Raw genomic sequence first — 144179 nt, 5'->3', positions numbered from 1 at the left:
ATTCGACCCCCTGCAGAAATTTTTTGTCACACCACAATATGTTCCCACCAGTTTCAGCATACATTGGTTCGTTTCACTGCTAGAAATTTTAAACGTTGGTTACACTTTTTGGGTGGTGCATGGAATAATCGGTTTGTTTACATGCTACTTTCCTTTGTGTTTGACGTGTGAACAAATGTTTTAGACGATTGAACATTTGCACGGTAATCTATGAAGCAAAGCAAGATGCAATATTATTTTGCCGCTTATGACAGCCAAGTTTATAACATAATTTGTTATGTTAATAACATGAAAATAACTTATTTCATTACTAAGTTATGTTGCCAAAATAACACATTTTCTTATGCTGTTGTTATTCCCTTCTGCTCGGGATAGGCAGCAACTAACAAACATCCCACCAAGATTTGTACGACTGTGAGTTCGCGCTTACAAGCACATATCTAGCCATTGTGTGCAGTCACAGACAGAAGGGTTTTGCATAAAAACCGGACCGTTCCATCCCGTTCAATGCAGTAGTGGATCTGGCATAAGCGGATTTACGCATTTTCATCTTTGGAGCAGTGGGCCTTTCCTTGTTGGCTGGTTTGGTGGCATTTCAGTTCTCTGTTGTGGTGAACATCAGCTGCATTCTGGAGTTATGTGTGCGCTTTTGGCGTCTCAACTCATTTGTAGGCTCCACCGTTGAATACTATTTTCTCAGTGAATGCTAAGCCCCGAGGCTTGGGATGGAACGGATATGAAGCGCACTATTTAGCACCTCTTTTTTCCCACTGCTCAAACTCACAATGGTTTTTAGCAGAACGCGCAATGGATCTTTTGGCTCTTACCGCAACAAAAAGCCTAGTCGTGCAGAGCTTTCACACGCTTTTTGTCCTAAGCCGCACGATCTGCGAGTAGCTTCCTGCCAACAATCCCACCTACCTCCATACCTACATGACGGAATGCCGGCTCAAGAATGGATGACGGCCGGCCAGTTTTCCCTTACACATCGAGAACAAGGAAAGCCCTGCTGAGAGACCTCAAATACCATAAAGTAAAATGCTTTCACCGTAGGTACCGACAACAACCACTTTCCTACAGCTAGTGAAGTGTTTGGTTTCTCCTTCTGCTGCGACTCGAACCAGCTCGGCTGGCCGGCTCACACATCAGGCGGATGAAATATGCGGTTGGGCCGTGCAGGAATTGGTTTCCGTTGCAAGTGGGTTCTAGGTAGTAGGGTAGGCTGCGATAAGGACGACAAGTTAAAAAATGCTTTGACAAATTCCACAAGCTCAAGCAGTGGAAATCGAGCCGAGAAAAGTACCCGACTGGTATCCACTAGTGCGAGTATTGTTCTTTGCAATGGCACAAACAATGAATTGATAGACGTTTACGTGGGGATAGATTTATTGGTTGCCACGTTTAAAGTGGTGCTGGTGGATGACAAATGGCGGGAGATTGATTGGAGGCGATGGATGATGAATGTGGGAATTTTACAGAATTATTACCATTACAAAACCATTGCAGTAGCGATTTTATAAAAAAAAAATAAGATGAAGGGAGAGTCTTGAACCGACCTTTTGCACCCTCTAAGCTAAATACCCTCTTCGATTGACATTGTTTGTAGAATAAAATGAACTAAAATGAAAAGTAATAGAATGAACATGAATAAATTGACGACTGTTGGAGCCCGTATGAAGTTGATCATCAATATTAACTTCTTTTCTCGATCAGCCCAGATAGCTGTGTAGTATCGATTGCGGTATTAACTCAATTGGCTATAAATAACACTACGAACCACCTGTAAGTAAGAGTCTACTAAACCGACCCCTAATTCATGGTGTAATGCGGCTATATGATTACCGTGCCTAGGAATGTATGACAAAGGGGTCTAATAAAAACCTAACACTAACCGGAGCAATGGTGCAGTTCACCTAGTATTTCTCCGAGATAATCAGCTGTCCTTCTTCAGTCTCAAACTTGAGGCTAAATAGGGGTGGAATTATGAATATGTTGTTGATTAGTTTAAATGTTCACCTTTGTGGTTTCGCATTATGCGATTTACACAGTGTATTCTGTGCATCCTCGCGTTTGGAGTTTTCCAATCGATACCGATCACGTTTTATTGCTGCTGTTCTTCGTGGTGCTGTGATTGTAAAGAGTTCAATCTTGCATAGTTTGGGTAGTGGCTACGGTTAGGATAGCTCAGATCAATCGTCAGCATAAAAGAATAGCAACGATCAATCCTTGCAGACTAATGCAAAATGGTACAGCCCAAGTGGCCTTGGTCCAAGAACCTTACTTTCGTAAGGGAAATTTCTATCTAGGAAACCATGTGAACCCGCCCAAGTAACCACGAAGCCGTATATAAGTGCATCAATTTTGCCATATATTCATATTTGAAATTGTGTATATAATGCTGCATTACTTTATACACCTCATTAAAGCAATATTAAAGTCGAAAAGGGCCCCACTAAAATCAGATTAGTGCCACATATTGCAGCACGTTGACAGCCATTGCTAAAGTGACATAAATGCATGTGCTGTACATTTGCATTTGCACATGCTTAATACGTGCAACATGAAAAACCAAAACAAAAATCTATTTTTAGCACCGTTTCGTTATCGACGGTACTAATGCCCCCCACATGAATGTTTTAACCATCATTTTTTTGTTGCCGGGTCGGGAGTCGAACCAGAAGTGTTGAAGACCACTAGATGAGTTCCATACGTGCTGGCGCCTTGGACTGTTTCCGCTGCAGTGATAACAACAGATATTTCGTTAACTAAAAGGAAACTGTTCTTCTGTCTCAATCATTGCTGTAGAGGGCAAAACGTCATATGTAATAGAATCCCTGTAATTACATTCTGATAAGTAAATCACTGAAAAATACATAATGCATTTTAGAATATATTTATTCAATATAAGAAAATTAAAACACCTCTCGCACACAACTCATATGCTAATTGGGGTTTCCAGCATTATTTGCATGCGATAGCAGGTAACAGAAAAGAGAAAAGTCATCTCTAAAAAGGTTTTGCTGAAGAAAGGCGTGGATCGGTGGTTCAAACCGCTTCAAACGGAGATTAGGTTGATCGGGAGCCGAACCAGAAATGTTGAAAACCGCTAGAGTTGACCGTAAAGTTGTTCACTCTTTTTGATTTCATTTGTTTACCATTAGAGTCAAGCTTTTGTAATTGTATTGTTAGAGCAACCTTTGCTAGTTTGTACATTGCATTTATTCAGTTTTTACAGTGTTGAATTATTGAATTATCGTATATCACCTTTTAATGCACCCTAATGTAAAGAAAAAATGTAATGCATCAATACATTGATAATGTCAATCTAAAGGATTATTGCATGAGAAGTGTGGAATTACTGCATTTTGCATTGCAAAGGTTGATATTCAGTCTAATTCGTGCAATGATATAATGCTTGTGGTTACTTGGGCGGTGTTTGCTAATTTCAGTAAACATGAAATGGCAATCTCGCGTGTCATGCCTCGAGCCTGTGTGCTTGTCAACAACGCAATAGTTGCTACACTCATCTCTGAACTAACCACCAGAGATGTATGTGCTATCACAATTGATGTATCTGTAGGAAAACTCAACAGGAAATACGTTTTTGTTTAGTTTATTTAGCGCATGATGAACTATCCCCTACGGATGCTTTCATCGCATACTGCATTTCAAAAGGCCTTCCGCCAATTGTTGGCAGTGATGCTAATGCTCACCATATAATCTGGGGCAGCTCAGACATCAATATGAGAGGCTCCATTTGATGGAATACTTAAGTAGTACAGATCTTGGATAACTTGACATAGGCAACCGCCCAACCTTCATGGTATCTACTAGAGAGGAAGTGTTAGACATAACGCTTTGCTCTAGCAGAATTAGTCACGAGCTGACCAATTGGCATGTGTCAGATGAAGAATCTTTATCTGACCATCGCAACATCTTTTTTGAACATGTGAATGTTACTTCGCAAACTTTTTATTTCAGGAATCCAACTGAGATCTCCTTACCGATTTGGTTGCAGTCAAATTTCATGGATACCCACCATCCATTGACACTCCAAGTGATTTAGATAATGCCGTTGATACTGCGACGACCTTCAGCATGGAAGCTTTTGAAGAAGCTTGCCCCCTACGGTCTGTGAAGACCACAAGAGGAACCCCTTGCTAGAACTCTGATCTGGTAAAGTTCAAGAAACAATGTAGAAAGAGTTGGATTGGCACAGATGACGTTCGGCTGGAGCGGAGGCTTTTAGGACGGCTCGCAATGCCTACAGGAAAACTCTCCGGTCTGTTGAACGATCCGGCTTGAAAAACCTTTGTACAAAATGTTTCCAGTTTAAGTGAAGTCCGTTGGTCGAACAAAATCCTTGTGAAATCTTACGATTTCCGAGTGAACGAACTTCGTTTGGCAAATGGCGATTACACTTCCTTTGATGAGGAAGTTCTGGAATACTTATTTAGCACACTGTTCCCCGGATTTGTGAGCATTACATCGTTGGATGAACCTGATGCCTTTACTTGTATGTAGTTATGATTCTCTGGCTTCGGCTCGGAGTATTGTAACTATAGAATTGACAGTTAGAGTTTTCGGATCAATCCCTCTAAAAGTGAGGTTCCAATTTTTTTTACATTGTTGAGATACCTAGAGAGTTGACGTCTTCAGCAAAGTTGTAGCGTTTTTAATTCCGAACAACTTTGCTGAAGACGTGAATGTTGTATTTATCACACCAAAAGCGATAGAGGTCTGTGTATGAAAGTAAGTCCCAAACCACGTTTTTCAAGCAAAATATACATTTGTTAATATTTTAGACCCATACAATGTTCTGCAAAGTAAAATACAGAACTTTGCCAAAGACATCAAAAGTGTAAGATTTAATGAGACGAGTTTCATTTTATGCATATTATTTTTATGCACTTTTAATTTATGCACCTTTATTATGCCCTGTATAAAAAGGGGAAATGTTACTCAAACCCAATATTGCGCATAAGAATGTTTAATACTGACGGGAACTATTGAAACGGTGGCCAGGGGGTCCGAAGTGCTTTCAGGAGGATCATTTTGTTCCAAGTGATACGTCTGTTTGTCTGTGATAAAAATTACTGATTTCATTATACAGTTATTATGCCAAAATAACATATTTTATTGTGCTGTTGATATTCTCTTCTGCTCGGGAATCATCATAATCAATTTGAAATGCCTCTGAAACTAGTTCTGAAACCACTCTGCTCTGAGACTCCTTTAATAAGGTCCATAAACCCCCTGAAACACACCTGAAAACCCCTTGAAACGCCCCTGAAATGCTATCAAACGCCTTGGAACGCCCTCAAAATATGAAACACTATGAATCTCTCTTAAATGACTCTGGAATACCTTAAAACGCCCCTGAAGCCCCTTAGAACCCCCTTTTTAGGGCTCTCTGGGAACTTTCTGGACTTGTTTCTGGAAACCCCATAAGCCCCACCTCAAATGCCCCACATATTGAATCCTGAATTGCCTGATTGGTACTTTTTTGACAAAAATAGAACAGCAGAACTATTTCAGTAGTTTCGGTTTTTACTAAGGATCAGTGCACCAATTTTTGCTGTATTCAGCTGTTTTTCGTCAAAAATTTACCGTACTCGGTATTCAAAATTACGTGTGTACGGTGTCAAAATTTCGATTATTATCGATTTTCCATGTACCTCGGATCTTTCTTCATAGAAAGTAAGCATTCTGGACGTTTTAAAATATTCCATCAGAGAAATTTTTATTTATCTCAGTTTTTGCCTATTTTCCATACTAATATTGAGTGACTCCGTAGCTTGAAGAAATAGAAGCACCCGTCTAGCAAATTGGGAGTCGGGAGTTCGAGTCTCACCGGAGTACGTGGATTTCTTTTCATAATTCAAATCTCAATTTGTTCATCGAGCACATGTTTCTGTTGTGCACATGGATGTCAAAGCATTTTCAACAGGACAAAATACTGTTTTTAACCCAAATGCGTCCCATACAAAATGGATGGAAAAATTTTGCCGATAAAATATTTTGTAGTCTTCCGATTACAAATATATGGCCCAAACACTAACCATTTCCGAAGAAAAATCCGAGGTAATAATCGAGATTTTGACACCGTGTGCCCAAGTCTTGGACCTCGCGAACTAGACGGTCGTGAGTCGTATGAAGAAGCAAAGAGTTTCAGGCCTATCAGTTTGATCTCTTTTCTTCTGAAAGGCTTAGAACGCATTGTCGATCATTACATCCGTGATGTTCATCTGGCCTACGTGCCTCTTCGTGTGAACCAATATGCTTACCAATTTGGAAAGTCCACTGTGACTCTTTTACACAAGGTTGTTTACAATATTGAGAAAGCATTCTAGAATAATCAAATTTTCCAATCGCAGTGAAACAACTGCGGTTCAGAGCAGAAAACGACATTCCGCCGTGTGATCAACACGAATCGAAAACAAGTTGATTACCATCGAGTGAGTAGTTACATCGATCATAAAAACAGCATAATTGTACAACACCCTCCCCCCCCCCCCTTTCAAAATAAATAGGCCCTGATGAAGATCCCAACCACAGGATCGAAACGTTGACAATGATCTAAAATAATCAAGGCTTCTCTGTGACTGAAAGCCGAAAAATACCAGTAGAACATTTACTCGAAAGCAATCTTGTTTGGGAACTATCTTAGAAACAGAGAACAATAGAGTTAACAAACTATAGAGGACGAATGTCGCTGGCGTCGCCGCCGCAACATCTCTTGCTGGCAGAGATAGGGAGGGATATAAGTGTCAAAGAGAAAAAGTATGCAGTTTGACAGATAGATACCCGACATGTATGCGAACGAGAACAAGGGGAACAGCAGCGACATTCGTCCTCTATAGTTTAATAACTCTATTCAGAGAACAGACATCTAGGCTTGAACAAATGTCATTCAGAAAGTTGTGTAAGGATTTGAATCTTCACTTGAGTAAGGTTTGCAAACCAACACACGATGATGATGATTAACCTGGGCTTGTTAGGGGAATATCTGTGAGTAAAAAGAAAATCGCGTTAAGTACTGTTCCTTTGAATTCCACTAAGAATTTGCATCCTTTGACAGATACGTATTTCGACCTCAACTGTAAGGTCGTCTTCAGTGTCTTGTACTTGACTTGACTCGAGTCAAGTACAAGACACTGAATATGTCTTACAGTTGAGGTCGAAATAGGATACTGCAAGATGACGTCACGAAGCCGTGCACTGACAGTTCAGCGAGCTTGTTTACATGGACTTAGTCTCTGGCGGAGATCCGGCAAAACTGTTTTTCGATACAATTTCAGTAAAACGGTAATTAGACGATTGGTTTTGTACTAGTAGAGATGAAAATGATCGATATTTCCGTATCATAATGGATTCGGGACGGAAAACGTAAATTCAATTTTCGCCGCTCGTTAAAATTTCTAACACCTTGTAAACAAGCTCGCTGAACTGTCAGACAAAGTGAGGTTAGATCAGGTGCTTGCAGTACCCTATACGTATCTGTCAAAGGATGCAATTTCTTAGTGGAATTCAAAGGAACAGTACACTTAAAAAAATCCGCACATATTTATTGGCAAAAATCCAACTTACTTCATTATTACAATCTATATGCGCGCACATAAACGTTCTTCACGCAAGGTTGCACATAAAATCTGTCGGATGGAAAATATGTGCAGCGGCATGTATATTCTAAATGCGTAATTTGAATTTATGAGCGATGCATTTATTTTTCGAGTGCAAAGCTTGATGCCAAAATTCTATGTGTGGGCACATGGAAACTAGATGCGGATTTTTCTTAGTGTACTTAACGCGATTTACTTTTTACTAAGCACGCGATGATAAGACTAACGCCACCAATCACCATATTTCCACAGTCAGAGGTGAGTTGAAACATTTGAAGTGGTGAATTAAATTATTATGGGAAATTAACCGATTGCTGCGCCGCGCTATTGCCACTTATGTTGCCGATGAAATATTTCTCACACAAAATTCAGATTGGACTTGGATGTCTGTTCTCTGTGTCTTAGATATCGAGAGTGTTTTGGGCAAGGTGTTTTGCACAATGTAATAGGTGATGCCGCTATTTCGCAGCACTTTCCTTCATAAACACGCTGATTCAACTTATTAAAGTTAGTTGCATCTTAACTTTTCCCCAAAAAGTCGTTCAGAAACGTCTAAATTGTCAGTTATTTTCTAATTGACAATAGTCAACACGTCTTGCAGAAGCGGCTAAAAAATGTAAACATTGACAGCATAAAAATTACGCTGAAAATTTTCGTTGATTCCGGAAGCAAAATCGGAATCCACGCTGTAACTACTATGTATTGTGATGTTCGATATAGACAAGGATTTGTCCTGCATAAATGCTTTTAAGATATTTTGTGACGAGTTACCTTGTGATGTTGCTATTTAAACCCAGCTGATTCATAAACTGTGGGTGATGTTGAACTACGCCATTGACACGCCTATACCTATAACATGGAGTGACAGTAGTGACATAAGGGGCCCAATTTCGTTTGATCCGCACATTTTGGGGCCGTTTAAACAAAAGAGATGTTGACAACAATGCCTGTCAGTGGGTTGTGTTGAACGGAGTGGACTAACAGGGAATTCGTGACCGCGAAAGAAAAAGCACAAAGTTTTTTTTCCTTTATTTTGGAGACAAAGTTTTTTTTACACTTCACTCGTTTTATTCGACTGTCTCTTTCGATAGTTTGTATGAGCCATTTTACGAGACGTTTCGGATCAGCTGATCGCTCATTTCATGAATGAAAATTTGACAGGAGGTTGCGCCCAAGCCCGTGAGAGTTAATATCAATATCAATACTGTTGTCGTTTCGTAAAATCTATATATATAAAAATGAGTTTGAAGCCCCTTTGAGGCAACAAAACTCCCGAACGGCTGAACCGATCAGGATGACTCTTGAACTGTTCGGTTCGTATTCATGGTGGCTGTGTTTATATGTACAAAAAGTTACGAAAATCAACTAGAAAAGTAACAAAATTGAAAAAGAACTGATTTTCTATGAGCTGGGAAGGAAATCAACACGACCGAAATGAAACCAATCTAGAGTGCGGTGCTATTTGAGCTCAATAGTTGTCAAACCACCACAAGACGGCAAGACAAAGTTTGCCGGGACAGCTAGTAGACTATAGTAATGAAAAAGGCGCACCTACCGTCGCGCAGGCTGCTGCCGCAAATCTGTGCTGCCGGTTGGCAGCTCTCGGTGTGCTGTGTGCTGTCACTTCAATGATGACGAGGGGCGCACTGATTTCTTCAACAGGTGATTCATTCCTTGGAACGGTAAGCATAAAGCCGCATTACACCATGAATTAGGGGTCACCTGTTTAGTGGACTCTTACCACTGGAACAGGCGGTCCGTAGTGTTATTCTTAGCCAATTGGGTTTTTAAATAAAGAAATATGTTTAATTTTTTTGATTTTATACGAAAGAGCACCTTTTTCTGAACCACTATGATATTTTTCAGATTTTTGAAACTTAATTTTGATACCTAAGGGTGCTATTACACTCTTTGCCCAGATGCCAAATATTTGACCACTTTTGACAGATAAATTTTGGCTGGTTGTTTGTCTCTGTTTGTCCCTATAGAGCTTGCTGACGTTTATTCACCTCTCTATTTCAAGCATGCAGGCGGGATAAAATTTGTTTTCATCGGGAAACCTTTCCTGATGGCAACAAATCCTATTCCGCCTGCATGTTTGAAAGAGAAAGGTGAATAAACGTCAGCAAGCTCTATTCGTTTTTCGAGAGTGACAAATATTTTTGTTTGCCAGGTACACCTTGGTCAAAATTTAACTGTCAAAAGTGATCAAATATTTGGCTCAAAAGTGATCAAAAATTGCTCCCATACAAACTTCAAATTGATTTTTAAATAGGTTCCCGGGCACCAAAATTCATGAAAATTTGGATTTCGGCTCAGTTTTGCATGCAGAATCAGAATGTGGAATTATCTCAACACCGCTAAAGAAGCCAATTGAGGCAACCGCTTCCGACACTACACAGCTATCTAGGCTGATCGGGAAAAGAAGTTAATATTGACGATTAACTTCATACGAGTACGAACAGCGGAAATTTTTTTGTTTCTTAATTCTTATGTCAATGCTACGTGCACACTTATCAGAGCCCCACCCCTATCTCCGTGGACAAGCGTGGACTATTCTTGAATCCCCTCTTCCTCCAAGTTGCCCAAGTTGCTTTTGCTAAACCTGTATTAACTCTACGGACAAATTTTATGTGCGGCATTTATGAACGAGGTGAACTCTCTCTGTCAATTTCCTAATACATATTATCACACATAATTAAAATCATTGCATTTATGTAGTACATTTCCGACGTAAGGGTGATAACAAATAGAAGCAGCAACGACATTCATTAATTTTGTATCTTCCATTTCCTCTTTGGAGCTAAATGTGCGTTGCAATCTTTAATTCGTCACTTCAAATTATGCTAAGCAATCTGCCATTTTTATAAAAAAAATCTTGTACCGACTTTTCGAACCCTCTAAGCAGAATACCCTCTTTGAACGAAACTGATTACACTCTTTTTTAATGATAAAATAGTTATTTATGTAACGAGTTGCAAAAAGTTGATTTTTTCAGCACGAGTCGTACATTTATCCAACGAGGCTTGCCGAGTTGGATAAATACGAAGAGTGCTGAAAAAATCGAGTTTTGCAACGCGTTCCATACAAAATTTTATGCAATGATTTTTTCATAATGCAACCCATTTGAGTTGCATAATGTTCATAATGCAACTCAAATGAGTTGCATTATGAACATTATACAACTATTTTTCATTATGCAACTCATTTCAGCTGCATAATGAACCAGTTCGGAAAAATCGGCTATTATGATACCAAAATGAGTTATATAAAATGTAAATTATGAAACTGAATTGCATAAAATGTTTTTTTTTTGTGCGAGAAAGGCTAAAAACAAGTGACGTACAATCCCGAATAATGGAACGATAAAGCCAATCCAGTCCCTACCGGGCACGTATCTATCAGATTACATTTCACTGCCCAGCCCGGGCGTCTCTTGATTTAATAAAGTTTAATCAAAACGAACCATTAATAATATCACGTGCTCTTCTAGGTTGATCTGAAGATGGCATCCTTACTATGGGAGAGCAGTACAGTCGAAACTTTTATAACACAGTGGTTTCTCAGTGATCCTTCATCCAATCCAGTTGGTTTTCGGAAGATAATTAGGTAATTCCTGTAACTAATTTTATGCACTTATTATACGCTACTACATACTCGCAAATTGAATGCGAGGCAGCTGCGAAATTTCGATGTGCGTAAAGTGGTACCGTGGTATACGATACCCAACTGTATCAACTGTCCCCACCCAATAACAACAACAACCACAACGGAACAAGGAACTGACCTGAGTCTTATCCTGACCATCCTGACAGCAGCCTTGGCATTAGATACACACACAGAGCCAAAGACGACCAACCTCAACTCCACGTGGTGGGCCCTCGGGGAAAATTCAATCATTCTGTCAGTGCGTTGGAAACTTGGGTTTGAAGCTCTCAGAGCTGGACTGAGCTTTACACCAACCAACGTCGTCGTCGTCGTTGTCGTTGGTGGGTGGTGGTGGGTGAGGTTGGAAGTAACTGTCGCTGCATTATCGTGTATGGCGGCCGACCGACCACTGACTGCTTGACAAGACAAGGAAGCTTTCAGGAACAACAATGGATTACTGCACGAATTTATTCTGGCCTGCTTACTCTCACACGAAATTTGACGTTTGAGCGGTGTCGGCACCTCTCAAACGTCAAATTTTCTGTGAGAGTAAGCAGGCCAGCATAACTTCGTGCAGTGGACCATTGCAACGTGTGATGGTCAGACTTGCTGCGTAGCTACTGCCACGCCAACTTCGCTGGCTGTCATCAATCATGGTCGATGGTGAATATGAATCACGTTTTAAACCCTTTTGTGCATCCGTTCAGATTCGGTAGATAGTTTGAATGAGTTTGAGGGAAACCGGAGTGCATTCTGTTGACCCACAAGAACATTGAACTGTTTGGAAACATTGCTCCGAATTCATAATACAGGTATTCTTCGATTTAACGTACCCTCGATATAGCGAATTCGATATAACGTACATTTTGCTTCGATATAACGTACAACATTGAAAATTTTAATTTTTCTCAGGAATATCCCTCAGATAAGCTAGGAATCCACTCAAATCATAGGGGTACTCACTAAACAGATTAAATTGCTGCGTAAGCCATGATTTTCTGCTTATTTGAAATGTTTCATGATTTTGCGAATGAAATAATCAAAGATTGCCTTGGTAATCGCGACATCTCATCAGTTTAATCAGTTTACGCAGTTGTGAATCCCCCTAATGTTTTCCATGTTTTCTTGCAGTATTAACCTTGTTACCTAGAATTAGCGCAAACTGGGTAAAAATTTAGTGTACATTATATCGAAGCACAAAAAACGAAATTACTTTTTCGTGAAAACTCATGTTTTTCATTATTGGTTTTGTGAATTTCACCGAAATGATTATTTAGGGTTAATTTCACGTCGAAATCATCAATACATAAGTGACCCGATTTTGTCAGCCCCTTTCCGGAACACATTTTTTGCTCCCCTCAAAAACTTAAACAGATATTCATACTTTTTATTCCTCTATGTTCTGCCTTTCAGCAGTAGTTTGATGATGATCTTAAATGAATTGATCAATATTTGCCCGTTAGATAATGAGAGCAAAAAGTTCGTCGCAAAAAGGGGCTGACAAAATCGGGTCCGTACTGTATTAGCATAAAAAATATTAAATTTTTCTCTGCTTCGATATAACGTACACTTCGATGTAACGTACAAAGAGTAAACTTTTTTGTACGTTATATCGAAGAGAACCTGTAACCAAGCAATTGAAATGCTTCTTCTTGCTTTTCGGAGTATTTTGTTTTTTTTTCTTTTTCACTCTTTTTGTTACATGTTTTGTTTCTCTTTTATTTATTTTTGCTATTTTCTTTTGTACCGTCAAGGCGCCATTCACCGTGTGCCTTCGAATATTTTTTCATTATTTCCATATTACGATTGAATGATATGACAATTTCCCTTCAATTTCACCACTACAACACTAATGTATTGTTGTTGTTACCGTGTCAAAACACTCATTAGAAACATTTAAAAGTATCATTTTGACACTAAAGTGTGTTCACATGAAGTGGGTTTCTGCTCGTTCACTGCATTCATAGTGAAAAAACCAAGGGGACGGCAACCTATTTTTTCCAAGGAATTGGCATCCCTATCCCACCAATGCAATGTTTTCGTAGCCAGCATAACAGCGGCTCAAGCGTAGGGCTCAAGCTGACAACCTATCTTTCAACACAGCAGCATAATTTTAATGCGGGGTAAGAAAACAAGAAGACCATAACAGTCCCCTAATTTTTTCACTATGGAGTTTGACAGGTTGGATTGTGCCTCCTTACATGGAGCATAAATTTATGCTCCACCCAAAATATGCACCAATACAGTCGTGAAATTTGAAAGTTTACCTTTTTACGAGGGATATTGATGCAAAACGCTTGCATCACATTAGATCTCATTAGAGTATTGATGATCATGAAAATCGGCATTATTTGATAATTTTCAATTTGAGAATGTCAATGTTTAGGTAAAGTTTCTACAGAGAGTGGGGATTGTTTGTAAAAAGACACACAACACCTCTTCTCACAAACTTTGTTCGCTAAAGTGCGTTTTTCCTTATCTTCTCCCGCTTATGTACTGAGTGAATGTTGGTATTGATGAGCTCTGGTTGCGCATGATAAGCGGCAACAAAATACGATCACCGTAGCACCCCCGTGGAAAAAACGAAAACTGCGCTAAGGTGATTTAAGCGATAAACTAAATGTAGTAACGTTTTTATTCCACCAAGAAGCAATTAAATTCACATATCAGGTATGTATTTTGCACTACCGAAGCAAGTTTAGCAAGAAAGTACGATTACTCGTACTTTTTAATTGAAACAAAAGGGCACGGTAAATGGATACCCTAAAAATCATTCACCGTGCCCCATATTGTCCCATATACCTAGAAAAAATTAAAAATTTTAACATTCGTTTTTCTAATAAAATCTTGTAAGTTATTACTTGATATGAATATAAACGAAGAAAAATCCCTTGGCTGGGTTGTTTTGATCATTTTTAAACAAAATAGAATAAAATTTCTCATACACGGTGAATGGGTCCCTACTACCACGGTGAATGGTGACCTACCACAGAATCAGGCGACCTTACTACGCTTTACTAATTGTATTATAACACCAAATTTTGTGAAAAATTTTCGACTTCTCTGGATATTACTTTAATTTTATCCTATAATGAAGGCAATTTAAAGCGTCACCAACAATGTTTATAAGACTGGTATCAAATGACAGTCCTTATTTGCCCTGAATCCTCTTAGATCCACGGTGAATGGTGCCTTGACGGTATTTGTTGTTTGTTTGCTTGTTTGTTTGTTTGTTTGTTTGTTTGTTTGTTTGTTTGTGAAGTTATTGCAAATACAGAGGACTTGACCAATGAATAGATACGTCTCATTTATTTGGCGACTCGAGATTGAATGATCTGACATTACATCGAATGACCCTATTCTGTTAATCATAGCCTACTAAAACTCCTACATTTGTTTGTTTGTTTGTTTGTTTGTTTGTTTGTTTGTTTGTTTGTTTGTTTGTTTGTTTGTTTGTTTGTTTGTTTGTTTGTTTGTTTGTTTGTTTGTTTGTTTGTTTGTTTGTTTGTTTGTTTGTTTGTTTGTTTGTTTGTTTGTTTGTTTGTTTGTTTGTTTGTTTGTTTGTTTGTTTGTTTGTTTGTTTGTTTGTTTGTTTGTTTGTTTGTTTGTTTGTTTGTTTGTTTGTTTGTTTGTTTGTTTGTTTGTTTGTTTGTTTGTTTGTTTGTTTGTTTGTTTGTTTGTTTGTTTGTTTGTTTGTTTGTTTGTTTGTTTGTTTGTTTGTTTGTTTGTTTGTTTGTTTGTTTGTTTGTTTGTTTGTTTGTTTGTTTGTTTGTTTGTTTGTTTGTTTGTTTGTTTGTTTGTTTGTTTGTTTGTTTGTTTGTTTGTTTGTTTGTTTGTTTGTTTGTTTGTTTGTTTGTTTGTTTGTTTGTTTGTTTGTTTGTTTGTTTGTTTGTTTGTTTGTTTGTTTGTTTGTTTGTTTGTTTGTTTGTTTGTTTGTTTGTTTGTTTGTTTGTTTGTTTGTTTGTTTGTTTGTTTGTTTGTTTGTTTGTTTGTTTGTTTGTTTGTTTGTTTGTTTGTTTGTTTGTTTGTTTGTTTGTTTGTTTGTTTGTTTGTTTGTTTGTTTGTTTGTTTGTTTGTTTGTTTGTTTGTTTGTTTGTTTGTTTGTTTGTTTGTTTGTTTGTTTGTTTGTTTGTTTGTTTGTTTGTTTGTTTGTTTGTTTGTTTGTTTGTTTGTTTGTTTGTTTGTTTGTTTGTTTGTTTGTTTGTTTGTTTGTTTGTTTGTTTGTTTGTTTGTTTGTTTGTTTGTTTGTTTGTTTGTTTGTTTGTTTGTTTGTTTGTTTGTTTGTTTGTTTGTTTGTTTGTTTGTTTGTTTGTTTGTTTGTTTGTTTGTTTGTTTGTTTGTTTGTTTGTTTGTTTGTTTGTTTGTTTGTTTGTTTGTTTGTTTGTTTGTTTGTTTGTTTGTTTGTTTGTTTGTTTGTTTGTTTGTTTGTTTGTTTGTTTGTTTGTTTGTTTGTTTGTTTGTTTGTTTGTTTGTTTGTTTGTTTGTTTGTTTGTTTGTTTGTTTGTTTGTTTGTTTGTTTGTTTGTTTGTTTGTTTGTTTGTTTGTTTGTTTGTTTGTTTGTTTGTTTGTTTGTTTGTTTGTTTGTTTGTTTGTTTGTTTGTTTGTTTGTTTGTTTGTTTGTTTGTTTGTTTGTTTGTTTGTTTGTTTGTTTGTTTGTTTGTTTGTTTGTTTGTTTGTTTGTTTGTTTGTTTGTTTGTTTGTTTGTTTGTTTGTTTGTTTGTTTGTTTGTTTGTTTGTTTGTTTGTTTGTTTGTTTGTTTGTTTGTTTGTTTGTTTGTTTGTTTGTTTGTTTGTTTGTTTGTTTGTTTGTTTGTTTGTTTGTTTGTTTGTTTGTTTGTTTGTTTGTTTGTTTGTTTGTTTGTTTGTTTGTTTGTTTGTTTGTTTGTTTGTTTGTTTGTTTGTTTGTTTGTTTGTTTGTTTGTTTGTTTGTTTGTTTGTTTGTTTGTTTGTTTGTTTGTTTGTTTGTTTGTTTGTTTGTTTGTTTGCATTGGTTTCTATTTGGACAAATCTAGATTGTGCTCAAATTAAGTTTAAAAATTACATGATCGATTTCTCTTCATCGACACTCCCAGGTAACCACTAAGCATTTGAATAAGCCGTGTATCAACCCGTATTACGCATTTAAACTGCTTGCTGCGTTACATGAGCAGTTCGAATGCATAGCTGCCTTGAGTTAGCATAAGCTGTGCTGCTCAAAAGCTTTCGGTTGTTAATTAGCATTTCAACTGCTTGAAGTGGTTTCACTTGGGAGCATACAGAATGCTTTTCAACTGCTCTTTAAATTCTAGGAGCAAAAAGGTTGGGAGATATGTTACGCATTTGGCAACACATTTTGTCTCTCTCTTACAGAGCCTATGCTTCTGTTTACAAATCTGTGCATCTTATTTGTTTCTTCATTTTCCCCTACTCATCCAAAAGCACCAAAGAAAACATTACTGCAGCTGGATTGGATTAGGAACTTGTCCATCAAAAAATCACCAATTATTTATCATTTCGTCGGAAAATATATGCTGAATAGGTGCGTGCTTTGGTTGATCATAGGATTGTTTGAAAGAGGGAAAAAACAATCTTATTCCACAGATATTTAAAAGAAGGGATCGTAATGCTCTACCACAATGAAATATCTCAATGAAAACAAGTTTTGGATGTTGAATCTGAAGCTGTTATCGAATCATTCTTTATATTAGCGATTAAATCAACGCACGCCACCGGGACAGCTTTAGCATCGTGGATCAGGAGCAACAGAATCCGAAGCAGATATGATTAATCAATCTCCGGATCGTAAGTTCAAACCTACATCACTACAAAAATCAGCAAAAAAGTACCACCTAGCACCGGCTGGAATATGGAAGGACGATGAAGCGGGGAAGCAGGCTGAGAGAACGAGAAGCAGACGTCAATCTATTTTTGTTTTTTTTTTGCTCGACGAGGCGTTACACTTCTTTGACATTTCGTCACGACGTTCCTGAAGGGATAGCACTAAGACAGCCCGTTATTTTGCCAAAACCTGCTGTGAGGTAGCACTATACGGCTAATTAGCATTTAACACCTTGTCGTAAAGGCTACTATAATGCTGAAGGAATGCTATTTTAAATGCTTACTGGTTACTTGGGGTATTTCATCCTTCATTGCGTTTAGAAATCCGGTATTAACAGCGTTCGATGAAACCAGCGCATTTTTGAATCTCGCATTTTCCATGAGTTTGCAGCATTCCTTGCACATCCAATAGAGGCTTGTGTAGGTATCGACATTCGCACGCGCGCTGGGGTCCAATTCAGCGCAATCAACGCAAAAACGAGCTGAGCAGAACCCGCCACATTTCATTATTGAGTTATCAACGAGCTCATTAGTGCAACTCTTACACACGCCCAACATTTTAGCTATGACGAAAGGTCCTAGTCTAAAGTTGCTCCAGAAATCAAGTGCACGACAGTTCGCGGACCGGCGGACAGATGGCGCCAACAACAGAAACGACGAAATTGCGGTCAGTCAAAAAGATCAGTGGTCCCAAGTGGCTGCCTTGTGGGATACCAGACGTTGCGGCAAATGAAACGGACTGACAATCACCTATGACGACAGACAGGCGGCGACCTGCTAGATAAGATCTCCGATCTTTTCGTCAAATTGAAGTGACAAGACGCAAGTTTGATTGGATTTTTTTCGCTTGGCCGCAAGACTGCATCGCAACCTATTCTCAATTTAGTTGAAAATCGGAGTTTTCGACTAGTGAAGTTGGACTTTTCTCAAAATCCATGCGTCGGACCTAACTTCGAAAGTGCCCAGGTAACCACTAAGCATTTGAATAAGCCGTGTATCAACCCGTATTACGCATTTAAACTGCTTGCTGCGTTACATGAGCAGTTCGAATGCATAGCTGCCTTGAGTTAGCATAAGCTGTGCTGCTCAAAAGCTTTCGGTTGTTAATTAGCATTTCAACTGCTTGAAGTGGTTTCACTTGGGAGCATACAGAATGCTTTTCAACTGCTCTTTAAATTCTAGGAGCAAAAAGGTTGGGAGATATGTTACGCATTTGGCAACACATTTTGTCTCTCTCTTACAGAGCCTATGCTTCTGTTTACAAATCTGTGCATCTTATTTGTTTCTTCATTTTCCCCTACTCATCCAAAAGCACCAAAGAAAACATTACTGCAGCTGGATTGGATTAGGAACTTGTCCATCAAAAAATCACCAATTATTTATCATTTCGTCGGAAAATATATGCTGAATAGGTGCGTGCTTTGGTTGATCATAGGATTGTTTGAAAGAGGGAAAAAACAATCTTATTCCACAGATATTTAAAAGAAGGGATCGTAATGCTCTACCACAATGAAATATCTCAATGAAAACAAGTTTTGGATGTTGAATCTGAAGCTGTTATCGAATCATTCTTTATATTAGCGATTAAATCAACGCACGCCACCGGGACAGCTTTAGCATCGTGGATCAGGAGCAACAGAATCCGAAGCAGATATGATTAATCAATCTCCGGATCGTAAGTTCAAACCTACATCACTACAAAAATCAGCAAAAAAGTACCACCTAGCACCGGCTGGAATATGGAAGGACGATGAAGCGGGGAAGCAGGCTGAGAGAACGAGAAGCAGACGTCAATCTATTTTTGTTTTTTTTTTGCTCGACGAGGCGTTACACTTCTTTGACATTTCGTCACGACGTTCCTGAAGGGATAGCACTAAGACAGCCCGTTATTTTGCCAAAACCTGCTGTGAGGTAGCACTATACGGCTAATTAGCATTTAACACCTTGTCGTAAAGGCTACTATAATGCTGAAGGAATGCTATTTTAAATGCTTACTGGTTACTTGGGTGGTGCGCTGTATAGTAACCTGGTCCACTATACAGCGCACCACCTCCGAAGTTAGGTCCGAAGCATGGATTTTGAGAAAAGTCCAACTTCGCTAGTCGAAAATTCCGGGTTTCAACTGCACGGAGAATAGCCACAGAGAACAGACATCCAAGTCCAGTTCCAAAACTGTGTAAGGAATTTAACGGTCATTTGAAATGGCAAGCTAGAACAAATTTTGTCTCGAAAGCTGTGTAAGAACTCATTTTTTAGCGTTGATAACTCATGGCAAGTTGCCACAATCAGTGGTGAGTATACGTATCACGATAAGTTTCATATCCACCACTGACAACGGCATTGGAACTTTGCGGTACCAGCGCCGAAACAGAATTGCCACTTGTGTTGCCATTTCAAACGACCGTTTAATTCCTTAAACAGCTTTGGGCTTGAATGTATGTTTTCTGTGGTATTGTGATTTTTGTTAAGTGAGCCCACAGATATAAATAGCAGACTGCGTACAAGTGAACATTGAACGATATAGCGCATTTAGTTCACCACTGGACTATCGCACTAGTTTTCACAAGTGCGAAAATGCAAATAAAAGTGCGCGATTGCATCCAATCGACTTGGTGTCTTCAGAGCACTTATTCAGCATACATCGAAGAAATAGTGCGCCGAAGACATCAATTAGATTAGATCCAATCGCGCAGTTTTATTTACGTTTTCGCACTTATGAAGACTCAGTGCGCAGTCCAGTGATGAACTAAATGCGGTATACATTATTGAGTACACCTTTAACCATAGTTTTGCATTGGAAACAAACGTTTATAATACACTCAGGGTCTGTGTCAATTGGCTTCATTAGCGGTGTTGAGATAATTCCATATTCTGAGTCTGCATGTCAAACTGAGCCGAAATCCAAATTTTCATGAATTTTGGTGCCCGGGAACCTATTTTAAAATCAGTTTGAAGTTTGTATGGGAGCGATTTGTCGAATCACCCCTCATTCCATTTTGTACTGGGCGGAGCTGTCAAACAGTTGCCCAGCTGTCAAAAGGTGATTTCAAAAAATCTCTTTGAAATTGATTTTAGGTATCAAAATAAAGTTCTAAAAATCTGAAAAAAATCATAGTGGCTCAGAAAAATTTCATCATTTTTGGTGCCCGGGAACTATTTTTAAAATGCATTTAAAATTTGTATGGGGAATTTTTTTTGTTCGGGGCGAACTGTCACTTTATCGATTGAACTGTCATTCTATCCACGGATATTAAAACTGTTTTGATTATTTAACCATCTAAACAAAGGAATTTGAACGCAATAAAATCAACTTATACTCAGAAAAATGAGCTCTTCCGATTAGGCTAAAGAAAATAGCAATATTTAATTCACTAAACAACCCAATTGACACAGACCCTTACTCTAAAATATCTGGAGCTCGATTTGAAAAGGTCGTATGTACATTTGTCGATATAAAATTCGATCAGTTTATTTTAGTTATTGTAGCAATAGAGAAGATATTTTGGAGACTTTTAATGATGGAACGGAAAGCCTGTTTTGTGATGATTCTGCTGTACGTATCAACTTTGTTCAATTTCAACGGTTTTTGCTATAATAAGCGAATCCAAATGATCGAATTTTTAATCGACAAAAGCACATACGACCTTTTCAAATCGAGCTCCAGATATGCTTAATCATTTTTCGCGCTGGAATCTATAGTCTATTTTACGAAACGACAACAGTGTTGATATTGATATTAACACTCACGGGCTTGGGCGCAACCTCCTGTCAAATTTTCATTCATAAAATGAGCGATCAGCTGATCCGAAACGTCTCGTAAAATGGCTCATTCCCGCTATAGTGGTTTCGCAGCGCGGTGTCACGAACACTAATGCGAATCTACTGGTTGAAAATATGCCCATTTGATTTTGCTGGAAACAGCTGATCTTTGTTTACTATTTTCAACCAGTAACTCAAGTGGTGTTCGTGTAATGCAGCGTGTACGTACACGCAACACTACTAAAAGCAGAAACCACTATGGGATATATAAGCACAGAGAAACAGACGTAACACTTAGAACAAATTTCATTAAAAAAACATCGTCACGAAAACGTAATCGCCCAATGCTAAATCTACTGTGTTTAGCCGGGCCGCCACTAGATGGCGGTAGTGAGCAAACGTCAAACAGGAGCAAAAACGACACCAGCGCCGCGAGTGGCCAATCGACCTACTACTAAAAATTTGAATCAACCGTTAAAAAGGTGATCGATGGAAGGCGTTGAGAGTGTGACGTCTGTTTCTCTGTGATATAAGGTTCAAAGCTGTTCAAAGCTTAAATTATGTCGGGTTTGGGTTGAAACTGTGATCTGATCCAGTTCTAATCCAGGTTGGAAATGGATAATGGAGAAAAACAGCATAAGGTGGCATAAGTGAGGGGTCGTACACAAATTACGTCACGCTTGTAGGGGGAGGGGGGGTTTAGCAGAACGTGGCAACCCATACAAATAATTTTGAGGTCCCATACAAAAGGTGTGACATAGGGGAGAGGGGGGGTTGAAAAAGGTCGATTTTTGCGTGACATAATTTGTGTATCACCCCTGAGTTGAATTCCATCAGTTCCATGATTCTCAGGGAACTAACGACCTATTCAAATCACTGTCCAGAAAAATCTTTTTCATTATATAATAGGCCTTTTCGGCATTTTTCCATTGAGTGACCCCCCGCGTGTACTGACATCGCGCTTTGCACAAAGTAAACAAACATAAAACGTATTTTTTTCCAGTGAAAACATGTCCCGCGTTTAGAAAAGTGCATCTTATTTTTACGGTTTCCAAACGTTTTACTGAATTTTAAAACCTGTCGGCCGTTAGTACGCGACTCCTTCGGAATGTCCGAAGAACCGCAACCATCATCGTCGTGCACCCGATCGGTCTGTCCGGTGTGCGACAAGCTGTTCCCGATGTCGGACATCGAGGCGCACGTTGATCGTTGTTTGTTTTTGAACGATTCGACGGCGCCCCAATCAACGACCAACGGGACGACGGTGGATGGGAGTGTTGCCACGGCCGGAAGAGAATCCAAGCGAAGCTTCAGCATTTTTAACAAAACGTCGCCGAACGTCGGAAGTGCTAAGCGGGCCAGACGAGGAGAGGATAGGAATAGTAACGGTGGACATGTGAACGAGGAGGATATCGAACGGACGGTGATTGATTTGTCGGACGAAGAGAAGGAAAAAGAGCGGGAACAGAGTAAACGTGAGAAGGCCAAAGCGAAAGCGGCGGAGGATGATGGAGGAAGTGTTCCCCTGGCGGAGAAAATGCGACCGAACGAGCTGGGCGATTACATCGGTCAGGAGCAGATAATTGGAAAGAATACGGTTTTGAGGACGCTGTTTGAGAAGAATACCATTCCAAGTATGATCCTGTGGGGTCCTCCGGGGTGTGGCAAGACGACCTTGGCTCACATTATTGCGACCCACTGCAAGAAGCACGAGACCATGCGATTCGTTAAATTGTCCGCCACAATGAGCGGAGTGAACGACGTTAAGGAAGCAGTCAAAGTGGCCAAAAACGACATTGCATTCAAACGGAAGACGATTATGTTCATGGATGAGATTCATCGGTTCAACAAGCTGCAGCAGGACATCTTCCTGCCGCACGTTGAAAGCGGTACCATTACGCTGATCGGGGCCACGACGGAGAATCCGTCGTTCAGCTTGAACTCGGCCCTGCTGAGCCGCTGTCGGGTGATTGTGCTGGAGAAGTTGGGCGTGGAAGCGGTGATGAAGATTCTGGAGCGGGCGCTTCCGCAGTACAAGACGATCATGTTTGAGAACAACAATAAAGTACCGGACATCCGGAGTCTGCCGTTCGTTCCACGGATGATGATCAGCGCCGAGAGCATTCGCTGGCTGGCGGAAATTTGCGACGGTGATGCTCGGATTGCGCTGAACAGTCTTCAGCTGGCGCTGAATACGGTTGCGGCTCAGCAAGAGGAAGAGAATTCCGCTTTGAAACGGATCTCGCTGGATGAAATCAAAGAGGGAATTAAGGTAAGTTCGGTTGGCTCCATTAGAAAAACGAGACCTATTCACATGAAACTGATGTGTGAATGGGGGCAAAATAGGACATGCCTGATGGCCAGTACTCTATCTTCGTAGTAATGAGTTGCAATTTTGTATGGTGTAATATTCATTTCTTGCAGAAATCCCACATGCTGTACGACCGCAAAGGAGACCAGCACTACGAATTGATCTCGGCTTTGCATAAATCGATCCGCGCCTCGGACGACAACGCAGCCCTCTACTGGTGCTCCCGGATGTTGGTCTCCGGAGAGGATCCACGCTATCTGGTTCGACGGATGATCCGAATGGCCAGTGAAGACATCGGCTTGGCCGACACCAACGCCCTGACGGTGGCCACTTCAACCCTGAACGCTGTACAAGCCGTCGGAATGCCCGAAGCGGACTGCATCATTGCGCACTGTGCCGTTTATCTGGCCCGAGCACCCAAAAGCCGCGAAGTGTACAACGCTTTCAACCGGTGCAAGGCATCGATCGCGCAACACAAAGGACCCATGCCGAGTGTCCCGCTGCATCTGCGGAACGCCTCGACCAAACTGATGAAGAGCCTCAACTACGGAGCGGGGTACAACCTGCTACACAAGGACGAATCCGGACTGCGATACATGCCGGAGGAGCTGAAGGATGAGCATTACTTTTCCGAATAACAGTGGATTTTGTGATAATTTTCTTTGAGAACTATGTTGAATTTGAATTAAAAACGTCATATTAGTTAAGAAACGGTTTTCTTTTATTGAACTTTTGAAAGAATAAACATAGTCCTGAAAGACAAGTCGGCCGCCTGTAAGAGAAAAGAAAAGTTATTGTTATTGATGGGGTAAAAGGATAATTTTTAGAATTACAAAGCTTTATGAATTTGTTTAGTCAGATAGTGGTGCATAAAATTGTTGAATCATAGTATTCATGTAACTATAAGGATTGTTATCATCATTTTAAACGTAAATTTGAGAATGCACAGTAGTTGAAAACGCGAACGTGTAGTAAGTCGGGATTTTCAGTGTAAAAATAATGGTAGGTGAAAATCACTTAAAAGTATAACTAAAATGCTGAATGGTGTATATGTAAACTTTGTTACACAATTGTGTTGTTTAACTTTCCTTAACCTGATACAAAGTTGTAAAACTGACAGGCTTACGTACGATTAATAAATTACAAATTAATAATTATATAGGTATTCATCAAATGTTACTCCTTAAACTATGCAACAACTTTCAAGTCATTCTGGTTGGGAGGATTTTTGTTAACTGCTAGATATTGTACGTAGCTCATCGTTAACTGTTTGATTGAACAAGGCAATTGATTGATATAAAATTGGCTGAATTAAAATGTAAAGTGCCCAAAAATTCCCCCTGGAAACACACCGTAGCATTACTTTCAAACTGAAAATGCCGACTATTATATCTTTCATGATTTCAAACACTGTGGTTATGTGGTGATATAATATGAAATTTACCTGCTTCAATGCTACTGCTTGAGTATCATTCCCGCGATTTTAGACCGAGGATTAAACCTGTAAAAAACAGAACAGGAGTTACACATTGCAAAAAGATTTGTTTGATTCATAAATTGTTGGCTTAAAAGTTTGCATCAGATAGTGGTGCATATCTTTGTTGAATCATCGATTTCATAAAATGGTTAAGGATTTCTCTCATCATTAAAACATGTCTTGCCAATCAACTTACTACAAAACGTTTGTAAATAAACCTACCTCTTGAGTCATCATTTTTCCTTCGTTGGAGTAGACATCTAGAAAGAGAAAAAATCGAGATCAGATTGGAAATCATACAAAACATACAAACAACAGTAAATATTTGTTATTTCAAACAATGAATGTTTCAGATAGTGGTGCATAGTTTAGAATCATAAGGATTCATAAATGGTAGGGGTTTTATCATCATACGAAATTGCTTCGAGATACAAAACAAGTTTGCTTTGTATTTGCTATTACACTTACCTGGGTGTAGTATTTTTAGTTGCTTCCTTGATGATCCGTGCTATGCCCCTTACTCAATGACGCCCCTGTAAAAATAATAAGACATCCGCATTAGACGAATATCCTAACCTCAAAATTCAACTATCGGAATGCATGGCGGAAATGGCATCAGAATGGTGCATGAGTGTCAAATCATGGATTTTTCATACGAAATTAGGGTTTTTTGAATCATCAGTCGATTAATTTACGTGGGCAGATTTATTGCGATTAATTCAAATTGGTCTTGAACTTACCACGCGGATCAATAAATGTAGCCATTTCACCGGGATCCATGACAAGCGCTTGGAATCAGATCAATTCCATTTTAGTTGGTTTCAAAATGCGCACATCGTCAATCAGCAGATTGAGATGTTTTCACACTTTTATAACTACATTCTCTTGTTTAATAAATATTGTAAAGATTTTTTTAAGCTAAATGTCTGTCCGACTAATCAACACGAGTTTCACCGTTGAAGGCTCAAAACGAAATGGACGATTTTGGTGACCGGACCGCTTACTGAACTAACTGATGCCCACTTTACCCGCCTTGCCCATACGTTCCCAAAATAGTATGACTTGAGAACTGTCAGATTCATGAAACCCCAGTGGGCTTCAAAACAGTAAATCTTTGTTACCTGCAAAAGGCCCTTTCGTTATCCAAAAATCCTCGCAAAAATCACATCAGGTTTTTCATTACGATAAAGCCTTGGCTCCCGAGGAGGATAGGTTTGTTTTCATAGGGAAACGTTTCCCTATGAAAACATTAAACAAAAAATTGCTATCTTCTGCTGCTGCTTGAGAGAGAAGGGTGATGAGCGCCAGATTGCCTTAATCTTTGTCGCTTATTCACGATTTACCGTCTACCCCGTGGTCTACCACCGTTGGTTTGAACGACACCTCATGCAAACCACCGGGGTTCATTTTTTTATTTGAACCTCTAGCGAAGACTACACACTTATTTAAGAATTACGAGTTCGGTAACTATTTTTACTGGGCTCGAACTGTTAAACAATGATTTGGCGACAAATCAGCATTTTTGTTTGAAGAGATACCGAACTTCAGTAATGTGTTCTACATTTTACTGAGTTCGGTTATTTGAGTCGCTTGTAACCCGGTAATTTTCATATTACACCGAAAAGGAGGAAAAAGTCAGTGAAATCAACTACCGATTTTCAGTAATCATTGCTCCTGTACCGAGTTTTCGCCAATGTAAACGAAAACAAACTGCTGCTCTCACGGGCAGCTGTCAAACATCCATTCACCATCATTTTCCAGGAGCAGCAGCAGCAGAATTCTTATCGAACTCAATTTTGCCGTCCATAGCAGCTGAAGACTTGATCTTTTTATCATCCCGTCAACTCACAGGTAAGGAATACAGATTCTGCGACGAATTCATAGAGAAGGTTATTATGCGGGACTAGATCAGGGAAGATACTGCAATGTGTGGCATCTCCCGTGTGGTTCAAAGATTGATTTCCTTACACACTTTAGCACCAGCAGCATCGCGGATCTAGTTTTGTTCAACCACTTTCGCAAATCCGTCGCAGATTCTGTACTGTCCTCCCAAGAGCTGACAAAGATTTAAAAAGACGATCATTTTGCCGGCATTCATGACTATATCCGCAATGTATTTATGCAAAAATGATTAAATAACACAAAATGCGAGGGAGTGCGAGGTATGGGCAAGTATTATGAAACTGGGAAACTCGGTAGTCAGCTGTAAACAAATGAATAACTGAAAGTCAGTAAATTTCCCCAACAAAAATTACTGACTAGCTCAGTTATTATTTGACAGATGATCAACTTTTCAATTTACATACTCTTCGGTAATTGAAAAAAATACCGAAAAGCCAGCAGTTCAAAAACCCAGTAAAATTTTACCGAAGTCGGTAATCTAAACTAGCTGTGTACTTTATCAAGAAGACATGGAACTCTGTCATTTTTCCATAGGGGCTGTTCATAAACCACGTAGACCAAATTTTGACCATCTCAGACCCCCCACCCCCCTCGTAGACTTTCGTCCATACAAAAACTTTAAAATTTGTGTGGAGCGTGGACTTTGGCCAGACCCCCTCCCCTTTCCCCTAAAAGTCTACGTGGTTTATGAATGGTCCCATACTAACGGCAAGCGTCACCGACGGCACCGCTGCCTGGTGAGCTAAGGTGTCACCTTTGTATAAAAGTGTTAGAGTGAATTGATGCGAGTATGAAGATTTACACACACTATCACGAATAGTGCCACCTTCATCCGTGGTGGCGCTGCTAAAAGTGACTCCCGGCTTTCAGCAGTGCTGCAAGTCTTCTTGATAATGTGGTCTTCGGTGAAAGGCCGTTGGAAAGGTCGCGCTAGTATTTTATTGTTTCACGGCGAATGTATCTCTGATCAAAATAAGAGATGTAAAATGGTTCGATCATGTGTGATATACAGTTTGTTAAAAAAAAACAAATTAGAGATGAAAATATTTTTTTAAATTCCGATAGATAACAATACTTCCTAATTGATCACACAGGTTGAACATAACCTCAATATGCAATGTTTGGCTCCCGATTTAGGCTCCCGCTGAGAGAGCAAATTGAGTCAGCCCACAAGACCCAGCTTTATAGGCCTTGATGGCGTTGCAGTGCTGCCACCTTGCGGGAGTCGTATGGCAAACGTGAGAAAAAACGAGACAAAATTCGTTTGTTTATATTTCTTGTCGCACACGGTGACAGATACAAATGGGATTTCCCATTGGAGTGAGTGCATTTTTGCTTCCGTCAAAGCCAATTAGCCTGTGTATGCTGGCAAAATTCTTTGACTTTTACTGCGAGCTCTGTTTTGGTGCTGTCCTGCTATCTCTCATAGGAATTTTGAACACAGTGCTCGCAGTAAAAGTCAAAATCTCACAGCATGCAGAGGCTAATGCCAAAAGCACTCGTACCACAGAGAACAGACATCCAGGCTAGAATAAATTTCATTCGGAAAGCTGTGTAAGGATTTGAATCTTTACTTGAGTAAGGTTGCAAACCAATACACGATGACAACACTAACGCCACCAAACACCATATTGCCACAGTCAGTGGTGAATTGAAACATTTCAAGTGGTGAATTAAATTAGTATGGGAAATTAACCGATTGGAGCGCCACGCTATTGCCACTTGAGTTGCATATTTCAAATGGCCGTTAAATTCCTTACACAGTTTCGGAACTGGACTTGGATGTCTGTTCTCTGTGCTCGTACTTTTTTTTTTTATCTGTATTAACGAGATTTTTAGCCCTAGGCTAGTTCATCTCGGGACCCACGCTTTACTTCTCTTCCGAAGGAAGAACTCACATTTTGCGAGTTTGTCGGGAGTGGGATTCGATCCCAGGTCCTCGGCGTGAGGGTCAAGAGTTCTAACCATCACACCAGGTCCGCTCCGCTGTGCTCGTACTTTCGTTTCTCCTTGGGGTACATTCAAATATTACGTAACGCAAAATTTGACGATTTTAGACCCCCCAAGTAACATTTCAAGTTTTATCAAATTCTACAAGGTTGCTATAAAACGACTTTCATAAAGCCATGGCCAAGATATTTTCGACTTTATTTCATCGACCATAACCTCACGAAGAGTGAAATCAGATCAGTTGGCCCACCCTGCAGGAGGTTTCGAAAGAACCTTAACAAAAGCGATTTGGCATTGCCGTTTCTATGCCACGCTGTCTAAGCGCTTGCTTTTTCCACTAATAATTGCTTTTATCATAACATTTTTGTGTTTATGAATTACATCCAATCTAAATAAATTCTTAAAAACAAAAAAAAAGAGAACACCAAATTCGAAACATGATGGCTCCATCATATTTTTTCAGGTGAAATATTTATCGTCTAGTACTTTAATTTCAATTGCCACGTGAAATTCACTGCGAAACATACTAAAATAGGCCTAAAAATAAAAAGCCCCTTCGAAAATCGCTCACATTTCGATTTATTTTTGGTTCCTACCAGAGTAAGAAATGTTGGACAAAATAATAATTTCATAAATTTCACTTACATGTAGCCTTTTCAATATGCTATTTTAGCCATTAAATAAATTTCAGTTGGTATCACTCCATTATCAAGGAACACTATGTGCGCAAATGCTTAAAAATAAAGTATAAGAATGAAATGAAATAAAATTATTATGGCGGCTATCAGATTTATCAACATTGCTGTTTTGCAGCCATAAAAGAATCTATTAGTGCGTATACATTTATAATTGCATTTGTGAAGACAGTATTCTTGCCAAAATGTTCTTATAAATGCCATTTGTAGACCGCTTGGCTATTTTTCAGAATTTATGATGACCAAACAGCAGGCAAATAAAATTTTGACAGCTGGTTTGTTGATCCGTTTGTTTATGCACTTGTTGGTCCATTTTCAGATCGTATTACCTATAAATTTATCCCAGTTTTCTTTACTGTAATGCGCGGAAATAATCATGAATCATCGATATACGCCCGCACTACAAAGAAGCTTCCCGGATAAAAAATACAATAGAAGAACATAGGATTCCAATGTGACAGTACCATTGAAAACCATGCTCTCACAATAGAATTCAATGTTAAAATAACAATAGAAAAACAACAGAATCAAATGTTTCTAACAATAGAATCAAATGTGAATGAGGATTTCACATTGAATTGTATAGGTTGTTAAGTATCGTAACAATACAAAAAAGGACTTTTTTTCATACATATTTTTTCACAAAACATAAGATTCTAATGTAAATGAAATGTTGATAATACCGATACGTGGTATCAAATATACAGAAGATTTTTATGTGTTTGTATTGTTTTGAACAGTTAAATAAGCCGAAAACATACTGTTTTAAACTTTGATTTTACATTAGATTCAATGGTTTGGGCATGGTTTTCTAATGTGATACAGAAGATTCTTATGTTTTCGAATTGTTTCAAACAGTGAAATGCTCAGTAAACGTATTGTTTTGGGTAGTAATTTTATTTCTGGTTCCACATTTGATTCAATTGTATTGAAATTGTTTTCTATTGTGAAGCCGAACATACTGTTTGTACTGTTTTTACATTGAATTCAATTGTTTTGGTATTGTTTTCTATTATGATACAGAAGATTCTTATGTTTTCGAATTGTTTCAAACAGTGAATCGAACGGTAAACGTATTGTTCTGAGTAGTGATTTCACTACTGGTTCCACAATTGATTCAATGGTGTGGGAATTGTTTTCTATCGTAATACAGAAGATTCTTATGTTTTTAAATTGTTCTAAACAGTGAAATGTACGGTAAACGTGTTGCTTTGAGCAGTGGCTTTATTATTGGCTCCACGTTAGATTCAATTGTTTTGGAATTGTTGTCTATTGTGATGCAGAACATACTGTTTTGCACTATTTTTACATTAAATCGAATGGTTTGGAAATTGTCAAGGAAATTGTTTTCTATTGTGAAACAGAAAATTCTAACTTCAACCTCTAAGCAAGCCTCTAAGTTTAACTTAACAAAAAATATAAACTGCTTGAGCAAATCCTGAATGAAGCGAAATTGAACTATTATTATGCATTTGGACTAGAAGCTTGTATATTTTAAGCTATATTTCAAAAACAGATCGAACAATTATCAAATATTTGGATCACTCATGTAGTAAATCGAGTAATGTTTAATTGCATTGATGGTTGAAGCGTTGGCTCCCATGCCCCACAGCCAGATAACTGGGTTTAGCAGACTAAGCATTATATGTGGCAACACTATAAGCGGCATGATGGAACCGTGCCGAAGCGCGCTAAGTGTTATTAGACCACTAATGTAGTTGCATTTAGTGGGTGATGAGGTACAAAAGTAACATTACAGCGTGCTTAACCTTCATTGCAGCACTTAAAATACTCGATATACTACAACTTGAACCTATACTTGAAGATCGTTCGAAGTGTTAAAATGCAAAATATTGCATAGATTAGGTTCGTTAAATGTTGACTATACACAAGCTTCTATATAGTTTTAATAGTTCTTCAAATATTTGGATCGCTCATTTTGTAGTTCAAATAACGTCTGATTGCATTGATGGTCGAAACTTAGGCTCCCATGCCCCACCAGCCAGATAACTGGGTTTAGCAGACTAAGCATTATATGTGGCAACACTATAAGCGGCATGATGGAACCGTGCCGAAGCGCGCTAAGTGTTATTAGTCCACTAATGTAGCTGCATTTAGTGGGTGATGAGGTACAAATGTAACATTACAGCGTGTTTAACCATTATTGCAGCACTTAAAGACAATATAGAATATATACAATATAGAATTTGATTCAAACGCATGCATGTATTCCAGGTTTAAAGAGCGATCCTATATTAAAAGACCTTACAAAGCTACCAAATGCAAAAGATGGCTCTACGGTTCTACTCAGTTTCACATTTGATTTCACCAAAAGAGTTTGATGATAAAACTATTGCAGTCAAATTAAAGGAATGGAAAAAAACAGAATTTTTACAATAAGTCCATTATACTATTTGTCCCTCATGCAGATCTTGCTTAGATCGGCATTCAGCATCCGGCCGTACTCTTCGCAGTGCAGCTTGCCCTCGCCCTCTTCTCTCCGCAGGAACCAATCCAGATCGTGCGCATTCATCGGAACAAGCTCTGGGTTGATTGCTTATGCACCGGCTTGACGTCCTTGTGACTGTTGAGGAATGAGAAGGGGTGATTAATAACGATAAGTGGGTTCAAATATACCTTAGAATTTTATGTACAGTCGGCGTTCGTTGGGGGCTCATGAGATGGGCTGCCTCGATGGTTAGATGTTCGCTGGTTGAAGCAAAACCCAACTAAAAAGTACTGTCGATGTCAAAATTGAAGGCGCTGTCGCATCGCAGGTCCTGTATACAGAACGTTTGTGCAAGTATTATCGTCGCACCACCAAATCGAAGTCGTCGCTAGAAGCACATGCGAAGTTGCAGCTGCGAAGTAAATTTTAATCTATTTTTTCTGTTGCGCATCATTAAGCTAATTAATAGCAACAATATGCACTAATCCAAATTGAGTTGCGACATTTCTAAGTAGGTTAAAAATCAATTTTCGCACGTTCGGTCACTTCGTATTTCGACCAAAAGCATAATATGTAAAGTCAATAATCAATAAATAATTTTTGAATGCCAGTATTTTCTCTATGCGTTCATACTTTCTGGGGAGGTCTTTAAATAAGCAAACCATTCGTAGCATCCATAAGCAAAAGCTTGCAACTTTTTCTTGCTATATTTCCATTTTTTTTCAATGTTTTCTTTTAATATTTTTTAAAATATTGGTACAATAAAATAAGCCCTTTTCAAATGTTAGTTTAGAAAATTGTTAAAAAATCTTAAAAATAGGTCAAAAACTACTAGTTCAGATGATTTTATTATATAATAAAAAAGGTCGAACCAACCCTGTGAATTTGTCTGTGAAAGTGTGATTCGCTACCAACCCTGCCCTGCCAACTCAACTTTCCGCAAAAGTGCAAACAAACACATACAAACCTGTTGAAATGCCGCTACTGTTGAATGATGTAGCCAAGGATTTAGCACTACACACACTATATTTACTACCGTGCGGAAAATTTACGCAGTTGAGCGTGAATTTTCCACATTTTTCCGCACACGGAACTGCTCTTCGAAATTTTTTACTGCCGACGACCGAGCTGATTTCAACGAAACTTGGCTGTCATCGATACACACTGTTTCGGAATTACTCAAAAGCTGTTTTTTTTTTCAATCGTCCAGACCATTGAAAAACGGTACATTTCAATGTTACTGATACATTCTATTGTAAACTAATGGTTTGAACGCTGAATCCAAAAATAACAATGAATTCAAATGTTAATCTATTATTTGGCTATGTAACCATGGAATCTAATGTAAACCTATTGTAATCACTATAAAGAATTAAATTTTAAAAATACTGTATAATACATTCACAATAGAAAGCAATGTTAACATACACTGCAAAAACTGCAAATATTTATTTCATGTGAAATTACACATCGATCCAATAGACCTTCCCACACATATATTTTATCACCGAAAATATAACTAACATGGTTATTGATTATGCTTTTGATAAGTTTCACAAATCATTTGTATGTGTGATCACCCATAGCAAAAAAATATGTGTGTACACACATAACAACAATCTATAGCGAAACCGTGTTTGCATCAGTGTCTGTTTCTGCCGCCGGCGATGCCCAAAAGTGAAAAGATGGCGACCGAAACACGTTAACAGAATATTGTGCTGTGGGAGTTGCAGTTTGTAATGGAGTTATTTATTGCTAAATCATCGCGAAAAATACTCGGAAGTTCGAGAATTCTCAGGAGCACAACCTAAAAACATCATTCAGAACCTGGTTCGGAACTGAAAAGATGATCGATTGGTCACTCACTAGCGGTAACCAATCGACCAACTTTTTACTGCAATATAGTGCCGACCCGACTCGTTCGTTGGGGGCTCGCTAGATAGGCTGTCTCGAGGGTTGGATGTTTGCAGATTGGGGCAGAACCCAACTAAAAAGCATTTTAACCGCTTTTTGGGTGAAACTTCTAACATTAACCCCCGATAAATTAATATTCTCTAATATAAAAACCATTTGAGCACAACTATCAAATATATAAGTAATGTTATTGATTTCATTTGTCATTCTGAACTGCTTTTATGTGTAGTCACACATTAAAACGATAAATACCAAAAAAAAATGCGTTATGTGTGTCACCCATGAACATCATTTGTCCAGACAAATTGCAAAAATATATGTGTACAAAACATAACATAAATATTTGCAGTTTTTGCAGTGTAAGAATCTGTTGTTTTTCAATTGTTTCTCCCATAGCCTTAATTGTTCGTTTTTATCCGGGTTCTTCGGTAAGTTTGCTATGTATCGTGTTAAAGCTGAATTCTGTTGCAACTTTATGATCCCGAACCTGACCATTGGGACGATGATAGCGAGTCGATGCTAGGCGCTACCGGATTTGTATCTAGTTCAGCTTTGCAGTCCTGTTCATCGCAAGCTAAATTATATGGGGAAATAAGCTTGTTGTCGTCAAGAGGTTTTTGCCAGCCGATGACCTGAGAGAATCCTTTACAGGGTGCGGCAGGAAAAAATGCGAAAAGTTCAAGGCACTATTACACGCTAAATATGGGATATATATGACTATTTTTTCATGACAGTGTATCAGTCAATGTCTATATTCTAGCACTGAAAAATTAAAATGAACATATTTGATGTTTAACATGTGATAATGTAGGCCTAATAAGCGGATATCAATAAACTGCGCGCCCAATGGTCATTAAACAAAATGACTATAACAGTATCAAAATTAGCACAAATTTGATGAACAACCAGACCACACTGATCCAGAGCCATGTAGTTTCACATACCAGATGAAATAAGTACATATATTTGATGATATTGTAGAGAAAATCAAAAATTTTGTTTTATCCTTGGTTTTATCAGATGCGAAATTTAGCGACCTGTGCGATTTTCTGCGGTTTGAAAATTCTGGTTGTCTTCATCTTCAGGCGCCGCCCTGTAAAGGTTAGTGACCAAAATGGGAAATTTTTTAATTAACTTTTCAGAAAACTAGCCTATTATAGATCATGGAACGTTGAAACATAGATTGGTTAATGTCAAATGGACGAAAATGAGGTTTGAAGTTGAAAAACACTTTCGCATTTTTTCCTGCCGCATACTGTATATGAAAGTATTCCACCAAAACGCTAAAATAGCGCTATACCGGCAGATTTTGCTCGACCACCACTCAATCGATTACAATGAGGGTGTTGAGTGAATTTGGCGGAACTGTGGAAGTGTGCAGTGTTTGTTTTTACGTGTTTGCATATCGTTTAAGTTGGTTATATGTTTTCAATTAAACAAATGCATAGAATTTTATGATATCTATTTCGTGAAGCCGAAGAGCATATCGTTGGGACTTTTATAAAGCTAAACGGTTTTATGCTGCGTTTTGTAAATTCAAAACAGTCTTATGATGTATTTTAACATAGCAGTTATTAGCAACGGTTTTATCTTGGGTTTCGTAGAGGAACTGATTACCGTTTTAAACCTGCTAATAATGCCAAACGATATTGGCATTTAAATTTGTCTTCAAAAGGTTTCTAAAATAACCAGAAGAAAAACTTTAAAGTTTATTGTTTTAGCAACCGTAAATGCTCTTTGTAATCAAAACGGCAAGCTTAATGCCATGATAAAACCGTTTTAAATTATCTTGAAAGCAAAATGGTTATTGAATTGTTACTTGGGCCCCTCCCTCCCCCACGTAACAACTTTTGTATGGGAAATTTTGAAATTTTGTATGAAGCGTAACACAGAGCTGGACCCCCTCCCTCCCCCTTAAGCGTTACGTAATATTTGAACGAACCCTTGTGGGGAGCAAACTTGCTATATCTCGCGTTACATTTAAAAAGGGCCTATCCTTAAAATGTAAATAAATCAATTTTGATACCATTCCATAGCATCCCCCAACAGTAACTTACTGTGCAAACATCACCCGCATAATCGTAAACCTTATCAGAATAAACCTCATCTTCAAAACGGAAAAATCACTGAGTCCGTGCTCCAAATGGACCAGTAACGGTAAAATTTTGTTTACATTGGTAGGCCTTCTCGTTCAAAGGGCCGACAACCGAAAATTTTCCGAACGGCTCCCGGCCCGAGCGCCGAGAGAGAGAATTCTCTCTCTCAAAATGGGCCGAGCCTTGATTCGATGTCAACAACAGACTTACTCGGGTGACCAACCCACGCTAAGAAAATTTTAGAAAGACTCACAATAAGGCCTACACCGGTTTCACTCGGTTCCAAATTAGCTGAACATGTTTACTTAATGCATGTTTATCTATTATTTATCATACTTTTCTGATAATTTTTAATGCAATGTTGATTATTGATGCACAGATACATCAAATCTTGTGTCATTCGAACGGAGCATTTTGAAAAATGCTCAAACTGTGAAATACGAATAGGAAATGTGATGGAAAATGTTTGCATCGATTTTTCTCAATGTTTACGTTCTAGGGATAGGCCTTTTTCGAATAAAACGCGAGATATAGTCTTTTTCTATCTGCAATAAAATAAAACGGGTAAAGCCAGCCCACTGGGCGGGAGTCGCTGTCAAAGGACATTTCAGGCCAAACATGTCTAAAGGTCCAATCTGCAGAAGAGAGGCTCTCTTTGGTTTCCCTCTCTTTCGTTAATATCTCAGCTGTTCATTTGAATTATGATTATCTCCTTGCATAGAACGATGGTCAAATCAATCGTCTTTTGATGTGTACTGCAAAAGTAGTTGAAAAGCTTACCATTACATTACAATAATTCAGGCCAAACATGTCTAAAGGTCCAATCTGCAGAAGAGAGGCTCTCTTTGGTTTCCCTCTCTTTCGTTAATATCTCAGCTGTTCATTTGAATTATGATTATCTCCTTGCATAGAACGATGGTCAAATCAATCGTCTTTTGATGTGTACTGCAAAAGTAGTTGAAAAGCTTACCATTACATTACAATAATTGAAAGAGAAAGCGAATAAAGAGAGCCTCTCAAATGCAGATAGGACCTATTGAAATGTTCGGCCTGAATTGAAAGAGAAAGCGAATAAAGAGAGCCTCTCAAATGCAGATAGGACCTATTGAAATGTTCGGCCTGATTTTCTTGATTGAGAACTGTCAAAATCGAAGCAAAAAAAATCCATCACCACCACAACCGCACCATCAGTGTAAAAAAATCGTCTTTCTCTTGCGCGAGTGGTGATTGCGTGTAAAATTTGTAAAACAAACCCATCAGCGTATTCGATCGAAGCGGAGCAGAATATCATTTTAGTGCAGTTGTGTGGTGGCAGGCTGTGAAGTGCATAAAAAAGTATCCTCTACCAGCAACAGCGAGTGTTGAACGGAACGGAATAAGCAGAGCAGTGGAAGTGGAAGCATCAGCTTTTCAAGCCAGCCATCAGAGCCAGAGTTCGTATTCTCGCAGTCCGTGCGCCTCTTCTGCGTGGTAGAAGTGATTGTCTTTTTGTTTTCGATCCGACGACGATTCAACTCGAGAGCCCAGACAGCCAAAGCTGTGGCACCATTATTAATCTTTATTGTAGTGGGCAGAAAGTGGAGAAAAAAGTGAAAATTTCTAGTGCTTCTGGTTTGTAACAAGTGGATTGCTTACGGGTTCTGGTAAAAATAGTTCCGAGGGGCGAGGAAGTTTAAGGTGAAGTTTTTCAATGGCCGAATTTGGGTGCTTTCTGCTGTCGTAATCGATCGCGTTCGACTTTATTCATTTTACGGCGGGGCGGAGGATTCATCCGGATGCTCCGTGTGTGATATTTTCTGTGAAATTGCCGTTCGGAGCGATTGCGAAACCACCAGCGAAGCTCTTCCCGAAAAAGGCATTCGAGGGACTCGGGTCTCGAAGCTGTCTGTCAAACGCCAGGAGAAAGGGAAAAGTGGTTTAATGGTTGAAGAGCTACGGCAAGCTTGACAGAAAAGGAAAAATTCTACGCCCTGGGGCATTGAACGGATGAAAATTTTCGTTTCCGTTCTGCACTTGAAAGTGGATTAGGAAGTGTGTTGATCTGTTCCGATTTGACACTGTCAAGTAGACAGCATCCTTGATTTTCTTTTTTCATTCCCAGTAGGCAACGACGACGGCGAGTGGTTTCCCAGGTGAAGAAAGTGAAAATTATTGTGCTTGAAGAAAAAAGAGCAAGTTCCGTCAAATGAGTGATGAAAGCTTTATATTCGGCGGAATTTGATAGTGGAAAAAAGTTCAACTGCATCACCGGAAGCATCTTATTAGAAGTCCAATTTATCTCCCACCGTGCTGTACTATGATATCAAACGAAATTGTCCGTTCGTGATTTTGCGGTAGCTCTGGGCATTTTGAATGAGCAGGAAAAATCATTGCCTTGACGACGAGCCATCCGCATCCGTCGCCTCCTACGTGTTGGATGTCCGCTTTTTTGCTGCTGTCAGTTTTTGATGTAAACATTCAAGCGAGCGAATCGTCCTGTGGAGGAGGTTGACCACAGCCCCGACAGAACAAAACGGAAAGGATTACCAGTGTGTGTGGAACGAGATTGTGACGCAAGGTCGGACCAGAAGCAACCACCACCCACCCCACCGATCGATCGCACTGATCAGTTCAGGTGAGTGGCTTGGCATCAATATTCTATTTCTTCAGGGTTATGGAAATTTTTCAAAATTTTGTGCAATTTTATCTTATCTATATTAAAATACCTTCTAAATGTATGGAAAAATCAATCAAAAAATTTCAATTTCTCTATATTATGCCTCATAAACCTCCTTTGGGTGAAAATTAACATAACAAAACAAAAGCTATCCAAATGGGACGTTTCGTTCGCGAGTTATGCGAGGTCCCACGTATGTTACTGTATTCATATGTATATTTATTTATCTAGGATGCGGGACCACTTGGATAAGGAGTCCTATTTCTGGCACTTTTCCGCTATAGCTCACTCATTTTCATACCAATTGACTGGAAGTTTTGAATATGGTCAGATACGATACGTATCTCATCGTGTACAAAACATTAAGTCTCGGATACTTATTTAAAACGACGTATCGACGGGTTTGCGTGTATTATACGTCGTTTTGAAAAAGTAGTATCCGAGAAATAAATTAGTGTAAAATTAACTGAGCTCCCAAGTGGTCCCACATCCCACTGTCAACTTTCCCCATCTCGATATCCAAGGGACCATCGAGTTATAGAGCATACGGCTAAACATTGTCACGACCAAAAATCTTGAAATTTTTGTTTTGTTGGCATTGGCGTAGCTAGCCTTTTCTTTTTTCTAACTCACTGTTTTCTAACTAACTGTTTCCTTGTCCTTAATGATACTGTACTGTAATAGGATCCCGTAATTTTGAAAATAAACTATTAAACTATTAAACTCAACACCGCTAGCCATGATGGTCTCCAATAGCGGAAGGTCCGAAAGAGCTTGAAACTATTGAGAAATCATCATGTCTACAGGTCGTAAGCCCTGATAAAGTGTGGAACGTTTTGATGGCTGTGATCCCTGACCATCATGTCAAAACCCAGGGATACCCAAGTGACCATACTGTTAGGGTGTAGGGGTTGCATGTGTGAGGCGCATATATTGACAGGCATTGCTATGGACCGTTAGGGCTGAGTAGGGTCGAGGATGGATCTACGATTGCTGAATTATACTGAAAAGTCGTGATTCAGCAGTGGTGGCACCGCTTTCCGCTTTTGTTCGGCCTTGGTGGTTTGTGTGGGGTGGTGCGTGTCGGTGTGTGTGTGCTTTGTGCGTGCGGTGCTTACGGCTTCAGCAGGGTGGTTACTTGGGTAGCGTGGGATAATTAGGTTTGGGACTGAGGAGCCCGCGTCGTTGATAAGGCCGACATCATTGAGTGCTCAGTATTGGCGGTTGTATTGGTGACGATTTCTTCAGCCTTAAGATCTCATTTATACCACGCACAGATTTTTGGGAAGAGGGAGTACTTTGTAATGCAAGAGAGGGATTTAAACTCTGCGTTACGGGTTGGGCGAGGTCATGCAGATAGACTCAACCCAGGTGACCGTGCGGCTCGGACAGTGATGCATGAATGAGTGCGGTGTGGGTGAGGTGCGCTGCCCTGTGAGTGCAGTTGAGTCCGGGTTGGAGTGGAAAGAGACCCTTCTCTACTCTAGGTCGGTTTCGGTTGTACGGGCGTGGTAGTGTTTGTCTTATTTGTGCCGTGATGTGCGTGATTTGCGGCTCGAGCTGCGTGGTTACTTGGGAAGTATTGTGCTCTGTAATCTAGATTTTGGTTTTAAGGTGAAGCTAAGGCTGGGCTGTGCCTCGGATTTGTTGGGCGCAGGTCGGGAGAGCTGGTGGCAGTTTGTGCTGGGGGGTTTACTCGATTGGTTATTCACTGATGGTGGCCAGTCGATCGACTTATCGGCGCTGCCTGTCATTTGGTTCTTGGGGTTTGTGCTCTCGAGGTTCGGGGCGTTGCTTCGTTGTATCTTCGCTTTAATACTAATATTCCTTGTTTGATTTAACTGACTGTTTTTTTACAGGCGTTTAACTCATTCTATTTCATAGATTGCCAAATTTAAGGGTAATGGTTCAATAGGGTGTTAGCTATCAGAGTGGATTAGAACGAGTTGGCGCCTACAATACACCAACACTGACACACACACTCCAATACTTACACGCACACATGCACCTACAACTAGCTGTAAAAGACCAGTGGGCGGGACAATGGTGCCTACCCAACAGTTGTAGGTGGGGTGTTTGGCTTAGCTACATGACTTGGTCCGGCAAGCCCATAAACATCAATTGGTAGACGTATTGCCTAGTGAAAAGACAACGCAGATGGGCGAAAGCCAGGGGATGCGTTGATAATAGCAGAATAGCAGAATAGCAGAATAGCAGAATAAACTATTAAACTATTAAACTCAATAAGAGACGAACCAGCCAAGGGCTGAAAGTCTCTGAAATAAAGACAAATCAATCAATTCTCACTCACTCTCCTAAACAAACAAGAGAAAAAGAAGGATGAAAGAGGGGGCACTGGCCCCCTATTGCATTCCGCTCTTTCTCGTGTTTATTTAGGAGAGTGAGTAAGAAAAAAGAAAAAGCTAGCTACGCCAATGTTTGTTGGTCATTCTATCAGTATTTTGAGCTATTATATAAACATTGTACAGGTATGTCCCGCTTTTGTCACTTTTCGATCCTTAATGAATATCTCATGAGAATTTCTCCAGGAAATACTTTAGAAATTCCTGCAGGAAATTTAGGAGTTTGAACTGATAGCAATTAGTTTCTTTGTGGATTTTTTCCACGAACTCTTGAACGATTCACAGAAAAAAAAACACTAGAATAATCCTGAAGCTTTCCCCCAAGGAACTCTTGGAGGATTTCTTGAAAGAACTTCACTGCAGGGTTTCTAGTTTGAACTTATGAAGAATTTCCACAAGGATTCCCAGAAATAAGTCCCAGCAAGTAACACCAACACAAGTAACACTCCTGGAGGATTTTAAGAATAAGCTCCCAAGTACTCTAGGAGGAACCGCAGTAATGTCGTTTTCGTTTTCGCGGCGGTGCTACACCGCTTCGTGCTACACTTTTCGCTGAATAAACGAACATTTTCGGTGCAGTTGCATTGGTGTGCGTGTATAAACACCAAAATATTGACAACTTTGCAAACGCTGATTGGTGGACACGGTGTGCACCAGCTACACTCCCGATTTTTTGAGTGCTACACTATCCTGCGTGGTGCAGAAAAAGTGCTGCACCGGTGTAGCACGGAAATCAAATACGAACATTTTCGGTGCAAAAGTGCTACACCGGTGTAGCTCCACCGGAAAAACGACATAAGAAACTATGGAGAAATTTTATAGACGAATAAAAATAGAATCCAGAAAAATCTCTTAAAAATATTCAAAATCTAAGTTCCAGAAGAAGATCCCTGGGCTTGAATTATATCTTCCAGGAAGCTTTGATTTTGGGCATGTGGCCGATGTGCTTTGCAGTAATGATTGGAATAGCTGAATGTATAAGCAATGGCAAACAGTTCTGTAAAAATCAGATCTTCAAGGCATCTGATATAGTTATACTGACCATGCTGCTGCCTAGTATATCGAACATTTGTCGAAGTCATTTATGTGTCGGGAAAATATAATTCCAAGTTGGTGAGAATATTACAAACTGAGGGAGGGTAATAGGCCCAGTCAGACCCCTGAATGGGCAATGTGGGTTAGTGTGTGGGAATGCCATTGAAGGTTTGTAATATTCTCCGAGGCTTTCGAAATCCAACAGGGCGCGTCCCCGGGTTGCGGATAGGGGGAAAAGGGAGATTTTTCGCATTTGTACTGTAATAAGCCAATGTGATATTATCTTTGATGCTGTTGCGTGTCATTGCCGGTGCGCATGGATATGTATGGAGAAAACGTGTCATGATTTACAAAAGTGCAGATAACTTTTGATAGGAAAAAGATACATCTCTAAATTTTTGATATGTTGTGTAAAAATGTCCCAGCTTTCGATTGACGCAAGAAATTTGAAAATCGGTGGTTGCCAACATGGTGAAAAAAATGTTTTGGTACATAAATTCAAGATGGCGGCCGAAATCAATATGGCCGACCAAACTTTTTATAACAGCAAAGAGTACCTCTATCTTTTCTCTTTCCAACAACCTATAGTTTTAAAGTGGTTTCTGGCGAAACTTTCGAGTTATAACGGTTTAAATGAGCCAACAATTGACCAAAATCGAGGGGTTCGCCAAAATGCTTGTGGCTCTAACTAACGGGGGGTCCACCAATTTGATTAACCAAATGCATTTTCCTTACTTTTTTGGGGAGGACTTTTAGAAAATCGCCACCTTAAACATTTTTGAAGACATGGTGTAAATAGTGGGACGGTCTCAGCGAGAGTTACCCACTACAAGACCACGGGGGGGGGGGGGATAATATATTTTCCGGAACTGAAGGGACATTTTTTCCGGGATGACTGGCGAGTCGGAGAGGGTAGGAGTGTCCGTTTGTTATAATTGACAAAATAAACAATCGGGCACTTTTGATTTCTGTGACTTGCTTGGCATTTTGTGGATTATTGTTTTTCTTTTGGTTTTAGAAGGTATGCGATTCACTATTGAGCCTTAAAATTATTTTGCATCTGAATAGCATTGATATTGTCAAGTCTGTACCAACACCCTAATCCCACACCAAAATACCCTTTTCCTATCCCATGGCGTTTATGTGGTCGGCAAAGACTATTCAGCCATTACCCCTCCTTATCATCGGCTTTGGACTGACTTGCGCTCTCATTGCCCCACCAAATGCTGCAAAATGAAATGAAACGGCAGGCAATGAAAACCCTTCAATTATTAACTGTGGAAATGCTCAAAGAACACTAAGTTGAACAGAGGCAGGCCAACTTCCAGTGAGAACGTCGAGTAATAAAGAAGAAGAAGAAGAAACATCAATTTAAAAAATCTAAATTTCTTCATCTTATGCCTCATAAACCTCCCTTAAATGCGAAAATCGAACTAATAAACATATCATTACAACAAACAGGGCGCTTCGTTCGCGTGAACCTTGCGTTCCACGTACGCCACTACTGTATTCATAGATATTTATGTAGGATGCGGAATCATTAGGGCAGGGGGTTCTATTTTGGGCACTATTCCGCTATAGGTCAGTCAATTTCATACAAGTTGACTTATTTTTTTTGTATTGACCAATCCAAATGCCTGTGTAGTAGTGCCTTGTGTCCAAATTCCCCGTGTTAAGAATTTGTAAGAACTTTGTAAACAGCTTTTGTTCTCCCGTATATGGATAGACTTGCAGTAGGTTTCGTGAGATAAAATTTAGAGATCTCAATATGGCTAGATGCGGTCCCTACATATATCATCGTGTACAAAAAATTAAATCGATTCGAGTAAAATTGATTGAGTTATAGCGACTAAGTGGTCCCACACACTACTGTCAACCAGAGATGGAAAATGATGAAGATTGCAGCTGTGCAGACACAAATCAAAACAAATCTACTCGTGAACAACAGAGGCCCGAGAATACTCGCACTTCTTTATTCGTGAGTATACGAAGCTGGCAAGCACTCACCTGTGATTCGCAAAGGTTCTCTGAGTGTTTTGCATTTTGACGAAAAGCGCCTTTTCTTTCACAACTGGCAGTGCTGCTTTTCAGGAACAATGAAGCGTAAAACATTAGTGTATGATGGATAATCTCTGGATTTGCTATTATAATCACACTCAAATGCACTTCCTGCACCTACACTAGTTCTTAACGAATAAAAACTCATGGGTGTTTTTGTTGTCGTTTTGCTTCTTACTCACGAAGCAGACGGGTGCGAATAAACTCACACACTGTTTACTCTCGGAAACGTGAGTAAGCATTGTTCCCGGCTGTTAGAGCCCGTATGATGTTGATCATCAATATTGTCTATCCGGTTGGAATCAAGACATACATTCAATCAAAAGTTGCCTGTTTAAAAGACATTGACACAAGACGACCGAGCCCGTTGGTGGTTACATATCAACTCACTTTATTCCATTTCGTTGTGATCTCTTAGACCTAATATAGAGGCTTGCAGCAAAAACCTAACCTAAACGAATTCTCATACGATTTGTAAACATTGCCCTCAAATTTTTTTTTGCGGGCAAGGACGGCTTTATGGACCGACGCCGAAGGTAGGAAAGAGAAGGAGACAATGATGACGTCAGCGTGCAAGCGCTCATAACATTTACTCTCACGCATTATCTCTATTCTCTCAAAACCCATGTAGTGGGTTTATGTATTTTACCGAGTGCAGTTGTACTGACACTACAGAGTACTAACAGGTGACCCCTAATCTATGGTGTGATGCGGCTATATGCTTACCGTGCCAAGGAATGAATGGCTAGAGGGGTCTAATAAAAACCTAACTGCTAACGGAGCCTGTGGAGTACCAGGGCGCCTTCCACAGTATTTTGCCCTTACTGGGCTAACCGGAGCAATGGCGCAGTGGACCTAATTTGTCTCCGGGATAAATCGGCAACTTAAGTCTCAATTCCGAGGCTTAATAAAAGTGGGTAAATGCATATCTTCATGAACGGAATCAAGTTTGTACAGGTAAACCTTAATCACTCAAAAGGTGCTTCTGCTGTGTTGAGTCGAAGGTTTAAAAAAGAAGGACTGGAAGTGGCGCTTATTCAAGAGCCATGGTCCAATAAACGAAGGATTTTTGGGGTTCTGACACAAAATAGTAAACTATTCTATGACTAGCTGACCCGACGTGGCTAGCCACGTTAGCTAGAAAAAGATTGTTTTTAAAATTCCACTTCTTCAATGGAACTGTTTTCGAGACCATTCCAGAATCTCTCTCAAAAAATGCTTCTCTCTTGAACGTTTATTGAATTCTGATTTTCCAGAACTTTTCAGAAGGTCCATTTCACATTTTTTTTCTTGAACATTGACAAACTCCCCGAACATAATCGGCATTAAAAAATTTGTTCCTGAAAATTCCAGAAGGTTAGTTTTCTTATTCTTGCTGCAACATTCAGTAACTTCTGGAAAGTACCTGGGAAGTTTAATGTTCCAAAATATTCTAGAGATTTTTTTCTGTTTTCATTTGGAATGCTCAGAAGCTTCCAGAAATTTCTCAAACATTTTATGAATATGGTTGTTCCAGAACCTTCTTAAAGGGTATTTTTCATTCTTTCTGGAACGTTCACAAACTCTCAGACTCTTTTCGTAAATTTAAAAAAGTTTGCAGAAGGTCTTTGTCTTGTTTTTGTCCAGTAACTTCTCGAAAGTTCCAAGAATTATGATCTAGAACATTTTCGTAGATTATTATTCTTCTTTCTGAAACATTCTGTAATCTCTAAAAAGGTCTCGAAATTTAATGAATTTTGGTGTTCCAGAACATTTTAGAAGGCCCTTTACTTCATTCTTGGACTTTCATCAACTTCCAGAAAGTTCTTGAAATTAAGAATGAAAAGTGTACAGAGCATTCCAGAAGGTTCTTCTCCTTTCTCTGATTGAAATGTTCAGTAACGCACAGAAAGTTTTCGATATTTGAGGAAGTATGATATCCAGAATATCTCAGATGATTGTTTTACTTTTGTAACGTTCAGTATCTTTCAAAAGGTTTCTGGAAATTTTATGGATTTTTATGTTCCAGAACATTCTAGAAGGTTCTTTTTTGGTTCCTTGCTCGTTCCCTTACGTCCATAATATTTTCCCAATATAATAAAGTTTCATGCTCTAGAACATTCTAGAAGGTTCTTTTCTAAAACGTTTAACAACTTAGAAGTGGTTATTAGAAGCCGAAGTTCTCAGTTAATAACTGAGCTCATAGGCACTAAGCTGAGAAGCAGGGTTTGTCCCAGTTGGGACGTTACGTCAAAAAAAGGTGTTCCATAATGCTGCAGAAGGTTCTTCTTCTTCTTCTTCTTCTTTCTGAAGCGTCCAGAAACTTCAAGAGGATTCTCGAAAATTTAAGAAGTTCCATATTTTAGAGCATTCCAGAACGTTATTTATTTTCTAGAACTTCCAGAAAGTTCTTGGAATTTTTAGAATATTGATGTTCCAGAACATTCCAGAAGGTTCTTCTTATTATTTCTAGAAAGTCAAAAAACATTAAGAATGTTCTCGTACCTTTTAGAAATTTGATACAACTATGGTGAAACATTTCAATGAAACATTTCAGAGCGTGACGGAAGGACAGACAACTCTGGGCTTTTATATATATGATGAGCAACAAGATTCTCCCAGAACTGCTGTCTTAGTACGTAAAACGTTAAAATGCTATCCTATTACAGAGTTTATCAGAAGGGACATTGTTGCTATCAAGGGTACCAACCACTAGGAGTAAAAATGAGATCGCTGGTGGCTTCAGCATACTTTCCTGGTGATGTTCCTGAGATCGCATCATTTGTTCAATACTGTAAAGAAAACAATAAATCGTTTATCATTGGCTCTGACTCCAATGCGCATTACACGGTTTGGAGTAGTACGGATATTAACAGTCGAGGTGAGTCACTAGAGTATCTGTCTTCCAACAATATAGACATTTGCAATAATGGTGATAAACCTACTTTCTCAAATACAATCAGACAAGAGGTCTTGAATGTAACACTTTGCAATGCTACAATCTTTGACAAGATCACAAACTGGCACGTGTCAGATGGGATTTTTCTATTTCTCTGATCATAAACACATAATCTGCGATTGGAGTGGTGGCGATTATTCAAGAACCGCATTTAGAAATTCCAGAAAGACAAACATGGATCAACATGTAGAATTGTTCATTTCGCATTCATTTACAATGGGCGAAACTATCGATTCAACCCAAAAGTTAGAATATCGAGAAAACCGACCGACCAACGAAAATAGTCGCGTGCTTCTCAAGATGCATCCGAAAGCATATACAGTGTATATTATACACCAATTCAAGCATAATTTTTCAAACCGACGTATCTAACTTTTTCACTGGTCTGAGTAAATTCATGGTCAATGTTGACGACCATTTCACTAAAATAGTTTTTTATATAAAAAGACTTTTCATAAGTTTTTTCGTGCTTTACATCACCAGGGATATAGCATGCACTAGGTAAGAAACAAAACCTACTCATTCCATATCATTTTCACAATAAATTTTGACAAAAATACACATACACCGGGTTGGTTAGAGATACGTCATACGCTTTTGTATGGTGCCAGTTTGGTGTATCTGTTACTTTGGATTTTGGCTAGATACGTCGTTTTGTTTTCTCATATATCAAAACGGTGTATCTATCAGCAAAGTTGTAAACATCAAAATAGGACGAGCTTGGTGGTCTAGTGGCTACCGCTTCTGATTCATATGCAGAAGGTCCTGGGTTCAATCCCTGGCTCGTCCCTTTCCTCCTACTTTGTATCTTCCTATCTACTTTCTCTCTCACTCTCTCTCTCCTACATATACATCTCATGTATATTTGTATGTTCGTAGCGATCGCTAGAACCAGAAACGGATTGAAAGAAAACCGTTCCCCTTCCTTCCAACTTTCATCACAGCACAGTGTCAATCTATCATATAACGCCTACAACTTATGCAACCAAGCGGACTGTGCCGCTTCACAGTAATCTTCACACAATCTATCGCTTTACGCCTGGCACCCTTGCACCAATGCATGATCCATGTGCCAAAAATAAACATTTCCCACCAACACACCAACATCCGCATGACCTTGTGCAGGCGCAGAGGATTCAACGGCCTGATGTGGGCAAGCGATTGCAATCATCACTTCCCTCCCCTTCCCCATTGACCTGCAACCTGACGCAGCAAGCGCCATTGTCGCCAAAAAATACAAGACCAGCAACGCTCACACACTGAAGATGCCTGTTAGTCCCAAGCAGCTATCTCATTGGTTCCTTGTGTGAGTGTAGCTGATCTGGCGATACTGGAGTAGCAACTGCGGGCGGTCAATCAAGCTCAAGCTCAAGCTCAAGCAAAGTTGTAAACATCAAAATAGTTAGATACGTCGTTTCGAAAAAAATGTATCATTCACTGGATTTATACTGTGCTTGCAAAAACAGAAATCACCTCTGAGCCGGGAAGTGATTCTATAACAGTAAGGGCAACGAAGGGTTGCCCTCAAGGAGGAGTCCTCTCACCACTAATGTGGTCTTCAACTAAGGGCGATCTTCTAAGAAACTTGAAGGAAAGAGGGTTCGAATTTGTGGGCTTTGCTGATGATATAGTCATTATAGTGAGAGGAAAGTATGACGAAACTGTTTCGCAAAGAATGCAAAGGGCCCTAAACTATACACACTCATGGTGTATTAAGAAGAGCCTTAGCATCAACCCGTCAAAAGTCGTCATTGTCCCTTTCACTAGGAGAGGGAAGATGAACCTAAGAGCTTTTCGGCTTAGAGGGATACAAATTCATCCTAGTGATCGAGTCAAATACTTAGGTTTGATTCTGGATGCTAAACTGAACTGGAATGCTCTGGTGTGAGTCCGTGATCGGAGGGCAACAAGTGTGTTTTGGTTATGCTCCAAAACTATTGGCAGAAAGTGGGACTTGAAACAAAAAATGATAATGTGGAGTTATACTGCCATAATCCGCCCAAAAGTGGCGTATGCTTCGTTTGTCTGGTGGCCAAAAAACAAAAGAGGCTACCACGCAATCAAAGCTTGCGAAAAATCAACGTCTTTCGTTGATTATGTTACAGGAGCGATGCGCAGCACTCCATCAAAAGCTTTAGATGCGATTCTCAATCTGCTACCTTTGCACGAGTACGTGCAATTAGAAGCAGAAAAGAAATGGCTGAGACTTAAACGAGTTGAAAAGTTTATGCCAGGTGATCTTGTTGGTCACCTGAGCATTTCACAATACTTCCAAAATAGGCCAGTAATGAAAATGATGAAAGACTGGATGAAACCTGTGGAGAACTATGATCTTCCCTACAAGTTGCACGAAACTACTCGCGCAGATTGGGAGGTCGGAGGTCCCACTGTTCGTCAAGGATCAATCAGATTCTATACAGATGGTTCAAAAGTTGGAATAAAAACGGGAGCAGGACTTTATGGCCCTGGAATACAAATTTCAGTGGCGATGGGATACTATCCTACGGTGTTTCAAGCAGAGAATGTTGCTATTTTGAAATACGCAAATATCTGCCTTAAGAGAGATAGCCAAGCTGCACTAAAAGCTTTGTGCGCTTACAAATGTACTTCAAAACTTGCCTGGGAATGCCTTCTTTCACTGCGCAGGTTGTGCAAAAGGAACTCAGTAAATGTATTTAGGGTTCTAGGTCACTGTGGCACTGAAGGGAATGAAGCAGACGAGCTTGTTAAAAGTGGTTCCAATTTACAGTTTGCTGACCCAGAACCATTCTGTGGTATATCAAACTGTACAATAAAAATTGACCTGAAATGCTGGCCTGAGCAGTGGGTGATATCCAATTGGGTGAATGTCAAAAATTGTAATCAGTCAAAACGATTGATTACACCGAATGCTTATAAAACCAAAAAGCTCTTAGAGCTCAACAAGTGAGCTCTAATTCCATTGCAACGGACTGGGAGACGACGCGTCGTGGCAGTAGCTGATTACTTGACATATGGTAATTAGCTAGCAAAACGGGACATGCCACAAAAGTTCAACTTATTGGACGCAGTGGCTTAATTTCCACAACAAAGCTATGTGTTGGCTTTTCACTCGCGAATTGATTCATGATGAGAACAATTCCGTCACTGCTGTTAACTCTCACATCTCGATATCCAAGGGACCAAACACATTCTCACGAGCAAAAATCTCGAAATTAATGTTTCGTTGGTCATTCTATCAGTATTCCGCATTCAATAATTTAACTTTATAAAATAATATAAAAATGAACATTGTTCGAAAAGTGATTATATTAAACTTATAAGCTGTGTCTCGAGTTAGCAAACATTGAGAAAAAATTAAGTAGAGTCTCTCTACCTGGTGTTTCTTACTGCACTTGTATTTTATGTGCATGCAAAATGATATGAACATCTACACGGTGTTCAATAAGTTCGGATACACCATATAACTTGAATTAATTTCACATCTGTTTTTCAGTTTTTCAAAGTAAATGTATTTATTGAAAGGTCATATAACACTGATCCAATATAGCATATGGTTTTGAATAAAGTCTTTTTCTACTTTTTTTTTATAAGCCTTAGATGTATCTAAATTTTGTTAGCTCCGGCACGCTGGAATAATTTTCGATAAGTTACTCAAGCTACAGAAGTCTAAAACGTTGGCTTTTGAGTTTACATCTCACTATACTAAATTAAAATAACTAAATTAATAGACAAAAGCTTTACACTGCTATTTCAGTGATGATATGGTGATAAATTTGCAAGTTTAGTCAAAATGTGCTTAAATCTATGAAAAATGCATAAATACATTTAGGGGATTCACTTAACAGCGTAAACTGATTGAACTGATTAAACGTCGCGATCACCAAGGCAATCTTTGATTATTTCATTCGCAAAATCATGAAACATTTCAAATAAGCAGAAAATCATGGCTTACGTAGCAATTTAATCTGTTTAGTGAGTATCCCTATTATATAAAGCCAATTTTGGTTCTAATTTGCCACAATATAGATATAATCAAGTTTTGGAAAAGATAATCATGGATTAAACTGAGATATAACGCAGCCTTGCTTTTTGACAAAACAAAAATCATTAAAACAGGTACAGCGGCAATTTTAGCAATTTTAAAGATCAAAATAAAATGAGTCCGTACTTCACCCAATCTGAATCTTATAGATTATTTCGTATGGCCATAGTTGCTACCACTAATGCTGAGGACAACAACCTAATTTGATTTAACTTAACACCATTACTCAATAAAAACTAGACGAAATATCAATGACAGACGTGCGTGCCGGCCGAAAGGAACTTGAGACACGTTTGCAATTATTACAAAAGGATGAAGGACAGTTTATTTCAAAACATATACTGTATTTGATCAGTATTATATGAGCTTTCAATTAATACATTCACTTTGCAAATCTGAATTACAGATGGGAAATAAATTCAATTTTACTGTGTATCCGAACTTCCCTGGCCAAGTTCGCAGGGGTTGACGGTATTAAAGTGAAGGAGTTTCATTTTGATTATTGTAATGTAGTGTTCTTTAGTGAAACATATCACCTTTTTAACACTTTAATGCGCCTCCAACGGTTCATCACGAACCGGCTGCTGCAGATGGAGTATGGCTGATCATATGCATCAGACATGCTCGATAAACACGGAGGATCCGCCAGGGCTCAGTAGAGTCTATTCCCAAGCAATAGTTCCAAGTCGGTTGGATTTGAGAAGGTTTTGATGATGGTTACAAATCCTAATAAAAGTAATATAGGATTTGTGACAGGTTTTGGAACCTTTAACAGCCAGCTGACTTCAAAATGTTGTTTGGGCTCTATTTCCCACGTTTCTCGGTTGATTTTGATTAGTAATTTATTAATGTAATAGTCGCTTTGTCGATTTTTTACCATGTTAGTTATATTTTCTTTAAATAATGCAATTAAAATCAACCGACGAATTAATAGTGGGAAGGAGTTTTGCAGCACTTAATTGTGCTGATAGATTCGAAGCTAACGTGCGAACATTTAAACGCATTGTTAACAACAATGCGTTCGACGTGACATTTCGGACAAAAGCTGACTGCTTTTTATTAACTGAACAACGTTACTTTTGTATGACTAGGTTGACATTTCTAGGCCACGCATGAGAAAATGACATGGTTTATCGAGGTAGGACCGAAAGGACAGAACGAATTTGAATATTTTTCATAGTATTTGTAGGGGGATGAATACATAATAGTTGACAAGCAATTTTTGTTTTATTACAATCAACTGACCAACTTGGCGAGGCTTGCTTACATAACAACTGACAATAAAGAAACCTATTTTCCTTGACTTTCTACGCAATGGACATCCGACCAAACACACGTGTTTTCGTTAATCTCCTAGGCATTATTAAGACATGACGTATGTGCATGACGAAACAACTAGCAGGACACAGTTCCAGACGTCTCTTTTTAATAACGACATTCAGCATATTTCCAATAAAACTACACTTCAATAAAGCAAAGACTAAAGCTGCTATGATAGAACAGATCAGAATGACTTAATTGACCTATTGACTACATATTGGAGATCTACTTCGAATAACTGACAAACTGACAAGAACCTAACTAAATACATGGACCATACTACAAAAAAAAAAAAAAAACAATTGACAAAAAGAAAAAGGGGAAACTTTTTTTAAAACTATTCTTGTTCAACGCAGGCCAAAACAGTGTCGACTTGGGCCACGATATGCCTACGTACTTCTGTGTGTTGAAACAAAAATAGAGGCTCATAGAAGCAAACGTAGGGAAAGGGTGCGGTGTTAGAACATAAGCACAGTGTGCTACCGCCGGAATCACTATGAAAAAAAAAAAAAAAAATTACTGTGTATCCGAACTTATTGAACACCGTGTAGAATCGCGTTCCGAGTGACATCACTTATCATACACCGAGAAAAATTTCTACTCAATGACTGAGTTGGCCTTACTCAGAAATCGAAAAATCCTTTGTTTTCTTACTCAGTTTCGGCTAAAAGTGGGACAACCCATTGGCAATGGGTTGTCCCACTTTTAACGGAAACTGAGTAAGAAAACAAAGGATTTTTCGTTTTCTAAGTAAGGCCAACTCAGTCATTGAGTAGAAATTTTTCTCGGTGTAATGATATAATATCTATCATGGTCCACTGCACGAATATATTCTGGCCTGCTTACTCTCACACGAAATTTGACGTTTGAGCGGTGTCGGCACCGCTCAAACGTCAAATATCCCTTGAGAGTAAGCAGGCCAGCATAAATTCGTGCAGTGGACCATACTCACAGATTTCTTTTCTTCTCAAAGCGTGTACATCATTTCAGCTTCATTCATGAACTAGACAAGAGCCACCCTACAATGTAGTGCTTTTCATTTTTTATGGTAAAATAATAACGGAATGAGCGCTTCAGCATAGCTGGGTGTACAATCTTACGGTGGCAGACCAATTAAAAATTATACCATTACTACAGCGTCTATTCATCAATCCCATAGAAAAGCAAGCTCTTGTCAAGTGTGTCTCACTGTTTAGCAAAAGGATGTTAATCGCTTTTCATGGCGTATTGCAATGTTGTAATTGCAAAATGGTTAATTTACTAGAGTCAGTGATTTGAGGAAGCATTGATTTACCAGAAATGGCTTTATTGATTTAATATCTTTAAAGATAAAATTTCTATTAACATTTTCTATAAACAATACTAGAATTAGAAATTTGTTTTGTTGATTCCATTACCGCAATTTGTATGTTCTGTTTCACGAAATCTGCAACTCTATTTTTAACTGTTGGACTGCGTCCTATTGAAATTGGATTGAGTTTTCTTTATATCATTGTAGAAGTGTTACAGTTTCGAGCATTGCGGTCATAGAATTATATAAAAATGACCCAATGTTGCAGTTTTTGCGGGAGGATTATGCACCGCGACCACACCATATCCCAATTATACAAGTAAATTTCATAATTCTCTTCATATCCATGACCGAAACGCTTCGTCGTCAGACAGACCATAGACCACACGCCAGAGATCAATTCGATCAGTGATGCACACTGATGGTAGTCAATCGACGACGCGACGGCGCAAGAAATGAAGATGAAATGCTCATAAAACTCTCGTACGGGGATGAATTTCGGTGCGGAACCGAACAGTGGTGGTGAAATAATTGGTCGGAAAAGATTGCCTCCATCGACAAATGGGTGTTGTTACTGCAGGTTACCCCAGAAGTGTGCGGCGAAATGGGATCATTTCACATAAGTGATGATAATTCCAATTTTCGATTAAAGCAGTTGTGAGAAACTGAGGAAAATACGTTTGTGAAATATGTGTCGAAGGGTTTCCATTTCAGAAAAGTGAACTTAAGGTTGCTGGACATGTGGACCTTTCATTTGTCCTCAACGCTTCTCTCCACGGATAAGCATGGAGTTTCTTTCCTCTAGGTTATCAACGTGATTTTTAAACGATCCCAAAGTAAAATTGAAAAAAAATTGCTAATGCACACCACTCAGAACTTGTAATTGGTTTTACGATGCAATCCCAGTCTCCATGGCCTTGTCAGAATGCTAAAAACTTTTCCTTCTTGGAAGGCCTTCCACCCGAAGACGACGGCCGAAGCGAAAGCTCAAAGATTAGGTTCTTCCATTCCTAGTGGAGGTGCGTCATCGCATGACAAATTTCTTTCACTTTGATTCAATTTGTACTCGGGTTAATAGGTCAATTGAGTGCACACTGTTTGCTCTCGCTCAGTGCCAAAGATATGTTCGCATCTCCTCAGTACATTGTCGGTTGTGAGTAGATATTAGATATGTACAAACAAGTATCCATGCTCTTTGTACGTTCTTTGCCAGTCTGCAGATGTCACGTATTTGAATTGTATCGACATACATGATGGTAAATGGTAAATAATTGAACATTTTTTTCTTTTTACCAATTTACCAGTATTGATTTGTTTACCAGCAATAAATCTTTAGATTATATGACAACAGTCATGTTCCCAGTTGTGGACGTGAAAATTCTCAGTAAAGTTCAATACAAGCAAAATCTCTAAAAACAACAAAAATGTATGTTGTTGAACACGCATTCCAGCATGCACCATGATTAAAGTATTCCATCTATGTATTTTAAAGCTGGGAGCCTATAGGCATCGAGAGATACAACATATTTTCGTCGTGTTCCCGTATCATATGTCAATTCATCATAAATCGATAAGTTATCAGGAACCATACAAAATGTTCAATCAAAAGCTTGTTAATCACATGAATAACAAGTTGAAATCAGCTCATACTTTAATAAGATTGTACCATAAAAAAAGCACAAAACTGCAAACCATCAGCACACATAAAACGCACGCGTCAGCAAACAGCATTACCCTGAATGTCGAAGTAGGATTTTATGGCCTGTTTGATAGTGCGGTGCAAAGCGCAGCAAATGTAACATTTTTTGGAACCGTCGTCGTCGTCATCGTTTTGTGCGGAGATGTAAAACGCAAAAACTCGAACGCCTCGAATCACCCCGGCAAACGCGCCCGGCGACCGCGTGCTGTTGTTGATGGAAATCGAAATGCTTGAGTCAATATTTTGAACCAGATGATGGCTCGTCGTTCCGCCTCAGCACTTGAAATTAGATCGCTCGGAGAGAAGGAAAAACAACCGTGCCGATGTGATTGAGATGCTAACAACATTTGGAAAATGAAAATGTTGTTTGTGGGTTTTGGACGGCAGATACACGTTTCGGTTACGCGTATAATCGGCTTATGCAGGCCTCGTTTCGATATACAGTGGTAATTTAAACTTGACTACAGATTTATGTAGTCTTTATTTTTTTATCTCAATTCAAAGTTCTTTTGTCCACTAGATCACTGCTTGTGCGAGGGACACGTTGCTGTACCGTTACAAGCCGAAAATCTGATAATCATTTTCAGGAATTGATCATCAATTGATTGATGATTTCTGTGGGTTTTAAACAAGTATTTGGAGGCATGACTGGGAATTGAACCCATTATCAATACGAGAATCCGCTTATTTTCTTTGGTTAATGTCACATTGGTTCCAACAGGTAACAACTATTGCCGTGTACTTTGGTTTTGACGCGTTCACCACCAGCCCGACTTTTGCTACTTCGCGTTTCAGGCAAGTATACAGCTTTGCCTCTGCTCCATATATTACATGTCCGCAAGGCACACAAATTGACCGGATTTCGTAAAAAACAGTATCCGGCTGTTGAGCCTCTAGAGGCACGTTATCTTCCATTTGGGTCATTTCTGATATCAAAAAAGAGTAGGCCACATTGAAAATAATGATTGCTCGAAAGTTGTTCCATTCCAAATGGTTGCCTCCCTTGTGAACGGGTTAGCTATTTTGTTTTCCAGATCCAGTAGGCTAACATGTTTTGGCCCATCTTGATGAGTTTAGCTGCAGTATCATCCTTACCAGCTGCTTTGCTTAATTTGAGCTGTTAAATGGTATACTTAACGTCCCTCAGAGTGGTAGTTGGATTAGTTCTGTCCTCGGCTATACTGACGTAGTCGTTTCCTCGGTTTTCCTGATCTCGCGTGCCTAGGCTCTTCACGTCATTCAAGTGCGCATTAAAGTACTGCTCTCACCTTTCAATTATGTACCTCACGGTCACGTCTGTCCGTCAAGAAGCTCCCATTCTTATCCTCGCAGATTTTGGCTCGCGCTACGAGGTCGTTACGGGATGCGTTGAGCTTCTGGTAGAACTGCCGTGTTTCTTGGGAACGGCACAGTTTTCTTCCAAAATAAGGGGCTTCTGTTTCCACCTTCTGTGTGTATCGTTCTACGTTCTGCTGCGTACCTTCCTGCTGCACTACCACCTGCGCTGCACTCTTGGTGGCTGTTTTTAATGTATTCTAGCAGTCCTCTAGAGGAGCCACCATCGAGCTCACGCTCTCTGGCAAAGCAACCTTGGGATTCAGCGTGTATGCAATAGCGACATCCGGCTGCTTCATTGTTGATGACGGAGAGTTTGGGGTTTAGTTTGACCATCACTAGGTAGTGATCAGAGTTGATGTTAGTGCCACGATACGCTCTGACGTCGATAACGTCAGAAAAGTGCCGTCCATCAATCAGAACGTGGTAGATTTGGGATTCCGTCACCTGTGGTGATCTCCAGGTGAACGACAAAGGAAACTGTGTTAGAATAAGATGCTATGTATGGCTATTTTATAGGAGGCGGCGAAATCGACGAGTCGTGGGCCTTTTTCGTACGCAAGCTGGTGGGCGCTGAATTTTCCAATCGACAGTCTGAATTCCTCCTGTTTGGAAACCTGAGCGTTTAGGTCTTCTATGATGATCTTGACGTCGTGGCTTGGGTAGTGATCGTACACGTGTTTGAGCTGCGTTCTTGTCATCATCCGTGTTTTCCGCATGTAGCCTGTGCACGTTGAATATGCTGAAATCAGGGTTCCTGATTTCCACTTTCCATCCTCTTCCACATTCGAAGACAGTCAGTAGCGAACGGTTGTCGCTTTAGTTTGTGTGTTTGCTTGTCTGCGACGACAGCAAACTCCGGCGAACGGTGGCAAGCTACACTTGGAAATTACTCATTCGTCCACATTCGTATAGCAAGCGATCGAGTGGTGATGCGATTCGTGAGTGATACGAATAATAACTTTTTTTTTATGTTTTCAAAAATTGTTTATCATTTTCTTTGCTAATCTAGAATTTCAACAACAATACACTAAAAATGTATGCATTACATGCAGACATTCTTTTCTAGTTATGATAATAGCCGCTTTGATCGCTCACCAGCATTCTTCACCATTCGCCATTCGCTATTCATTCATTCACTTGCGATCCAAACTGCGACGAACGGCAACGAATATACATGTCAAGCAATTTGCGCATCGCATCCCACCATCGATCACGACAATCCGTTTGCTGCATCTTTCTCGATTCGCTTCAGCAAAGAGGAATGAATATGAACAGAGTGAGGCGAATATACCGATCCTTGGCTGAAATTAAGAATCGGCCCTGATTCCTCAATCTGCACACTCTTACCAAAACAAAAAAAATATTGTAAATTCAACAAAAACTTTCTTTGTAGATGTTGACAGCTGCCTTTAAAAAAAAACAATTTTGGCTATTGAACCAAAAAAAAAAAATTAAAAATAAAAATACAATCATGAGCCGGGGAACGATAATTATTTTTGTAAAGATTTTGTTCCGGGAAGTTAATTTTGAACGAGTTTACTACACCAAGTCCAGCGCCAATTCTCGGCACCAGTGCCGAACTTCCAGCAAAATTAAATGGGAACTCACTTCGGCACCCATCTTTGTGCTGACGAAGTGCACTCGCCTGCGTGTGGTAATTGTGTGCACTTGTGCGGCTTCAGAGTGAACGTGTAGCTTATTGACTGTGGATCTCGTTGTGGAAATGCTGCGGGAGATGATTACCCACGAAAGTGCGTTTGGAAAATATGGCCATGGCACTTTTTGCTCTGAGGTGCCGGGAATTGACGCGGATGCTCAAGTAGTTCGAAACCCTATTTGTTAAGGTTTAACGAAAAAAAATTGAATTCCTGTAAAAGTGAAAGAAAATCAAGTTAAATACTGTTCCTTTCAATTCCAGCTATATGTTTGCACTCTATGAAATGAGTCAACAAGTACGAGATACTGTAGATTGCCTTACAGTTGAGATTGATATAGTGTCTATCATAGGATGCGTCGACATAGTTGGAATTCGACGAAATAGTATTTAATTTAGATTTTCTGTTACTTAAGGATAGTGACATTTTAGGCAAGCAAAGCATAGGCAAGGATAAGGTACACCGGGGTAAGTTGAAACGAATGGGGTAAGATGAAACAGCGGGTTAACATGATGTTTTCTAATGATGATAAACAATTCGTTTACCGTAACACGTAGTTCTTGATTCAAACAATCTTTTATCGAAGGAAAAATTTCCAAATTTTATTGAAATCTATTTCAAAACTTCACATTTCATCTTGCCCCACCCGTTTCAACTTGCCCTGGTGTACCTTAAGCAATTAGGGCGGAATTAAACGGTACAAAACGGATTACACTCATTCGAAGCAAAGCTAGTTTTAAATAACTCGAATCGCGTTTTCATTTAGTACTGTCGGGAATAGACTCACCTTCCCACGTATCGTTTTAACTCTCAATTGGTCCCAATTAACACTAAAAATTCGATTTAGATTTTATGTTCTGTGTAGCATTCTGAGTACGATGGTATGTAAAAGTAACTCATAAGGTTTTATTATAAAGCAATTTAAAAATTGTTTAAACATTGTAAGTCGTGTAAATAAAGTGTTTTTATATATGCTTCATTAAACCAAAAACCGCGAATAAAGTGTTTCCAACACCGGAAGAAGACGGAAGTGACTTCCACTACCAGGGCTCCAGAAATGGAACTATTTGGAGCTCCCCAGTACAACCCCTCAATTGGGCTGAAAATCTCCTTAATAAAGCTAATAATAATAATAACCCCTCAATAGGCTCCTAAAGTCCTATCGGGATTCTTGTTTTAAACCACAATATATGGTTCAAGAGTACATATTTACTCATTTTTTGACGTTTTTATTAACCATAGTTGAAAATATATATTTTTTATTTTTTTAGCCTTTTGTCTCGTCCCTAGCTTATAACACATACTTTGAGTGATTTTTTTTCACCGTGTATGTCAGATAGGAACATTTTTGAAATCCCAGTGCGAAAAATGTCGAGCTCAGTCACACAAGGTTGACCTCAAATGTCAAAGTAGAACTATTTACCATTTTACTTATTTCGAATTTTCTCATTATTCCTTTGTTTTTCAAGTTCGAGTATAGTACAATTCCGATTAGAATACCATGCTTGATCGTATTATTCAATATAAGCGAGATTTCGTCTTTAATTTTAGGACCCTATTACCCTAATTCTGTTGATGGTTGGCTAACTCACCGGCTCTACGGTTAACGAAGGAGGTCCAAGGTCAGCTACCCAACAATGTAATCTGCAGCACAGTCTGCTGGTCACGAGACGCCTCTGCTTAGGGGTAATACACAAATTATGTCACGCAAAAATCGACCTTTTTTAACCCCCCTCCCCCCTATGTCACACTTTTTGTATGGAACCTCAAAAAAATGTATGAGTCGTCACGTTATGCAAAACCCCCCCTCCCCCTAAAAGCGTGACGTAATTTGTGTACGGCCCCTTATAGGCTAATTCGGATTACCCCCAATTTTAGAGGCGCTTGTAGAGAAAAGGGGAAAATCGTTTGTTTACATAAAAAAGTCAATTTTTTGTCGTCAAATTTTATTCATGTTTTGCTCTAGAAGTTGCTATTTTCCATTTGCAATGGCTTCTATTATCATCATTCTTGATGCCACGCCGACAGATACCGGATTGGCCAGCTAACAAAAAAAAATCCGGAAAATCGCCCGCCGGAGGCATAGCAAGAGCTCCTAAAATTAATCACATATATTGTTCTTAAGTAGGTACCTACCGGATCTAAGCGCATCTGAAAGAGAATTAAATTTTCTTTCCAAAAGGTGCTCGTTTGTTTCTCTACGATGCGGAATTCGATACGAAAAAGTGAAAAAAGTGCACTTTGCCTATGCTGCGCCATGGCACTTTTTGGCGAAGGGATCGTTAGCTTCCGTCAGATTTGCCTATAGTACAGGTCGGACTCGATTATCCGGAGACTCGATTATCCGGGGTTCGATTATCCGGAATTTTAGACTCGATTATCCGGAGAATTTTTATAAAGATTTATTTTTATATTGTAATGCATAAATTTGAAATTATTTAGTATTTGTATTATAATGGGGTATGGAACTATTTGGGCAGAGGGACCTATTTTGGTCACTTGTCGCTGTAACTCAGTTAATTTTGAACCGATTGACTTGAATTTTTGAACATGACTCGATACTTGTGTTCCAAAAATAAAGTGAATCGGTTCAAAATTAACTGAGTTATAGCAGCAACTGCCCAAAATAGGTCCCCTGCCAAAATGGTCCCAGACCCTACTAGGCTGACCCGATTTTGTCGGCTTACTGGCCCGATTATGTTTAACACTAAAGTGTTTTACACTAGACATTACCATTTCACAATCAATTTTAAGGTGATACATCAAGAAAGCCCATTGAAATTTTGCATACAAACTTTAGAGGCACAAATCTGACGAACAAAGCATCGAACCAAGTCGCACTTGTTAATCCTGGCTTTGCTCACTTGCAAAAAGAGGCAGCTTTTCAAAATCGACCGCATTTGTTTACGAATTTTTATGATTTGCGCTTTTGGAAACGTGAGTAGAGGTGCAAGTCGGCCATGGTGGCACCCATATTGGTACTCCCTGAAGTTTCTCCTTAACGACAGTTGATATATTTTGGCATCATATACAAATTACGTAACAAACAAATCTCGCGTTACATTTAAAAAGGGCCAAACAATTTTTAATTTTATTTCAGCGAAAAATTTGATGCAATGGATGGTTTACGGCATCCTTTGAAAACAGACGCAAATCAAGGGATTTTTCAAAGAATGCATGCATGGATTCCTTCGGATATTACTTCTGCGAATCCCCCAGAATTTCTAAGGGCATATGCTCCAGAGATTTTGTTCAATGATGGATTACCGGTACAAACTCCGAGTAGTTGAAAGCTTCCAAGTTTGATGAATTCGGTGTCCGGCCATTTGCCCAAATGTCGTCTGGCCGAAAAAGTCGTTTGGCCGAATGCCGTTTGGCCAAATCATGATCAAAAGAATTCAGAGGATGTTTTTGACACTCTAACTGCCAATATGATCATCAGAAGTATTTCCTTCTTTTAATCATAGGCTATTCTTTATAGTTTTGATATTCAGGAATTACTTGGCGTTGAAACTGTCAATATTTTCCCTTCTTTGAATCAATGGCTGTTCTTTAGAGTTATACTGAGACGGCGGACATTGGTATGGCCACTTAAGTTCATCATTCATTTTTCGACCAAAGGGCATGGCCAATCGACTCTTTCGGCCCAATGGCGTTCAGTCAAATGACCCAGAACCGATGTACATATTCCTCTTGATATTACTGGGTATTTCTTCTAGAATTTCGTCTGGAATTCCTTCAGTTCTCCTGGGATATCTTCAGAAATTTCTTCTTCAAATTCTTCCCGAAGAGTTTTAACTAAAAATGCTCCAGGAATTCTTGTTGGGATTGCATTAGGAATTTCTGCTGGTATTCATTCACGGATTTCTCCTCCGAAGAATCTCTATGTATTCCTCCTAGGATTTATCGTGAAATTTTACCTTAATTTTAACCACCAGAGATTCATCTATGTATTTTCGAAGAACTTGCAATTCTTGGAAAGATTTCACCAAGGATTTCTCTGAAGTTTCCTCTAGAATTTTCTATTGGTATTCCACCAGAAGTCCTTTAGAGGAGAAGTCCCAAAACTACTGCCGGTATTTCTCCAAAGATTCTTCCATGTATTTCTTTTCCTTAAATATCTGCAGAAACTTTTGGATTTCTTCAGAAATTCTTCTAGACATTCCTCAGGATATTTTTCTTGGATTCCTCTAGGGATTTCTCAAGAGATTTTTAAAGAAATGTTTAATGAATTACAGTGATTTCTGTAGTGAGTCAGGAATCTTTTTCAAAATTCTTTCAGTGACTCCTCTAGGAATTCCTTCAATAATTTCTGTAGTGGCAAATCTGGGAATTCTTTTAGAGATTTCTACAAGGATCACTCTACCGAGATTTTGACGATTTTTGTATAAAGCGTGTTTTTACGAAATTACCACTCCCAGTACCACGTGTGGTAACAGCAGAGGCTGTTTCTGGATTAGAATACGTTCAGTCTGCGCAACCTCTGGTTGTAGACGGTTTAGTCGTAATGTCTTTCAAAATAATGCGGAAAGGAAACGGAAACGGATCCTGTTCAGGTAGTATGAGTCAAACTTGTTGATTATAAATGAGAAATGTTATTTGTAATGGTTATTCTTATTCGCTTAATTTTATGATTCAAGTTGTATAAACCCGTTACACTTCACCTACCAACTGTCTGTTTGTCGGGACACAAAAATGATAAGAGAAGGCTGTGTTGTAGTACCTAGAGATATCTTGCCAACATTGCCAACAAAAGTTAGAAACATCAAAAGAACATTTTTTTTACTACAGCCCTATTCATTACATTTTTTTTTCGTCCATCAACACTGATACAAATTTACATAAACCATACTCCTTCGTCTTCACCATCCCTCATCAACTGTATATTTTGTTCTTTTTATAGAATCAAAATCTTTTTTATTTAGCTCAAAATTCACAAAAAAGTGTCGATTTTGTCAGCCCAAAATACTATCAGGGGCCCACTGTATACAATATTCTGAGGGAACGTCCATAAATTACGTTACGTTTTGAGAGGAGAGGGGGAATTCAACATAGATGACCAATACAAAAACTTCAGGAGTCATACGAAAAGTATGACTATGGGGGAAAGGAAAAATATTTTTTTGCGTTACGTAATTTATGGACAGTTCCTTATTCAAATTTCAGGCTTCATACACATAGCATAACGAAAAAATAAATCCATTTTCATACATTTTAAAATTCCGATTAGATTTTTTTTTCGTGATTCGATTATCCGGAGTGAAATAAAAAACAATACTCCGGATAATCGAGTCCGACCTGTACATCCCTGACATTCGTCGACAGCCGCCTTTATCATGGACAAAAGATGCTGTTGTTATCCGCTCCTGCTGGAGAACAGATGCTTGGATTTGCAGAAGCTAATCCCTCCTTCTCTGTCAGCATACGAAGTTCGTACCGGGGTTTGTTACTCGAATTTCCCTAAGATTGCTCGCAGTCTCCGGTCGAAACAATGGAGAGTTAGGGGTGGAAGTTGCTAGACAGAGGCTAGTGATCTCAATGGGATCTGAACTACCTGATATCCAGCCTTTACCGTTACCACGCTGAAATATATGTTTGCCAACTGTTTTTAAGGAATCAGTTACATACGTTTCTAGTTGACATAGTCGCCAATGCATTTTAATTTTCACGTGCCCACCGTAGACACGTTGACTACGCTCATGAAACACACGAATGCCTTACTTGTCTCTCATCGGTATTAGTTTCTAACTCGGTTCATTGGCCCTCTGCAAACGCTACCTATCCGAAAGTATATCTCTGTTTATTCCAATCACATGGTTGCCACTAAAAGATGGCAGGTTTCTAGCTGTAGGTATCGGTTGTTTGTTCCTACCAGCAGCGAGCGCAGGGCCACAATGGTCGTCTTTTACACACGACTGATGCAACTCTCTGCCTTTTACCTTTGCTTTTCTGTGCACATTTTTTTATATTCCTACACAATTCCTCCCACCATCCAGCGCAACTCTTTTGTAGGATTTGTTCAGCTATGTTGGCTGGGTTTACTTAGTTTTAGTATACGCTAAAGATAGTGATGGATTTTTTTTTCACTATTATTTTCATTAAGACCCATTTATTAGTTTACTCGAATGTGGGTGAAAATACGGAGATTTTTGAGAAACTCATAACCTCACCGGGTCTTATACCAAATCTACTGATGTGCAATTTATTGTTAGCGTGCCCTTATTCTATTCAATAGTCTACGGCAAGCAGTTCACAAGCGCACGTTTCAAAGCATACCAACTGTTTGCTGACGGAATCTCTGGTCAAGTCAGGTTCTTTTCGACGAGTTTTTTTTCTTCTCCCTATTGCCATTCCGTCATACCCAGCTTCACAGCGACCAAAGCGCACCAGTTTCGCCTTCTGTTTTGATGCCTACAACCCAACGCAACGCGGTGTGAATTTTACGTATCTGTTTAACCTAGTCAACTGCGGTAGTACCTATACCGGAACGGCACGAAAAGTAAACTATTTCGCACACAGATCGCAAATTATGTAAGACAGTAAATTGCCATGATTTTGAGATTTCGCAGCACGTGTCTAGTTCGTATCTTTGCTGTTTCCCAGCCACTAGGAGCAGCTGTTGGTTGAGAGGGAGTTATTGTATGAGTGGGCGTTCGTATGAAAAGGAACGTTCTATGCTGCTGTAGAAGTTCACACTAAACTGGGACATGCTTTCCAGGCCTTGGGCAAACGTCAGTAACCTACTTTCGGGTCAGTGAAGAGGAAGAGATGTTTGCTTTCAGTAGTGGGCTGGTCTCTTTATCTCTCCTCGGTCGTTTCTTATGACACCAAGCTCCAGGTTTGTTGCGTCAAATGACATACCTGACTGAGTTGAGAATATGTATATGAAAAAAGCATGGAGCACGATGTCATTAGCAAAGATAGCTTTTGTTCGATCGGTGTGTGGGTCTGTCGGTTCGAATTTAATTCCGCGTGTTTGCATTCTCAGGCTGTCTATTTTCGACGGTAGCCTTGAAGTGTCTGAATCCGTCGCCCATATATTGATCTCATGACTCACCCATCTACGACGAAAGAACACTTGTAGAGAACCGCCCTTGCTGGAGTTTGCTTTGTTTACATTCCTCTATGTTACGTCTCGAGCTTAAAGCTAAGTTTCCAGTTCCCAAGTAGAGCGCTCAAGTAAAATTCCTCCTTTTTCCGTAAGTAATTTTGACATTTGTTTAACCGACAGCATTTTTACGAAACGATGCTGTAAGAAGGATGTGAAGAAAAGGGCACTGCATACGGCGGTTGCTAGATAAATTGTTCGTTGTTCGTGTGGCGTTTCGTGACCTTGTTGTTTACGATTTGGACTTAGAGAAATTTTGTTCGTTTCCTCAGGAAGTGTGATTGAAATTTAAATTTAATTTTTGCGCGCGTATGGGGAAAATCCGAGTGAGATTTCAACGCCACGGTGTCAAAATCTCGATTTTTATCGAACTTTCATGTACCTCGGATTTTTCTTCGGAAATTGTTAGTATTTGGGCTATATACCTATTCATAATCGGAAGACGAGAAAATATTTCATCGGTGAAAAATTTCCCATACATTTTGTATGGGACGTTTTTTGGTTAAAATCAGTATTTAATTAATTTTAGTATGGAAAATAGCCAAAAACTTAGATAAATCAAAATTTCCCCGATGGAATATTTTAAAACTTTCCAATTATAAAGTATAGCCAAAATGCTGACTTTCTGTGAAGAAAGATCCGTGGTACATGGAAGTTCGATAAAAATCGAAATTTTGACACCGTGCAACGGAGTTCCAAGGGAAATGCTAATGAGAGACGCTGGGATTCTGAGGGAACTTTTAATGGGTGTGTGAAGAATTGGCCTTAACTTTCACAAATAAAAAGAAATTAAAAAAAACTTTTAATGGTATTACAGCGAGAACTATGGTTGGATACTAATTATAAATTCTGCAATATTGGAGTTCGGACTACGGTGGGAGGAATTCGGCTGGGACTCTGACGGTTACCTTGTGGAGTTTTAGATGAAATACGAGGTAGGACAAAGCTTCACGGAAAATTTAATGAAGAACCACGAGAGATTCATTGTGATGAATCTTTTGGCATTCCGTACAAAGGTTTTTCTTTTGGGTTTCACAGAAAGTCCTCTTGAATTTCTTCCAGATGTTCCACCGAAAAATCCACCTGAAGTTCGCAGGGGATTCTTATAAAATGTCTCTGAGATTTCATTAGAAGTTCTACAAAAAATCCCTCCGTTAGTTTCTTCTAATTCAGGATTTATTTATTTTGTTTTTTTTTTATTTTGGGATCTTCTAGGAGTTCCTCCAGGGTTTTCTCCAGAGGTGTTTTCTAAGATTCTACCAGGAGTTTTTTCGAACTATTCTACAATAATTTCATCCGGGATTTCTTAAGTATTTTTTATCTGGGGTTCACTCAGATATTTATTCGGAGATTGCCGCAGGAATTCCTTCCGGGATCATTTCAGGAATTCCTTCTAGGATTTCTATAGGAATTCATTCTTTGATTCGTCCTGGAGTTCTTTCAGTGATTCTTCCAGGATTTCTTTCTAAGATACAACTTTTTGAGATTCATCTAGGTTTGCTCTGGACGTTTCTCATGTGAATCCTCAAAGAATTCCTTTTGTAATTCCTCTAGCTTCTTCCGGGATTCCTCCAGGAACTCCTTCTAGGTTTCCTCTAAGAGTAAATTTATGGGTTCCTCTCATAGTTTCTTCTGGTATTTTTCCAGGATTTTCTTCTAAGATTGCACCAGGGGTGGCATCAGGGACCTCTCCAGAAATTTTACCCGGGGTATCTTCCGGGAATTTTCAAAAGTTCTTTCCGGAATTTCTTCAGAACTTCCAGACTCCTGGAAAATAAGCCAAGGTTCTTCCAGGAGTTCCTTCTAAGATTTGTCCAATAATTTATCCAGAATATCCTTCCGGGATTCTTCCAAGAAATTCTACTGGGATTTCTTGCAGATTACATAATTTGGAATTCATTCTGGAAGTTTCTAAAATTTTGCTCATGGAAATACTCCAGAAGTTTTTTTTATTCTTTATGGAAGTACTCCAAGACTTGCTCTTGAGTTCCTTATAAAATTCCTCCAACAGCTTCTTAAGGAATATCACCAGCAGTTTTGCAGGGAATATCTACACGAGCGATTTCAGAGATTCCTTCAATAGTTTCTTCCCAGATAAAAATCTGAAGACATTCCAAAAGGTTCTGGAGAAATCATAAAAAAAAACTCGTGAAAGAATCCCTGAAAGAACTTCTAGAATAATTTCATATGAATCTTCTGGAGGAATCTCGGAAGGAATTTCTAGAGAATTCCATGAAGAAAACTCTGAAGGAATCCCGTATGGAGTTACAGGAGTAATCCTGGAGAGAACTCCTGGAAGTTCTGAACAAATCCTAAACAAATTGCTGGAATAATATCTGAGGGAACTCCCTTAGGTATCCCAGAAAGAACTCCTGGAGCAATCCTGAATTAATTTCGAGAGAGATCTAGGATGGAATTTCTGGAGGAATCCCAAGCAGAAATTCTGAGGGAATCCCAGAGCAATTCTCGTAGGGATCTCGGAACGAATTATTGGAATTCAGAAAGATTTCATAATAAAATGGTAAATGACTAATTTTTTACCAGGAATAGTGTATTACGTAAAGCTAATACTATACAAATTTCATCAAAATCGGTTGAATATTGGTGGAGATATCGTTGAAACAAGAATTTTGCCATTTGAGAAGTTTCTTCACCGTTATAGCTCTAGATTCAAAAATACTGAACCGATTTCAATCAAAACTGATCTGCATGTAAAGTATACATGTAGAAATATTGTGTAAAAATTTCATTCAATTTGATCTAGCCGTAATAAGGTTATAGCCGTATATGTGGCACAAAGTCACAATAATCAAAAATGTTTTTTTTTGTATCGTGACATTCACACAGTTATAACTTGAAAAGTTTTCAAGCAATTTGGCTAAGAACAGTTTTTATAATGGTTTTACAGTTTCAAATGCTAATAAAAATCGGAACAGTCATGACAGTTGTACAAACAAAATAGTACACACGGAATAAAATGGTTAAAATGTACCTAAAATATGCCTTGAAGTGATTTGAGTTTTGAATACTAGAAAAACGTATTGAACCGATTTTAAGATTTTTTTACCAGTTTATTGATACTCTGTTAAGAACTTCGAGTCAAATTTTCAGACGTCTTGACGAGTTACATCAAAATTATAGCCTTTACAATTTTTAAAACGGATGAAAAAATTTGCTAAAATCTTATTTTATGATATTAACAATATCTGCGCCAATACCAAACTGAATTAGTTGTCATTGTTATATGGTATTAGCTACACATTATATATTATTCCTGATCAAAAAAATATTTGATTTTGTGAACGCAATCAAAAGCTATACATTATTTTCTGTGTCCAAATTTCATCGAAAACAGTCTTTACTTCTCATGGTTCTAGTGCACCATAGAACATTTTATTCATCAAACGAAATGAAATGATTATGATGCAACAGTTTTTAGAATCATTGTCTCCTCATCAGCTAAACTCAAATGCTATTTACTTTTTTCAATACTCGAACTATTTATAAACAATTCAGTTTTGGGGTGTCTTTATAAATTGTTAAACTACGTAACGGCAAATTATTCAACCTCAAGAAATTCAATCTCGTGTTCAGATGCAGCCATGCTGAGGGACGACGGAGCACACATTATAGAGCGACACGGCTAAATACTAATGCACACTGTGAACGCGCAGGCGCGAAAGAAGAAACACAAAGAAAGAGAAATGTCCCTTTTACTCACGGAATAATACATCGACATATTATTCCGTACGGAAAATCAACAACATGACTGACAGCATCGCATGACAGTGCCATCTGTTGGCAAATCTTTCTGGCTGTGAATTACTTATCAACTGCGAACGCCTAAGTAATTTTGATTGCAAAAGTTTTACGTGAGCATTACTTGTCCTATCCTTTTACACAGTACTTATCAGGTGGAAACCAGCCATAAGTCTATACTACAACGTCGTTGAAGTTATTTTCTATTCTGAACGTCGTGCAATACAGTCAGCTAGGGCAGGGCAACTGCCGGCTGAATACAGAGGCAAATCCAGCCAATTACTTTATCTGATCATCATTTGCCATGAGTTGCGGAGCGTAGGACTTCCTCGACAACGACAGCCTGCCTCACTGACTTCACTGCTGCATGTGTATAGTGCACGTTGTCTTCGTCGTCGTCGTCATAGCCGAGTGCAATGGAGATGATTCAATCGAACAAAAAGAGCTTCATTTGCCACTACTAGCACTCGTGTGTAGATTTATCTTCTACTAAACACTTGAGAGCCATCTAAGCAATTTGCATGAATTTATCTTAAATCTATCTTGTGTGCATGTGTGTATGTGTCTAGGCATGTGCTAGAGAGCGAGATATGTTTGCTAATTAGCATCTTCTGGTTCATAAATGCGTGCAAGGAGAAGCAACACAATCGATTGTCGTAATCGATGAGAGTTGTTTGGCGCAATATTAGCGAACAATCTAGAAATTGATATATTTTCTGTTTGAAATTAAAAAAGATTAAAGATGTGTCTGCTTTGGTTGAAAATAAACAGTCGGCCAGCATAGGACTGTGAGTTGGATGTTGCTTATCAGTCATCCTAATTCATTTAAGGAATAAGCCCGTGTAGCTGCCGGCTTAGAATAGCACTACGGACCACCTGTTCCGGGGGTAAAAGTCCACCAAACAGGTAACCCCAATCCAAGGTGTCAGGCGACCCGTGCTGAGGGATGAATGGTTGAGGGGGTTTCAAAGATGCTCGATCTTTAAGGACAAGGTATTTGGACTACATAGCTCAAATTTTCTAGAGCACCGTTTTTTAGAAAAGTTGTACGGATCTGGATCAAAATGCATCACGCTGATGACAGCCACTGAACAATCAGCGTGATGCATTTATAGCCATACCCGTTCACCGGTTCTAAAAAACGGTGCTCTAGAAAATTTGAGCCATGTACTCCAAATACCTTGTCCTTAACGGAGCCCGTAGCGTGGGTAGATCGCCTTTTTGGGTTGCGTTGCGGTGATAGATCTACCAAACCGAAATCTAGTGTCGTCCTATTTTTCAATTTTGGAATATGTGTTCTTGTAATTCAAGGAGTTATAGCATTTAGTCCTACTACTGGTGTTTTGGTGACTTCCAGTTTTTGAATAAAACTGAGTTTACCAACTTTACTTTGCATATAGTTAAAAACCTCACCATCTGAGGCTAAACTCAATGCAAAGGAAATCAAATTGGGTTAGGGATCCATGTATGTACTAACTCTTCGAAGACTGGAAAGTGCTAGTACGCAAGGAACATACTAGAATCCTTATTACTGAACACATGTTCCATTATTGGAATGATATTGCTGCTAATGTTAAAACCCGGGTCCTAAACTTCCTACTGGGGAGAATTTAGCAGTAAAACAAGGGTGATGCTAGGTTTCCGATGCATGGCCAATATCAGTACTCTTGTTTTGTTTTCTAAGAAAACAAAACAAAAACTGTGTCAAAATCGATACTTTATTGCCCCTCAATGGCAATTGAGTAATGCGACATGCACTACACTAAGGATACGGGTAATGTCACAATGGATCTAAAAACTGGTCGCAGTGACAAACCCGAACAGGAATAAAAAAAACTTTCCGACACTTTTTGTTCTATTTTGAGACACCCAATTGCACAGTGTTTTATGTCAGCGATCAATTCCTTCTTCTGGAAATGTTTCTGTTGATAATGGATAATTGGATGATATGAGATTTTTTTCAGAAATATGCAGATATAATTTGAGTTCTTCATCAAAGTTGTGCAAAATGCATTTTTAAGTAACTAAGACAAAAATCTTGCAATTCCATCGTTCATAATTTCAGTCAGTTCACTACCGTACGATGTTTAAATTGCTTCCTCCTTCACTAATTGTTGCCTTTTGATATCTTCCATCAAACAAATTTGCTAGGCACCTTTCACTCTCTTGTTTGACCTGTCATTAGGCAATTGCTAATTTAAGCTCCACTTGATTCGAGGGGTGTGGTGGTGCCTGCTATCAATAACCCGAAATGCTTCAAATTAAAATAGTTTTCAAAACTCGAAAACAACACGAAAGCTAATATCTACTCGCCCCGGCTCACCCAGCTGTGCTGTGCACCACCAGAGTAGCTTGGTACCAACCAAGTGTCTCTGCCAGTAGTGGTGCCATTCCAGACGGGTCATTACAGCTAGAAACACGGAGTGAAATTTCCGTCCGACACGCCAAGGTTTTCCAAGTGGATTTTTCGCCATTAGACATAACTTCAATTCCGACATGTTACCGGCATGGATTTTGAAATGTCAAACATTTGCATTTATTTTAGATCGGATCGATTGTAATGGAAGCTAGAACCGCGGCACTTATTCGTTGCCATTGATGCGTAAAATCGAAAGGAGCTCTGAACTAAACTAGAACCCAACGTGTTCAGTGAGTTCGATCATTTTGTTTCTTACGTTTCCCAATCCCCAATCGTTGTCTAATCCAGCGAATGTTTGTTCATCCGAGGTGCAATTGGCTTCCATCGTAAACAACGTGATACCCATCTAAACCGGCGCGGCGTTGGAATATTTCCGCCGTTTTTTTTTTGTGTGATCGGCGCGTTTTTGTCGCGGCTTTCCTTTCGCTTTGTTTGCGTTACTTTTGCTTCTCGCTGCAAAAATTCAACCTATGTTAATTATAAATTAAATTAAAAGATTACGCTCACTGCATCGAGGTGGCATTAGTAGATGGGGATTGCGAAGAAACGAAAGCTTTTGAGCTCTGCCGTGTAGGAACCTGAGGCCATGCTGTTTGCTGCATTGCTAAGGAATTGACATCGGCATGGGCTTCCTTTACGGTAGTCATAGTTCATGATAAACGTTCATTTTCTAATGACGATTTATATAGTCGACTCCCCATGTCTCGATGTTCTACATCTCGATATCTCTCCCCATCTTGATGGATTGATCGGTCCCTTCAATCTGCATACATTCTGCAAAACATTCTAGGCAGACGAACTGACATCTGTTTCTTGTCGGGTTTTCCTAGCTCCGGAAGTTTTTTAATCTATAGTGTGTATTACAAATTAGTTCTTCAATTCGAATCTCTGCTCTCCCTATCTCGATTGTCACTTTAATATCAAGACTTGCAGAGTCGGATGTATTAGCTATCAATTATATAGAATCGATGTTTTATTGAGTAACCGTCCATAAATCACGCTGATTTTGGTCGGTAACTGTGCCACATCATCTTCACAGTAATCTCATCACACAGTCTATCACCATACATCTACAAAGCGGCATTCACGCACAAACGTGAAGCTCTGTCAAATAATCACTTCCCAAATATCCGCATGAGCTTGTACAAACGCTGTGAACTCCATAGTTTGCCATCATCACTTCCTTCCCTGTTCTTCTATTTGACCTGCAATTTGAAATGGCAGAAGCTATAATTTTGTCCTAAACAATAGAAGATCACCAACAATCTCATACCACACATAAAATATAACAAACTGTTAGTCATGAGCTTCTGTCTCGTTGATTTCTTGTGTGAGTTAAATCGATCTTGCAATTCTGGAGTAACAACGGGCGGTCAGCTGAAACTCATGATTAAAACGTAAATGAGCATCGATTGTAACGTAAAAAAAAGCTCTGCATGAGATTTCTAAAAGGAACATGAATTTCTAGTATCTAATGTACTATGTGCAGCAAGCACGTCAAATTTAATTGAAAAAAAAAAGAAAATCTGGAGCATTATTTGAAAAGCATATAACCATTGGTGAACAATGACTTCGTACGTCGCTGCTCAGCCCCCATCAATTTTTCCATACAAAGTTATACCATTATCAAAAAGAACTACATCAATCTTTCGGATAATGATGTTCGTTTGCGTGGGCGGGCTACTGTTAGGGCCTACGGAACAAAAAGGCACAGATCTCTGGGGCCCTTTTTTAAATGTTCCTCTAAAAATGCATTTTTTCTTCAGTAGATAGGTAAAGTAGACGGGGAGGCAACCTATGAACTGTCTACCATCATCTTGACGTTATTTAAGGTCGCTTACTTAACGTTTTGAAGTTGAATTATTTCATCACATGGCTCCGCCCTCTCCGCGCTCATGCTTAAGCTTTTTTTCTAGTTTATTAATGTCGGTTGTATTAATATTCAGGGATGGGACCATTCATTTGCAAAGAGTTACATTCACTTGCTATTATCTCAGTTCAGAAGCATGCTATCGAAAAACAATGTATGGATGAATTTAACCTTGTAGTTTTATCTAGAGTTTGCCGAACAACATTGGGGTCTCACACGCATACCAAAGTCGTGAGCGAGCTGTGAAAGCAACTCTCCACGCGGTGAATATAAATTACATTCACGCCGTGGAGAGTTGCGTTTGCTGCTTTCTGTTGACTTAACTATTGATTATACGCTAATATATTCTTCTACAAAGTTTTAGGTAAAACAAAAATGAAAAAGTTTTCCATACATTGATGTTTGCTGTGACGTTTCTGAAGCCAGTTAACAGCAAGTGAATGTAAATGATTGCAAATGAATGATCCCACCCTTGTTAATATTTTATCTGATTCCATTTGTTTATCTCTATTTTCAGGTATGTACGGTTGAGATGTTATCGACTTGAACTTGCTACTATGCTCTGTCAGACTGCAAATAATGAGTAAGTCTTATACTAAGTAGTGAACTTCCTTAGTATTCTTGGAATATCCGGATTTAGTCTATGCAACACCCAATGTTAGAGAATGTCATAAAATTTCTAGGTCAGAAATCGGACAATTAATTCGAGTCAAGAAAAGCTTACACAACATCTGCAAACTTTTACTATTTTCTAGAAGCATGAAATCCAATAGGGTGCGGGCACCGGTTTTGGCCAGTCTAAGGGAAATCATTTTTATAAAAATAACCAATAATCCAATGAAAACTACCAATGTGTTAAATGAAAGGTTTCAATCTATACTTTATGAAAAAAATGCAGAAATCAAGCTAATACATGATTTTCGTATTAAAAGTGGCGCTGGCCAAAATAGAAGCATTGCCGCAGTTTTGGCCATATTCTCAGTTTTGGTTTCTATTTTGGCCAATCGCGTGTATTTCTTATAGGAGTGGCCAAATTAGAAGCATCCTGGCCAAAATAGATATATGGGGGCTGATTTTTTAAGAAAATATATTTTTTTCTTCCATTTTTTAATCAAAATGTATGGTTTTCACAGCTGTAATCATCATATTATATTAGAATCTACTAGTAAAAAATAAATTTATGCCGATTTAGATCGTAACAGGCTGAATACCGCTCTATGGCCAAAACTCCGGGCTGGCCAAAACTGAAGCTTCTACCCTAGTACCTACGCCACAATAATTGGTGTGCCTGCCGCTTTCCATTCTAGTCCACCCATGGTGCTAGAGAACACCAACTTTGCAATATTGTTGTCCGACATTCTTGCAACATGCCCTGCCCTCCGTATCCTTCCAGCTTTGGCCACCCTCTGGATGCGTGTTTCATCGTAGAGTGCAGGGAGCTCGTGGTTGATCCTTCGCCGTCACACACCGTTCTCCTACGCTCCACCTAAGATCCTTAGCACGCGTCGCTCGAAAACTCCGAGTTCTTACAGGCCCGCCTCGAGCATTCTCCACTGGATTTTGTGAAAATCGTACCCCAGCTCGTCTCATTACATCTTCCAGAGTGATGTTGAAGTGAAGGCATGAGAGTCTGTCATCTTGTCTGGTCATCCTCCCAGGAAAGCCGTTCTCGTCCGTGGTTTGCCATAGACCGGTGGATGGTGTCGTAAGCCGCCTTGAAGTCGATGAACGTTGTTGCGTTGATAGCTAGTGTTCACGGCATATCTGGAAGATCTGTCGTACACTGAAGATCTGGTCTGTTCTCGATCAGCCGTCGATTAGGCTGGTTCAATAACTTCCAACGAACTTATTCGACGGAAGATGCCCTGGGATAGCACTTTGTATGTGGCTGGCATTCAAAATGGTGATCGCTCTGAAGTTTTCACATTCCAAATGGTTTTCCTTCTTATGAATGGGGTCCACTCCTCAAGTAGCTGTTTGATTTCCGAGATCCTGACTAGTAACTATCAACTGGTGCGGGCAGGTAGCAAATTTTTAAGGCTTATCTTGATGAGTTCAGTTGCAATAGTAACCAAACCAGTTGTTTTGTTGATTTTGAGCTGTCGAATGGCTTCTTTAACTTCCCTCTGCGTGGGAGTTGGATCAGAACCGTCCCCTGCTGCACTGACGTAGTCGTTTTCTCCATTGCTCTGATCTCCCGTGCCTAAGTTTTCCTCGCCATTCAGGTGCGCATCGAAGTACTGCTTCCATCTTTCAATCACCTCACGTCTATTCGTCAGGAGTCCAACTTTATACCTGTAAATTTTGGCTCGCGGCACTGAGGCGTTGCGGGATGCGTTGAGCTTCTAGTAGAACTATCGTATTACTTGGGACGGGTAAAACAGTTCCATTGCCTCGCGCTTCGCTTCTTCCAGGCATTGTATTTTTTTCTCGAAAGAGTCTGATCTGCTGTTTTCGGTTCTGTTTGTATCGTTCCACATTCTGCCGGGTTCCATGCTACAGTATTACCGCCTGCGCTGCTTTCGAACGCTAATCAGTTCGTGTGTATCGCTGCAGCTCTGGTAGATGGTATGATTACCTCTAAAAGTTCGCACAATGGATCCTGTCGAACACATTTCCTGCAGCGTCACGATACAGAACCTGTAATCCTTCATTAGATCCGCGAGTATGCAGGTGCACCCTATAATGTTGAGAGATCGACAGCTCCACGTACCGAATTTTCAATCTCAAGACATGTTTCAAAACCTAAGGTTTATTTTTTTTACAGGCATCGAATCACTTTGCGGTCTTCGACAAAGTTTATTACCACGGTATCTCCTCTCTGAATCAAATAAATCACTACACTGTTTTGGGATTTATTCTTCTGTTGTTATACAATTCAACTAAGTTTTGATATGCTAGCACACCGTGTAAACAATCAATGTTTTTCAAGGCCAGGGGTGTAAATTTAAATCATTTGATTCAAAAAATAAAATAAGAATTCGTATCGTAAACAAATCAAAAACACGTTCAATCGATCACGAACCTTTTTTTTCCTACTATTTTTCTAACCACAAACATAATCCCACCCGAAACACATGTGAGCTTCTAGCTTGGAAAGTATTTTCCTGTTTTGCTTCCTCAAAATTGCTAGCCACGTTAAATCGCCGAAAATATGCGGTTATCCAACTAGATTTTGAGGAGGAAGATCCGTTGAAACGCCAGGGCAGAAGACACATGCAAAAAGATAGTAGTGCTTGAAAGCAAGGAAAGATCGACTTGCGTACATACCAAACAAACCGATGAATGTGAGGTTTATAAATAGGCCCCAAGAAAAAAAGATGAAAACCTAAGCAAGCACAGCGCGCCGTCGACTAAAGTCGTTCACTCGTCTTCTGCAGCCGGTTGGCGCAGTTGTGCTCACTGAGCTGGTAGCTAGCTAGTATGGCACGGTACACAAATTACGTAACGCTAAAATCGGCGATTTCAGATTCCCCCCCCCCCCCTCCCCCTTGTATCGCTTTTTGTATGAAAACCAAAAATAGTTTGTATGGCTCGTAACGCTAAGCTAGGCTCCCCCCCTCCCCCTATAGCGTTACGTAATTTGTGCACGATGCCTATCATCTGCTACGATGAGAGTAGCTATAGATATTTAGCCTTATCAAGCTCGATGGTAGAACTGGCTCGTGGTACTTTCAATGTAGTATTGGGAATCATTTTTGCATTTTTCACAATTGTCATTTTTATTATAAGACAATAATTGCAATGAGCCAATGCATCCAGATTGTGAAACGCTAAGTTTCCTTTTTTGTTTTCTCAAACGTTCTAACTATTCGCAACCTCAAAACACAATGCAATTTACCTATCACTATTACGTTACGAAACGCTCAATACTGTTTTCCACTGTAAACAGGCGTCGGCATCATCATCAGCCGGTTAAATGGGTGTTGAATTTTAGCAAGCGGGCACAAAAAAGAACAAGGCGTTTAGTCACGAACAGAGACGCGGAGTCGAACATGTGCCTGATACACGGAAAATTGGCAGTGCTGGGTCGAGGAAAAGGGGTCAAATGTCGAATGTTTATGCAAGCGGAAGGAGCGAAAGACCAAATAGTTTCGCTGGGTTGTGAGCGTCAAATGTAGTCCGTGCACATGGGGTTATTTACGGGGCTTATGGAACGAACAGCTGATGCTGTGCGTGACCCCGTTCGTGGTATGGGAGAGGGTGAGATTTGCACTTGTCAATTCGCCCCCAAAACGACGATTCGACCGCTTGGGAGTGTTGTCGTCGTCGTGATGATGCTTCCCGAAAACAATGTCAAATTCGTTCGGGGTTTCAAAACATTGGAAAGAAATTCATTATTTTTACAGTCAGATTGAGATTTACGAGTAAATGAGTGTGATCCGAAGGTATAACTGTTTATTCTGAGCATAACAGTATTTTTTACGGCAGTGAAAACTAATTAGAAGTACGATATTTCTGGGTCTGAAAATCGCTCAGGCGAAGTGGATAGCAAATCTAACCTAGAATATCTCACAATTCTAACCTCAACTCCTCACTTGCACAAGCCGGATCTCATTTTTCACGGAAATGGTGGAACAAAATGCAAAACTAATGTACGTGCCTCCGAGGGAATTGAAAGTTCTACCATTCCCACTTAAAAAAATTGTCGGATGTGGGTTGTAAGTAGGAAAAATAAAATAATTCCCCCAACAGATTATGTTGATAGGTATGTAAAAAAAGGTAAACATCATCAGTTCGGTAGTTGCGCTACCGAAACAAAGATGAGTAACAGTATGTTTTGTTTTGCCCTTGAAAGCCAATTTTTCCCCGAGTTCGTTTATGGCGGAACACAAAAATAGCACACCGCGAAAGCACTTCAAAGTAACCAAGCCCATACGAGTGAGCAGTAGCCAGACCTGTTGATTGTGCATTATTCGTAAGTGCACTGATTGACCACAGTGCGACGGAATATGAAATTTGCTTATTGATCGAATGAAAATGAAGGTTGAGGGAGGTATGTTCGTATTTTATATGTAAAGGGGATACTCAAAGGCCCATATAGCCGAGGCGGTAAACGCACGGGTATTCAGCATGACCATGCTGAGGGTGACGGGTTCGATTCCCGGTCGGTCCAGGATCTTTTCGTAAAGGAAATTTCCTTGACTTCCTTGGGCATAGAGTATCTTCGTGCCTGCCACACGATATACACATGCAAAATGGTCATTGGCAGAGGAAGCTCTCAGTTAATAACTGTGGAAGTGCTCATAGAACACTAAGCTGAGAAGCAGGCTTTGTCCCAGCGAGGACGTTACGCCAAGAAGAGGAGGAGGAGGATACTTAAAGTGAGTGTAGAATTAGCAACTAGTTGAAATACACAAAAATAAAAACAAAAAAAAAGGATACTCAAAGTAACTGGGACAGGTAAAATTTCTACTTTTCAAAAAATGTTCCACTAGCTGTAACTTTTCGAAAAGGACATCAAACATTTGTACTGTAAGTTCGTCAACTAGTTGTGTATCAGTGGTCCAAATTTGGAAAAGATCGAGCTATTCTTCACGAAGTTGGAAAGATTCTAGAAAAGGGTATAATTATTCGATAGCCAACTTTGAGCTGTTATATCTCCGGATTCAATAAACTGAATGCAATGAAATTTTGATCATTTATGACCCAAGAAAACAGTTTTCGTCCATGATTTTCCATAGCTCTGCGCGGTCGATACTGTCGTATGCCGTTTTGAAGTCTTTTGATTTGTCTTATGGTGAAGATCTGGTCCAGAGTTGACAATCGTCCTTCTCGTCACCACTGCGTGAAGATAACAATAAAACAATCTTCGTCCGAAAGAACAACGGTGACGATTAGCCTTTTCGTCGCCGACTGCGGGCTTCACGACGAAGCTCAATCATAAATAGTCACCCACCAACTTTTTCGTCGTCCTCTTTGTTCTCTGGAAACGAGCGACGACGGGTCAAGCGAACGCCAACTGCGAATAGCTTTTATTGGCGTTTCGGCACTTACGGTGGTGTGAAACCTCACTAGCTCAGTTGGTAAGAGTGCTGGTTTGGCAATCTAGAGGTTCGTAGTTTGATTCCAGGTGCAATAATTTTTTTATATTAAAATCTTTTTTTTTTGTGTTGCTGGTGGCAACATTGACTCCGTCGGCTAGACGCACTTGCACGAAGAGCGAAACAAAACGAATGAAGATTTTGTTTTCGTCACGACGCAAGCCCTTCACGACGATTCGCTGGCTTGAATGAGTCATCCGATGTGGAACGAGCAACGATGACGATCTAGTTTTCGTTCTCGTCGTCGGCTTTTTTGGTCATACGGCGACGATTTTCAGCCCTGATCTGGTCGGTCCGTTGGCGACCGGCCGTCGATGAAGCTAGCTTGATAACTCCCCACGAACTCATTCGTTTTAGGTGACAGACGACGGAAGATGATCTGGGATAGCACATTGTAGGCAACATTGAAAATGATGATGACTATTAGCCGGTGCAGATAGGTGGCCAACTTTTCTGGGCCCATCTTGATGAGTTCAGCTACTATACCATCCTTACCAGCTGCTTTGTTGGTTTTGTTGAGCTGGTGAATGGCATCCTTCATTTCTCTCAGCGTGGGAGTTGGTTCATTTCCGTCCTCCGCTGCACTGGTGTCGTCGTTTCCTCCGTTGCAGTGATCTCCTGTGCCTACGTTCTCCACCCCATTCAGGTGCTGATCGAAGTGCTGCTTCCACCTTTTGATCACCTTACGTCCGTCCGTCAAGAGGCCTCCGTCTTTATCCCTGCATATTTCGGCTCGCGGCACGAAGCCGTTGCGGAATGCGTTGAGCTTCTGCTAGAACTTCCATGTGTCTTGGGAATGGCACAGCAGTTCCATTTTTTCGCATTCAGCTTTTTCCAGGTGGCTCTTTTTCTCCCGAAAGAGGCGGGTCTGCTGTTTCCGCTTCTGTTTGTAACGTTCCACGTTCTGTCGGGTCCCTTGCTGCAGCATTACCGCCCGCGCTGCGTTCTTCTCCAAAACCGCTCTGCACTCTTCGTCAAACCATTGGTTCCGTCGATTCCGTTCCACGTACCCGATGGTACTCTCGGCTGCGTCGTTGATGGCTGCTTTCACTGAACTCCAGCAGTCCTCTAGAGGGGCCTCATCGAGCTCGCCCTCGTCTAGCAACGCGGCCTCAAAATTCTGCGCGTATGCTGAAGCGACATCCGGTTGTTTTAGTCGCTCTAGGTAGTACCGAGGCGGTCGCCGGTACCGTACATTGTTGATGACGGAAAGTTTTGGACGCAGTTTGACCATCACCAGATGGAGTGCTCGGAGTCGATGTTGGCGCCATGATAGGTCCTGACGTGGATGATGCCGTAGAAGTGCCGTCCGTCAATCAGAACGTGGTCGATTTAACATTTCGTCTGCTGTGGTGATCTCCAGGTGTAATGATAAAGGAGGCTGTGTTGGAAAAAAGGTGCTACGTATGGCCATGTTTCTGGAGGCGGCGAAATAAATGAGTCGGAGGCCGTTTTCGTTCGTCTGCTGGCGGGCGCTGAACTTACCAATCGTCGGTCTGAATTCCCCCTTCTGGCCTACCTGAGCGTTTAATCTCCTATGATGATCTTGACGTCGTGGCTTGGGCAGCGATCGTACTCGCGCTTGAGCTGCGCGTAAAATGCGTCCTTGTCATCGTCAGTGCTTCCGGAGTGTGGGCTGTGCACGTTTATTATGCTGAAATTGAAGAATCGGCACTTGATCCTCAACTTGCACATTCTTTCGTCGATCGGCCTCCAACCGATCACGCGCTTCTGCATGTCACCCATCACGATGAAAGCTGTTCCCAGCTCGCGTGTGTTGCCGCAGCTCTTGTAGATGGTATGATTACCTCTTAACGTTCACACCATAGATCCTGTCCAACACATCTCCTGCAGCGTTACGATGCCGAACCCGCGGTCATTCAGTAGATCGGCGAGTATACGGGTGCTCCCAATGAAGTAGAGAGATCGACAGTTCCACGTACTGAGTCTCCAATCGCAAGTCCTTTTTGTTCGCTGGGGTCGATGCCGTTGGTCTCGGTTCGTATTATTCTATTGCTGATTTTTCGTTACAATGGTTTTTTTTTACGGCTGGCTCGTAGGGCCTGACACCAATCCCCTTCTTTCCGGAGGACCATAGTGCACAGTTGAGCTTAGAGTCCTTCCCTGGCACTCGGGCGTTGATCAGCCGCCCCTAACATGGGGATCAGACGCTGTTGTGAGCCGCTCCTCCTGGAGAACAGACGTTCAGGTTTGCAGAAGCAAACCCCCCTTCCCTGTCAGCCTACGACCAAAGTTCCCACCGGGGTTGGTTACCCGATCTTCCCTAAGGTTGCTCGTAGTTTCCGGCCGGTACCACGAGGAGGTAGGGATAGGAATTGCTGGGCAGAGGGTAGTGGATCACAATAGGATCTGTATTGCGCAGCATATCCAGCCTTTACCGTTGTTCATCTTCATGATCTTCAAAATCCGAGTTTCAGCAACACCGTTTTCAGTTCTTCATTACATTACCGTGGAGATTGTTTGAGAGCTTAAATTGACTTACGCAGTTTGCAAACAATTCCTGGCGCTGCGTACCTAGTTCGGAATTAAAGCGAATGTTTTAAAACTGAAGTCACTTCTCAAGGTTTGGCTTCCGTCTTGTCAAACTTTCCGCAAGAGTAAACGGTTTCCACGTAGTAATGCTCAAACCTGACATGGAAAAATATCATAGAAACTTGAATTTAGAGCTATTCCCGTTATATGTATGTATACCTAAAAGCACCAAACTTCCCTTCTGCAATATTTTTTTTCCTAATGGATCCGACTCTCCCCCACTCACACGACGACAGGCCAATATTAAAATAGCTCAATAAATCTACATACCTACTTTCCGTCTCGCTGCTTCTGTAGATTTTCACATGTAGCTACAACTAGTGAATTGTGCCACAATACGTAGGTATGGAAGACCTGCTGCCTACTATTGGCATGGCAGTCAAGCATCCGGAACTGCTCCGGCTGCAGACCTACTGCTCGCTCCATGTATGTAGTGCAATCGGGGAGGTGAATGCACCCGACGGTCGTTGTTGCGCCCTTTATTGCTTGTCTGCTCACTGCTGCCATCGTAAGACAGAGTTCTGCTGACACAGAACCGGTGCTGCTCCCCTACCAGTAGTGTGCTGGCACACTTCCAAAGGCTGCCATATCACATTGCCAAAAGTGCGCCAAAAAACCATCATACAAGCGAGACTAAATATTGTCGCATTCGCATTGAACATTTTTATTTTCATAAATTATGACGATTGCTGTTTATCGGTGTGATGCGGAGTTTGTTGAGTAAGACGAATATTTAAATACTTTTAATAAAGCGTTACAAATTTGATGAACTTTGTGAATGTTATTAATAGAATGGCAATCCTTTGGAGACCAGCACTTTGAGTTTCGGTAGTAGCATAGCGTATTTCCCAATCTATTGTATAAATGGATTTTCTTCCGCACCTACTCAGTCGATAATCGGCAACTTTTTGCCAAACATCCGCCGCACCTTTCGAATGGAAAAGGATAATCATTTGCACCTGACTTTGTTTGTTGGGTAGCTTCGCTTGAATTGCGTGGGCTCGATAAAAGGAGGTTTCACGGCGATGCCGTAAAAAGAAGCAAATAAGGCTGGTCCCTTTCCTGCCTGGGTGTTAACGCCAAACGGAAACAGGCCAGTGAAAAAAAAAAACTTTTGATTGATAATTCCGCAACGAATGCCGCCACAATGTCGTTTGTTGTGTTTTACCGCTATCCTGCGGTTATGCTACTGCTGCTGCACCTTTTAACCGCTGCTCGACTGGCTAGTGGCTAATGTTCAGTTCATTGAGGTTACCTCAGCTTCACCGTTGTGGCTGGTGTGTGACTATTCCGTGCCGCCACCTCTATCTCTTTGTGTGCCGCCGTTCGTGTCATAGGAGTTGCTGAAATAGTGAAATGTGCACCTATGAATGACGTTGCAAACGTATGTATTTGCGTGATTGTTTTCACCCTCTATCACTTGTGTCACCAAGAAACAAGACCACTGCCTGAAATATGGCAAGTTGCAAAGGGGCTGTCCATAAACTACGTAGTAGCGTGGTTCAAAAAACCGTTTTTGCTCCACACCGCTTTTTCGATTCGTAACCAGATTCTATGCCAAAATTTGAGCTCATTTGGTTGAAAATTGAGACTGCACAAGCCCTTCAAAGTTTGTATGGGAATTACTATGAAAAAACGATGTTTTCCATTCAATCGACCATAGCATTTCCCCAAGTACCCTAGAGGATTAGTTGACCCTTGGTACTCCTAGATTACTCTATCAGCTACAACTTTGCCGAAGACCGCATTCAAATCGGACGCCTCATTAATTAGTTATCTATTTGTATCCAACTGGACGAACTTTAGCAATGATCCTCCAGCTTCCCAACAGGCAACATTGCTGCATATGGCGCCAAAGATAGCACACTGAAATCATGCTTACTATGTTTCACTGCAAAATGCAGTGATGCCCACCGATTAGTTTAACGATCATGAGTAAAGATTTCGATTCTGGATAAAAATCGGTAACTAATTAATGAGGCATGCGATTTGTATGCGATCTTCGGCAAAGTTGTAGCTGATAGAGTAACCTAGAACTACCAAGGGCACTTGGGAAAACATTACGGTCGATTGAACGAAAAACATCGTTTTCCCATAGTAATTCCCATACAAACTTTGAAGGGCTTGTGCAGTCTCAATTTTCAACCAATTGAGCTCAAATTTTGGGAGAAGGCATAGAATCTGGTTACGAATCGAATAAGCGGTGTGGAGCAAAAACGATTTTTTGAACCACGCTACTACGTAGTCTCTTAGGGGGGGCTGGCCAAAGTCTACGTTCCATAAAAATTTTCAAATTTTTGTATGAACAAAAGTCTACGGAGGGGGGAGGGGGGTCTGAGAAGGCCAAAAATGAGTCTACGTAGTTTATGGACAGCGCCAAATTCACTTTCCTTTTTTTCATTTTCTTCTTGGTGTAACGTTCCAACTGAGACAAAGCCTGCTGTTACGTACAGTATTAATTAGTTATAGTTAGACCGACATAAGACTCACTGATCGAACCGAGTTAGATTGAGCAGAGCATGAGTACCGCAGAAACAGCTTCTCTGTTGCGCACCGCAGACCGATAGCAGTGTAGGTCGTGCAGGTAGTCCCCGATCCTCGGCTTTTGAGTGCCACCGATCGCGCTGTTGAACAGCAGCACAGATAGATTTTTTAGTCTTCTCCCGTACGTCGGTCGCGCTAGCAGAAATAAATTTACAGTCCACAGTCGAAGTGTCGTTTTTCGTTAATTAATAAATTAACCGCCAGTAGTGCAAAAATCAACGTTTTAAACCAAGTCCGAAATACTATTCCGCGAGTGTACCGTGGGGTGCTTTGTCCGGCCAGTGAAGTTTAGTTTATTACATAACATTTTCTGGTCCTTCGAGCCGGATAGGGCCAATCCGCGGGACCACGTTTTGGTGTATAGTGCGGCGTGGCTTGGGTACATTGTGCGGTCGACCCATTGTCGGGTTGAATTGTGCTCGATCAGTGAACTTTGATCGAAGTCATCAACCGCGCGCGTGTGAAAGTGATGCTGCCGCCATAAGTTGGCAGTGAAGAAAAGTGATTTAGGTCGAATCCCTTGTATGGAACCTTGGATTCGAATTCCCAGTGTGCTGTTAGCTGAAATCCGTTCGTAATTGGAGACCCGATTATCCTGCAACGGAGACCGCCGTCCATCCGTCGGCTGGTTTATTGGATTCCTGGATGCTGTTCGCCGTCGTCCTGTTCCCCGTTGGAGCAGTTTCATCCCGCCTAGGAGTCAGATAAGTAGCCAGTGTGTGTGAATGTGTGGTTGAGGTGGCTTAGGATAGCGTGGTTTGCATGTGACGCAATCCAGCCACTAGCGCTTTGTTCTGCTGCATTTAGCGAGCGCTCTGTTACCGTACTGTGGTGCGAGTTTGGACAAATTTGAATATTCTTGTGGAGGATGTTTTTTTGAGTTCTCCGGTTGATAATTTGATTTTGGCACATTTGCGATTTTGCCGCTTGGATAATTCCCACAATTAGTGGTTGATAATTGAGCTTTCTGTCTGTTCTGTCAATTCGTTCCGCTTGAGGTCTCGGTATCGGTTTTCTGTTCAGTGAAGTGTGATAGTAGTGAATTATCAACGATGACAAAGTCCAGTCTAAGGCAGCTGGTGAAGGAAGAACACCAATTGCAGTCAGCGTTGGAAAATGTGCAAGAGTTTGTGGATAATTACAACGAAGTTCGCGATCAAGATGTTGTTGAATTTCGTTTAGTGAAGCTAGATGAGATTTTTGATCGATTCTGTGCAGTGAGAGTGAAGATTGATGTGCTTCTAGACGAAACTGGTGAGGACTACGAAAGTGCTGGTGATGAAGAAGGTGCTGGTAGTGTGAAGTCTATTCCTCCCCGCACAGACAGTGCCCGTACCTACAAGGATTTCGAGAATTCGTACTTTCGACTGAAGTCAGCACTATCTGCAAAACGACCCAGACCCCAACTAGGAGTTGTGGAGCGTCAACCTGCGGTCGTAGGTGTTCAGCCATCACGATTGAAGTACCCGGAGCTGAAGCTACCGTCGTTTTCCGGAAAGCTGCAGGATTGGATCAATTTTCGCGATAATTTCCGATCGCTGATTCACGACAACGCAGAGCTGAGTCCCATCGACAAGTTTAATTACTTGCGAGCTTCGTTGAGAGATGACGCGCTACTGCAGATCAACCAAGTTCAAGTGAGCGCTGCATCGTACCCAATTGCATGGGGAATCCTCGAAGCGAAGTATGAGAATCATAAGCTGATTGCTCATGAGCACCTTAAAGCGCTGTTTGCAGTTCCGTCAATGAAGTCGGAGTCTTTCGAAGCCCTGAACATTGTCCTGACGACTTTCAAGATCAATCTACAGCAGTTGGAGAAACTTGGAGAAAACACCAACAATTGGAGCACTCTTCTGGCGTTCATGCTATCGCAGAAGCTAGATACCGCTACGCTCCGCCAATGGGAGACTCATCATGGGTCCAAGGACATCCCGCGATATGACGCCTTGCTAGACTTTCTGGATAAGCATTGCGCGATTCTGCAGTCTACTTCGACACGGAGTGGATTTGAGCAAAAACGTCCCTTCAAGAGCTCAGCTGTTCACACTCTAGTGCCATCCGCTACCAGCAGTTGTCAGATCTGTAACGGTGGACAACATAGCGTTGAGCAGTGTCGTCGCTTCAGCAAGATGCGAGTGGTGGACAGAAAGCTGGCGATTCGAAGACTTGGGCTCTGTTTGAATTGCCTATCGTCCGGACACTTCGTGGCAGATTGTTCCAGACGTACGTGTTCCAAGTGTGGTCAACGTCATCATTACCTGTTGCATCCGTATTCTCCACCCACTTCTACCTCTCAGAATCCGACTCCGAATACCCCGAACAGGCCTCAAGCCGCGAACTCGAACACAAATGCTCAAACACAGTCTCGTCCTCAGTCTCAAGGACATCAATCGCAATCGAATTCTCAAGGCCAATCCCGGTTGAATAATACTCAAACAAATCCACAAACACCTCCCGTCCAAAACACTTCTCCGCCACATACACGACAGTCACCTCCCACAAATACACCGACTACTTCTCACCACACTGCTACTTCACACAACACTCGAAGTCAGCGAACTACTACACTTCTGTCAACCGCGCTCGTGAAGCTCGCCGATCGCTTCGGAAACACAGTAATTGCTCGTGCGTTGCTGGATAACGGTTCGCAGATATGTATGATCACGGAGAACCTGTCTCAGCGGTTAAACTTCAAGCGGTTCCATGAAAATCTACCGGTGAATGGTGTTGGTGGTGCTTCATCGGTGTCCAAACAGTCAGTGTTGGCGAGAATTCTGTCACGTTGCTCGTCGTTCGAAACTGAGGAAGTGAAATTCTACGTGCTGCCTCGGATAACGTTGAATCTGCCGCAGCAAAGCTTCGATATCAGTACTTGGAAGCTGCCGTCCGATATCTGTTTCGCTGATCCAGGCTTCCATGAGTCCAGTGCCGTAGATGCAATCCTTGGCGTGTCTGTTTTCTACGATTTGCTGATGGGAGAGACGACAAGGCTCTCGGAGTCTGGTCCGATATTGTGCAACACAAAACTCGGATGGATAGTGGCCGGAGAGATTCCAGAAACTCCTGTCACAACCCTCAGTGCAGTCACCGCTTCAGTTTCCACGGAAGAGATCCACGAGCAGCTAGCACGCTTTTGGGAACTGGAATCCTGTAGAACGAAGAGCTGTCTTTCCATCGAGGAGTCTACGTGTGAGTCGATCTTCGAGCAGACAACGACGAGAGATCCTGATGGCAAGTTTAGGGTAGTGTTACCGAAGAAGGAGTATGTGCTGAAGCAGTTAGGCGAATCTAAGGCGATTGCCACCAAACGGTTCATGGGATTAGAACGTCGCTTGAACGCGAACCCGGAAATGAAGGCTCTGTACACAGAATTCATCCACGAGTATCTGCTGATGGGCCATATGCGAAAAGTCCGTGACGACGAGGAAGAGCCGAAACACAGTCACTATTTGCCGCATCATGCAGTCCTGAAACCTGATAGCACCACGACGAAGCTCAGAGTAGTTTTCGATGCGTCGTGTGCTACAGACACCGGAGTTTCCCTGAACGATACCCTGATGGTAGGACCGGTTGTACAGAGCGACCTACTGTCCATTCTGATTCGCTTCCGACTCCAACAGTTCGCGATTGTCGCTGATGTGGAGAAGATGTATCGCATGATCAACGTAGTCGAAGAGGATCAACCGCTGCAGAGGATTCTTTGGCGAGAGTCCGTAGATGAGCCACTCCGAACGTACCAGCTGACGACCGTAACCTACGGTACTTCTGCCGCACCGTATCTAGCAACAAGGAGCTTGAAGAGATGCGCAGAGGAGGGAGAGCAGACGAATCCACCCGCAGCCAAAGTCATCAAGAAGGATTTCTACGTCGACGACATGCTAACTGGAGCGAAGTCTGTGAAGGAAGGAATACGGCTGTGCAAGGATGTCCTGTCGCTGCTTGGTTCTTCTGGTTTCAACCTCCGAAAGTGGCATTCCAACCAGCCTGCGATCCTGAAGGGCATTCCACGTTACCTGCGTGACGAACGAGAGCTGTTGGATATTGACGCGACATCTACAGTAAAGACCCTCGGCCTAACCTGGGAACCGGCGACAGACTTGTACTGGTTCAAAACACCTCGCTGGAGCCCGAAGCTGCCAGTGACACAGCGTATCGTACTGTCTGATTCCGCACGTTTATTCGATCCGTATGGTCTTGTAGGGCCAGTGATCGTGCAGGCGAAGATGTTTCTCCAAGAACTTTGGAAACGGAAGTATTCTTGGGACGAACCGTTGAGCGCAGATCTGCAATCACAGTGGCTCGAGTTCAGAACGAACTTGGATCGAATCAATGCAGTTTCCGTACCCCGCTGGATCGCATTCAGCGATAATGTGATATCATGCGAACTACACGGATTCTGTGACGCCTCAGAAAAGGCGTACGGAGCAGCAATATACCTACGTTGCGTTGCACAGGACGGAACAGTTACAGTTCGGCTGGTGATGGCTAAGTCCAAGGTAGCTCCATTGGAAGACTTGAGCAAGAAGAAGAAAAGGCAGTCAATACCCCGACTAGAGTTGTCTTCAGCACTGCTATTGGCGCACTTGTACGAGACAGTAGCAGAGAGTATCCAGATCCCAGCGAAGACATTCTTCTGGACCGACTCGACCATCGTGAAGTGTTGGCTTTCGTCCCATCCGTCCAGATGGCAAGCGTTCGTCTCCAACAGAGTGTCAGAGATTCAGCATATCACTCGAGAAGGCGTTTGGAACCACGTGCCTGGCGTCGAGAACCCGGCAGACGTAATATCACGAGGTGTAACACCGCTGCAGCTTGCCGAATGTTCAGTCTGGTGGAACGGACCAATGTGGCTCCAAGAAGAACCGAATGCTTGGCCGAAGATGAGTAGCAGCCCAGAACAACAGTATGATTCAGTAACGTTGGAGGAAAAACCGCTAGTGACAGCAGCGCTGCAGATGCTACCGCCCAGTGAGATCTTCGTTCGCTATTCGTCGTTGCTGAAGCTAGTTCGATCAACTGCTTGGACACTTCGTTTTGCCAACAACTGCAGAACTGGAAATCGAGCCTGCAGACGAAGTGGAGTCCTGAACGCGAAAGAACACGAAGAAGCTTTGATCGCATTAGTGAAGCTGGCGCAGTCAGAGTGTTTCCCAGTGGAATTGGCAGATCTAGCAGCGAAGGGACAAGTGAAACCCAGTTCGAGATTGCACACGAAGGATCCGTGTCTGCGAGATGGACTAATACGTGTTGGCGGAAGACTTCGCCATGCTCCAGTGTCGTTCAGCAGAAAGCATCCGATTGTGCTAGACAGCAATCACCCGCTGACGAAGCTGATAATGGTTGACTACCATCACAGACTGCTCCACGGAGGAGCGCAGCTGATGCTATCCTGTATGAAGGAGCGGTTCTGGCCGCTATCCGGAAGAAACCTAGCTCGGAAGGTAGTGCACGAATGCGTAACCTGCTTTAGAGCTCGTCCACGAGCCCACGAACAGTTGATGGGAGACCTGCCGATGGAACGAGTGACTCCTGCTCCTGTTTTTCTTCGCGTCGGAGTCGACTACTGTGGTCCGTTCAACGTTCGTCAAACGTCTCGTAAGGCAGCACCAGTCAAATGCTACTTGTGCGTGTTCGTCTGCCTAGTAGTGAAGGCGGTTCACATAGAGATGGTAGCAGATCTCACTACGGAGGCGTTCATGGCGGCACTGAGACGATTCGTGTCGCGGCGTGGGAAGCCAGAAGTGATCTTCTGTGACAATGCTACGAACTTCGTAGGAGCGCGTCGAGAAATCAGCGAATTGCAAAGGTTATTTCGAGCAGAACAGTTCCAAAACGCAGTTGTGACGGAAGCAGCCAGCAACTCGATCGAGTTCAAGTTCATTCCCGCCAAATCGCCGAACTTCGGCGGATTATGGGAAGCGGCCGTAAAGTCTCTGAAAGGCCACATGCGTAGAGTGATAGGGAATACCGTGCTCCGTCCGGACGAACTGCTGACTGTTGTTACGCAGATTGAGGCATGTCTGAATTCGAGACCGATCACCCCGATTAGCAACGACCATCGAGACCTGGAAGCATTGACCCCCGGACACTTTTTGGTGCAGCGTCCGCTAACAGCGATTTCGGAGCCGAGTCTGGAGGACATCCCGGAGAACCGACTGAGCAGATGGCGCTTGGTTCAGCGCTACAGTCAGATGCTGTGGAAGCGATGGTCTACGGACTATTTGTCAGATCTCCACAACCGTAATAAGTGGACGCGAAGAAGGGACAACCTGCACATTGGAACAATGGTGTTACTAAAGGAGGATAAACTACCGCCGCTGCAGTGGCAGCTTGGACGCGTGACGGAGATTCACCCAGGAGCAGATGGTATCATCAGGGTGGTTACCGTTCGCACGCAGCAAGGAATATTTCGTCGAGGAATCCAGAAGATATGTATTCTTCCGATTCAGGACAACCAACCGCAGTTCGAGGAAGCACATTAGTTCAGCATCAGTACATCAGCCCGCCAAGTAGATTAAGTATTTCCGCCCCCGTTGGGGCACTTTAGGCAGCAGGCGGCACACATTTCGCCGTTGATGTCTGGGGGCGACCCTCAAGTTACGTTCATCCTGTTTTCGTATTTTTTGGAACCTACCGCTTTGCTTTCCATCGCTAGGGATGTGAACACCAACTGTCTCAGCCGTCGTCACCGCAGCCCAGATGATCCGTTAGATGTGATGCTTCTACCGCTCCTGTTACCTGCTCAGACAACCATCAGGCTAAGTACGCCCCCATATGGGGCAACTGTCGGCATTCTGCGGTGCTTTATTACCGCTACGCCACGGGGGCGACGTATAAGTTACGTTGATCCACTTTTGTGTTTCTTCTGGATCCCAATCGCCTCGTATCTTCGACAGATCATCCGCATCCTCGTTCATCGCTAGTCATCAGTGTTCCCTAGTCCGAGAGAGATGCCCGGATACCCATTCAATGTACAGTTTACCGTTTTCATCAGTTCATCGTGCCAGCAGCTAGGAGCTGCGCTTCAGCTAAGTATTCATTGCCCCCACGGGGCAACTTTGGCAAGCTTTGGACATTCCGTCCGATTATCGCCAGGGGGCCGACCGTTAAGTTACGTGTCTCCTCTGTAAGCCCGTGTTTCGGATTACAGCTGTATTTATCTTCGACAGGCATCGAACCGTCAGATACCGCAGTCACCAGTGACAAGTTCCAATTCTACCGGACGTTGACATCAGTGCACGGATTCATCGTCTACGTGATGCGGACATCGTCATCAGTGACCAGCCGTAGGAGGAGCAACCGATCCTGTCCATTCAGTGTACCATCGCATATGTATAAAGTGTTAGAGTAAGCGACGAGATCGTCGAGCCGTTGTAACGAAGAGTCGAATTGTTTGTTCATTGTTCAATTGTACTAGTTAGATTATCGTTCAAGTTTGTTTGTGTTGAGTTAACTCAAGGCCGCCGGCATGTTACGTACAGTATTAATTAGTTATAGTTAGACCGACATAAGACTCACTGATCGAACCGAGTTAGATTGAGCAGAGCATGAGTACCGCAGAAACAGCTTCTCTGTTGCGCACCGCAGACCGATAGCAGTGTAGGTCGTGCAGGTAGTCCCCGATCCTCGGCTTTTGAGTGCCACCGATCGCGCTGTTGAACAGCAGCACAGATAGATTTTTTAGTCTTCTCCCGTACGTCGGTCGCGCTAGCAGAAATAAATTTACAGTCCACAGTCGAAGTGTCGTTTTTCGTTAATTAATAAATTAACCGCCAGTAGTGCAAAAATCAACGTTTTAAACCAAGTCCGAAATACTATTCCGCGAGTGTACCGTGGGGTGCTTTGTCCGGCCAGTGAAGTTTAGTTTATTACATAACACCTGCTTTTCAGTTAAGTATTATATAATAGTTAGAGATGGGCAAAACAGTTCTTTTAACGGAATCGTTCTCAATTGAGCAGTAACTGTTAGAAAGAACTAGTTCTCGTGAACCGTTCTTTCGATCAAGTTTTTTTATCCTTGTTTTGTAAATTTAATGTTGTACTACTAGTTAGTTCTAAATATTAAGGTACCTAATCAAAATGTTACAGCCCTACTTAACTGCCCATGATCGCATATCAGTCCCATATTTGCTGGGTTTCCTATTCATATGAGACAATTATGCGATCATAGGCAGTTAAGTTATTTTACGTGTTATTTGCGTGATTAGAGTAACCTTTGAATGTTTGTGAATCCAACTCCGCAAAAATATAAGCTATAATCTGATCTTGTGCAATCGTTCTTTTCAAACGAACTACAATTCAGTCATTCTTTCCAAAGAACTAGTTCTTTTGAACCGTTCGTCCATCTCTAATAATAGTACTTCCACAGTTATGCACAGAGAGCTTTCGCTCCCAATGACTATTTTGCTTTTGTATATCGGCAGACGCGAAGATACTCACGCCCAAGAAAGTCAAGGCAATTTCCATTACAAAAAGTTCCTGAACCTACCTGGAATCGAATCCGTCACTCTCAGCATGGTTTGCTTACTGGTGTTCAGTTTGCATATCCTGATTTCACACTTAATCCTGATGATCACAAATATATCCCTTATGTTTGAATGCCCACCCCGTACATGCCACAATGTCGACCGTTTCGACCAATATCTGCACGTAAATCTTTCATTTAATTTCTACGTGATATTCATACCGGGAACTATCAAACTGCAACGAGGCGGTGTTCGGTCGAATTATGATAGTTGAGCTGATGCCGCACGAAGTAGCAGCCTAGTCATCCGTACTCGTGCGCGCAGCGCATTGTTTTATTTTGTCTTCGTCTTCCCGCAAAGCGCACATCTGGTGAGGTGTGTAGATTTACGACGAACTTCTGGCCCATCATTGTTGGCGGCAAGTGTCGTGTCGTCCCATCGCATCGCATCGCTAGTCAACCAACCAGTCAATCTAGGCGCGCACGTTTCCGGTATAATTTCTCTACATGTATGCACAGACGCAGCTTAGTCTACCGCCGACGATTACACGTAAATCCGCTGGCTGGCGAGTTGCATGCATTACAGTTACCGTGATTGGGTCGGGGGAATGCACTCGCGAGCAGCGCGATGTTAAACGGTTTCTGCTCCTCAGTGTGCTGCGTCGATTTATTTTTTTGTATTGCATTACATGCGATGAGGGGAGAGATTTGGGCCACGTAGATTAACCAGAAGGTGGGAGCAGGGCTGCTGCTGGTTCGAGTGCATATTAGAATACAATCGCGCCGGTTGTACGGCAAAGGAATCATGATGGCGAAACCGTGTAGAGACGTTCAACCAGAAGGCTACTCAGCTGTCGTCGACAGGAAGTTTCAGATTTCAGCAATGGCCCAGAGAATATTTAGCTGTCGCCAATGTCGACGATAAAACAGGATGTCTTATTTTATTAGTACCGTAGCACCAGACTGATCTATTGATCCTATCGTGTCACAGCAGCTTTCTCGCTTAACCCGCATATAGTACACAGCAAAAAAATTCTTGTGATATCACATCATTTTCGCTGCACATCAGTCGCGTCGTATAAGTGATGTAAACAATTACATCATTTTCATGCAACAAATTAGCCGCCGCAGCTTGTGAGTAGGTCTAGCAATCGCTAGAGCCGGATCTATAGATGAATCATATATACACTCCCGTTCAAAAGTTTGGGGTCACCCCCTCAAAAACATGTCATTTTTTTAGGCCCATATCTCCGCCAATTTGCGTCCGATTTCAAAACCCTAGGTTTCATTCAAAAGATAATAAGTCAAAGAAACTTTGAACATGATTTAAAAGAAACTTTTTCAAAAAATTTTGTATGTGAACTTAACCCAAAGTTGCCAAATTTTCTAAAAAATGAATATAAACTTACGGCAGTGTCGCTGGAAGTTGGGTCGACCAAATTTTAAGATGAGAGCGGTAATATGACCCTTTTTCTATTAGCTTTCAACTGCTTTTTACAGAACTTAGCTAAAAAATCTAGAAAAAAAAGTTATTAAGTAAATTAATCCTTGATGTCATCGACCAAAAGTTTGGGGTCACCCCTCAATATGATGTATCGGCCAAAAGTTTGGGGTCACTTTCGTAAAACATGGAAAAGTGATTTGGTGATATCTTCGTCATCTATAGCTCAATTTTAATTATTTTTGGCTCATTTCAAAGATAATTAACTAAATTTACGTTTGATGTCTTCAACTTAACGTATTCAACGATTTTTGTATATAAAAATGTTATGTAAAGTTAGCACATTTTACCACGCTTCAAAAAATGAGGCAACTTTACGTTAAGTTTTAGTATGTAAATTTCAACAAATATGTGTGGTTCAATGTCAATGCAGTAAGTATCATTCATTTTGTTTCAAATAAGCCAAGAAGAATTAAAATTGAATGAAAGATGACAAAGATATCAACAAATCACTTTTCCATGTTTTACGATAGTGACCCCAAACTTTTGGCCGATACATCGTATTGAGGGGTGACCCCAAACTTTTGGTCGATGACATCAAGGATTAATTTACTTAATAACTTTTTTTCTAGATTTTTTAGCTAAGTTCTGTAAAAAGCAGTTGAAAGCTAATAGAAAATGGATCATATTACCGCTCTCATCTTAAAGTTTGGTCGACCCAACTTCCAGCGACACTGCCGTAAGTTTATATTCATATTTTAGAAAATTTGGCAACTTTGGGTTAAGTTTACATACAAAATTTTTTGAAAAAGTTTCTTTTAAATCATGTTCAAAGTTTCTTTGACTTATTATCTTTTGAATGAAACCTAGGGTTTTGAAATCGGACGCAAATTGGCGAAGATATGGGCCTAAAAAAATGACATGTTTTTGAGGGGGTGACCCCAAACTTTTGAACGGGAGTGTAAGTAAAATATTGGCATGGATTCGTACACTGATCCGTTGATTGTGAGGCATATCCCTTACCTCTCAGCTATTTCACCGAGTTAGAAGGAAAGTGATAAATATGATACTGCTTCTAAGTATCTGCTGGAAACAAACCGTTGACACTTTCCGGTGCCAAGCAGGGTGTACATGGTGAGTGTGATAATTGTTGGAAAACAATGTATCCGAGTGAGACTACGTTCAAAAATGGATACATCGCCAAGAATTCGCCCCCAAAACGACGATTCGACCGCTTGGGAGTGTTGTCGTCGTCGTGATGATGCTTCCCGAAAGCAATGTCAAATTCGTTCGGGGCTTCAAAACATTGGAAAGAAATTCATTATTTTTACAGTCAGATTGAGATTTACGAGTAAATGAGTGTGATCCGAAGGTATAACTGTTTATTCTGAGCATTGCAGTATTTTTTACGGCAGTGAAAACTAATTAGAAGTACGATATTTCTGGGTCTGAAAATCGTTCAGGCGAAGTGGATAGCAAATCTAACCTAGAATATCCTACAATTCTAACCTCAACTCCTCACTTGCACAAGCCGGATCTCATTTTTCACGGAAATGGTGGAACAAAATGCAAAACTAATATACGTGCGACCGAGGGAATTGAAAGTTCTACCATTTCCACTTAAAAAAATTGTCGGATGTGGGTTGTAAGTAGGAAAAATAAAATAATGCCCCCAACAGATTATGTTGATAGGTATGTAAAAAAAGGTAAACATCATCAGTTCGGTAGTTGCGCTACCGAAACAAAGATGGGTAACAGTATGTTTTGTTTTGCCCTTGAAAGCCAATTACGCGCCTGGAAATTACAAAATTATTTGCTGTGTAGGGTTCACACTCTTACGTAGGTTCAGCAATTCAGCATTCTTTATGTTACATTTATATGGGAATTCAATGCTACGAGCCAGGCAGTTGTCTCGGGGAATACATTCTATGGACATCATATTTGCGGCCGAACTGAACTGCTGTGTTTGTATTAATGTAATGCCGTTCAAAATGCGTTGGTTTTTCATAGGTGTCATCGATATTTTGTTATGTTTGAACCTTCTGCGGAAATCGTACATAACATTGCATCATGAATACGGCGGGCTTTTATCAAAAAAATGTATTCATATGCCAAAGTTTGTTGAAGTGTTTAGCTACTTATTTGATGGGTTTCAACAACACCATGATTTTAATATAGTAGTTAATACTAAACAATAACCCGCAACTCTTCTTCTGAATTCTATCATCAGACGCCATACTGTCTTTCGCTGTTGAACAGTTTATAAACTGATGCGAACTGTGACGATGATAAAGGCGACGACAACAGTGTACATTATCAAGCATCAGCTGCTGAGGCGAATGAAACCATTATCACCTTTGTGTGCATTGCAATGGTCAAGTAGTTTAGCTACCGCGTGCCAGATGCGATGAAATGCTAATATTTTACTCTACGTTAAACACGTCTTAGCTCAAAGCACGATGATTGCATGCAACGGCCTTCGTAAAAGGGTGCTCATTGTTGGATCTCGACAAAATCTATTTACTTACTTTGTTGATCTAGTTATGGGACTATTTATAAACCTCCTTCTCGTTTTCCTTCATACAAATTTTGAAAATTTTGTTTACATATACATCTACAAGAAGAGAAAGCCAAATTTTGGTCTATGTTTCCAAACCTCATGATCATAGGCCCATACCAAATAATATTTTTACTTTTCTTAGGTCTATGATCATTAGGTTTGTTGAAACTAAAGTGTAAATACATATTTTAGGCTAAACAAATCTTATTTTCTTCTTTTGTCCTAATCTTGGTCCCAATGCGCAGTGGATTTAAAGAAAAGGTCATAGAATTGAATGCAGAATAACTCCTCGAGAATTTTAGGAAGAATCCTTGTAGAAATTTCTGGAGACAATCATAACAGGATCTGTAGTGAATGTTCTAGATAAATGCCAAGAGACATTTCTGGAATGCATTCTTCCTACAATCTCTAGTAAAAGCTCTGGCTAAAGCAATCCAGAGACGCATGCTGGAGGAACTTCTAGTCTAGATCCTTGGAGAAACTTATATACACATTCTTGCAAAAATGCATAAAACAATCCCTGGAATAAGTCCTGGAAGATTCTCAGGAGGAATTGAGTTTTTTTGTTTTTTTCCATCGGAAATTAAGAAAATTAATAATTCAAAAGTTAGCCCGAAGTTTATAAAATGAAAAAATTAAGAAAAAAAAAATCATTTTATCCAATAAATTCCAGAAAATCGGTGAATTCTTCCAAGGTTTTTTTTGTAAAAATGATTATTTCTAGATATTTCCAAGAGTTCCGTTGGGTTAAATGCAAGAAATTGCTTTGACATTTCCACCGAAAGTTTCTTTTAAAAATGAGTGACGTCCAAATACTCATTCCTCCTTTAATTTTATTCGCAGATTCTCACAAAATTCTTCCCAGGAATACTTACTTGAATCCAAGATTTTTTTTTGCCTAGAAGCTTGCCAGAGTTTTTTTTTGCTTCCTCCAGTTCTCCCAATTCTTCATCCAGAGGTTTTTACGTAGGGTATTGGTTCCCTTATTAAGCATGTGGCTCCCATTTTCATCCTACGAAAAACAAAGGATTGAAACGCTGTTTGTTTTGTTTCTTATTTTTGTATTTTTTGTTAGAAGTGAGCACCCGTGAAAACACAAAGAACGGAATCAATCGGTGTCGTAATCGGTTGTTTTCGAATAGGATGAATATGGGAGCGTGAAATTACTGATGGCACACACACCCTATTTGCTCCCATAAATAGTTCTTTCGTGATTTCTGAGAGTTGCTCCTGGGATTTCCACTAGAGTTTGTGAAAAGTTTCTGCAGGAGTTTTTTATGGCGTCCCTGCTGACGCTCCTGGGGGTTTCTTCCAGAAGTTTTACCTTAGATTTTCTTGCGGGGTTTCACTCGTTGTTCCTCTCGGGATTTTTGCTAGAAGTTTTCAGAATTTTTTTTAATATATTTCTTCCCAGAAGTCTCAGAATTTCTTCTGAAATTTCTCTCGAGATTTCTTTGGACGATTTTGCCATGTTTAACCTTTTTCGTGCATTAGCTGAAGTGCATCTCGCTTGCGCAGTGCACGCTCAGCGTGCCTGTTTGGATCATAATGACCCCAATGCACGACTAGGGTTAACCTGTATTCCTTCCGATATTTCTCCGGGAATTTATTACAAGGAATCCTAGAAGACACTCCGAAAAAAAATTAGGAGGTGAGGCAGAGTACATTCAGAAAAACTGTGAGATGATACATCCTAGGAGAATCTCGTAGAGAAGCCCCAAGAGGAACACGGAAGGAATCGCGGAAAACGGAAAGAAATCCCGAGAGAAACTCCGCAAAAGATCTGCGATATATCCTTAGAAAAACTCTTGTAGAGATCTCGGGATAAATCCTGGTAGAAATCCCACGAAAATGTATTTGAGCAAAACGCAGGAAGAATCCTACGAGGGATATCCTCTGGGAGCAATACGGGGAAAATCTCTGGAAGAAAGAAATTTTGTAAGATCCCCAGTGGAAAACTCCAAGAGAAATCAGTCGGAATTCAGGAATTCTGGAAGATTCACATGAAAGAATCTTGGCAAGGCATCATGTGAAAAAACCTGGGAGACATTCCAAGAGGTATTTCTAGAGAAGTTCCAGAAAGAAACCTAAACGGAATTTCTGGAAAATAACCTTGTTGCGGAGTTTCTAGATACATTTAAATTTCCAGATTTATCCGCGTCCACATAGAATTTTCAGCATCTTATTTGAATTATCGGCTTGCCGGAAATATCTGCTAGATCTAGGAAGGATCAGGAAGAACTTTCAAGGTCTTCACGGAACCACATGCTTCCAGTAAGAACCTTTAGCATTACGGGAAATATTTGTTTTGACATTTCTGACTCAAACATATAGTAAAAGCTTATATTCAAAAGACGTTAACACTACTTTTTTGAGATTATTTTTATTCATATCAACAATGTAGTAAACACTTTGGACTCTGATTTCTGAGTACATCTACAGTACAGATCCACAAGTAGTAAAGTTCTCCATTTTTACTCATTCGACCCAATGTTTTCCCAAGTAACAGTTTAAATTCCTGTTAGATTTGTTTATTTTTATGGAAGCTTTATCATAGCATGAAGAATTCATGAATCATTTATAGTTGTTTTTATCAAGAGAAAATAATCTCCGTTCGTATGCGGTTTTTAAGTTTTCTTCAAGCTAATTATGAAAATCGCGCATAAAACAACTTGATTCACTAAGGCATTCAATCTTATAATAAGTTTTAAGACGTATTTGAAGTTATTTTCAACGCATAACATCAACAAATTTTATATAAAGTTTATGCTTCGTTTATTCAAGTACAATTCATCTGAGTTGTTCTCCTTTAAAAACTTCTTAAAGCTTTCAATTCTTGAGCTAGAGCCTCTGTCCTGGAACAAGAACAAAGCGGAGTAATAAAACAACGAACTATAAATAACAAATTATGCAACAAATTGGCTTTCTTATGCAAATATAAACACTCAAACATTTTTGCTCACTGTTAATTTAGCCGTTTTGGCGTTCAAAAGTAATCATATCGACGAAATATTCATTTTATAGCCAATCAAAAATGCGAGTAACTTGCTGCTGTCGTCCAACATTCAGCCAGTTACTCACACAGACCACAGCAACTTGAATCAAAAATGAAATGGGTACTTACTGTGACTCTTCGCATGCTCATGCTAAATAGTGTAATACTAGTAAATTTTAGTAATGCACTAATTAAATACACGATACTATAGTATCATTGGCACTTCCTGACGCAAAATGTACAGAAACAACTTTCTAGCTCCAAAAAGGTAAACAAACAATTGTCAAAGGCTGTTACTCTTGAATAAAACGAATAAGTTTCATTTAAGACGAACAAATCTGCCTTAAGATTATCACTAGTAAAAACAATCTTCAATAAATGTTGTAAATTTCATGCAAGGCGACTTGGTTCCATCATTGTTTTGAGGTGGTTTGGATTGATGGCGGCTGCATGAGTTTGGTGCGCTTGGAACGGCAGCCATGTTTAGAAAGAATTGAAAAAGTCTACGCCGACTTTTGTTTTTATAGGAAATTTATGTCTTCGTATATTAATGAATGATATTATTTTTGAGGCGCTTTGTTATTTTCGTATGTTTTGGGTGGCATATCAACGACAAAGTGGGTATGGCACGGCAAATTTTGATTCCCCGTCATCAATGATCTGTCAGGCAATTTTAATGCTTTAGCCATTTCAATTTGATGAAAATTAATTCGCAGTTCATTTAACATTTCATCCATGAAACAAAACTAGTTCGCATCTGCATAATGCTTAGGTAAAAGATTTCATTTATTATGCACTATTAGCACTTTTGAGAAAGACATCTAAAAGATCAACATGCCTCAAGCTATTCTTGTTAAAGTTTTATGAAGTTCTTATAATCAACCATCAGTGTAAGTACATAAATACAACTAGTTTCAAAGCAGTCTTCAAAAGCAGCCTTGAAGATCTCCTGAAGAGTGGGCCAGATTAGTCTTATGGATATTTTATGCCTATTTAATCTCGGATTTGCAGAACAAACAGCTTTATTGCTAAGTTTTATTATTCAATCTTAGAAATTACTTCAGGATTGCCACAAAAGTATAATTGTTACTTGGGTTATTTTTATCGATGCAAAATTTTCCTAAATATTCATGATTTTTAGAGAGTATTCCAGATTTTCTCTGTTGAATACTATTCCCTGCGGATTTTCGGTTTTTCATGTTTATCCAGGTAGTAGACACCTTGCTAATAGGGTCCTAAAATTAAAGACGAAATCTCGCTTATATTGAATAATACGATCAAGCATGGTATTCTAATCGGAATTTCACTTAACTCGAACTTGAAAAACAAAGGAATAATGAGAAAATTCGAAATAAGTAAAATGATAAATAGTTCTACTTTGACATTTGAGGTCAACCTTGTGTGACTGAGCTCGACATTTTTCACACTGGGATTTCAAAAATGTTCCTATCTGACATACACGGTGAAAAAAAATCACTTAAAGTGTGTGTTATAAGCTAGGGACGAGACAAAAAGCTAAAAAAATAAAAATTATATATTTTCAACTACGGTTAATAAAAACGTCAAAAAATGAGTAAATATGTACTCTTGTACCATATATTGTGGTTTAAAACAAGAATCCCGATAGGATTTTACTGCCGTGAATCGCAAGTCAGTCCCATCTGCATTTTGGGCAAAAATGAGTTAATGGCCGTTTTCGAGCTTTCTTCGGATGATCTTTCAGCTGCGTGCAAAAAAGTATATAGTTTGTTCAGTAAAATTGAAAAACAACACCAAGTCAGATTGTCCCATAATGAAATGTAATCGCAAGTCAGTCCCATTACGAACTTGTCCACCCTCTAGTACAAAATCTAACACTATTTTAGCCAGTTTTATATTTTTCACTGTTACGTTGTCACTTTTGAAATAATATGTTAAAGTTTTGTGATGATCGCAGAAGTTTTCAATTCATGGCGATTTTTTCGTGAAACTCGAAAAAATCGAAGAAATCAAACTTGAAAACTTCAGAGGCCATTTTCTCAGTGCCTACTTTTTACATATGGGACTGACTTGCGATTCACGGCAGTTTAGGAGCCTATTGTCGAAGGAATCCCAGATACATTTCCTGGAACACTCCCAGCAGGAATTCCTGGAGAAATCTCTACGGGTATCTCAAGAAGATTTCCTTAAGGAGTCTCAGGTGGGATTTCTGAAGGAATCTCAGCAGGAATTCCAGGAAGAATCCTAAGAAGAATATTTGAACGAATCCCAAATAATTATTCCTGGAGTAATCCATGAAGGGAAAATCCCAGTGCCAGTCTAGAAGAATTTTTTAATCATCGTCTTGATACAATGGATGATTTATGAACTAGCTATTTTGGTATAGATTCTTGTAGATTCTGGGGTCACTGCTAGTGATTTCAAATATAAATGCATCTTTCAATTTATACGCCTTCATGTTTCTTGGTTTTGGTAAACCTTCGATACCAAAATAGCAAATTTCATAAAAATAATTCATCATAGCTACCTAGTTAACAGAATTCCTTCTTTTCTCTCACACACGCAGGTCATGGTGATTATAAACAATAGATATGAATATTTATCCATCCTGAAAGCGCCAGGAGTAAGAATGCAAACTCCTGTAGTCAGCAACAACAACTCTTCGACGACGACACTGACTCGTGATTCGCTGGTACAGTCACAGCAACAACAGCAGCAGCAGCAGCAAAATCAACAGTTGAACAACAATAACAATAACAACTCACTGCTGAACAACAACAGTATCAATCTGAACAACAATATCAACAACAACAACGGCAACGGTGTTAGCATAAACAATAACAATAATAACAACAACAACAACGGCTTGCCGGGGCTGGCAAAGGCGGTGCTCATCTGCCGGCAGAATTCGCACCCCTTCAATGTAAGTATCGGCTATTGGCCTAATAATTAGGTCTTGAGTTATGTTGGTTTGTAAATTACTACTATCAAACTCTTTCCAGAATCGCACACTCTTTCTTGAGCCCCATCAAGAGGTTAAGGTCGGGCGATCCGTTGCGAGGAATCGCGTCTCCGAGAACAATGCAATCTTTGACTGTAAGGTCCTATCTCGAAACCATGCCGTGCTGTGGTACAGCGATGGAAAGTTCTATATCAAGGTAATTTACCCTGCTTGTTCCGGGAGCTCATGACATTACTCACATCAGTAACATTCCCACCTGCAGGATACCGGCAGTAGCAATGGCACCTTCATCAACAACGTCCGCCTCAGTCAGACGAGCACCGAGTCGGAACCGTACGAGGTCAGCTCGGGCGATATCGTGCAGTTCGGAGTGGACGTCATGGAGAACTCGCGCCGTGAGACACATGGTTGCATAGTGGCCACTCTGAAGCTGTTCCTGCCCGATGGCCGTGAAACCAAAGCCAGTCAATCCATCGGAGTGGGCGGACCCAGCACCAAGATTCCCCCGGTGGATCTGTACCGGCTCAACCAGTACATACAGGAGGCTAATCAGCGGGAGCAGATTCTCGAGACGAAGCTGACGAGCCTGCAGAAGATGGTCGAAGCGACGAAGTAAATTAGCGAGTTTTTTTTTCATAATTGAGTCATATCCCTAATCCGATTGAGCATTCCAGGCAAAACTCAGCGATAGGATGGCAGGCGATGATCGACGAAGATCGGTTGCTCAGTCGAATCGATATGTTGGAGAAGAAACTGCAGTGCTTCCAGAAGGGTATGACTGACGACAAACTGCGGGAGGAGGTCCTCAAGCTGCAGGACGAAAAATATCAGTATCAAAATTCGGCCAAGGATGCCTTGCGAAAGGTGCACCAGGAACGGTTGGATGCAACCCACAAGGTAGCCACGATAGAGAAAGCTCTGTTCAGTAGCGAGGACGAGTGTTCGCTGCTACGGGAACAGCTGAATAAAACCCAGCTGCAGTTGCAGGTAGGCTAGGAATAGTATTTGGTCGATGTTAGAAGTGATAACCTCGGTATATTAATGTTTGATGGTAGGAAGTAACGGGCAGACTAGATGCACTACAAAACCAGTACGATGAGCGAGTGTCGTCAAGCGAGGAACAGCTGAAAGTTAAAGAATCTGAAATAACGAGCCTAGGTCACGAAATCAACATGCTGCAGGAGAAGCTGAGCTTCTACGCGGTAAATGTGAAGATTCCAGGAATTCACGTTTTTCAAGAAAATCAATGCGACTTTGGATCTTTTTTTTTCAGTTTTATGCGTCCGATGAAGATGAAAATCAACAGCAGCAGCAAGAGTACAATAATTCCGCCATCTCTGACTGGTTGCTAAAATCTGATATTAAGAAAATGGAAGGATCTGAAGATATTATTAAGGCCATTTGTAACGATGCAGTAGGTTTTCTGATTATTATTTTTTTTTTATCTGTATTAACGAGATTTTTAGCCCTGGGCTAGTTCATCTCGGATTTCTGATTATTATTGTCTCTCCGCGGTATGTACATTTGAATCATTTGCAGGAAACCGATATCAACGCTGACGAGAAAGAAGTGAACCTAGAGGATAATGCGATGCAGCTACAGAAACGGATTCTCACTCTGGAGCGGAACATTTCCCTCATGGTGGACGGTGAAAGTAAACCTGAGAACGGTAAGAAATTTTATGGGATCTGTATACGTTTAGGTATCCTCTAAGACTTCCAACAGGTGAAGGCTGCCATTTTCAGCATGGCTTTGCTTTGTAATTCCGCTTGCTAATGAAAGCTAAGAAAAAAATACAAAGTCAACATCATAGAATTCTTTACAATATTTTTTAGAAAATAACGAGCTACTAGACAACGCCAGTGTGACGTCTTCCGCAACGATAGGCACGACGATAGCCAACGACAACAGTGCTATCGGCGAAGTGGCAGAATCCGGTGGAGCAACCAGCAACGGTGAGGAGTGTGATGGCAACCAGAATGTGAGCAGTATAGGGGCCAGCATTGACGATGCGCAACAACCGATACCGTCCGAGAGTGAAACGACGACAACGACCACAGCAACCTCGAATACCGATCAGCAGCAGCAGCAGCCACAACCGCAACAGAAACGATCTGACGAGGAGCAGAAATCGCCCTCGAAAATTAACTGCGAGTTGAGCAAGAAAGTGCTGAGGCGAAATCTTAAACATGTCAAAAGCGAATGTGCACTACTCTTGCGGCAGATTAGCAAAGCGAAAGAAGATAATCGGAAGTCGGAGGAAAGCATGGTGGCCAAAGCTAAATACGACGACCTGGAGGCGGAGGTAAGCCTTATGTGTAGTTGTTCGTTTATATTCTATTGCCTATTATTTTTAGCTGCGAATGCTCAAGCAGGAACTGGACACACGCCCCAAGTCCGAAGAGTATGAAAAGAAGCAACAGCTGTGCGAAAACCTAACCGAAAGTCTAGCGTCATTAAGAATAGAAACAGAAGCACTGCGGTCGTTGAACGAACGCTGCCAGGATGAGATGGACCGCATGGAAAAAGAGCTGTTAAAGCAGAAGAACTTCGAAAACGAAAAACTCAGTGCAATGGCTGCGGCACATCAGCAAGGTGAATCGATTCCATCGGAAGTACCACCAACTGAACATAAATACGAGAAAACACAAGAAGAAACGACACAGGAACCTGTCAGGAGGGTCATCGTAGATGCAGAAACTCAGACAGATGTCGAGGAAAAAGTATTCGTGATGGATGAGGTGATGGATAACGACATTTCAATTTCTTCTAATTTGGACGAATTGGATGAAGATGAAGAGGATGACGACGAAAAAACGGAAACTATTGATACGACGGAAATATTCGTGAGTCGAAACATGTCACTAAACGAGAGTAGGGTGTATAGCGACAGTAGCAGTCTTGGTTTGACTGATTCAGTGACCAGCAATAGCCATAGTAGTAGTAGTAATCTTAGCAGTAATAATTTGAATCTAACTGGTAATGAGGTGGAAGCTTCTCAATATTCGGAAAGCATCGGTGAACCGATCGAATCTGTTGTAGAAAGGGTAGGTGATAGTGGTCTCCTGGAGAAAAGTGGTGTTGAGCATGAATTGGAGCTCATAAACCACCCGGATGTGCAACGTGAGGAGGAACTGATTGCATTTAAGGAGAAGTATACTCATCTTACTCAGGAGAATATCCGGCTCAACCAGCAGCTGCAAAAGCTGAGCGACGATTTCAGCCACTTCAAGAGCAAATCGTTCATTAATCTTTTAATGTATATAGCACCCGTCATTGTTATCGTTGGTTATATAATGTTTAATCGCGTATCGTAAATTAGCCCCTTCCACTGGAAGTTTCAGTTTAATTCAGTTGCAAAGAGGTTAGGAAATTTTATCAATATTTATGCGGATCCCGGCTAAAAGCAGCATTAAAATTATAAATAAATGATTTTTGTCTTCTCATTCGTACTTTTACTTCTATTAGAAAAAAAGGAACAGTTTTCGTTATTCGATCATCCCCATTTTGGCAGATAGCTTTAATATATATTTTGCCTTTGTTTTGTTCGTTTTGTGATTCTATCTGTAATTATAATGCATATATTTATTATCGAGAGGAAAAAAAAACATTGTAATAATTATTATAGGACAGCAAACACATTTATAGAACAGTTATACAGGAAAGAACGAGAAATATTTTCTTTTCCTTTTCTGTGTGCAAAAAGTAATTTATTAATTAACCAATATCAACAAACTGATGAGAGAAATCACTTTCTTTAAATAGGTAAACTACACTCAAAAACAATTTCCCACACACACAGACACACTCCGTCTCAACCCCATTATACTATTATAGTAGTCAACTTTTGGCAACATGATTGTTCTCTATAAAACAACAAATCAGGATAGCTTTTATACAGCAAAACGGATCAAGAATTGGTAGGCGGTCTTTCCCTTCGGAGTACCTATATCTCTTCCCGTTGGAAAATGTCTGTTATTGTGGTAGTCCGAATTAGTTGTCATGTCGAAATGGAATTATATTTACAGGACACACATTTTATGCTCCACAAAATATAAAAGTTATGCGTAGAACGGCATTTATGGTGCTGTTTATTTTTCGAAAATTCGAAAATGGGAAATTGAATTCCTGACCCAAGTCACACGATAAAAAAGCACTTCGAGTTTTTTTTTTTTGAATTTCCCTTTTTTTGTGTGGGTTTGATTTCATTATCAACTATGTATAAAAAGCTCACACTTTGTAAAGCTATAACCTACATAGCTAGCATTTTCTTCTATTGCAGCCAACATGTGCATCTTCTAAATATATGAATGTTACGCCTCGCCGTGAAACTGAACAACATTGTACTGGACTGCTACAATTTCAGACACTTAAAAATGTGAACAGATCTACGTTCTCATTATGGAGAACAGTGTTAACCTAAGGCAGTGCTTCTGTTGCCCAACGGAAAAGAACAAAATATCAAGAATCTTCGACAGTGCGAAAATTGTAACATAATCTCCCTCTGGAGCTGTAGTCGAGCAAATTGTTTCCAGGGACACGACGCTACTATATCTACGCTGTACCGCGGACGAATCGAATCTTATTCTACACATTTATCTTCTTGAAAAACAAAAGCTGTTTGAAGCTACTCGGACACTCGGACGAAATCAACTCGACTCGAATAACGTAACCAAGAAGCTACACGCCGCGAAATGACTACACACGGTTCCAAAGTTGGCACACAAACCGCGTAATAACAAGAGAGTACAAATATTCGAAGGTAGATATGAGAAACCTTCTCAAAAACTCGAAAATCATACCGAGGAGACGAACGACATACGCATACATGACAGATAAAGGACAAATAAAACTCGGAAATGGTGTGTAGTGTACGACATGGAAGATTTCTACGCGTTTTATTCGTTGGTGCATTCAATTCATTCAAACACACTCGACATATGCCAATGAGAAGGAGAAGTACGAGAACCGGGTTGCCGAATGAATAAAGTAACAAAGTAATAAGTTGATGCTTGATGTGCTGCGAGAGAGTTGGTGGCAGGAGCAGTAGGATTATATATCAAATGGCTCGAGATAAAAGGTAGGAAAACCGAGAAAGTTTTCGTGAGCTGTAGCGCGCGCTTTCGGGTTAATGAATGCAAACACATGTGTACATTTATAACATTGTAAGAAAACATATGATAAAGAAGCAGTGATGCTTTTGTGCAGGCGTCATATCTAAATGCAAATAAACAGAAAATATTGAAATTGATTAGTTTTATATTGGGTCATCCCTAAATTAGTAAGCTGGGGTTCAAGATGTTTGGAAGTGGGGCACCGCCATCTATGGATGCTCTCTTGCATATCTCTGCGATATCCGAAAGCCTCGGTATTGTATAGAAAAGTGAAGAACTTGTAAGTGGAAATATAACACTTGGGCTCTGGTCAATGTCTTAACAAAGAATGAAAATTTAGCCCTGCTATTTATCCTACAAAACAATAATGATAGCTAACGTCACATACCGCATTTTTCGTCTTTCTTGATGATAAAATACAAGTTGGAACGGATTAGTGATGTACCGAATAGTACTATTCGGCCTTCGGCCGAATACCGAATAATTCGAATTTTATTATTCGGCGAAACGAATATTCGGCCGTATATTCGGCCGAATAATTGGTTAGATATTCGGCCGATTTTCTTGTTAAAAATCTCGTGAAGTTATTGTAAAGGGCATCTTTGTTTTCAAAAAGTAGAATTTGAAAGCCAGCATCTTCAGAAAAATTTTAACATCACAGAAAAAGTAACTTTTTGCAAATAAAATGCTTCGAAAATCCACTTCACAATTTTCTAAATTCTTGATTTAGTGTGTTGTTGCTATGTTTAGTCATTATTCGGCCTATTCGGTATATTCGGCCGAATAATACATTTAATATTCGGCTAAACGAATATTCGGCAAAATCGAAAATAAGCTGATATTCGGCCCGAATATTCGGCCGGCCGAATATTCGGTACATCACTAGAACGGATCATTCCGAAAGCCCTGAGCACTATACCCTGCTTTTGATAGCTAATAGCTTTAATCATTGCAAAGTCTTCTGCAAATGAATATCGTGATCGAATCGACGACGTATCCTTCAGGTTTTTTTCATATAGATTTCTTCATCCTCGAGTTTTTCTTGCAAAAACGATGTGAACGCATAAACCTGTTCGAAACTAGTTTGATGAACAATGTCGCCTCACTGCATGCTCTTCCGTATTCTTGAATTGACGTACTCTGTTTCGTTATCCGTGCGATGGACGTTCAATTTTCGCTTTGTTTGCTGTCGGATTTCAATTGCTTATACACCTCAAGCATTTTATCTTTGGACTTCTACTCCTAGCAGTACTTTTCGACTTGCATCATCGATGAAAATAACAAAGAATTGGTATGCTCCAAATGATGAAACTTTAACTGGGCACACAGACGTCCGAATACACTGAATCTAATGGTCTTTCCGCTCTTGTAGAACCACAGAGAACAGACATCCAAGCCTATAGAAAATTTTCTCGAATGCTGTGTAAGGATTCAATTTTCACCTATGCGGCAAATTGCTACAGTCAGTGGTGAATACGCATATCTAGATAAGTTTCATACTCACCACCGACAACAGCGTGGGAACTTTGTGACAGCAGCGCCACCACGAAGTTGCCACTTGTGTTGCCATTTCAAATGACCGTTAAATTCCTTACACAGCTTTGGAACTGGACTTGGATGTCTGTTCTCTGTGGTAGAACTGAAACGGAAAGTGTCTCGGGCATGCTTACCTTGAAGACAAGCCACGCAATTTTGAACAGCATCCTGTTTCAGAACAATTTCATCTGCCATCTACGAAAACTTCATTATACTCTGCTGGTTCCCATGTCCTAGGCCCTTCTACCAGAAGCTGGAGCCCACCATCAAAAACGATTTGTCTGTTTTTTGGTTGAGCCGGTACAGACCATCTTTCGTCACTGAGGCAAGAGGCCTGAACACTTTTCTGCTAATTGTTCACATAAACAAACTGTAAAGAGCAAAGGTTAGACTCTTTTGTGCACGTAACGAGAAACAGTTTCCGTTATTCTGCTCATTTTCTGGATACCTTGACTTCTGCTTGGTGTACAATGCTCCTTTTGCTCAATCACTTTCCAGTAGCTACTTCACATCTTGACGTATTTTCGCTCTTAATGTCAGCAGTCAGATTGATACCAGAAACTTGCAATCCCATGATTATCAAGTTGTAGAACTCCGATAATCCTCAGATTTCTCAGATTTTGTGCCGTCGTCACCAATCGCTTCGAGCTTCACGGACGTCAGTGAACAACAAATCGAAACGACAAAAGAAATCCTGAAATGCCTTCTGGCGCTTTCCCCATACCTATTTCTCTTGCAATTCCAACGTCCTTCACCAGGCTATAATACTACCTATGATCGCATGTCAGTCCCATATTTGCTAGGTTTCCTATTCATATCAGTCAGTTTTGCGAGCTTATGCAGTATTCGCTAATATTCGTTCGCACATTTCCAGATCTATCTCCTGCATGATCTCCTGCACTTGTAATGCTTTCACCGCTCGCAGGAACGTATTCTAATCAACGCCATCTTCATCGCGAAAGCCAATGATCAATATGTAATTTGAATTTCTTCAATTCTTCAGGCTATGACCAATTCTGGGCCCATAACTACTTGCAAGTGGAAATAAAGCACTTGCGTTGTAGTCAACATCTGAACAAAGAATGAAATTTTATTCCTGCTATTTATTCTACAAAATAATTGCTGAGCTTGTTGCTGAAATACCCTCATTGTATCAGTAGCTACCCACGAGCGTGGAATTAAAGTTTACCTGCAAAAAGACAATCTTTATTTCATGAATATTGAAAATATGCCCGCTGAATAACACTGCCTCTTGGGGCAAGACACTGTGCAAATGAGAGCAAATCTGAAAAATTTGGAGTTACTTTTTTTATCGATGATCGACGATATTCGCTGGAAGGCATTCCCAAACTGCAATTTTCATTCAGCACAAGCAACACTTTGCAGTTTGACATTGGTGCCAGATTACACTTCAATATAAGTGGCATTCCGCTGTTGCTCCTGGATTCTGCCAACACTCCCCCCTTTGTACGGGTTTTTCGTATACCTAATGCATTACTTGTCACACGTTCCTGAACCCCCCCCCCCCCCCCCCCTGCCCCCTATATGAGCGTGACGTACTTAAGGTGACTCCCCGTATCACTCCTATTTCAGCACTTCTTTTTCGATTCTTATTTCTAACAATCATCGATCGCAACAGTAGTGGTGTTGCCTTTTTACATTTGTTCCATAAACAAACAAACAAAAATAGCACCGCTTTGTCTCGCTACTACCAATGTAAACATTACAAGATTATGAATCCTTTAAAAGCAATTCAAGCAGTACACTACTCAATTTTGCTAAATCACAATCAAACACGTCTCAATGTTACGAAAAACATTGGATTTTATGTGTAATAAGCTAAAAATGATCGAATACTCTTAGCATGCTCTTCCGCTGTTGATGTTTGCAAGCAGCTGCAGTGTTGGCGGACAGTGCGGAGGAGATTTCACAAATAAAAGTTATGTGCTTTTATTACTATCATGCGGATTAAAAGTACAACAATAATCATTCGAAGAATAGTTTTCGATTTTACGACGCATAATCTATAAATTTGAGTTGACCATTTCAATGATTTTGATTGATTTTATTGATGAATTGGCCCGCAAGATCGACATCACTGCGTTCAATGATCGATGATTGTGCGCCAGAAGGCACCGTCGCGACGCGCTGCTGCTGTCGTCGTGGGTGGTAAACATTGCCATCGAACTCTTGGTGCGGCTGAGACAAATTTATATGATTTTCAAGTTTGAGTGAAAATATTTCCTTGTGGCATAGATAGTTCGAAAGAGAAGTTTAATTGGAATAGTGTGTTCTATATTTCTTTTACAAATATCTTGCGTGAAGTGGAGAATTTTAGAGAAAAGGTAAGCGTCGATTTTCTTACGCAGGTGTATTAGTGCAATACTGTGTAAAGTTGAATTTGGATGATGATTCTGTGGAAGCCATTTTGTGATGATACAAGAAAAGGCCTTAATGGATGCTCCCTAAGGAGAGCGTCCAACTTAGCTCTGGTCCTCACAAGTTCCTACCTCATGCTTCCACGGGTCAAACGATGACAAAGACCGTCAGCTTCGAGTTGTGTGCTTAGCTGGCAGTGCAGCCTGGGCGCTGTTGTCCTTCTGACTTCAGCTAAATTGAGGTGGTACGAACCGAGCGTCTGTTCACCAAGGAGGTGCGGCTCAAACAGCGTCTGTTCTGGCATCCAGCGGCTGAGTAAGCTAGATCCCTTCAGCGTGGTCGTCCCAGAGTTGGTTGGGACGTTAAACAGAACTGGCACGATGGCCCTCCGGCGAGACAGTAGTGTTGGCGTAGGCGCAATAAGCCACCCGTAAAAATCGAAATAAGAACATCGATTGGAAACTTGGAACATGGAATTGCAAGTCACTAGGTTTCGCAGGATGTGACAGGATAATTTACGACGAACTACATCCCCGCAACATCGACATCGTGGCGTTGCAGGAACTTTGTTGGACTGGACAGAAAGTGTGGAAAAGCGGGCATCGAGCGGCTACTCTCTACCAAAGCTGTGGCACCACCAATGAACTGAGAACAGGATTTATAGTGTTGGGCAAGATGCGACAACGTGTGATCGGTTGGCAGCCGATCAACGCAAGGATGTGCATGTTAAGAGTTAAGGGCCGTTTCTTCAACTACAGCATCATCAACGTCCACTGCCCACACGAAGGGAGACCTGATGACGAGAAAGGAGCAAACATACGATGGAGCACTGCAGTCACGATTTATATATGCTGTCGTCATCATATTCTCGGTCTTCCCAAGAAGGCGTTCTTATTGATATCCCAGAGCAAGGCTTTCGTAGTTTGAAAAAAAAAAAATCAAATGTTGTCATATGTATACTCAATGGTAGAACAGAAAACATAAACTTAAATTTAAATATTAAACACTTAACTCTCCAACAGGTACATTTTATACAATTTCTCGTCTGCGGCTGATTCAAACTTGGGTAGAAAATTCACTAGAACGATTTCTTCGAAACCTTCATCCTTTGAGGGTTCTTGGTATTTTGACCTTCGATTTAATCAAAAATATGTAAGTAATACATAGTGAACAATAAAAAAAACAATTTCAATACTTACTTGTACATGTTGAAAACCATATCGTTGATCGAAGCATGGTTTCGGTTCGTCAGCTCCCGGAAGGCGTTGTTATGCTTGGCTTGCTTGTAGCTGGCACTCATCTTGAAGCACCGGCATGGCACCTTCATCTTCTTGGCAATGTCCACGAATCGCTTCCTGCTCTCCACGTCTGGATTAGTATTGTCCACAACGGCGCGCTTTCCACTGCGCAAGGTACTCTCTAGCAACGATGTGCACTTCTGCCACGAACCCAGTGTATCGCGATTGATCGAAACGTATCCTTTCGGTTCGAGGTGAGTTTTGACGAAGTGACTCTTGCCCGACCCGGGAAATCCAATCATGATGACCAGTTCCGGCTGAGAGGATACGAGTTTGGTTCCTGCTGGGGACAATAATTCGCGACATTCCAGGGCCAGCTTTGGTTCGAATTCGGGCTTTGTCCATTCGTGATCTTTGGCATTTTGGAAGTGCACTTCGGGAATAAGAAATGGAATCCCGACGTTAATGGCCATCAGTCGATCACCGCAGGAGAAATCTTTCTTGCGCTTGACGGGTTTCTTCTGCTCCGGCCTACCGGCTGCATCACCCACGTAGAAACTACGAGCTTTGTCAACCTTGATGCCATCGTTTTTCTGATGATGAAGTGTATAAATTAAAGAGGTAGCTTAGAATAGTGAACACATCTGACAAGTAGTAAATTACTTGAAAAGATAAGTATGTACTGTATCCAAAAATTAATAATTATATACAGAAAATAATGTCTAATTTTTTATTGTTTTGGAAATCAAAAATGATAAGAATACTTACCAACTGGGTGAGGACATCCCACATCCCGGTCAATGGTTTCCGATATTTGCCCTTCCCGGTCGATACAAACACCTGGAAGGGCACATTGAGCTTAGCTTGAATCGATCGAATCTTCTGCTGAAAGTCTTCAATCTTCAGCTTTCCCTTCGAAATGCCAGCTTGATTCGTAAAAAGCACAATCTTGAACCCGCTCTTGTGGAGCGATTTCAACTTTCCCGGCACTTCCGGAAAGGCAATTTGCCAATCGTCGATCGTCTTTGGAAACACATTTCCTGATTTGGTCTTGATCAGGGTTCCGTCCAGGTCGTACGCAGCAATTTTCTCGGAAGAAATCACGTCCTTGCTGGTGAAAATGTACAACAGCTTCGAGTCGATGTCTTCCCATTTGCTGTCTGCGGCCGGCACGGGAGTTTTCCTGCCCCCATCCCGATCGATGCTAGTCGATCGGCTTGAGCTGCTGGAGCTTCCGTGTCGATCGTCCCGCTTTTTCTTCTTCTTCTGATGAGATTCGTCTTTTGAATCCGATTTTGACAAACTTCGTTTGTGAGAATCTAGCTTGTCTTTATCCTCGCCGTTCTGCTGTTTCTTATCGTCCTTCCTGTCTTTACTCTTACTTTCCTTGCCATCGGCTTTCTCGTCGAATTTAAACACGAACGTATACTGATGCTGACCGGGTAGAAGCTCAAGGATGTCACCGTCGTGAGCTTCATAGCCCATGTTTTTCTCCAACTGCTTGCCATTCAACACCGAAGGATTTGAGCCCAGACTCTTGACCAGCACAAATCCTCCCTTAAAGTTGGCTTTCAGGCAAACTACGAATTAAAAAAAAAAACATTGATTTAGTATAGGTATTTCGTAACGTCATTGCCGGAACAAAGTGCACCTACCTTGTTGACGGGAACAGCAAGGATCCTGGATCAGCGTTTCCGGGCTACGTCCGATAATTTTACGTTCCGCATCGATCCGAATCGGTGGGTGTCGGTCAGTCAAGGGTTTTATAAAGCACTCTTTCAGCAATTTACTCATTTTAAGCGCGAAAATGTTACAATAAATCGGAAAGAATCTACGACGACAACCGACGACGGCAAGTTTTGTAAACAGAAACATAGAATTTTGACACCAGACGACGCGGGCGCGACGACGGTGACGATCGGCGGCATCGCCGTGGTGAATAAGAAACTCACCACAACCTGTTGTGCGCTCGCACCACAGAGAACAGACATCCAAGTCCAGTTCCGAAACTGTGTAAGGAATTTAACGGTCATTTGAAATGGCAACACAAGTGGCAATTCCGTGGCGGCGCTGCTATCGCAAAGTTCCTATGCCGTTGTCAGTGGTGAATATGAAACTTATCTAGATATGTATACTCACCACTGATTGTGGCAACTTGTTGTATGGTGGCGCTAGTGTAGTCAACGCTAAAAATATTTGAGTTCTTACACAGCTTTCGAGAGAAAATTTCTTCTAGCTTGGATGTCTGTTCTCTGTGCTCGCACGTCCATACACGGCGTGCCTGGTAGAATATTTATCACAAAAAATAGGCATCGCTTCTGCACAGAGAACAGACATCCAAGGGTTCATTCAAATATTACGTAACGCAAAATTTGACAATTTTAGACCCCCTCCCTCCCCACGTAACAAATATTATATGGGGATTTTTGGAATTTTGTATGAAGCGTAACACAGAGCTAGACCCCCTCCTACCCCCTTAGCGTTACCACAGAGAACAGACATCCAAGTCCAGTTACGAAACTGTGTAAGGAATTTAACGGTCATTTGAAATGGCAACACAAGTGGCAATTCCGTGGCGGCGCTGCTATCGCAAAGTTCCTATGCCGTTGTCAGTGGTAAATATGAAACTTATCTAGATATGTATACTCACCACTGATTGTGGCAACTTGTTGTATGGTGGCGCTAGTGTAGTCAACGCTAAAAATATTTGAGTTCTTACACAGCTTTCGAGAGAAAATTTCTTCTAGCTTGGATGTCTGTTCTCTGTGGCGTTACGTAATATTTGAACGAACCCCAAGTCCAGTTCCGAAACTGTGTAAGGAATTTAACGGTCTTGCAATTTGCCAGTTCCGCTTGAGCGTGCGCCGTCTGCGACGCAATACCAGAACAAAAGAGCAAGTCAATCGGTGAAGACGCAAAAATCATGCTCTAATAAATTCAACTTTTATACAGTCCAAAAGAAGTTTGAAACGATTTATTTTTTGATTGACGAAACCGCGAACAGTTCCTTCAGTAAATCTCTAGAATTTCGTTCAGTAGTCTCTCATGAAATTTCTTCGAGCGGTCGCCCGAAAATTCCTTCAAGAGTTCCTTCGGAATTTTTCCCATAAATTTTCCATAAGTTCCGAAGAAGATCGACCTGACAATGCCGTCAATAGATTCTCCGGGAAACTCTTAGAGAAATTCTCCGCGGAAATTTTAGATGATTTATCGGTGAATCCCTCAAGGAGGGATTTGTTTTTGTCTAGTTTTAGCAAGGGGAATGACATATCCTCACAGACAAACAGACATACTACTTAGAAGAAAATTGCTTTAAAAACATCGTTTGGCATCTCACTAGCACCCTCTATAATGCTCAGTCCGAAGCATTCATTTACAGGTGTTGTTTCCCTCGGCTCGATGTAACAATTTTGCAGATGACGACTCCCCCGTGCCGTCATCCATTCATAAAACATGAATTAAGGTTCATAATTGAGTCATTTTATGTAAACATTGATCGGCGTCGCGTTCATTTCTCAGCAAAATTGAGGCATTGCAGCGCCACCATGACAGATGCGAGCACAGTCCGAACCACACTATATTTTCAAAATGACCGTTAAATCGTGCGATGATTGTGATTTGAGTAGTATGTCTGTTTGTCTGTGGTTTAACATTGAGTGCCAAGAGACGAATTCAACGTAAAAATGAGGCATTTATTTATTATTAATAGTCTGTAACAAGATATCTTGTACCTTGATTATTATATTTTTTATCTTCCGCAGCAGTTCGATTGTACGAGACGCTTGGATCGATGCATTTGACATTTCAGGGCTGTCGTGTTTACTGAATACTGTTCCCACAGTCACCTAGATAATCAAACAGCATTCAGAAATCGACACATTTCAAGTATCCCTAAACCACAGAGAACAGACATCCAAGCCTATAGAAAATTTTCTCGAATGCTGTGTAAGGATTCAATTTTTTTAGCGTTGACAACACTAGCGTCACCTATGCGGCAAATTGTCACAGTCAGTGGTGAATACGCATATCTAGATAAGTTTCATATTCACCACCGACAACAGCGTGGGAACTTTGTGACAGCAGCGCCACCACGAAGTTGCCACTTGTGTTGCCATTTCAAATGACCGTTAAATTCCTTACACAGCTTTGGAACTGGACTTGGATGTCTGTTCTCTGTGCCTAAACATCCTTATGCACTATTTATTGAACATAATATCAAGATTCTATGACAAAAGCATAAATAAAAAAATTGCTTAACGGATCTTCGACTGAGCATGAGTAGATTACCTGAACAGATGCTGTGAATGCACCATGTCCATTGTCCAAGACCATTCCGCACCCCATATTATCATACATTTTAAAGATCGATAAAAATAAAAACATATGCATACCGCAATTAGTTCGCCTGGAAACAATATCCGAGACAATATCTTCACAGAGAACAGACATCCAAGTCCAGTTCCAAAGCTGTGTAAGGAATTTAACGGTCATTTGAAATGGCAACACAAGTGGCAACTTCGTGGTGGCGCTGCTGTCACAAAGTTCCCACGCTGTTGTCGGTGGTGAATATGAAACTTATCTAGATATGCGTATTCACCACTGACTGTGGCAATTTGCCGCATAGGTGACGCTAGTGTTGTCAACGCTAAAAAAAATTGAATCCTTACACAGCATTCGAGAAAATTTTCTATAGGCTTGGATGTCTGTTCTCTGTGATATCTTCAATAAGGACCAACACTTTTTGGCCGCATTAGATACAAGTTTTCTCACCGTGCGATAAAAATACTGACAGCGAAATCAGAATGGAAAACACGTGTTTTGGGCTGAACAGCTGTTGAAGCATAAGGCGTTGTTCAGTTGATTACCACGTGCTGTGCTAATTCATCACTGCTGAACAGAAGTTCAGGAGTGATCATTATTGAGTCATGGGAAGATTAAGTTTTGCTTTGGGTGCTGCATCTCACCATCTCTAGGATGGCGCAGATAGGAAAGCATGCGGCTGGCAATCGACAGGTCTCGAGTTCTAACCCGGATTTAGGTAATTTTATTGTATTAACCGAGAAAACGAACTTAATAAGACGCGGACAAGACATAAGACCGGTAGGAAAGACATGTTGAAATTCTTAATTAAAACACATCCAGCTTGAGTCATGTTCAAAGTACTTCTACTTTCTTTATTCTCATTTCATACACATACTTGACCAGTGATCTGTTCGAGTGAAAGAGAGGAATTATCGTTTAGCAAATAGGGATGTTCTAATCTGCAGTCAGAACAACTCCTCCATCCTATAGATACAACTTATCGCTTATAATTATATTCTACTTAAGCACAGGCATCTGAAAGCCTATAATATGGTTTCTTTGAAATTATGTCTCAGTTCACACATGAAGTCCAATAAATACACATATCCAATTGAAAAGTAGCGAATAATAATCTTCCTTATTACCATTAAAACATAAGCTTTCTTTAAGTTTGATTCAATTTTCTCAATCTGCATGTATAAAACGTAAACAAATAGCTATGCATTTCCTATCGACGTCATAAAAAATATAGACATTTACATACTTCTACATACAATCCATCGAAAAATACTACTTAATTTATGTGTTCAAGTTCAAGCTGGCTTTTCTTGTTTTTTTTTATGATTTACAAGAACTCATTGTCTTCACCTTCTACTTATGTGAATAAACATACTATTCCTCTGGGCAGGTCGTACAATATTGCTTTAGGTATAACATTTACCAATAAATATCTGATCTCGTGCCTACCACATACATTACACCGTTCATCACTGACTAAACCAAACTATCCTGTCCATAATGGTCGATTAGCACTAATCATCTGCATATACGTTATGTACATTAGTAAAGCGTTGTTATAAAAAAAAGCTAGTAGCAGCATTGAATCAATTGGCCTTTTTATAACAGGAGCAGCAGGTCCAGGAAAACATCTTCTAAATACGGCTTGATACACGATGAAACGATGACTGTAGGTACTCCATATCTCTAGGTCCAAATAAAAATCATGTGTTTTTGCAATCTCAAATATATCAATATCTGATATAAACAAAACAAATGCACCCATCCAAAATATCTTGCTCAGCCAAATGACAAAACAAAAGCCGTAGTCTCCACCAACCAACAAAACACAGACCTAAAAAAAATAGGCGAAGAGCTAAAAGCCACACAAAAAATGATGGTAAAATGGCACTCATTGCTCTCTCATCGCTCTCATCATCTGATCTTGTCAGAGTGTTGGTATGTGGTGGCATGCATAAAATGGAGTAAGCTCAACACATTGTGTAAAAAAGGACAATAGTACCCAAAAAAATAAATTGCATATCATGCAAATTACATAAAAATAGCTTTGGTAAAAACACAAAATCACGTTCAATCAACGCCAATCTAAACCAAAACTACAAAAAAAATCATACACAAGGTTGCTTATCCACGGCCATGAGCAAAACAAAACAATATTCACTGTCTGGGGCACATAGTTTTAAATCACGCCAAATTGCTAAAGCACGGGGTCGTGAAAATTTAAAGCAAAACACATGAAATCCATTATTCACCTTCGTCGCCACTGTATTAACCGAGAAAACGAACTTAATAAGACGCGGACAAGACATAAGACCGGTAGGAAAGACATGTTGAAATTCTTAATTAAAACAATTAGCAGAGAAATGGAACGTTCAAAAATTACGTCCACCATTTGGGGGAGGGGGGGGGGGGTCTAGAAAAGTGTGACAGTACGTGTATTGGGTATAGGAAAATTGCGTGACAGAGGGGGGAGGGGGGGTCTAGAAATCCGGAAAAACGATGGACGTAATATTTGAATCTTCCCAAAGCTCTTAGTAAATACTAGTAGAAGTTGTGGGGTATGAACAAAGCTGAGTAGCATCACAGAGAACAGACATCCAAGTCCAGTTCCAAAGCTGTGTAAGGAATTTAACAGTCATTTGAAATGGCAACACAAGTGGCAACTTCGTGGTGGCGCTGCTGTCACAAAGTTCCCACGCTGTTGTCGGTGGTGAATATGAAACTTATCTAGATATGCGTATTCACCACTGACTGTGGCAATTTGCCGCATAGGTGACGCTAGTGTTGTCAACGCTTGAATCCTTACACAGCATTCGAGAAAATTTTCTATAGGCTTGGATGTCTGTTCTCTGTGGTAGCATTTCCCATGCGTGTATTTCCCCTAGCAAGCATCAGTGACAGCCAGCACCATGACGGGGTCGTCGTCAGTGTGATGCTGCCTCATTGACGAGTGGACTGTTGGCGGAGCAAGTCGCCATCACCGTGAGGTTCCGTATTATGCCAAGTGATTCTACTGCAGTTTGCTAAGATGGCTGGGAACGGAGTGTTCCAGTGAGTTGCCCGGTATTCACAGAAGTGATCATAAAACTCATAGTTGAGAAGCAGGCTTTTTCCAGTAGGGATGTTATGCCAAGAAGAAGAAAAAGAAGAAGAAGAAGAAGACAATCAATCTCTTTTTGTATCACAAGAGCAACAGAAGAAGGTTGAACCATGTGGCGCCGGGTTTTGGAGCGAAAACTATACAAAGTTCATTGTCGTTACCCAATTGACCACCTTTCGGAGACCCTGTAACCCATTTAGCATTGACCAGACCTGCCCAGAACCCTCCAAAAATGGTCCAAAAATGGTCCAAAACAATATGTTTTTTTTTATTTCAGTGAAGTGTGCAGAGAAGTTATGCAATAAAATGTATAAAGGGAATACATTTGTGGATTTTCAAACACGTAGCAACAATGAAAACTAATATTTCGGATATGCCGGATTTTCGGAACCGGTTCTCAATAATTAGCCAATATTAATGTCTATAATTAAAGTCCTCGTAAATACCTTTCCAACGATTCTTGGACGGTCCTGATTACTTGTTTGGTTGCAAAGTTATAGCCTGTCAAAGTTAGGGTCTCTAAAGTGGCATTTTTCAGTTGATGCAGGTTCCTGGTGGCCACAGTGGCCAAATCCGGATTTCTGCGGTGGTTTTGAAAACTATACTTGTGGCCCTTTCATTTGAGCAAAAGAGATCCAAAATCGGACAAGCCTCTGATTTTTGCGAGCTGTTCAAAATTTGGGGTCAAAAATTACCCCAGGGTCTTATTTGTACCTTTTTTTTTTGGGAGCGCCCCTAGGGGTCGTTCAATACTTTTTATTTTTGGGAAAGGTTTATTTCCGCGAAAAAATAATTGTCAGAAAATTTCAGATTGCTAGGATTCGTTAAACAAAAACTACAGTAGACGTTCGATAACTGCAACATGTTTACGTTTCAGTTAGCGAACAAAATTCGATAACTGCAACGTCAGATAGACGTCAACAACCCATCAATTGACGTTAAATGAACAAAAAATTCATTCGATTGTTCATTTGGGCTAACCTGGCGCACCGTTTTGACGGATAGCGGTGCGATAACTGCAAATTTGTTGCACTTACCGGACTTGCAGTTAAATAGTATTGCAGTTAAACCGTTTGCACCGACCGAACGTCTACTGTACAGAGAATTGAAATTCGAAAAAGGGCAAAAAAGACCCCAAGACCTTACTAAGGTTAAACATTTTTATTGAATGCGCTATTCCTCGTTGCCACTAGCTACTCAATGAGATTCATTTTTTGACAATTAAGTTGATTTTAATATGAAAACGGCTACTTTGTAACGGCTACTTGAGTAACCATAATACGAAAAAAAAAACACTTAAATATAAGACATAAGCTTCATAACATAAGATTCATTTTCAGGGAAAACCCCACCTAAATATGATTACTTATTTAATGGGCCAGTGCTTGGGGATTTACTTCCCAGGACATTGCGAATCTTATATAGATTTGGAAATATAACGGGTGAAATGTAGCATGATTGGTTCAGTTAATAGATATTGCATCGTCGGAAGTGGTCATGTCGAAGACAATTCGCTGTGGATCAGTTTCACTGATTTTGATATGGACTTTTTTGGCTTTTTTGCAAGTTCAAAGCAAGGTTCAAAGTACACTGTCTAGTACAGACAAAATATATGTAATTCCCAACATTAGTGTTAGTACTGCAGCACGTGATGATGATTATGGATGTGATTATCGATAAAATCAAGAAAATAAAAGTTCCTTTTTCTACAGGCAAACTGGTTCAAAGCGAGTGAGGTCTGCCACTGGATCGGGATGCAATTGGTGACGATCGCCAGTCGTGATGAGAATAACGCCGTGGCCCGGTTTGCCCAAAAATCGGATAAGTTTGACGAAAAGGCATCATCATTCTGGATCGGTGGCAATGATCTCGCGGAGGAGGGTACCTTCAGCTGGAGCCCAATGGTCGATTGGTCAGGTATGCCAATTGGTCACCGGGAGAGCCGAACAACAACAATGGGACCGAGCATTGCATGCAGCTAGCTTACGAACCCCGGCTCGGGCAGAGATGGACCTGGAATGATAACGAGTGTCGAACCCTGTCCCTGTACTTCATTTGTGAGAGTTAACCGCTCGATTGTGTGGAAGAATTCTGGAGATGATCAATGGAACAACGTTCGAGATTCAGATGCTTGATGTAGGAGGAAATCTGAAAACAATGAACTTCAATCATACTGTACTTGGAGTTAAGATTTTGTCACTCGTTTCCGCAATCATTTGTGGTATAGTTTTAGCTCAAAAAATAAATATGTAGCAAGTTTTACCGTCTGGTATTACAAAAAAAGACGCTGTTTTAATTGCATGTATTGATAATTAACCAAAATCATGTTCAGGAAGCTCTAACCTCACGTCTCCACTAGTCTGAAATGTCTTGCCATTTTGCTGCCAGAAAGAGAAAACGTAACAGAAATGATCAACACCGCTGCTTTCCGTGCAAACAACGAGATAACATTTCTGTCATGACACATCTGTCCAGCAAAATGGCAAGACATTTCTGTCTAGTGGAGACGTCGGGTAAGGCACAGCAGATCCTGGAACTTGACATATGCAAAAATCTACTTTATTCTCTGCCTTTCAAGCTGCCTTTAATGAAAATGTCTTGACATCCCGCTTCAACAGTTCATCAAAACATCAAAAGCACAAATCTCAAGAAGCAAGCTTCACACAACAAAGCATTTTATTATTCTGTTCTTGCTCACTTGTAATAAGCATAAAATAAGAAGATCAGGTGCGCTGGTTTTGTTTACGAAGATATTTGTACCCTCGAAATCGTGACTAGGTGTCAAAGTCGGCCATTGTGGCGGCCATTTTGGGATTCTAACAAGTCTGTCCTTAAACATCAAATTTATTCGTAACTGTGTGTGATCCATAACAAGCAATGTATGGGCGGCATGAGAGAATCCTCATTGATTTTTGATGACGACCCATTTAATAAAATCCCGTAGAAACTGCTTATCAGTACCAGATTCCTACTCGCGGTATACAGAAATGCTAACATATAAAGTTGTATTTATTATATTCCTCCTTCGTATACAGTCTTCGGTTGGAGTTGATCAATCTAATAAAACATATTACATTCCAAGCATTCGAGTAAGTATCAAATATCCACGCTTTCTGTTGCAAATTGACTCGGAATTTCACAGATTGATCACCAATCGACAGGCCAACTGGTTCAAGGCAAACGAATTCTGCAACTCGCTGAAAATGCGCATGCTGATCATCAAATCGCAGGAGGAAAACGATGCCGTGGCACGATACGTCCGAACAACGGACAAATTTTCCGAAGTCAGCTGCAGTTTTTGGATTGGGGCATCCGACCTGGCCGAAGAGGGATCCTTCATTTGGGTGGCCACCGGCCAAGAACTTACCTACGCAAACTGGCATCAGGGCGAGCCGAATGATCACGGAGATAACGAGGATTGCATTCAACTGGCGTACATCCAATCGACAGAATACAATTGGAGCTGGAACGATAATGTGTGTGCGCGACCGCTGTACTTCATATGCGAAAGTGTGGAATGTGATTGTGTGCAGCCGTTTTGAAATCCCCGTAATTCCCCTGATGGATTTTGACTGTTGCCGAATATCTCAGTCGTATAGGTATGAAGATAGTGCCGAACTTTTTTCTACTACACAATGTCAACGAACATCCAGGCAAGGGGAATGACATATCCTTTTCTAACCGGAATATCCGCATTCATCCGTTTCTAACCGTCGTTAACCGCGTCTAACTGCTGCTCACTTAGCAGCTCGCTTAGCAACGATTAGCGACGGTTAGAAACGGATAAATGTGGATATTCCGGTTAGAAAAGGATATGTCATTCCCCTTGCATCCAGGTGCTATGCAGAAATCGTTGCTATTGATGCCAGTAGAATTACAGGTACTCTTCACACATATTTTTTTTTTGTACGTTATATCGAAGTATACGTTATATCGAACCAGAATACAACTACACGGTAACAAATGTTTGAAAGTGTCTTTGAAGTTCGCCCAACACGCAGTTTCGGAAAATATTGAATTTAACGACTTAAGGGTAAAGTCTTCGGTATACCAATCCGTGCGGTCAACTAATGATATTCCAATGAACTCAGCATATATGTATATACCTACATAAAAAAGATGGATAAATTATTAGTGAAATTCCGAAAAAGCCCACAGCTCAGGTGAGATTTGAACTCACGACCCTTATTCGCTAGACAAGTGCTTTTCCAACTAAGCTACCGAGCCAATTAATGACACGGCATTTTAGTTGTCATAAAGTAATTTAAATCTCATCGATCATGTTTCATTGAATTTAATACATAAATATGTGACTTATTGGCTGCAAAACATGTAAACTCGTCATTCAATAACCCTTGATCCAGGTTATGGTAATTTTCTACAAATTGTTTTAAGATTATATCGTTATTTTGAACAATTAAAATGGCCTCACGTCAATCAGTTTCACCATGTATAAATATTGAATTTAGCCATGTATAAAAATTGAAGTCAATTGGTTAAAAATTGACAGAGTTATCCTTACCTTGCCCAAATGGTTCCAGACCCTAGCTGAAACTAATACCTTAGACGTAAAACTTTTTTCAAGCTCTCGGATCATTGTGCAATGACAAGACCAAGAAGAAGTGATATTAATATCGCTGTGGTTGAAAACCAGAATCTTCAAGTGGCGAAAATCGATTTATTTCCCAAATCAAGCGAAGGACCTACACACTTAAATTCAGAAATTGATCTCGGTAAACGGTTTATTGAGACTCCAACAGCTGATATCTCGGTAAAATATTTGCTGATTCTCGGTATTTTTTTTTACCGAGATACCATTGCCGAGTAAACCATTACCGAGTCTCGGTGAACTTTGCCGAACTTTTACCGAGATTTAGTGAAAATTATTACCGGATTCTCGGCTGTTGGACTCTCGACAATCCGTTGGCTGAGATCGGCGATTCAATTTAAGTGTGTAACATCGAGCATAGTGCGGTTCATAGCTTATCAGATGCGTGCTCGGGGATTTTCTTTTCAAGACATTGCGAATCTTTTATAGATTTTGGCTTTTAACGGATGAACCCAACATGATTGGTTCAGTTAATACACATTGCTTTGTCGGAAGTGGTCATGTCCAGTACAATTCGCAAATTAGTTTCGCTGATTGTGATATGGGCTTATATGCACGTTCAAAGTGCACCGTCGAGTACAGGCAAAGAATACGAAATTCCAAATATTAAAGTGAGTATACTGCTACAAGCGTTGATGATAAATTGGGTGTGATATCGATGAAATCAAAGCCTTGCTATTTCACCAGGCAAACTGGTATAAAGCGAGTGAGATCTGCAACTATTTTGGGATGCAATTGGTGACGATCACCAGCCGTGACGAGAATGATGCCGTGGCCCGGTTTGTTCAAAGGTCGGATAAGTTCAGCGATGTGGCGTGCTCGTTCTGGATCGGTGGCAATGATCTAGCGGAGGAAGGGACATTCAGCTGGATGCCCAATGGTCAATTGGTCAGGTATGCCAATTGGACACCGGGAGAGCCGAACAACCACAATGGGACCGAACACTGCATGCAGATAGTTTATGAACCCCGGCGTGAGCAGAGATGGACCTGGAATGATAACAAATGTCGAACCAAATACATGTACTTCATTTGTGAGAGTAAACCACGCAATTGTGTAGAAGAACTCAGGGGATGATCGATGAAAAAAAACGAAAAACTCAAAGTATTTGATAAGGAAGGTAATCTGAAAATAAATAAGTGTACAAACTTGTAAATATTTCTCATGGAAGTCAGAGGATTATGAAATTGGTCATTACGTGGGTGGCCGAATTGAAAGATCTCCATCCTGAGTGCTTGCCCGCTATCGCCTTGACTTGTGCCTAGGTCAAATTTCTGTCGACTTGCTTAATTTCATTGTTGAGACTGCTGCCTCTGCTGGGTTCCAATCTAACTCTTGCTTGCAGGTTTCGTTTCCGCCCCAGCGTAGAGTGTGGCCGACCCACTTCCACTTTCGCTACCGAATTTCTGTCGCACACGGCTTTTGACGACATCGACGATGGAGCTCCACGTTGGAGATCCAATTGTGAGACCACTACGCACGAATGATATACCGCAGGCATCTATTGATGAAGACCTGCAGCCGTTCAGTGTTCTCCACTGATACACACCAAGTTTCACTGGCGTACAGCAGCACAGCACAGATAAACAAACGTCACACTCCTCCCGCTTCCCATCGATCACCTTTTCAACGGTTGATTCTAATGTTCGGTAGTAGGTCGATTGATCATTCGCCGTCCTGGCCCTGGCATCGTTTTTGCTTCTGTTTGACGTTTGCTCCCTACCACCAACTAGTGATAGCCCGGCTTGGCACAGCACGCTCAGCATTTGGCCACAGACAAACAGACGTATCACTCTAATAATTTCCATCGTGCAGTACTTTAACGGGCGATTTTGAAATTTGATAGTTGGCCAAATGTTCACCTGCGGCGCTCGCATCGCTTTTGTTCGAGTTTGACGTTTGCTCACTACCGCCACCTAGTTCATGGTTGGCCAAACTCAGTCATTTTGGCATTGGGCAAATATGTTTCCGTGACTATGATTTGAATCGAAATCTGTTCTAAGTGTTACGTGTGTCTGTGATTTGGCGGTTATGTTTTCGTGATGATGTTTTTTAATGGAATTTGTTTTATGTGTTACGTCTGTTTCTCTGTAAGCTCAGATTTCACGTTCGAGTTGAAAATCGGATTTTGGTGCGTCGACTAAACTGGTTTTTTTTTCATACATTTCTTAAACTCGCAAAAGCAGCCTTCGCCTTCTTGATCCGTGCACTTATGTTGATCTAGGTGCTGTCATTTGGTTACCAAGATATTGGAAGCTTTCAACATTCTCCACTGCTTGTTCAGCTACCGTAACGCTGGAAGGGTTGACCGTGTTCACATCCAACGATTTGGTCTTGTTGACGTTGATGGTAAGACCTGCGCCGAGAAGCGATTAACAAGGTCATCGAGCTTACTCTGCATGCTAGGAGAGTAACGTCATCAGACAATTCCAAGTCATCCTCCTTGGTAATGTGTTTCCACAGCAACCCACGATTTGGTTCACGCTCAATCGCAACCGTACCAGGATTTCGTCGATTACGATGAGGAACAGAAGCGGTGATAGTATACGTCCTTCCCAACTAACAATCACTCATTTAGCAGGCACCATTATGACGAATTAATTCAGCATAATGTTGAATAACATTTGAATTATTTTCACGTACAACCTATGTTCGGGTTTTGTTCACACAAATTTGGAGAAGTTATAAAGCATCATGTTGTGCACCAACTTAATTTTTTGTTGTTCATAGCGTTTTACAAATGTACAAGAAAGTTGTTATTAAGCTTTGGCAAAAATGGCTGAAAATAAATAAAATGCAAAAATGTTGAACTCTCACGAGAGTAATTACTTGCTCTCATATTGAGAACACTTATTATGAAATAAGAATTACACATAAAATTACCTAAATCCGGATTAGAACTCGAGACCTGTCGGTTGCCAGCCGCATGCCTTCTTAAGCCTGGAACACATAGCGTCCGTTCCGTCGAGGTTTGCGTTTATTTGACAGTTTTCCCATGGGAAATCTGTCAAATTACTGTCACGCACACGCAAACGTATGCATTGTGTGGGGCACTTTATCTGCGCCATCCTAGATATGGTTAGATGCAGCATACAAAGCAAAACATAATCTTCCCATGACTCAATAATGATCACTCCTGAACTTGTGTTTTTTTTTTTAACTAGTTCATTTATTTGGGGCTCAATCGCGTATAACGCTTTACGGAGCCGAAGATCTTTCTTTGTACTTAATAGTATACACTATACATAGTAATAACTTTTTAATGATATCTGTTAGTAATGGGTGGAAGCCAGGGTACTCGTGGCAGCTCGAGGTTAGAAGGTCACATTTTGAGGGATGGACAGGGTAAGGATTGGGCCAAAGGTTTCACTGCTGCTCATCCGGGGGTAAATCGCATCTTGCTAGCGAATTCGGTGCCTTGTGGTGTTCGTACCAACTTGTTGTGGGACTTGGTCTTCCGGATGGCCAGGAGTAGCTTGGTAACACAAAGAGGACAAAACAGAGAAAAAAAAACTGGAGAAGAAAACACAAGCGAATTAAACTTTTATACCAGCAGAGCGAAGAAAGTCGAAAATACATCCCATATATGTGACATCGCGGGTCCCCAACACATCTCTCACAAGAACAAAGGGTTGTCTACCTCGGGCCTCAAGGGTATCCAAAAGTAGTGCTCTGGAGGCGTCATTATCCGGGCATTGCCAAACTACGTGGTCGATGTCATCATAACCGGAACCGCACTTAGTACAAACATTGCTCAACGCGAGGTTAATCCTGTGTAAATGCGCGTCTAGCGAGTAATGGTTGGACATAAGTCTTGACATCACGCGAATGAAATTGCGACTTACATCCAGACCATACCACCACACTCGCAAAGAAACATTAGGAATAATGGAATGTAACCACCGTCCCAGCTGGCCATCTCGCCAATCATTTTGCCAACTTTGAAGAGAACTCTGGCGAACAAAATGGAAAAATTCATCATGTGAAATTCTTCTATCATAGATCTCACCTTCCTGTGCGCCCACCTTTGCGAGAGAGTCCGCCTTCTCATTGCCATAAATTGAGCAATGTGAGGGGACCCATACAAAGGTAATCTTGTAGGATCTTTCGACCAGTGCACCCATCTGCTCCCTTATTTTTGTAAGAAAGTAAGATGGATGTTTTACAGGTTTCATCGACCGGAGTGCCTCAATCGAACTAAGGCTATCCGAGAAGATGAAGAATTGGTCTACGGGCATGTTGGAAATCATCCCCAAAGCGAAATTGATTGCTGCCAGCTCAGCAACATAAACCGAACAAGGTTCCTGAAGTTTGCGGAAGGCGGTGAAATTTTCATTGAAGACACCGAAACCAGTGGATCCATTTATGCGAGACCCATCAGTGAAGAATCTCTTACAGGAATTGACATTTTGGTACTTTTCGTTAAAAATGCGAGGAATAGATAGACATCGAAGTTGATCTGGTATTCCATGAATAGCTTGTTTCATGGACAGATCGTATTTAACAGAGGAACTGTCATTAGTGAAGTGTACACGAGGAGGATTATAACTTGGTAGGCTTATGTCAGATGACATGTAGAACAGATAGATTCTCATGAATTTTGATTGAGTGTTCAGACTGAGCATTTCTTCGAAGTTTTCAATGACAAGTGTGTTGCTCACTCCACACTTGATAAGTAACCTTAGCGAGAGTTCCCAGAATCGGTTCTGGAGAGGTTTCACCCCTGCCAGGACCTCTAGGCTCGCATTATGCGTTGAGTGCATTATAACCCCCCTGAACTATGCTCAGCGGAAATCTCCAGGGTCGGTTGAAGTGAAATCGGTACAACAAACTCCTAAGCACACACAGAATTCACCTCCAGAAGGAACTCACTTTTAAGGTAAATCCAACAGCATAACAACGATCAACGGAACTCAATAACACTTTCTTATGATTTGAAAACTCAAAGGCAACACTACAAAAAGATTTCTAATTGGAACGCACAGGGGAGAAAGGCATGAAAAACCCCTTTGTGGGTTCGAAATTACGGAACAAAATAGAAACGTAGTAATTCTTCTTACACTTCATAATGAATTTGAACGAGCAAATATACATGCATAGCGATATATTAACTAAACAATTTTACCTAGGATTACAATTATACATACAATTTGGCCATGGCAATTACAAACAAATTATGTGACGTCACAATGTACTTGCGGTTTGGGTTTTGGGTTTTTGGTATTTTGGTCGGTGCGTGTCTCGTTGGTGGTAGTGCAGGACTGCGGCGGCGCCAGGGCGGGCCGGCGGTGAACAGCTTCCGGGTTGATGGAGGATTTCAGTGGCGATACCGGTTGTGGGCGTTATAGCCTGGAAACGGTTGACGGAAATCTCAGCAGTGGCCGAGGGTCTCAACCAGGAGTCCAAGTGGCGAAGTTCCCGATTCCGGCCGGGGGCCTGAAGCACTATCGGCGAACTTCCCAAAGGTGGTCGGAGTGATAGCCAAGAGTATGGTAGGGGGATTGTCCATCCATGTGTCCGTTGGCTTCGGTTGTGGGTTTTGGCAGCTGGGCAAAATGGCTTCTCGCTGGACCCACGCTCGGGTTTCTGTCCGGGGTCCTTTGTTCGGGAATAGTGATGGCGTCCGAACAAAACTGGTCGAAAGACAAAAGAAAAAGGCCCTTTTGTGGACCTACCACAACCATTACCAAATTTGTCACGTTTTTCCGTTTTACCGCAAAACCACCCTTTTGTCATACAAATAGTAATAATTTGCTTATCAAATTTTACCTTTTTCGTTTTCGTGTCACTTTCACTACTATATAGTTATTTCGAGTGGGATGATAATATGTTCCACTACCCTAGTTTAACAAACAATAGAAAATTAGCTTTATATTGATTTTTTTTGACTAACCACTACTAACCACTTTGATTTGCTTAACTAACTCCTACTAATATCGTACTAATGTTTGAGGTTTTAAACATTTTTCACCGCACAAGACCTAAAATTCAAAATCACACAAAATGTTAAGAAAATGTACTACACTTCAATGTCGTGCTTTCCACGAACCATGAGCAGCTATACACGGCGCGCACTAACTGCTCCCTTGTACGTCCCGGACAGTAATAATTTGGTAGTGTAAGAATGCCGAGCACGGGCCTTAAAACTATTCATAAGAATCCGAGCAATCCCGAAATTGCCGAATATCATTCGTATTTTATGAGTTCCTTCGTACCTTGCTTTGCCTATGGATCTACTTCGAATCTCGGCTGAGTATCTTTTGCCGGTGCTCAAACCGCTGTTAATAAATTCTCCGGGCTAGGGTGAGTGCTACCGCATAAAGGTGTGGGTAAGTGGGAGAGTGAGAGCGCGAGAGAATTCTCGCATCTCGGTTTGAGCATAGCTCAGGGTCGCATCTAGGAATAATTATTTATTATTATTGTGATGGAGTCACAATTTCAAAATTATGGAACCATCGGTTACAATACCTCCCCGTCCGGGTGAGAAAAGATTGGAAACATATTGTTGAAACGTAATAGGTTTTCAGTAGAGTCTAATATTACAACAATCGGCATCAAATCATTCCTGCTCAATTTGTTTTTTTATTAGACTCGCATTGTCGAAAATACGCGAGCGCGACAACATGCTCAGTTACTCTATTTGTCTAGCACGGCACTCATCTATGTTGAGTACCCACCCAGCTGTCAGACTGTTTCTTCCGTCCACTGGCTCTTATCAAAACAAATCGAATCAATCCGCGGAAAATTTATCATTTGCGAGCGCTCTAAACGATGGACTTCCTTGTGTAATTATTCCTTTGCCGGTTTTGTTGCCATTCAGTGTTCGTTAAGGAAATCATCATGGATAAATATTCCGAAGATCAAGAGGATTTAGTTTCTCGGTAAGTACATTTTTCGCAAGATGCTGATTGTTTATGGGTTTGTTTACTACCGCTTGAGATGCCCGTGCTTCATTCATCTATTTTTTTTTCTTTTACAGTGTTCCTCTGGTCTGCAGTCCCATGGAAACTGATTAATCCACTTTGCAGGCTAAGTATCCTACTTATGTCCCTTTCGTTCGGGCAAAATTTCAAAATCTATCTAGTTCGTTTCGCTGTTTCGTTTCTTTCTCTTTTCTTTTCAGGTGCAGGGTTTTAGATCGGCGGAGGAGAAGATGCCAAGAGGTTTCCCAGACTCATCAACCAAGTCGTAGGAACTGGTACCTACCCGGGCTTTGACGACACACGGGCTATAGCACGGAGCCAGTTTAGCGTTGAACTTATCAACCGCAGAAGATTGCTGAAAGTTCCTCTTCAGCACTCTTTGGCCGACGTCGTACACCGGAGCAGGTTTCTTACGACGTAAATTGTAATAGTGTGAATTTTTTTCATGTTGTTTTTGTAAATTCTTGACAACAAGGTCACGAATATACTTATCAAGTTTTAATTTATTGTCTAGTCTTTGTTGATCCGAAACATCTTTTTCGTCTCGGTCCACGCGATGTTCATCTCCTCTTCCAATTGCTTCGTGGCCAAAGATAATTTTGTATGGGGAAAAACCTGTTGAACTGTGAGGAGTACTGTTCAAAACGTACTCTATTTCCGATACGCGGGTGTCCCAAAGGGTTTGGTCGGAGCGAACGTAACTACGAATACACGCATTTATGGTTCTGTTGAGTCTCTCGACCGGATTGGCTTGGCAATGGTGCCTAGAGTTTGTCCAGTGTTGTATTCGGAACTTTTCGAGGAGTGCCTTGAATTCTTTGGATAGAAACGTCGAAGCGTTATCCGAAATTAGGCATTCTGGTACGGCATATCTGCGCAACCAGCTTTCCTCGAGGATCTTATTCACCTGGGAAGATGAAATCTTTCGCAGTGGGAACAACAAACAGTATTTTGAAAAAAGATCCATTACCACCAGAAGGTGGCAGTTTCCAGCTTTGCTTCTTGGAAGCGACTGTATAAAATCGAGGGCAATAATCTGGAAAGGTTTTGTAGTAATTCGCTGTTGGCCCATCACCGGATGCTGGGACTTATTGCTAGGTTTACTTTCTTGGCAAATACGGCATTTTTGCACGTAGGCCTTAATTTCCTTAGGCATGTGAGGCCAATAGAACTTTCTCCGAACTCTCGCGAGGGTTTTCTCGTACCCTAAGTGCAAGGCCTCATCGTGTTCTTCATACAACACTTTCTCTCTTAGCACGGTCGGTACGCAGACCTTCCATTCGAATCTATAGTCGACATTGTCCGGGCTGGACACAAACTTCTTGAGGATACCGTTCTCAACCCGGAAATCCTTATAACTTTCCGGTTCCTCCTGAACTTTCTGAATCATAAAATTATACCAATCGGACTTCACGGACTTGGCACTGACCTCCTCTACAGCTCTGGACAGAGCGTCAGGCACTACATTGTCCACGCCCTTACGATGCTTGATTTCCATATCATGTTTTTGCAACTCGAGACTCCATCTGCTAAGCCGAGACGAAGTCTTCCAGCTGCTTCGAAGAATAAATGTTAATGCCGAGGCATCGGTGATCACCGTGAACCTCGACCCTTCAATATAGCATCTAAACTTTTCCAGTGACTTTAAGACTGCCAGGGCTTCCTTCTCGGTTGCCGCATAGCGCTGTTGGGTTGTCCCCAACTTCTGTGAGAAGTAGGCAACTGGTTTTTCCGTGTTCTCATAGGCCTGAGTCAACACGCCTGCGATTGCGGAATCGCTAGCATCGCAGTGAATGCTAAACGGTTTCGAAAAGTCCGGGTTGGTCAATATCGGGGCGCTAATAAGTAACTCCTTTATCTTTACAAAGGCGTTTTCTGCTGATTCACTCCATTTAATCGTTTTCGGTTGATTTTTGAGCAAATCGGTCAAAGGACGTACAACCTCGCTAAATGTCGCAATGAAACGACGGTAGTAGTTGGACATGCCCAGAAATCTCCTCAGTGCGCGAAGGGATTTGGGTCTCTCAAAGTTTACGATAGCTTCGACCCGATCTGGGTTTGGACGAAGCCCCGTTCGGCTAAGAATATATCCCAAATAGGGAACTTCGGGTACACAAAATTTAGACTTTTCCAGATTAATGGACAAATTCGCGGCTTTGAGTCTCCGCGCCAACTCTCTGAGCTTGTCCAGGTGCTCTTCAAACGTATTGCTTACCACGATGATATCATCGAGGTAAACGAATACGTTTGGTTCCAGTTCACTCCCGCCCAATACCCGGTCCATCAACCTTGACAAGGTTGCTGGACTGTTGGCTAGGCCGAAGGGCATCCGAGTGAACTGGAACAACCCTCTACCCAACACAGAGAACGCAGTGAATTTTCGGGACCGTGGATGCAACGGAACCTGCAGAAACGCTTTTGACAAGTCTATTGTCGTGATATAACGACTCGGGCCAAGACGGCTCAGTATTCTATCTGCGTGTGGGAGAGGGTAAGAGTCTCGGACAGTTCGCTCATTCAGTTTCCTCGCGTCTAGACATAGCCTGACCGATCCATCCGGCTTGTCAACTGGTACAAGGCGGAGTGCCCAGTCACTGTAGGACCGTTCTATAATGCCGCACTGTAACATATTATCAAGTTCCTGGTTGATTTTTTCTTGTCTACTGGGGGAGGTCGGAAACGGGTTTATTCGCACCGGAGGGAGCTTTTTGGTCTCTTCTGACAACTCTATGCGATGACTGATCATCGACGTTGTTTCTAGTTCTCCCTCTTTTGCAGGTTTGAATAACTGTTTGACCTCTTCCAACATCTTCAATTGATGTTGGGATAAAAATGGAGTTTCGTCATGATCTTGGAGTTCCTCAACAGATCCTCTGTTGTCCTCGGACAATATCGAAGGCACTATCCCGAAGGATTTCCAGAAGTCCGAGCCCAGAATCAATTTTCGTCTGACGGATGGTATTACAAGAGCCGAAAGAATCTTCGTTACTCCACCGAACGTTACTGGCAACTCTACACACCCTGAAACGTCTAACTTCTGACCACTAGCGGTCGTAATATCTATACTTACGGGCTGTAAACGAAGTTTACAAGCTTTCAGGAGAGCATCTGTTCCTGAACCTAGGATGCTGCGGTTGGCTCCACTATCGAGCAAGCCAATCAGGGGTACATTTAAAATGTCTACTTTTACGAAGGGCCTATCATCATTATCAATTTTGAGAAAATGTTCACTGATTTCGACGCTGGAGCAATGAACATACTCATCGTCTTCTACTTGCCTTTGTCCGAGTGAACACTCAGCACAATCGGGTATAATAGGGGATTTTGGGGTACACCGTGCTTCCGCCTGCCCCTGCAGACGGGTTTTTATGCGTTTTTTGCACAAAACGGACATTCTTTCGTCTCAACGTTAAGAAAGCCGCATCTAAAACAAAATTTATGTTTAGGACGATCACAGTCCGTCTGATGGTGCCCAGGAAGTCTACAATTGAAACATACGCCAGGCTTGGGAGGAACGTACTTCTCAACCAGGATTTGCAATCCTTTATCATGGGCACTATTGTTCTGCTTCTGGTTACCCTCACCTTGCTCAGGTGACGGTTTCCGCGCATTTTTATCTTCATCAGTCTTATTGAGAGGTTTCTGCTCAGCTAAGTTTTTCGTAGGACGACTCACAGCCCCTGTCGGTTTTGACTTAGGATGTGTCTTTAATTCGCTAATTTGATTCCGAGCCTTGGAGCTTTCCTCCGTACTGCGGTTCTCGTATTTGTACCAGAAAGTGGCGTCCAATTTGCGGCCAAAAGGTTTTAAATCTGCGAGATTATCTATGTTTGCGGCTACCACATATCCTTTGTAGTCCGCTCTGAGGTTTCTGAAGACAATTTCAAACTTCTTCCGCTCAGAAATGGGTTTCGTGAGAGAATTGAACAATTTTTGCATGTCGAAGAAGAAATCCTGGAATTTCTCCTTGTGTTTCTGCTTCCGTTCTATGGCCCTAAACTCACTAACGTGGTCATGGTCCGGACTCAAAAATTCCCTTTTCATTTCCGTTATGAGTTCCTTCCACGAGGAGAAGTCCCCGTTTTCAACTCCTGACATGAACCAAATTTTTGCTGCGCCTGCAAACAAATGTATGGCGGAACGGAATAATTCCTTTTCGGAGACGTTCTCCGATTTGGCGTAGAATTCTACTTCCTTTATGAATCGCATCAACCCTTGGCCACCATCTCTACCATCGTACCGTAAGTTCCAGTCTGAGACTGGTCTACTACGCTTTACGCTGGACCTAACGTGTCTGGATCTACGCCTACTAGGCGGGGACTGTGACCTTGAAGAATCCGATTCAGTATCAGAAGCATTACCCTTGCCTAATGGATTACGACTCCTTCCTGACAAGTCATAACGATTTAGAAATATCTCGTTCTCCTCGCTTCGGCGAGAATTTAATCCCGAACCCGAAGGTTGTTGAACCGACGATGGAATATTGAACGAAGAAGCGAGATCTTTTCTGGAGGCTAAATTTGACCTGAGCTGTCGTCTAGCCGGAGGGAATACACCGCTCGACCGTTCCTCTTCCTGAGATCCTAAATCATCTTCCGTTTGTGTCCCCTGAGACCTACTCTGAACCTGTTTTGCCGGTCCGGATGTTCCTGCCTGAGCTACCTGTAGCTGAGCTAAGGAATTTGAAATTTGCAGCATGACCTCATTACGGATAGAGTCCATCGGAGAGAAAATTGTGAAATATGTATTATAAAGTTGACGAACTGTAGTTAACAGCTTGTCCAAATCCTCTAAATCATCATCTTTGTCGGCTGCTGCTTGAATTGCCGAACATCGTGCAAAGTAGTGGACTAAACGTGTCTTCAGGGAGTCCTTAACCCCTTCAAAACTGCGCTTCTTCTCTAGAAAATCGGTTATTTGTTTAACGTTCGCGTCGATCAATTTTATTTCGTTGTCTACTGACCGATGCTGGCATTTCGCAAAATCTACTAACATCTCCTCTGCTTTGTCCCTCTTCAAAGCTTCTCTCAACCGCCTTCTTAAAACACCCACATTTTCTGCCTTTTCAAAAGGTACTGCTCTAACATCCAGTTCAAACTCCACCTCCTCCTTTTCTAGGTGGTGCACCAGAAGGGTTCGATATTTCATCTCGAATTCCGAATCCATCATTAGAAAACTTTGTGTGTCACTGAAGTGTTCAGGATGTAACAGATGCTCGAACCACGGCCAGATCAACGTCTGTGCCCTTTCCAGACTCACTCTGATATCCACCGGTACTCACCCTTCTCAGTCGCGATTTTGAACAACCGGACTCCAGGACGGGTTTAAAAACGGCCTTTGTGACTCTGGGGCTCACCTGTTACCACCTGAACAGCTTCAATATCCACGAAAAATCTTCTAAATCACCTAAAAACATTGATAAATTGATTGATGATTGACTATGCTAACTATCTGAATGTAAACAAAACCAGCTGAATATTTTATGCTCGCACCGGGGGTCTCCCAATGGAATCTCAACAAGAATAGCAAATACAAATTGAAAAATAAACCTAATTAATTGTCGTTCCGAGAACGCAACGTCCTCAAAACAGATACAACTGTTTTCCTCCTCCCTCTCACGGGTGCGAAAAGATGTTGAAACCGATTTGAAGAAATTTGTTATTCTAATACTTTTATGTTGGGCGCCAATTTATAACCCCCCTGAACTATGCTCAGCGGAAATCTCCAGGGTCGGTTGAAGTGAAATCGGTACAACAAACTCCTAAGCACACACAGAATTCACCTCCAGAAGGAACTCACTTTTAAGGTAAATCCAACAGCATAACAACGATCAACGGAACTCAATAACACTTTCTTATGATTTGAAAACTCAAAGGCAACACTACAAAAAGATTTCTAATTGGAACGCACAGGGGAGAAAGGCATGAAAAACCCCTTTGTGGGTTCGAAATTACGGAACAAAATAGAAACGTAGTAATTCTTCTTACACTTCATAATGAATTTGAACGAGCAAATATACATGCATAGCGATATATTAACTAAACAATTTTACCTAGGATTACAATTATACATACAATTTGGCCATGGCAATTACAAACAAATTATGTGACGTCACAATGTACTTGCGGTTTGGGTTTTGGGTTTTTGGTATTTTGGTCGGTGCGTGTCTCGTTGGTGGTAGTGCAGGACTGCGGCGGCGCCAGGGCGGGCCGGCGGTGAACAGCTTCCGGGTTGATGGAGGATTTCAGTGGCGATACCGGTTGTGGGCGTTATAGCCTGGAAACGGTTGACGGAAATCTCAGCAGTGGCCGAGGGTCTCAACCAGGAGTCCAAGTGGCGAAGTTCCCGATTCCGGCCGGGGGCCTGAAGCACTATCGGCGAACTTCCCAAAGGTGGTCGGAGTGATAGCCAAGAGTATGGTAGGGGGATTGTCCATCCATGTGTCCGTTGGCTTCGGTTGTGGGTTTTGGCAGCTGGGCAAAATGGCTTCTCGCTGGACCCACGCTCGGGTTTCTGTCCGGGGTCCTTTGTTCGGGAATAGTGATGGCGTCCGAACAAAACTGGTCGAAAGACAAAAGAAAAAGGCCCTTTTGTGGACCTACCACAACCATTACCAAATTTGTCACGTTTTTCCGTTTTACCGCAAAACCACCCTTTTGTCATACAAATAGTAATAATTTGCTTATCAAATTTTACCTTTTTCGTTTTCGTGTCACTTTCACTACTATATAGTTATTTCGAGTGGGATGATAATATGTTCCACTACCCTAGTTTAACAAACAATAGAAAATTAGCTTTATATTGATTTTTTTTGACTAACCACTACTAACCACTTTGATTTGCTTAACTAACTCCTACTAATATCGTACTAATGTTTGAGGTTTTAAACATTTTTCACCGCACAAGACCTAAAATTCAAAATCACACAAAATGTCAAGAAAATGTACTACACTTCAATGTCGTGCTTTCCACGAACCATGAGCAGCTATACACGGCGCGCACTAACTGCTCCCTTGTACGTCCCGGACAGTAATAATTTGGTAGTGTAAGAATGCCGAGCACGGGCCTTAAAACTATTCATAAGAATCCGAGCAATCCCGAAATTGCCGAATATCATTCGTATTTTATGAGTTCCTTCGTACCTTGCTTTGCCTATGGATCTACTTCGAATCTCGGCTGAGTATCTTTTGCCGGTGCTCAAACCGCTGTTAATAAATTCTCCTGGCTAGGGTGAGTGCTACCGCATAAAGGTGTGGGTAAGTGGGAGAGTGAGAGCGCGAGAGAATTCTCGCATCTCGGTTTGAGCATAGCTCAGGGTCGCATCTAGGAATAATTATTTATTATTATTGTGATGGAGTCACAATTTCAAAATTATGGAACCATCGGTTACAGCATACAACCGAGAGCAATACGCAAACAACGGTATTGAATTCGTTCCAACTTTATTAGGTGGCAGTTTGCTGCTGAGTGGAAGCAGAAAGAGCCATACTCGAGAACAGAGAGAATAGTCGTTTTGTAAAGTTTTATGAGGTCTTCCGGGTGAGCACCCCACCATGTTCCAGTAATTGTGCGTAGAAAATTGATCCTTTGTTGACATTTTTGCACCAAATACTTGATTTGGGTACCCCAAGTGCCTTTTGAATCAAACCAGACCCCAAGGTATTTCGAAGTCAAAGACTGGTCGATTTCTATTCCCAAAAGATTGAGTTTCAGTTGGGCTGGGTTCCGCTTTCTAGAAAACACAACCAATTGAGTTTTTTGCGGAGCAAACTCGATCCCCAAATCTCTTGCCCAGATTGACAGATTATTTAGAGAATTTTGCAATGGTCTTTGCAACATTTCTGCATGTGGGCCTTTTAGAGAAACCACAGCATCATCTGCAAGTTGTCTTAGCGTGCATTGTCCTTCCAAGCAACTATCAATGTCTTTCACGTAAAAATTATAAAGCAAGGGACTTAAACATGAGCCTTGGGGTAGGCCCATGTAACTAATTCTGGAAGTTGTCAGTTGTCCGAGATTGAAGCTCATATGTTTTTCTGACAACAAATTATACAAGAAATTATTTAAAATTCCTGGAAGTCCACTATTGTGCAGTTTTTCTGACAATATTCCTATGGAAACTGAATCAAAGGCGCCCTTAATATCCAAGAAAACTGAAGCCAGTTGCTCCTTTTCCGCAAAGGCCAGTTGAATATCTGTTGAAAGCAACGCTAGACAATCGTTTGTTCCTTTGCCCTTGCGAAACCCGAACTGTGTATTTGAAAGCAAATCATTCGATTCAACCCAATGGTCGAGTCGTGATAGGATCATTTTTTCTAACAATTTCCTTAAACATGATAACATAGCAATTGGGCGGTATGAATTATGATCAGACGCTGGTTTACCAGGCTTTTGAATAGCTATTACTTTGACCTGTCTCCATTCTGGCGGAACAATGTTATTCTCCATCAATGAGTTGAACAGGTCCAGTAATCGTCTTTTCGCGATATCTGGGAGATTTTTGAGAAGATTGAACTTGATCATATCGCGTCCCGGAGCGGAATTGTTTGATGAAAGAAGAGCCATAGAAAATTCCAGCATAGTGAATGGTCTGTCCAGAGAACCGTCTCCTGAGGATGTTTCCCAAGAAATCGGTTGTGCTGGGACTGAGTCTGGGCAGACCTTTTTCGCGAAGCTAAATATCCAACGGTTGGAGAATTCGTCACTCTCATTAGAAGAAGAGCGGTTTCGCATGTTGCGAGCCACTCTCCAAAGCGTTGTCATTGAAGTTTCTCTAGAGAGGCCCTCAATGAAGTGTCGCCAATAACTACGCTTCTTCGCTTTCAGCAGGTTCTTCAGCTGTCTTTCGAGCTTAGCATACTCTTGAAAAAGATCTGAAGTACCATGCCTACGAAAAGCTTTGAAAGCATCAGATTTTTTAAGATACAACTGGGTGCAATCATCATCCCAGCCTAGTGTGGCGGGTCTTCTTTTGAAAGTTGCACTTGGAACTCGTCGTTTTTGTGATTCTAATGCACTCTTGTATATCAGTTGTGATAGGAATCGATATTCATCCAAAGGTGGGAGGGGGTTGAATGATTCGATGCCAAAAGATACCGCTTCTGCATATTTTTGCCAATCGATATTCCTTGTGAGGTCAAAAGGAACCTGAATTGGTTGGTCTGACCTTTCACTATTATGCTTTATGGTGGTTATAATGGGCAAGTGATCACTACCATGAGGATCCTCGATTACCTTCCACAAGCAATCGAATGATAGTGAACTTGACCCCAGTGATAGGTCGAGACGACTTTCTTTGCCGTCAGATGCAATACGTGTCACTTCACCTGTATTTAAAATGTTCAAATTGAAATCGTCACACAAATCATAGAAAATGGCCGCTCTATTATCGTCACATGGTTCGCCCCACCCTGTACCATGTGCGTTCATATCACCCAGAATTAAAACTGGATGTGATAGTGCAGCAACCGCATTCCAAAGATGACGCCGGTTAATTGAAATTCTTGGAGGAATGTAAACGGAAGCTACGCAAAGTTCTTTACCCTTTACATTTATTTGGCAAGCGACGATTTCTACGCCAGGATGAGTCGCGATTGGAATTCTATAAAATGAGTAAGTCTTTTTGATCCCCAAAAGAACCCCTCCATAATGGTCATCTCGATCCTGGCGTATAATGTTAAAATCGTGGAAGTTGAGTTCATCTTCAGAAGAAAGCCATGTTTCACAAAGGGCAAATATATCACAGTCAGAGTTGTGAATCAAAAACTTAAACAGGTCTAATTTAGGTTTTAGACTATGACAGTTCCACTGTAGCACAGTGATCATATCTTGTACCTCACTTGATGAATTATCCATCGAAAGATATGATCGCAGCAAGGAGGGGCCATGATTGTGTCAGATTCCGAAGATATTCTTCTACTGTAGGTATAAACATATCAATAATGCCTCTAAATGTTTCTGGAAGGCTGAGGGCATTATATAAGCGATCCACGAGAACCCTAAAAGTAAACAGTCCTCGCTTGGGTCTAGGAGGCTTGCTTGAAGTGCGAGGAACTTTGGTAGCTTTTTTCTTGCTACCTTGTCGAATATTTGTCTTTGAAGTGTATTTAACAGGCGGAGACGGGGATGACAGATTCTTGCTACAACATGGATCTGAAGCTAAAGGAACCTGATTATTCGGAGTTTTTAAATTTACCCCGCCTCCTTTGACATTAGGCAAACTTTTGAGGGAAGACTTCAAAAAGACCTTTCGGCGCAATCCCGGGGAAGATGATGACTTCCTTTTTCCAGGTGCGTGTACCTCCGATAGAGATCCACCCTCATCAGTTTCGCCATCGTCCTGATCATCGGAAGACAACTCCTGATAGGGATTTTCAACTGGGACAGCTGATTCAGACACGGAATCTGGTGTTTTAAAAGATTTCACCATCTCCGCATATGTCTGTTTGGAGCGCCTTATGATAGAGCGACTCTCATTTCGAATGCGTCTTTTGTAAGCCGGGCAAACTTGCAAGTCATGTGGATCTCCACCACAGTAGCTACATTTTTCCGCTTCCTGTGTGCAAGAGTCCTCCAAATGAGCTTGGTTGCATTTGCCACAACGGGGCTTGTTGTCGCAAAAGCTATCACTGTGACCAAACTGCTTGCATTTGGTACAATTAAAAACCTTCGGCCTAAAAAGATGCACTGGGTAAAAACCACCATCGATTACTACAAATTCCGGGAGGACGGAACCTGGAAAAGTCACTCGAAAAAACGCTGAAGGCGAGTACACCTTTTTATTTCCTTCCATGGAAGCCTTAGATAAGCGTTTACAGTCTAGGATAGCCACATCAGGAATTGACCTATTTTTGAATCGACCAAAGCCGGTCTTGATGTCCTCACATGTCAGCATTTCGTCGAGGATCTTCCCCTCCACCTCCACTTCTCGTGCTGGCACATAGACCACGTATTCAACAGTAAACGCTTCGTGTTGAGCAATTTCATTTGCTGCTTTGTAGCTAGGTGCGGTAACACGCAGCTTGGATGCTTTCACTTGGTGAACAACGGTCCCAGGATACTTACGCGTCAGCTCTCGAGAAATCGAAAGCATATTCAATGGTTTGCATTTGCGCCGGAAATAGACAACCCAAGGCCCAGGCGAAGATGGCTGATAAAACCGCGTACGAGCAATGATATCATTGGGAGGCGTTTCGCCTCCATTGGATTCATCCATGCACAGGAGAAGAATTAATACAAAATTGGTTTATATTTTAACACACTCTGTGTGGAACGTTAGCTAATAAGAAGAAAAAAAAACCGGCAAAAAAAAAAATTCACAAGAAAAAATATATATATAAAGAGAAAAAAATTTTACAATTGCTCACTCTGGCCTCAGCCCACTGTTGAGCCTCAGCCCACTGTAGAGCCTCAGCCTACTGTTATTGCAAAGTGGACAAACAACTAACACGTGATGACGTGATGAGCGGAGGAATGGAACAACACAAAACGAGATCGAATATCGATTATACTTATCGAGTGTATAGATAGCTGTTTGTTGGTGATGCCTCGGATGCACAGACAAAACGCTGCTGCTGCTTTTGTATCACCCGTCACACTCGTCACCGCCGCCGCCGCGCGCCGCCGTTGATGTCGGGCCCGCTATTGATGGCGTGGGTAATTAAATTTCTGTTGCACAGTGCACTATTCCAATGCCTGCTTCCTTCCCGCGATCGCGGATCGCCCAAGACAATCGTCTTCGTCCTCGGTAGGATAAATAACTCGCGATATAAAAAACCACTAGGTGGGCAAAAAAACTCCACCGGCTACAAAGCGATTGACTGCGATTCAGACACGGTACACACGACCGGCTGCTTCAAACGATCGGTAAGGAATGCTGAACTTGTGTTTAGCAGTGGTGAATTAGCACAGCACGTGGTAATCAACTGAACAACGCCTTATACTTCAACAGCTGTTCAGCCAAAAACACGTGTTTTTCATTGTGATTTCGCTGTCAGTATTTTTATCGCACGGTGAGAAAACTTGTATTGAATGCGGCCAAAAAGTGTTAGTCCTTATTGAAGATATTGTTTCCAGACGAACTAATTGCGATATGAATATGTTTTTATTTTTATTATTATATATCGATCTTTAAATATGTATGTCAATATGTGGGGCGGTATGGTCTTGGATATGGTGCATTCACAGCATCTGTTCAGGTTATCTACTCATGCTCAGTCGAAGATCCGTTAAGCATTTTTTTGAAAT

The 144179-nt window shown here is 40.9% G+C and overlaps 4 protein-coding genes and 1 long non-coding RNA gene across 10 annotated transcripts; 3 read left to right on the top strand and 2 right to left on the bottom strand.

Moving 5' to 3' along the window:
- Positions 1–21848: 21848 nt before the first annotated feature.
- LOC115267986 (ATPase WRNIP1) lies at positions 21849–23867 on the top strand. Its single transcript, XM_029875862.2, has 2 exons — positions 21849–23117; positions 23270–23867. The coding sequence occupies exons 1-2, from the start codon at positions 21954–21956 to the stop codon at positions 23792–23794; spliced, it is 1689 nt and encodes a 562-aa protein (XP_029731722.1). The 5' UTR covers positions 21849–21953; the 3' UTR covers positions 23795–23867.
- On the bottom strand, positions 23856–25614 carry LOC109621469 (uncharacterized). Its single transcript, XR_002201812.3, has 5 exons — positions 25374–25614; positions 25102–25166; positions 24856–24893; positions 24601–24657; positions 23856–23928 (listed from the first exon to the last, which is right to left on the bottom strand). It is a non-coding gene; the product is annotated as an uncharacterized LOC109621469 (long non-coding RNA).
- Positions 25615–36829: 11215 nt separating this feature from the next.
- LOC109621445 (sarcolemmal membrane-associated protein) lies at positions 36830–107961 on the top strand. Of its 6 annotated transcripts, none has more exons than XM_029875859.2 (11): positions 36830–37072; positions 37741–38253; positions 102319–102675; positions 102755–102910; positions 102977–103326; positions 103389–103701; positions 103770–103916; positions 103988–104128; positions 104254–104383; positions 104550–105019; positions 105072–107961. In XM_029875859.2, the coding sequence occupies exons 3-11, from the start codon at positions 102322–102324 to the stop codon at positions 106029–106031; spliced, it is 3021 nt and encodes a 1006-aa protein (XP_029731719.1). In that variant the 5' UTR covers positions 36830–37072; positions 37741–38253; positions 102319–102321; the 3' UTR covers positions 106032–107961. The 6 variants fall into 6 exon arrangements, with proteins under 6 accessions (XP_029731719.1, XP_029731718.1, XP_029731715.1 ...); XM_029875858.2 differs by having other exon boundaries at positions 36830–37250; positions 37744–38253; XM_029875855.2 differs by having other exon boundaries at positions 36830–37250.
- A 4725-nt stretch (positions 107962–112686) lies between these two features.
- On the bottom strand, positions 112687–114885 carry LOC109621473 (uncharacterized protein F21D5.5). The gene is made up of 4 exons (XM_020075502.3): positions 114637–114885; positions 113750–114561; positions 112943–113574; positions 112687–112874 (listed from the first exon to the last, which is right to left on the bottom strand). The coding sequence occupies exons 1-4, from the start codon at positions 114854–114856 to the stop codon at positions 112751–112753; spliced, it is 1788 nt and encodes a 595-aa protein (XP_019931061.2). The 5' UTR covers positions 114857–114885; the 3' UTR covers positions 112687–112750.
- Positions 114886–124259: 9374 nt separating this feature from the next.
- On the top strand, positions 124260–126166 carry LOC109621427 (C-type lectin 37Da). The gene is made up of 2 exons (XM_020075444.3): positions 124260–125621; positions 125698–126166. The coding sequence occupies exons 1-2, from the start codon at positions 125511–125513 to the stop codon at positions 126085–126087; spliced, it is 501 nt and encodes a 166-aa protein (XP_019931003.2). The 5' UTR covers positions 124260–125510; the 3' UTR covers positions 126088–126166.
- The last annotated feature ends 18013 nt before the right edge of the window (positions 126167–144179 follow it).

Source organism: Aedes albopictus, chromosome 3 (genome assembly GCF_035046485.1).
Source record: "Aedes albopictus strain Foshan chromosome 3, AalbF5, whole genome shotgun sequence".
Taxonomy (NCBI): Eukaryota; Metazoa; Arthropoda; class Insecta; order Diptera; family Culicidae; genus Aedes; species Aedes albopictus.
Note: the sequence above shows the minus strand (reverse complement) of the source record. Positions and strands in the feature narration are given on the sequence as shown.

Bases quoted from the DNA above. Each gene is read 5' to 3' on its own strand.
- LOC109621445 (XM_029875859.2), top strand. From the start codon at position 102,322: ATGGTGATTATAAACAATAGATATGAATATTTATCCATCCTGAAAGCG. The intron at 102,676-102,754 runs GTAAGTATCGGC...AACTCTTTCCAG, and splicing joins AGAATTCGCACCCCTTCAAT to AATCGCACACTCTTTCTTGA. The intron at 104,384-104,549 runs GTAAGAAATTTT...AATATTTTTTAG, and splicing joins TGAAAGTAAACCTGAGAACG to AAAATAACGAGCTACTAGAC.
- LOC109621473 (XM_020075502.3), bottom strand. From the start codon at position 114,856: ATGTTTCTGTTTACAAAACTTGCCGTCGTCGGTTGTCGTCGTAGATTC. The intron at 114,562-114,636 runs GTAGGTGCACTT...TTTAATTCGTAG, and splicing joins TTGCTGTTCCCGTCAACAAG to TTTGCCTGAAAGCCAACTTT. The intron at 112,875-112,942 runs GTAAGTATTGAA...ATTAAATCGAAG, and splicing joins ATGGTTTTCAACATGTACAA to GTCAAAATACCAAGAACCCT.
- LOC109621427 (XM_020075444.3), top strand. From the start codon at position 125,511: ATGTCCAGTACAATTCGCAAATTAGTTTCGCTGATTGTGATATGGGCT. The intron at 125,622-125,697 runs GTGAGTATACTG...CTATTTCACCAG, and splicing joins ACGAAATTCCAAATATTAAA to GCAAACTGGTATAAAGCGAG.
- LOC115267986 (XM_029875862.2), top strand. From the start codon at position 21,954: ATGTCCGAAGAACCGCAACCATCATCGTCGTGCACCCGATCGGTCTGT. The intron at 23,118-23,269 runs GTAAGTTCGGTT...CATTTCTTGCAG, and splicing joins AAATCAAAGAGGGAATTAAG to AAATCCCACATGCTGTACGA.